The sequence below is a fragment of the Sturnus vulgaris genome, chromosome 27 (genome assembly GCF_052056855.1).
Source record: "Sturnus vulgaris isolate bStuVul1 chromosome 27, bStuVul1.hap1, whole genome shotgun sequence".
Classification (NCBI taxonomy): Eukaryota; Metazoa; Chordata; class Aves; order Passeriformes; family Sturnidae; genus Sturnus; species Sturnus vulgaris.
The window spans coordinates 6,971,160-7,104,138 of record NC_142269.1 but is presented as its reverse complement, the minus strand read 5'-3'; the positions used below and the strand labels follow the sequence as shown (position 1 = coordinate 7,104,138).

Sequence of the window (132,979 nt, the reverse complement as noted above, 5' to 3'; positions counted from 1 at the left end):
TCACACGCAAATGTGCCAGGACAGAGACGTGTTCTACGTTGTCCCCTCTCGTCGTGCAGTTTGTGCCTCTGCTGCTTCTGCTGTTAGGAATCGCTCCTTGAAAGGCGAGCGAGAGCGTCCTTCCGGGTGCATTGCACTGAGTCGAGTGCTCGCTCGGGACTTTGCTCTCGGGGCCAAGGCAAGAGGGCGTGCTTCCCCCAGAACCGAGAACACGCTGTTGGGCAGAGCTGCAACTGACCGCTGGAGTTCAGCTCTCGCCGGACGGCAGAAGGCGAAGAACGAAGCCGCTTGCGAGCGGCGCAGTGCAGCGAAGAGCTCTCCGAATTCGCCGCTAGCTCCACGGTCCTTCTCAGCTGCGAGTAGCAGCGCTCGCAGTACACAGAGCTTCGCAAGGCCCGAAGAGCCGGAGGGAAGTATCGCACACGAAAATGTGCCAGGACAGAGACGTGTTCTACGTTGTCCCCTCTCGTCGTGCAGTTTGTGCCTCTGCTGCTTCTGCTGTTAGGAATCGCTCCTTGAAAGGCGAGCGAGAGCGTCCTTCCGGGTGCATTGCACTGAGTCGAGTGCTCGCTCGGGACTTTGCTCTCGCGGCCAAGGCAAGAGGGCGTGCTTGCCCGCAGAACCGAGAACACGCTGTTGGGCAGAGCTGCAACTGACCGCTGGAGTTCAGCCTTCGCCGGACGGCAGAAGGCGAAGAACGAAGCCGCTTGCGAGCGGCGCAGTGCAGCGAAGAGCTCTCCGAATTCGCCGCTAGCTCCACGGTCCTTCTCAGCTGCGAGTAGCAGCGCTCGCAGTACACAGAGCTTCGCAAGGCCCGAAGATCCGGAGGAAGTATCGCACACGAAAATGTGCCAGGACAGAGACGTGTTCTACGTTGTCCCTTCTCGTCGTGCAGTTTGTGCCTCTGCTGCTTCTGCTGTTAGGAATCGCTCCTTGAAAGGCGAGCGAGAGCGTCCTTCCGGGTGCATTGCACTGAGTCGAGTGCTCGCTCGGGACTTTGCTCTCGGGGCCAAGGCAAGAGGGCGTGCTTGCCCGCAGAACCGAGAACACGCTGTTGGGCAGAGCTGCAACTGACCGCTGGAGTTCAGCCTTCGCCGGACGGCAGAAGGCGAAGAACGAAGCCGCTTGCGAGCGGCGCAGTGCAGCGAAGAGCTCTCCGAATTCGCCGCTAGCTCCACGGTCCTTCTCAGCTGCGAGTAGCAGCGCTCGCAGTACACAGAGCTTCGCAAGGCCCGAAGAGCCGGAGGGAAGTATCGCACACGCAAATGTGCCAGGACAGAGACGTGTTCTACGTTGTCCCCTCTCGTCGTGCAGTTTGTGCCTCTGCTGCTTCTGCTGTTAGGAATCGCTCCTTGAAAGGCGAGCGAGAGCGTCCTTCCGGGTGCATTGCACTGAGTCGAGTGCTCGCTCGGGACTTTGCTCTCGCGGCCAAGGCAAGAGGGCGTGCTTGCCCGCAGAACCGAGAACACGCTGTTGGGCAGAGCTGCAACTGACCGCTGGAGTTCAGCTCTCGCCGGACGGCAGAAGGCGAAGAACGAAGCCGCTTGCGAGCGGCGCAGTGCAGCGAAGAGCTCTCCGAATTCGCCGCTAGCTCCACGGTCCTTCTCAGCTGCGAGTAGCAGCGCTCGCAGTACACAGAGCTTCGCAAGGCCCGAAGAGCCGGAGGGAAGTATCGCACACGCAAATGTGCCAGGACAGAGACGTGATCTACGTTTGTCCCCTCTCGTCGTGCAGTTTGTGCCTCTGCTGCTTCTGCTGTTAGGAATCGTTCCTTGAAAGGCGAGCGAGAGCGTCCTTCCGGGTGCATTGCACTGAGTCGAGTGCTCGCTCGGGACTTTGCTCTCGCGGCCAAGGCAAGAGGGCGTGCTTGCCCGCAGAACCGAGAACACGCTGTTGGGCAGAGCTGCAACTGACCGCTGGAGTTCAGCCTTCGCCGGACGGCAGAAGGCGAAGAACGAAGCCGCTTGCGAGCGGCGCAGTGCAGCGAAGAGCTCTCCGAATTCGCCGCTAGCTCCACGGTCCTTCTCAGCTGCGAGTAGCAGCGCTCGCAGTACACAGAGCTTCGCAAGGCCCGAAGAGCCGGAGGGAAGTATCGCACACGCAAATGTGCCAGGACAGAGACGTGTTCTACGTTGTCCCCTCTCGTCGTGCAGTTTGTGCCTCTGCTGCTTCTGCTGTTAGGAATCGCTCCTTGAAAGGCGAGCGAGAGCGTCCTTCCGGGTGCATTGCACTGAGTCGAGTGCTCGCTCGGGACTTTGCTCTCGCGGCCAAGGCAAGAGGGCGTGCTTGCCCGCAGAACCGAGAACACGCTGTTGGGCAGAGCTGCAACTGACCGCTGGAGTTCAGCTCTCGCCGGACGGCAGAAGGCGAAGAACGAAGCCGCTTGCGAGCGGCGCAGTGCAGCGAAGAGCTCTCCGAATTCGCCGCTAGCTCCACGGTCCTTCTCAGCTGCGAGTAGCAGCGCTCGCAGTACACAGAGCTTCGCAAGGCCCGAAGAGCCGGAGGGAAGTATCGCACACGCAAATGTGCCAGGACAGAGACGTGTTCTACGTTGTCCCCTCTCGTCGTGCAGTTTGTGCCTCTGCTGCTTCTGCTGTTAGGAATCGCTCCTTGAAAGGCGAGCGAGAGCGTCCTTCCGGGTGCATTGCACTGAGTCGAGTGCTCGCTCGGGACTTTGCTCTCGCGGCCAAGGCAAGAGGGCGTGCTTGCCCGCAGAACCGAGAACACGCTGTTGGGCAGAGCTGCAACTGACCGCTGGAGTTCAGCTCTCGCCGGACGGCAGAAGGCGAAGAACGAAGCCGCTTGCGAGCGGCGCAGTGCAGCGAAGAGCTCTCCGAATTCGCCGCTAGCTCCACGGTCCTTCTCAGCTGCGAGTAGCTGCTCTCGCAGTACACAGAGCTTCGCAAGGCCCGAAGAGCCGGAGGGAAGTATCGCACACGCAAATGTGCCAGGACAGAGACGTGTTCTACGGTGTCCCCTCTCGTCGTGCAGTTTGTGCCTCTGCTGCTTCTGCTGTTAGGAATCGCTCCTTGAAAGGCGAGCGAGAGCGTCCTTCCGGGTGCATTGCACTGAGTCGAGTGCTCGCTCGGGACTTTGCTCTCGCGGCCAAGGCAAGAGGGCGTGCTTGCCCGCAGAACCGAGAACACGCTGTTGGGCAGAGCTGCAACTGACCGCTGGAGTTCAGCTCTCGCCGGACGGCAGAAGGCGAAGAACGAAGCCGCTTGCGAGCGGCGCAGTGCAGCGAAGAGCTCTCCGAATTCGCCGCTAGCTCCACGGTCCTTCTCAGCTGCGAGTAGCAGCGCTCGCAGTACACAGAGCTTCGCAAGGCCCGAAGAGCCGGAGGGAAGTATCGCGCACGCAAATGTGCCAGGACAGAGACGTGTTCTACGTTGTCCCCTCTCGTCGTGCAGTTTGTGCCTCTGCTGCTTCTGCTGTTAGGAATCGCTCCTTGAAAGGCGAGCGAGAGCGTCCTTCCGGGTGCATTGCACTGAGTCGAGTGCTCGCTCGGGACTTTGCTCTCGGGGCCAAGGCAAGAGGGCGTGCTTGCCCGCAGAACCGAGAACACGCTGTTGGGCAGAGCTGCAACTGACCGCTGGAGTTCAGCCTTCGCCGGACGGCAGAAGGCGAAGAACGAAGCCGCTTGCGAGCGGCGCAGTGCAGCGAAGAGCTCTCCGAATTCGCCGCTAGCTCCACGGTCCTTCTCAGCTGCGAGTAGCAGCGCTCGCAGTACACAGAGCTTCGCAAGGCCCGAAGAGCCGGAGGGAAGTATCGCGCACGCAAATGTGCCAGGACAGAGACGTGTTCTACGTTGTCCCTTCTCGTCGTGCAGTTTGTGCCTCTGCTGCTTCTGCTGTTAGGAATCGCTCCTTGAAAGGCGAGCGAGAGCGTCCTTCCGGGTGCATTGCACTGAGTCGAGTGCTCGCTCGGGACTTTGCTCTCGGGGCCAAGGCAAGAGGGCGTGCTTGCCCGCAGAACCGAGAACACGCTGTTGGGCAGAGCTGCAACTGACCGCTGGAGTTCAGCTCTCGCCGGACGGCAGAAGGCGAAGAACGAAGCCGCTTGCGAGCGGCGCAGGTGCAGCGAAGAGCTCTACGAATTCGCCGCTAGCTCCACGGTCCTTCTCAGCTGCGAGTAGCAGCGCTCGCAGTACACAGAGCTTCGCAAGGCCCGAAGAGCCGGAGGGAAGTATCGCACACGCAAATGTGCCAGGACAGAGACGTGTTCTACGTTGTCCCCTCTCGTCGTGCAGTTTGTGCCTCTGCTGCTTCTGCTGTTAGGAATCGCTCCTTGAAAGGCGAGCGAGAGCGTCCTTCCGGGTGCATTGCACTGAGTCGAGTGCTCGCTCGGGACTTTGCTCTCGGGGCCAAGGCAAGAGGGCGTGCTTGCCCGCAGAACCGAGAACACGCTGTTGGGCAGAGCTGCAACTGACCGCTGGAGTTCAGCTCTCGCCGGACGGCAGAAGGCGAAGAACGAAGCCGCTTGCGAGCGGCGCAGTGCAGCGAAGAGCTCTCCGAATTCGCCGCTAGCTCCACGGTCCTTCTCAGCTGCGAGTAGCAGCGCTCGCAGTACACAGAGCTTCGCAAGGCCCGAAGAGCCGGAGGGAAGTATCGCACACGAAAATGTGCCAGGACAGAGACGTGTTCTACGTTGTCCCCTCTCGTCGTGCAGTTTGTGCCTCTGCTGCTTCTGCTGTTAGGAATCGCTCCTTGAAAGGCGAGCGAGAGCGTCCTTCCGGGTGCATTGCACTGAGTCGAGTGCTCGCTCGGGACTTTGCTCTCGCGGCCAAGGCAAGAGGGCGTGCTTGCCCGCAGAACCGAGAACACGCTGTTGGGCAGAGCTGCAACTGACCGCTGGAGTTCAGCCTTCGCCGGACGGCAGAAGGCGAAGAACGAAGCCGCTTGCGAGCGGCGCAGTGCAGCGAAGAGCTCTCCGAATTCGCCGCTAGCTCCACGGTCCTTCTCAGCTGCGAGTAGCAGCGCTCGCAGTACACAGAGCTTCGCAAGGCCCGAAGATCCGGAGGGAAGTATCGCACACGAAAATGTGCCAGGACAGAGACGTGTTCTACGTTGTCCCTTCTCGTCGTGCAGTTTGTGCCTCTGCTGCTTCTGCTGTTAGGAATCGCTCCTTGAAAGGCGAGCGAGAGCGTCCTTCCGGGTGCATTGCACTGAGTCGAGTGCTCGCTCGGGACTTTGCTCTCGGGGCCAAGGCAAGAGGGCGTGCTTGCCCGCAGAACCGAGAACACGCTGTTGGGCAGAGCTGCAACTGACCGCTGGAGTTCAGCCTTCGCCGGACGGCAGAAGGCGAAGAACGAAGCCGCTTGCGAGCGGCGCAGTGCAGCGAAGAGCTCTCCGAATTCGCCGCTAGCTCCACGGTCCTTCTCAGCTGCGAGTAGCAGCGCTCGCAGTACACAGAGCTTCGCAAGGCCCGAAGAGCCGGAGGGAAGTATCGCACACGCAAATGTGCCAGGACAGAGACGTGTTCTACGTTGTCCCCTCTCGTCGTGCAGTTTGTTGCCTCTGCTGCTTCTGCTGTTAGGAATCGCTCCTTGAAAGGCGCGAGCGAGAGCGTCCTTCCGGGTGCATTGCACTGAGTCGAGTGCTCGCTCGGGACTTTGCTCTCGCGGCCAAGGCAAGAGGGCGTGCTTGCCCGCAGAACCGAGAACACGCTGTTGGGCAGAGCTGCAACTGACCGCTGGAGTTCAGCTCTCGCCGGACGGCAGAAGGCGAAGAACGAAGCCGCTTGCGAGCGGCGCAGTGCAGCGAAGAGCTCTCCGAATTCGCCGCTAGCTCCACGGTCCTTCTCAGCTGCGAGTAGCAGCGCTCGCAGTACACAGAGCTTCGCAAGGCCCGAAGAGCCGGAGGGAAGTATCGCACACGCAAATGTGCCAGGACAGAGACGTGATCTACGTTGTCCCCTCTCGTCGTGCAGTTTGTGCCTCTGCTGCTTCTGCTGTTAGGAATCGTTCCTTGAAAGGCGAGCGAGAGCGTCCTTCCGGGTGCATTTGCACTGAGTCGAGTGCTCGCTCGGGACTTTGCTCTCGCGGCCAAGGCAAGAGGGCGTGCTTGCCCGCAGAACCGAGAACACGCTGTTGGGCAGAGCTGCAACTGACCGCTGGAGTTCAGCCTTCGCCGGACGGCAGAAGGCGAAGAACGAAGCCGCTTGCGAGCGGCGCAGTGCAGCGAAGAGCTCTCCGAATTCGCCGCTAGCTCCACGGTCCTTCTCAGCTGCGAGTAGCAGCGCTCGCAGTACACAGAGCTTCGCAAGGCCCGAAGAGCCGGAGGGAAGTATCGCACACGCAAATGTGCCAGGACAGAGACGTGTTCTACGTTGTCCCCTCTCGTCGTGCAGTTTGTGCCTCTGCTGCTTCTGCTGTTAGGAATCGCTCCTTGAAAGGCGAGCGAGAGCGTCCTTCCGGGTGCATTGCACTGAGTCGAGTGCTCGCTCGGGACTTTGCTCTCGGGTCCAAGGCAAGAGGGCGTGCTTGCCCGCAGAACCGAGAACACGCTGTTGGGCAGAGCTGCAACTGACCGCTGGAGTTCAGCCTTCGCCGGACGGCAGAAGGCGAAGAACGAAGCCGCTTGCGAGCGGCGCAGTGCAGCGAAGAGCTCTCCGAATTCGCCGCTAGCTCCACGGTCCTTCTCAGCTGCGAGTAGCAGCGCTCGCAGTACACAGAGCTTCGCAAGGCCCGAAGAGCCGGAGGGAAGTATCGCACACGAAAATGTGCCAGGACAGAGACGTGTTCTACGTTGTCCCCTCTCGTCGTGCAGTTTGTGCCTCTGCTGCTTCTGCTGTTAGGAATCGCTCCTTGAAAGGCGAGCGAGAGCGTCCTTCCGGGTGCATTGCACTGAGTCGAGTGCTCGCTCGGGACTTTGCTCTCGGGGCCAAGGCAAGAGGGCGTGCTTCCCCCAGAACCGAGAACACGCTGTTGGGCAGAGCTGCAACTGACCGCTCGAGTTCAGCTCACGCCGGACGGCAGAAGGCGAAGAACGAAGCCGCTTGCGAGCGGCGCAGTGCAGCGAAGAGCTCTCCGAATTCGCCGCTAGCTCCACGGTCCTTCTCAGCTGCGAGTAGCAGCGCTCGCAGTACACAGAGCTTCGCAAGGCCCGAAGAGCCGGAGGGAAGTATCGCACACGAAAATGTGCCAGGACAGAGACGTGTTCTACGTTGTCCCCTCTCGTCGTGCAGTTTGTGCCTCTGCTGCTTCTGCTGTTAGGAATCGCTCCTTGAAAGGCGAGCGAGAGCGTCCTTCCGGGTGCATTGCACTGAGTCGAGTGATCGCTCGGGACTTTGCTCTCGGGGCCAAGGCAAGAGGGCGTGCTTGCCCGCAGAACCGAGAACACGCTGTTGGGCAGAGCTGCAACTGACCGCTGGAGTTCAGCCTTCGCCGGACGGCAGAAGGCGAAGAACGAAGCCGCTTGCGAGCGGCGCAGTGCAGCGAAGAGCTCTCCGAATTCGCCGCTAGCTCCACGGTCCTTCTCAGCTCCGAGTAGCAGCGCTCGCAGTACACAGAGCTTCGCAAGGGCCCGAAGAGCCGGAGGGAAGTATCGCGCACACGCAAATGTGCCAGGACAGAGACGTGTTCTACGTTGTCCCTTCTCGTCGTGCAGTTTGTGCCTCTGCTGCTTCTGCTGTTAGAATCGCTCCTTGAAAGGCGAGCGAGAGCGTCCTTCCGGGTGCATTTGCACTGAGTCGAGTGCTCGCTCGGGACTTTGCTCTCGGGGCCAAGGCAAGAGGGCGTGCTTGCCCGCAGAACCGAGAACACGCTGTTGGGCAGAGCTGCAACTGACCGCTGGAGTTCAGCCTTCGCCGGACGGCAGAAGGCGAAGAACGAAGCCGCTTGCGAGCGGCGCAGTGCAGCGAAGAGCTCTCCGAATTCGCCGCTAGCTCCACGGTCCTTCTCAGCTGCGAGTAGCAGCGCTCGCAGTACACAGAGCTTCGCAAGGCCCGAAGAGCCGGAGGGAAGTATCGCACACGAAAATGTGTCAGGACAGAGACGTGTTCTACGTTGTCCCTTCTCGTCGTGCAGTTTGTGCCTCTGCTGCTTCTGCTGTTAGGAATCGCTCCTTGAAAGGCGAGCGAGAGCGTCCTTCCGGGTGCATTGCACTGAGTCGAGTGCTCGCTCGGGACTTTGCTCTCGCGGCCAAGGCAAGAGGGCGTGCTTGCCCGCAGAACCGAGAACACGCTGTTGGGCAGAGCTGCAACTGACCGCTGGAGTTCAGCTCTCGCCGGACGGCAGAAGGCGAAGAACGAAGCCGCTTGCGAGCGGCGCAGTGCAGCGAAGAGCTCTCCGAATTCGCCGCTAGCTCCACGGTCCTTCTCAGCTGCGAGTAGCAGCGCTCGCAGTACACAGAGCTTCGCAAGACCCGAAGAGCCGGAGGGAAGTATCGCACACGAAAATGTGCCAGGACAGAGACGTGTTCTACGTTGTCCCCTCTCGTCGTGCAGTTTGTGCCTCTGCTGCTTCTGCTGTTAGGAATCGCTCCTTGAAAGGCGAGCGAGAGCGTCCTTCCGGGTGCATTGCACTGAGTCGAGTGCTCGCTCGGGACTTTGCTCTCGCGGCCAAGGCAAGAGGGCGTGCTTGCCCGCAGAACCGAGAACACGCTGTTGGGCAGAGCTGCAACTGACCGCTGGAGTTCAGCTCTCGCCGGACGGCAGAAGGCGAAGAACGAAGCCGCTTGCGAGCGGCGCAGTGCAGCGAAGAGCTCTCCGAATTCGCCGCTAGCTCCACGGTCCTTCTCAGCTGCGAGTAGCAGCGCTCGCAGTACACAGAGCTTCGCAAGGCCCGAAGAGCCGGAGGGAAGTATCGCACACGCAAATGTGCCAGGACAGAGACGTGTTCTACGTTGTCCCCTCTCGTCGTGCAGTTTGTGCCTCTGCTGCTTCTGCTGTTAGGAATCGCTCCTTGAAAGGCGAGCGAGAGCGTCCTTCCGGGTGCATTGCACTGAGTCGAGTGCTCGCTCGGGACTTTGCTCTCGCGGCCAAGGCAAGAGGGCGTGCTTGCCCGCAGAACCGAGAACACGCTGTTGGGCAGAGCTGCAACTGACCGCTGGAGTTCAGCTCTCGCCGGACGGCAGAAGGCGAAGAACGAAGCCGCTTGCGAGCGGCGCAGTGCAGCGAAGAGCTCTCCGAATTCGCCGCTAGCTCCACGGTCCTTCTCAGCTGCGAGTAGCTGCTCTCGCAGTACACAGAGCTTCGCAAGGCCCGAAGAGCCGGAGGGAAGTATCGCACACGCAAATGTGCCAGGACAGAGACGTGTTCTACGGTGTCCCCTCTCGTCGTGCAGTTTGTGCCTCTGCTGCTTCTGCTGTTAGGAATCGCTCCTTGAAAGGCGAGCGAGAGCGTCCTTCCGGGTGCATTGCACTGAGTCGAGTGCTCGCTCGGGACTTTGCTCTCGCGGCCAAGGCAAGAGGGCGTGCTTGCCCGCAGAACCGAGAACACGCTGTTGGGCAGAGCTGCAACTGACCGCTGGAGTTCAGCTCTCGCCGGACGGCAGAAGGCGAAGAACGAAGCCGCTTGCGAGCGGCGCAGTGCAGCGAAGAGCTCTCCGAATTCGCCGCTAGCTCCACGGTCCTTCTCAGCTGCGAGTAGCAGCGCTCGCAGTACACAGAGCTTCGCAAGGCCCGAAGAGCCGGAGGGAAGTATCGCGCACGCAAATGTGCCAGGACAGAGACGTGTTCTACGTTGTCCCCTCTCGTCGTGCAGTTTGTGCCTCTGCTGCTTCTGCTGTTAGGAATCGCTCCTTGAAAGGCGAGCGAGAGCGTCCTTCCGGGTGCATTGCACTGAGTCGAGTGCTCGCTCGGGACTTTGCTCTCGGGGCCAAGGCAAGAGGGCGTGCTTGCCCGCAGAACCGAGAACACGCTGTTGGGCAGAGCTGCAACTGACCGCTGGAGTTCAGCCTTCGCCGGACGGCAGAAGGCGAAGAACGAAGCCGCTTGCGAGCGGCGCAGTGCAGCGAAGAGCTCTCCGAATTCGCCGCTAGCTCCACGGTCCTTCTCAGCTGCGAGTAGCAGCGCTCGCAGTACACAGAGCTTCGCAAGGCCCGAAGAGCCGGAGGGAAGTATCGCGCACGCAAATGTGCCAGGACAGAGACGTGTTCTACGTTGTCCCTTCTCGTCGTGCAGTTTGTGCCTCTGCTGCTTCTGCTGTTAGGAATCGCTCCTTGAAAGGCGAGCGAGAGCGTCCTTCCGGGTGCATTGCACTGAGTCGAGTGCTCGCTCGGGACTTTGCTCTCGGGGCCAAGGCAAGAGGGCGTGCTTGCCCGCAGAACCGAGAACACGCTGTTGGGCAGAGCTGCAACTGACCGCTGGAGGTTCAGCTCTCGCCGGACGGCAGAAGGCGAAGAACGAAGCCGCTTGCGAGCGGCGCAGTGCAGCGAAGAGCTCTACGAATTCGCCGCTAGCTCCACGGTCCTTCTCAGCTGCGAGTAGCAGCGCTCGCAGTACACAGAGCTTCGCAAGGCCCGAAGAGCCGGAGGGAAGTATCGCACACGCAAATGTGCCAGGACAGAGACGTGTTCTACGTTGTCCCCTCTCGTCGTGCAGTTTGTGCCTCTGCTGCTTCTGCTGTTAGGAATCGCTCCTTGAAAGGCGAGCGAGAGCGTCCTTCCGGGTGCATTGCACTGAGTCGAGTGCTCGCTCGGGACTTTGCTCTCGGGGCCAAGGCAAGAGGGCGTGCTTGCCCGCAGAACCGAGAACACGCTGTTGGGCAGAGCTGCAACTGACCGCTGGAGTTCAGCTCTCGCCGGACGGCAGAAGGCGAAGAACGAAGCCGCTTGCGAGCGGCGCAGTGCAGCGAAGAGCTCTCCGAATTCGCCGCTAGCTCCACGGTCCTTCTCAGCTGCGAGTAGCAGCGCTCGCAGTACACAGAGCTTCGCAAGGCCCGAAGAGCCGGAGGGAAGTATCGCACACGAAAATGTGCCAGGACAGAGACGTGTTCTACGTTGTCCCCTCTCGTCGTGCAGTTTGTGCCTCTGCTGCTTCTGCTGTTAGGAATCGCTCCTTGAAAGGCGAGCGAGAGCGTCCTTCCGGGTGCATTGCACTGAGTCGAGTGCTCGCTCGGGACTTTGCTCTCGCGGCCAAGGCAAGAGGGCGTGCTTGCCCGCAGAACCGAGAACACGCTGTTGGGCAGAGCTGCAACTGACCGCTGGAGTTCAGCCTTCGCCGGACGGCAGAAGGCGAAGAACGAAGCCGCTTGCGAGCGGCGCAGTGCAGCGAAGAGCTCTCCGAATTCGCCGCTAGCTCCACGGTCCTTCTCAGCTGCGAGTAGCAGCGCTCGCAGTACACAGAGCTTCGCAAGGCCCGAAGATCCGGAGGGAAGTATCGCACACGAAAATGTGCCAGGACAGAGACGTGTTCTACGTTGTCCCTTCTCGTCGTGCAGTTTGTGCCTCTGCTGCTTCTGCTGTTAGGAATCGCTCCTTGAAAGGCGAGCGAGAGCGTCCTTCCGGGTGCATTGCACTGAGTCGAGTGCTCGCTCGGGACTTTGCTCTCGGGGCCAAGGCAAGAGGGCGTGCTTGCCCGCAGAACCGAGAACACGCTGTTGGGCAGAGCTGCAACTGACCGCTGGAGTTCAGCCTTCGCCGGACGGCAGAAGGCGAAGAACGAAGCCGCTTGCGAGCGGCGCAGTGCAGCGAAGAGCTCTCCGAATTCGCCGCTAGCTCCACGGTCCTTCTCAGCTGCGAGTAGCAGCGCTCGCAGTACACAGAGCTTCGCAAGGCCCGAAGAGCCGGAGGGAAGTATCGCACACGCAAATGTGCCAGGACAGAGACGTGTTCTACGTTGTCCCCTCTCGTCGTGCAGTTTGTGCCTCTGCTGCTTCTGCTGTTAGGAATCGCTCCTTGAAAGGCGAGCGAGAGCGTCCTTCCGGGTGCATTGCACTGAGTCGAGTGCTCGCTCGGGACTTTGCTCTCGCGGCCAAGGCAAGAGGGCGTGCTTGCCCGCAGAACCGAGAACACGCTGTTGGGCAGAGCTGCAACTGACCGCTGGAGTTCAGCTCTCGCCGGACGGCAGAAGGCGAAGAACGAAGCCGCTTGCGAGCGGCGCAGTGCAGCGAAGAGCTCTCCGAATTCGCCGCTAGCTCCACGGTCCTTCTCAGCTGCGAGTAGCAGCGCTCGCAGTACACAGAGCTTCGCAAGGCCCGAAGAGCCGGAGGGAAGTATCGCACACGCAAATGTGCCAGGACAGAGACGTGATCTACGTTGTCCCCTCTCGTCGTGCAGTTTGTGCCTCTGCTGCTTCTGCTGTTAGGAATCGTTCCTTGAAAGGCGAGCGAGAGCGTCCTTCCGGGTGCATTGCACTGAGTCGAGTGCTCGCTCGGGACTTTGCTCTCGCGGCCAAGGCAAGAGGGCGTGCTTGCCCGCAGAACCGAGAACACGCTGTTGGGCAGAGCTGCAACTGACCGCTGGAGTTCAGCCTTCGCCGGACGGCAGAAGGCGAAGAACGAAGCCGCTTGCGAGCGGCGCAGTGCAGCGAAGAGCTCTCCGAATTCGCCGCTAGCTCCACGGTCCTTCTCAGCTGCGAGTAGCAGCGCTCGCAGTACACAGAGCTTCGCAAGGCCCGAAGAGCCGGAGGGAAGTATCGCGCACGCAAATGTGCCAGGACAGAGACGTGTTCTACGTTGTCCCCTCTCGTCGTGCAGTTTGTGCCTCTGCTGCTTCTGCTGTTAGGAATCGCTCCTTGAAAGGCGAGCGAGAGCGTCCTTCCGGGTGCATTGCACTGAGTCGAGTGCTCGCTCGGGACTTTGCTCTCGGGGCCAAGGCAAGAGGGCGTGCTTGCCCGCAGAACCGAGAACACGCTGTTGGGCAGAGCTGCAACTGACCGCTGGAGTTCAGCCTTCGCCGGACGGCAGAAGGCGAAGAACGAAGCCGCTTGCGAGCGGCGCAGTGCAGCGAAGAGCTCTCCGAATTCGCCGCTAGCTCCACGGTCCTTCTCAGCTGCGAGTAGCAGCGCTCGCAGTACACAGAGCTTCGCAAGGCCCGAAGAGCCGGAGGGAAGTATCGCGCACGCAAATGTGCCAGGACAGAGACGTGTTCTACGTTGTCCCTTCTCGTCGTGCAGTTTGTGCCTCTGCTGCTTCTGCTGTTAGGAATCGCTCCTTGAAAGGCGAGCGAGAGCGTCCTTCCGGGTGCATTGCACTGAGTCGAGTGCTCGCTCGGGACTTTGCTCTCGGGGCCAAGGCAAGAGGGCGTGCTTGCCCGCAGAACCGAGAACACGCTGTTGGGCAGAGCTGCAACTGACCGCTGGAGTTCAGCTCTCGCCGGACGGCAGAAGGCGAAGAACGAAGCCGCTTGCGAGCGGCGCAGTGCAGCGAAGAGCTCTACGAATTCGCCGCTAGCTCCACGGTCCTTCTCAGCTGCGAGTAGCAGCGCTCGCAGTACACAGAGCTTCGCAAGGCCCGAAGAGCCGGAGGGAAGTATCGCACACGCAAATGTGCCAGGACAGAGACGTGTTCTACGTTGTCCCCTCTCGTCGTGCAGTTTGTGCCTCTGCTGCTTCTGCTGTTAGGAATCGCTCCTTGAAAGGCGAGCGAGAGCGTCCTTCCGGGTGCATTGCACTGAGTCGAGTGCTCGCTCGGGACTTTGCTCTCGGGGCCAAGGCAAGAGGGCGTGCTTGCCCGCAGAACCGAGAACACGCTGTTGGGCAGAGCTGCAACTGACCGCTGGAGTTCAGCTCTCGCCGGACGGCAGAAGGCGAAGAACGAAGCCGCTTGCGAGCGGCGCAGTGCAGCGAAGAGCTCTCCGAATTCGCCGCTAGCTCCACGGTCCTTCTCAGCTGCGAGTAGCAGCGCTCGCAGTACACAGAGCTTCGCAAGGCCCGAAGAGCCGGAGGGAAGTATCGCACACGAAAATGTGCCAGGACAGAGACGTGTTCTACGTTGTCCCCTCTCGTCGTGCAGTTTGTGCCTCTGCTGCTTCTGCTGTTAGGAATCGCTCCTTGAAAGGCGAGCGAGAGCGTCCTTCCGGGTGCATTGCACTGAGTCGAGTGCTCGCTCGGGACTTTGCTCTCGCGGCCAAGGCAAGAGGGCGTGCTTGCCCGCAGAACCGAGAACACGCTGTTGGGCAGAGCTGCAACTGACCGCTGGAGTTCAGCCTTCGCCGGACGGCAGAAGGCGAAGAACGAAGCCGCTTGCGAGCGGCGCAGTGCAGCGAAGAGCTCTCCGAATTCGCCGCTAGCTCCACGGTCCTTCTCAGCTGCGAGTAGCAGCGCTCGCAGTACACAGAGCTTCGCAAGGCCCGAAGATCCGGAGGGAAGTATCGCACACGAAAATGTGCCAGGACAGAGACGTGTTCTACGTTGTCCCTTCTCGTCGTGCAGTTTGTGCCTCTGCTGCTTCTGCTGTTAGGAATCGCTCCTTGAAAGGCGAGCGAGAGCGTCCCTTCCGGGTGCATTGCACTGAGTCGAGTGCTCGCTCGGGACTTTGCTCTCGGGGCCAAGGCAAGAGGGCGTGCTTGCCCGCAGAACCGAGAACACGCTGTTGGGCAGAGCTGCAACTGACCGCTGGAGTTCAGCCTTCGCCGGACGGCAGAAGGCGAAGAACGAAGCCGCTTGCGAGCGGCGCAGTGCAGCGAAGAGCTCTCCGAATTCGCCGCTAGCTCCACGGTCCTTCTCAGCTGCGAGTAGCAGCGCTCGCAGTACACAGAGCTTCGCAAGGCCCGAAGAGCCGGAGGGAAGTATCGCACACGCAAATGTGCCAGGACAGAGACGTGTTCTACGTTGTCCCCTCTCGTCGTGCAGTTTGTGCCTCTGCTGCTTCTGCTGTTAGGAATCGCTCCTTGAAAGGCGAGCGAGAGCGTCCTTCCGGGTGCATTGCACTGAGTCGAGTGCTCGCTCGGGACTTTGCTCTCGCGGCCAAGGCAAGAGGGCGTGCTTGCCCGCAGAACCGAGAACACGCTGTTGGGCAGAGCTGCAACTGACCGCTGGAGTTCAGCTCTCGCCGGACGGCAGAAGGCGAAGAACGAAGCCGCTTTGCGAGCGGCGCAGTGCAGCGAAGAGCTCTCCGAATTCGCCGCTAGCTCCACGGTCCTTCTCAGCTGCGAGTAGCAGCGCTCGCAGTACACAGAGCTTCGCAAGGCCCGAAGAGCCGGAGGGAAGTATCGCACACGCAAATGTGCCAGGACAGAGACGTGATCTACGTTGTCCCCTCTCGTCGTGCAGTTTGTGCCTCTGCTGCTTCTGCTGTTAGGAATCGTTCCTTGAAAGGCGAGCGAGAGCGTCCTTCCGGGTGCATTGCACTGAGTCGAGTGCTCGCTCGGGACTTTGCTCTCGCGGCCAAGGCAAGAGGGCGTGCTTGCCCGCAGAACCGAGAACACGCTGTTGGGCAGAGCTGCAACTGACCGCTGGAGTTCAGCCTTCGCCGGACGGCAGAAGGCGAAGAACGAAGCCGCTTGCGAGCGGCGCAGTGCAGCGAAGAGCTCTCCGAATTCGCCGCTAGCTCCACGGTCCTTCTCAGCTGCGAGTAGCAGCGCTCGCAGTACACAGAGCTTCGCAAGGCCCGAAGAGCCGGAGGGAAGTATCGCACACGCAAATGTGCCAGGACAGAGACGTGTTCTACGTTGTCCCCTCTCGTCGTGCAGTTTGTGCCTCTGCTGCTTCTGCTGTTAGGAATCGCTCCTTGAAAGGCGAGCGAGAGCGTCCTTCCGGGTGCATTGCACTGAGTCGAGTGCTCGCTCGGGACTTTGCTCTCGGGTCCAAGGCAAGAGGGCGTGCTTGCCCGCAGAACCGAGGAACACGCTGTTGGGCAGAGCTGCAACTGACCGCTGGAGTTCAGCCTTCGCCGGACGGCAGAAGGCGAAGAACGAAGCCGCTTGCGAGCGGCGCAGTGCAGCGAAGAGCTCTCCGAATTCGCCGCTAGCTCCACGGTCCTTCTCAGCTGCGAGTAGCAGCGCTCGCAGTACACAGAGCTTCGCAAGGCCCGAAGAGCCGGAGGGAAGTATCGCACACGAAAATGTGCCAGGGACAGAGACGTGTTCTACGTTGTCCCCCTCTCGTCGTGCAGTTTGTGCCTCTGCTGCTTCTGCTGTTAGGAATCGCTCCTTGAAAGGCGAGCGAGAGCGTCCTTCCGGGTGCATTGCACTGAGTCGAGTGCTCGCTCGGGACTTTGCTCTCGGGGGCCAAGGCAAGAGGGCGTGCTTCCCCCAGAACCGAGAACACGCTGTTGGGCAGAGCTGCAACTGACCGCATCGAGTTCAGCTCACGCCGGACGGCAGAAGGCGAAGAACGAAGCCGCTTGCGAGCGGCGCAGTGCAGCGAAGAGCTCTCCGAATTCGCCGCTAGCTCCACGGTCCTTCTCAGCTGCGAGTAGCAGCGCTCGCAGTACACAGAGCTTCGCAAGGCCCGAAGAGCCGGAGGGAAGTATCGCACACGAAAATGTGCCAGGACAGAGACGTGTTCTACGTTGTCCCCTCTCGTCGTGCAGTTTGTGCCTCTGCTGCTTCTGCTGTTAGGAATCGCTCCTTGAAAGGCGAGCGAGAGCGTCCTTCCGGGTGCATTGCACTGAGTCGAGTGATCGCTCGGGACTTTGCTCTCGGGGCCAAGGCAAGAGGGCGTGCTTGCCCGCAGAACCGAGAACACGCTGTTGGGCAGAGCTGCAACTGACCGCTGGAGTTCAGCCTTCGCCGGACGGCAGAAGGCGAAGAACGAAGCCGCTTGCGAGCGGCGGCAGTGCAGCGAAGAGCTCTCCGAATTCGCCGCTAGCTCCACGGTCCTTCTCAGCTCCGAGTAGCAGCGCTCGCAGTACACAGAGCTTCGCAAGGCCCGAAGAGCCGGAGGGAAGTATCGCGCACGCAAATGTGCCAGGACAGAGACGTGTTCTACGTTGTCCCTTCTCGTCGTGCAGTTTGTGCCTCTGCTGCTTCTGCTGTTAGGAATCGCTCTCTTGAAAGGCGAGCGAGAGCGTCCTTCCGGGTGCATTGCACTGAGTCGAGTGCTCGCTCGGGACTTTGCTCTCGGGGCCAAGGCAAGAGGGCGTGCTTGCCCGCAGAACCGAGAACACGCTGTTGGGCAGAGCTGCAACTGACCGCAGAGCCCAGGCTGGCCCCATCCTTGTGCCAGAGCTGCTGGGCTTGCTCAGCCCCTGGGGAAGCAAAGAGCCGATGCTGCGTCCCCAGGGCGCTCCCATGCTGGCAGTCCCTGGCTTCCTTGCCAGGGCCATGGCCAGCAGCTTTAGCAGGGGAGGCACCTGGTGCCACAGAGGCCACTGCCCAAGCCTGAGAGGCCAAAGCCCCGGAGCTGATGGGCACTCCCTGAGAGCTGAGGATGCTGCCAACAGCAGCAGAGGTGGAGGATCCCACCACGGTGTTCTGTGGGAAGGAGCTGAGGATGGGGCCGGGCAGGGTCACCACCACGGGCGAGGGCTGGATGGCCACGGTGGAGTCCTGGCACTGCCTGACACAGGGCTCATTGCAGCTGTTGGCCAGCGGGGTGGGGCCACAGGGCCGGCACGGGGTGTAGCAGGACATGGCTTGGGGCTGCAGATGCACCTGAGACACAGGGAAGGGGCAAGCAGAGCACAAGGAGTGGCTGAGGATCAGCCTGTCACACCACCATGACCATAACCCTGTTTCTCTCAGCACAAAAGGCTCCCCAAATCAAGACAAAGTCCATAGAGATCCCCAACCCACCAAGAGCTCAGGAGACCCCCAAGCCAAGCCCAGGGTCAGTCTCTGCCACACCTTCTGCCTCCTTCCCTCTCCCATGGCAAGGAGCCCCAGTGCCCAGCTGAAGACAAGTCATGTCTTTGAAATGCACTTGGACGAGGGCAAGGAGGATGAGAAATGCTCCAAACTCACCTTATTCCCAAGGAGCTGGAGACAGGAAGAGTGGATGGAAGAGTGAGGAGAAGGAGCTGCTTTTATACTGCTCCTGCACAGCCCCAGGCCCACAGTAACTGCACAGGGCAACAATTTTCCTACAGACTCACCTCCAAACTGAATATCCTCCCTAATGCCACGGGGTGTGTTTTGGCTTCCATTAACGCTGTTGTTTAATTTCCTCCTTTCTGACATTCCCCACTAGGTCATGAAGATCCCTTTCATGTTAAAGGATGAGAAGCCAAATGATTTTTCCTGCAGGAACACATGAGTAATGGCTGGACTCAATGATCTTGGAGGTCTTTGTGAGTCCTTGTGATTCTGTGATTCAAGAATTCTCTGATCATTGCAGGAATCCTGTCTCAAACAAAGCCCTGTGCCGTTGGGATCCTCCTCAATATCTGGGGCAAGTTTTGGGTGCCTGGACCGTTCCCTGTTCCTCCCTCTCTCCTCACCCACGATGCCCTTTGGCTGCACAGGGTGGATGTGACCTGGATGACACACAGGCACAGGCCACTTTTCCAATACATGCTGTCAGTGCAGAGAACACATATGACATGTGTGAGCAGCCAGGCATCCCTTTTCCCAAGGCCAGGATGAAGCTGGAGGGGGATTCCTCCCTGCCTTGGCCTGGCCTGCAGACATCACTCACTCCTGGCTTGGCCTCACAGCCAAAGGCTGACACACGGCCAACCCAAAATTAGAGCGTGACTCCCCACTGGTAGGGAGAGTCTCTCCCTGGAGATTTGCCTACTGAAGGATTCCCTGCCCTCCTGGACGCGTCCCAGCTGCCTCCATGTCTGCAGGGCAGGGAAGTGCATCAGCCCTTGAGGTATTTTGAGAGCTTGGTTTTGTACCCAGGGTGTTCCTGAGCACAATCCCTCCCTGAGCATCCCCAGGGATGTGGCACTGCAGTTTCCCCAAGCTCTCACATGTTGGGGAAATGGAGAAGGTTTCCTTCCCTCTCCAGTGGTGCTGGGTTGTTCTCTAGGCTGAGGAGGCATTTGCAGAATCAGAAAGGAGTGGGTTTAAGTCCCAATGCCCAGGACGTGTCCAAAGCAGTGGGGTGCTGTTTTCTGGAAGCCCTTCTTGCAGCTCCTGAGCCTCCAGGAGAGCTCCCCTCCACAGCCAGGTGCCTCTGAGCAGGAAGATGAGTCCTTGTGTCCATTCTGTGCCTCCATCAACATCTCCTCCTGTTTTCCTGTGTTTTGCCTTGACTTTCCCACGTTCTTTTGAACCACGAGGTGCCCCTAAGATGCTGCCAGCTTTTCCCATCTCTTTAGGTCTTCACAGGAGCCTGTGAAGGCACATCTGGCCTGCCAGGTGCCTGAGTGGGTGGAAGAGTTGGCATGTTTGAAGTCCAGGGTGTGTACATTGCAACTCGTCTCCTCCCTGACCATCTCCTTCTCTCTGTCCTCAGCTGCATCCCCTGAGTGCTGGCACCTCCCAAAGGGAGCTCTGAGGTGCTTTCTTTACCACCAACCCTCGTGTGTCCATCACCAAGTCACACACAGTGGTCCAGTCTGATTAAATGTTCCCACAGCTGATCCTCCTCCTCTGCTCTGGGGACGTTTTCCCTACCCCTATCTCCGAGGAATATCAGGAACCTTCTCCTGTGACAGGAAATGTTGCCAGTGAAAACCAAGGCCCAGAAGCCTTGGAGAACCTTGCCCTTTGCTGTCAGCCCTGCCCCAGTGAGGCTGCCCCAGCCAGCCTTGGCTCAAGCCTCCCTTTTGCTCTTGCCCTGTGTGCAAGATCTTGTTTCCCAGCAGGAGCTTTCCTGATTCAGCTGCAGGTGGGCTTTGGCTTTCCAGCCCCAAGCCTGGAATCCTCAGACAGCCTGGCAAAGGTTCAGCACCAGCAAAGGGCATCAAGAGGAAGGCAGAGGAAAGCATTTCCCTGCAGAAGCAGCGTGCAGTGGGTGTTGGAGAGAGGTGAGAGGAGCAGAGAGCAGCAGGCAGGACGTGCTGTGAGGAGAGGAGCCTTTGGGTGCTCTGCTGCTCTGGGCAGGGCAGGGCAGAGCTGGGGCTGTCCCTGCAGAGGCAGCTGCCAACAATGGCAAGGCACAGCCCCGAGCCAACATCCCCAGCCTGCACGGGCCCCTGGGGCACGGGGACACATCCTGTGCCTGCACGGACACGCTCTGAGCCCAGGGATGCTCAGGCCTGGCAGGGCACACGGGGAAGGAGCTGCAACACACACCAAGCACGACAGAAATGAGGAAATGAAAGGGCAGCCTTGATGGAAATCCAACCACAACGGGCGGCGTTAGGGAGGATATTTTGCTTTGGAGGTGAATGTGTTGGAAAATGACTGTCCTTGTGCAGTGCCTGTGGGCCTGGGGCACTGCAGCAGCACTATAAAAGAGGGACCTTCTCCTTGCTCTCATTAACTCCTCTCACCTCCATCTCCTTCAGATCAAGGTGAGTCCAAAGCCTTCTCCTTTCTTCCTCTTTTGGGCTTTCTGATCACATCCCCTGTTCAATCCCATGTGGGCTCATGAGAGCAGCTTGTTATGGGGGGAGAGGGAAGGGGCACAAGTTGTGCATGGGGAGAGGTTGGATTTTGTCTGAGATGTCTCCTGAGTTCTGGCCGAGGTGTGGAAGTCTCTGGGCTGGGTCACTCTTTAGGACATTCTTGGGGGTTGGGGCAAACAGTGAGGCTGTTGGGGCTCTCTAAGCAGCCTCCTGCTGTCTTCTTCTTCTCTTTGCATTTCTCCATCATGATGGGCCAAAAGAGTGCTCTGACACAGCCCATTCTAAACTCTGTTCCTCACTTCCCTGTGTCTCAGGTGCATCTGCAGCCCCAAGCCATGTCCTGCTACACCCCGTGCCGGCCCTGTGGCCCCACCCCGCTGGCCAACAGCTGCAATGAGCCCTGTGTCAGGCAGTGCCAGGACTCCACCGTGTACATCCAGCCCTCGCCCGTGGTGGTGACCCTGCCCGGCCCCATCCTCAGCTCCTTCCCACAGAACACCGTGGTGGGATCCTCCACCTCTGCTGCTGTTGGCAGCATCCTCAGCTCTCAGGGAGTGCCCATCAGCTCCGGGGGCTTTGGCCTCTCAGGCTTGGGCAGTGGCCTCTGTGGCACCAGGTGCCTCCCCTGCTAAAGCTGCTGGCCATGGCCCTGGGCAAGGAAGCCAGGGACTGCCAGCATGGGAGCGCCCTGGGGACGCAGCATCGGCTCTTTGCTTCCCCAGGGGCTGAGCAAGCCCAGCAGCTCTGGCACAAGGATGGGGCCAGCCTGGGCTCTGGGCAAGCACAGCCCATGCCTGCCTCTGCCCTCTGCCCTCTGCCCCTCTCTCCTTTCCCTCCTGTGTCCCTCTTGCCTTGTGCTCCCCTGCCCTCTGAACCCCACACAGCCATCCTGGGGACAACCTGCTGCCTCCCCCGAGTGTGGAGTCCTGCTTGGAAAACACACCTTGAAAAACAACAGACTCTTGTTTGCCCCTGGTGCTCTCTGCATTGCCATCTCAGCTTGAATCGACCTCAGTTTTCTGTTTTGACTCATTAAAGTTCTTTTGCATCACAGCCCATGTTTTCCTCTCATTTATTCCTCTGCAGATCACCTTCCAACATGCCCAAAAAGAGAGGTGATGCTCTGGGCTGGTTGTGGATTGTGGGGCATGGGTGTTCACAGGGTGTTAACACAGGCTCAATTTAAATATTCTTAGTCATGCAATAGGTTACTCTGTTTTCTCATTTTCTCTACTGACCTGGGGCTGGAGATCATGGCCTGACGCTCTTCAGTGATCATAACAATGAGAGAGATGATTTTTGGTCTTGAGAGCAATGTCAGATTTGTCTTTACAAACAAGCTCTGGGTCTGCTGGTAGATCAGACTAGCACTGAGACATAAAAGAAACAAGGGGAAGGATTCCACTGATTGGTGAATGGAAAAAGACATTTGCCTTTGCAAACAAACTGTAGCTTTGCTGAGAAATGAAATTGGATATCAAAAGAAGAAAGAAGCAATGAGGAAAAACCATGAATTCTGGAAGAATTATAAATTAAAAGGGAGGGTTATACATTAGAGGAGAATCTCAGGTATCAGGCATCCCTTGAGGTCTGTGTGTCTCAAGTAGTTCAGCCCACAGGGAAAGAGAGGGAAATGCGGATGAGAAATTGGGATAAAGAGGAGGCTGAGTCCTCCAGAAATCTGAGAGATCTCAGGGGAATGCCCCATAGCCTCTCCCTTTATTCCAATAAAGTAAAAAGATTTCTCTGTCTCCTTTTTGGACATTAACCTCTCGTGTTCTTGGATTAATTTTCCTGACAATACCATCCCCAAACCATAACAGTAATAAATTAAGATGTTGTGTGCAAGAGCAGCTGATTGCAGTTAGCATCTCTTACTCTGGGTCATCTGGGGAAAAAACAAAAACCGTTTTAAGGATATAATAAATTAAGTTGATGTGTGCAATTGCTAACCTGGAAAAATATTCCAGGTCCATTTACTCTATAGCTGAATTATGCCCATTGCAATACTGAAAGTCACACCAACAGGTCAAAAAGACCCTTCCCCATGGCATGTGTAGAATTGAGCTGTAGAATTGTGTAACTTGTATGGAACTCAGGAACCAATCCCAGTACAGGGGCCGTGTTTGGAAAGCTTTGAACTCTGAATTTCCGTGTGCAAACAATGGCATGCAAAGTCTGGTGGCCATGCTTGATTTGGGGAATTGCACCAAGCACCCAGGCTTGTACAAGTCTGACATAAATAATCAATGTCTCTTCCAAGCGTGTGATTCTTGAGTTGTGGCACAGTGGGTAACAAATCTGATATCGTGGGCAACACAGCCAAACCCATTCTGTGATTGCATGGGAGCACAGGTCTGTGAGAAGGCAGCCCACTGCACTGTGTCCTCCTTTTGGAATTTGGTTAGGATGGCTCCTCCTGGAGTCTGATGGGAAGCTGGTGCCTTTGTCCTGTCAGTAAGAGCTTCACTGCTGAGTGCTTGTGTCAATTGTTCAGCTTCAAGAGGAAAGAGAAAAGAGGTGCATGGTTGTCTCTGGACAATGTAGGGTAATTTTATTCTGTTCTAGGGTAATTCTATTTTATTCTATGCAGCCCTGCCAGGAAGGACTTGGGAGTGGCTGTGGGATGATAGGGCTGCCATGCAGCAGAGCTGTGCTCTGGCTGCCCAGAAAGCCAACTGTGTCCTGGGCTGAATCCAAAGCAGCTCGGGCAGCAGGACAAGGGAGGGGATTCTGCCACACTCGGGTGAGACCCCACCTGCAGAGCTGCCTCCTGCTCGGGGGTCCCAGCACTGGAAGGGCCTGGAGCTGTTGGAGCGAGTCCAGAGGAAGCCAAGATTATCAGAGGGATGGAGCAGCTCTGCTGTGAGGCTGGGCTGGGAGAACTGGGATTGCTCAGCCTGCAGAGGAAAGGCTTTGAGGTGATGGAATTGTGGCCTTGCAGTACCTGAAGGGAATTTACAGGCAAGATGGAGAGAGATTATTTACAAGAATCTGCATTGACAACACAAGGGGAATGGCTTCACACTGACAGGCAGTAGGTTTAGATTGTATATCAAGAAGTAAGCCTTTATTATAAGGGTGGACAGGCCCTGGCACAAATTGTCAGAGCAGCTGTGGCTGCCCCTGGATCCCTGGAAGTGTTCAAGGCCACGTTGGACAGGGCTTGGAGCAGCCTGGGACAGTGGAAGGTGTCTCTGCCCATGGCAGGGGTGGAACTGGATGGGCTTGAAAGTCCTTTCCAACCCAAACCATTCTGGGATTTTATCATTCTTTTCAGAGACAGGGAAAGTCAGAACCCAGAGGGTCACTCAGGGCACACTGGGCACACCCAATGCCAGCCTGTGCTGACAGCCAGGGCAAAACCAGCGCCAAGAACCCCCTCCCAGAAACAGCCCTGGGGCAACATCTGTGCCCTGGGAGAGTGTCTGCAGGGCAAAGGACGACACAAAGGCAGGGGCTGGGATGCAGCAGAATTTAATGAGTCAAAAGAGGCAAAAGAGGGGGATGCAGGTGGGGGCCAGAGTGCAGGGAGCAGCTTTAGCAGGGGAGGCACCTGGTGCCACAGAGGCCACTGCCCAAGCCTGAGAGGCCAAAGCCCCCGGAGCTGATGGGCACTCCCTGAGAGCTGAGGATGCTGCCAACAGCAGCAGAGGTGGAGGATCCCACCACGGTGTTCTGTGGGAAGGAGCTGAGGATGGGGCCGGGCAGGGTCACCACCACGGGCGAGGGCTGGATGTACACGGTGGAGTCCTGGCACTGCCTGACACAGGGCTCATTGCAGCTGTTGGCCAGCGGGGTGGGGCCACAGGGCTGGCACGGGGTGTAGCAGGACATGGCTTGGGGCTGCAGATGCACCTGAGACACAGGGAAGTGAGGAACAGAGTTTAGAATGGGCTGTGTCAGAGCACTCTTTTGGCCCATCATGATGGAGAAATGCAAAGAGAAGAAGAAGACAGCAGGAGGCTGCTTAGAGAGCCCCAACAGCCTCACTGTTTGCCCCAATCCCCAAGAATGTCCTAAAGAGTGACCCAGCCCAGAGACTTCCACACCTCGGCCAGAACTCAGGAGACATCTCAGACAAAATCCAACCTCTCCCCATGCACAACTTGTGCCCCTTCCCTCTCCCCCCATAACAAGCTGCTCTCATGAGCCCACATGGGATTGAAGCAGGAAATGTGATCAGAAAGCCCAAAAGAGGAAGAGAGGAGAAGGCTTTGGACTCACCTTGATCTGAAGGAGATGGAGGTGAGAGGAGTTAATGAGAGCAAGGAGAAGGTCCCTCTTTTATAGTGCTGCTGCAGTGCCCCAGGCCCACAGGCACTGCACAAGGACAGTCATTTTCCAACACATTCACCTCCAAAGCAAAATATCCTCCCTAACGCCGCCCGTTGTGGTTGGATTTCCATCAAGGCTGCCCTTTCATTTCCTCATTTCTGTCGTGCTTGGTGTGTGTTGCAGCTCCTTCCCCGTGTGCCCTGCCAGGCCTGAGCATCCCTGGGCTCAGAGCGTGTCCGTGCAGGCACAGGATGTGTCCCCGTGCCCCAGGGGCCCGTGCAGGCTGGGGATGTTGGCTCGGGGCTGTGCCTTGCCATTGTTGGCAGCTGCCTCTGCAGGGACAGCCCCAGCTCTGCCCTGCCCTGCCCAGAGCAGCAGAGCACCCAAAGGCTCCTCTCCTCACAGCACGTCCTGCCTGCTGCTCTCTGCTCCTCTCACCTCTCTCCAACACCCACTGCACGCTGCTTCTGCAGGGAAATGCTTTCCTCTGCCTTCCTCTTGATGCCCTTTGCTGGTGCTGAACCTTTGCCAGGCTGTCTGAGGATTCCAGGCTTGGGGCTGGAAAGCCAAAGCCCACCTGCAGCTGAATCAGGAAAGCTCCTGCTGGGAAACAAGATCTTGCACACAGGGCAAGAGCAAAAGGGAGGCTTGAGCCAAGGCTGGCTGGGGCAGCCTCACTGGGGCAGGGCTGACAGCAAAGGGCAAGGTTCTCCAAGGCTTCTGGGCCTTGGTTTTCACTGGCAACATTTCCTGTCACAGGAGAAGGTTCCTGATATTCCTGGGAGATAGGGGTAGGGAAAACGTCCCCAGAGCAGAGGAGGAGGATCAGCTGTGGGAACATTTAATCAGACTGGACCACTGTGTGTGACTTGGTGATGGACACACGAGGGTTGGTGGTAAAGAAAGCACCTCAGAGCTCCCTTTGGGAGGTGCCAGCACTCAGGGGATGCAGCTGAGGACAGAGAGAAGGAGATGGTCAGGGAGGAGACGAGTTGCAATGTACACACCCTGGACTTCAAACATGCCAACTCTTCCACCCACTCAGGCACCTGGCAGGCCAGATGTGCCTTCACAGGCTCCTGTGAAGACCTAAAGAGATGGGAAAAGCTGGCAGCATCTTAGGGGCACCTCGTGGTTCAAAAGAACGTGGAAAGTCAAGGCAAAACACAGGAAAACTGGAGGAGATGTTGATGGAGGCACAGAATGGACACAAGGACTCATCTTCCTGCTCAGAGGCACTGGAGGCTGTGGAGGGGAGCTCTCCTGGAGGCTCAGGAGCTGCAAGAAGGGCTTCCAGAAAACAGCACCCCACTGCTTGGACACGTCCTGGGCATTGGGACTTAAACCCACTCCTTTCTGATTCTGCAAATGCCTCCTCAGCCTAGAGAACAACCCAGCACCACTGGAGAGGGAAGGAAACCTTCTCCATTTCCCCAACATGTGAGAGCTTGGGGGAAACTGCAGTGCCACATCCCTGGGGATGCTCAGGGAGGGATTGTGCTCAGGAACACCCTGGGTACAAAAGCAAGCTCTCAAAATACCTCAAGGGCTGATGCACTTCCCTGCCCTGCAGACATGGAGGCAGCTGGGACGCGTCCCAGGAGGGCAGGGAATCCTTCAGTAGGCAAATCTCCAGGGAGAGACTCTCCCTACCAGTGGGGAGTCACGCTCTAATTTTGGGTTGGCCGTGTGTCAGCCTTTGGCTGTGAGGCCAAGCCAGGAGTGAGTGATGTCTGCAGGCCAGGCCAAGGCAGGGAGGAATCCCCCTCCAGCTTCATCCTGGCCTTGGGAAAAGGGATGCCTGGCTGCTCACACATGTCATATGTGTTCTCTGCACTGACAGCATGTATTGGAAAAGTGGCCTGTGCCTGTGTGTCATCCAGGTCACATCCACCCTGTGCAGCCAAAGGGCATCGTGGGTGAGGAGAGAGGGAGGAACAGGGAACGGTCCAGGCACCCAAAACTTGCCCCAGATATTGAGGAGGATCCCAACGGCACAGGGCTTTGTTTGAGACAGGATTCCTGCCAATGATCAGAGAATTCTTGAATCACAGAATCACAAGGACTCACAAAGACCTCCAAGATCATTGAGTCCAGCCATTACTCATGTGTTCCTGCAGGAAAAATCATTTGGCTTCTCATCCTTTAACATGAAAGGGATCTTCATGACCTAGTGGGGAATGTCAGAAAGGAGGAAATTAAACAACAGCGTTAATGGAAGCCAAAACACACCCCGTGGCATTAGGGAGGATATTCAGTTTGGAGGTGAGTCTGTAGGAAAATTGTTGCCTTGTGCAGTTACTGTGGGCCTGGGGCTGTGCAGGAGCAGTATAAAAGCAGCTCCTTCTCCTCACTCTCCCATCCACTCTTCCTGTCTCCAGCTCCTTGGGAATAAGGTGAGTTTGGAGCATTTCTCATCCTCCTTGCCCTCGTCCAAGTGCATTTCAAAGACATGACTTGTCTTCAGCTGGGCACTGGGGCTCCTTGCCATGGGAGAGGGAAGGAGGCAGAAGGTGTGGCAGAGACTGACCCTGGGGCTTGGCTTGGGGGTCTCCTGAGCTCTTGGTGGGGATCTCTATGGACTTTGTCTTGATTTGGGGAGCCTTTTGTGCTGAGAGAAACAGGGTTATGGTCATGGAGGTGTGACAGGCTGATCCTCACCCACTCCTTGTGCTCTGCTTGCCCCTTCCCTGTGTCTCAGGTGCATCTGCAGCCCCAAGCCATGTCCTGCTACACCCCGTGCCGGCCCTGTGGCCCCACCCCGCTGGCCAACAGCTGCAATGAGCCCTGTGTCAGGCAGTGCCAGGACTCCACCGTGGCCATCCAGCCCTCGCCCGTGGTGGTGACCCTGCCCGGCCCCATCCTCAGCTCCTTCCCACAGAACACCGTGGTGGGATCCTCCACCTCCGCTGCTGTTGGCAGCATCCTCAGCTCTCAGGGAGTGCCCATCAGCTCCGGGGGCTTTGGCCTCTCAGGCTTGGGCAGTGGCCTCTGTGGCACCAGGTGCCTCCCCTGCTAAAGCTGCTGGCCATGGCCCTGGGCAAGGAAGCCAGGGACTGCCAGCATGGGAGCGCCCTGGGGACGCAGCATCGGCTCTTTGCTTCCCCAGGGGCTGAGCAAGCCCAGCAGCTCTGGCACAAGGATGGGGCCAGCCTGGGCTCTGGGCAAGCACAGCCCATGCCTGCCTCTGCCCTCTGCCCTCTGCCCCTCTCTCCTTTCCCTCCTGTGTCCCTCCTGCCTTGTGCTCCCCTGCCCTCTGAACCCCACACAGCCATCCTGGGGACAACCTGCTGGCCCTGTCCCTCTCTGGCTCAGGCACAGGGACACCTGCTGCCATCTCTGCCACAGCCATGGCATGGAGATTCCAAGCTGACCCTCGTGATCTCTGCACTGACGTCTCCACTCACAGTGACCGTGTTCTCATCTTTTGGCTCATTAAATTTCTGTTGCATCCCAGCCCACGCCTCTGTGTCATCCTTTCCCTGTTGTTGGTCTCCCAATATTCCCAGGGAGGGAGGTGTTGCTCAGGGCTGGTGCTGTGGGACAGATTTAGGGGAATGTGTTTGAGTGCCTTTTACGAGGGGAGAGCTGAATGTGCTTTATCATGGTATTGCTGCTTTCTATCCTCCTCCACGTGTCTGTGTCAGGACCCAGGGCAGAAGGTGAGGGGTAACCCAGGTTCTTGTTAATGCATCCCTTGAGATTGATTAGAGACAACCAACACTGTTGGTTGTTTGTGAGTACACACAGAGGGTTTATTGTACAACAATGGGATTGCACACAAAAACACATCTGTGGCCATCCTCGATTTTATTCTCTAAAGCAATACAACAACATGAAAGCATTGCAAGGTGAAGGTGCAACCTCATCACCCAGGGACATGTACAAGGCAAAAGAAAGGAAGAGAGAGATATAAAGGGCAAGATTGTGAAGATCTCTCCAGCCATGGGCCCTGCAATGAGACTTGGCTGCTGGGCAGTCTTGGGCCAAGTGGTCACAGACTGCACCTGTCAGCTGGTTGGGAAAGTCTCAGAGAAGTGATGGGGGAAAATGCTGGGGAAAATCCAGGGAACATAAAATCTACTTGGCTTATATTCACTCAGTTTCAGGTGGGGAAGCTTCACACTGCACCATCTGATGTTGTGGATCATGGGACACTTCAGGAGCTCTTGACACCTTCTAAGACAACACAGCTGCCCTGCACACCCAGAGCAGTTGTTTTGGTTTTGGCCCAATATGGCCCATCAGGAGAGATGGACACTGTCAGGGCACACAGGAATGTCCTGGTGCTTCCCCCGGGGCAAGAGAGGGAGTCCCACAACCCCGTGGTCTGTGCAAGGGAGGAGAGCTTAGAGTGACAAGGGGCACCAGCATCCACCTCCTATCTCATCCAAAGCCCATCATCCACCCTCTGTCTTCCTAGATCAGAGGTTGGCCATGACACATCCAGAGCTCACCTCCCCCAGTTCACCAAAGCACCCTGGTCTCCACAAATGGGGAATGTTTTCAGTCTTGATCCCTTAAGACTTCAGTGTCTCCCAGTCTGCACATGGATAGAATGAACCAAACCTCTTCACTGACCCTGTCTACTCCAAGAATGATTTTCTCTCTCTGACCAAACCATTCTTGTCTCCACACTCAGCAATCCCTGGGCCTAAATTAAGTGCTCTGATCCCCTCACCATCCCGGCCACCCTGCACTGAACTCACCCTGCTTGTTCCTGGTGGCTCTTGCATTTCAGCCTGTGGCCCAGACAGGGCTGGCAGCAGGCGAGTGCTGAGCAGAGCAGCATCGTGGCTCCCACCCCTCTCCTGCTTCCACTGCTGCTCACAGCCCAGGCTGCTGGTGCCAGCCCTCGGGGTCTGTGAGCATCAGGGACATGGACAATGGTCTTGGGTGCACCCTCACAGCACTTGGTGGTGTGCTTTAGTGGCCATCGGGCTATTTTGTTCAGGTGATGATCTCGGAGGTCTTTTCCAAACTTCATGATCTGTGACTCTCAGCAATGACATGAAACTGAGGAGAGCAATAGCTCTGCTAGGTGGGAGGGTTGAAATCCACAGGGATCTTGGCAGAACTGAGGAATGGTCCCACCTGGAACACGAGGGACTTCAACAAAGCCAAGGGCAGGGTCCTGGCACTGCTTTGGGGCAGTCTCAGCAATCAATAGGGACTGTGGGGTGCATGGAAGGAGAGCCTGCCCTGCAGAGAAGGGCTGCAAGAATGGTCCCACCTGCACACCAGGATGCATCACCCTGCTCTGAAGGGCAGCTGAAGCAGTTGAGGATTTTTAGTCAGGAGTGGAGCAGGATGTGAGGGATTTTATTGCAGCCTTTCAGTACATCAAGGGACAGTGTAAGGAAGTTGGAGAGTGACATTATATCCAGTGATTGCACAAAAGGCAGGAGTTTTAAACTGGAATAGGCCAGCTGGAGCTGGGATACTGTCCATGGAAGGAGGGTTGGACTAAATGATCTTTAGCAATCTCTTCCAACAAATCCCATTCTGTGATCCCATGATAACAGAGGTCTGTGAGAAGGCAGCACAATGCACTCTGTCCCTCCCTTGCAGAAACCTTTCAGATCCATGGGATCTGCTGGAGTCTGATTGGAGTCCAGCTCCTCTGTCTGCTCAGTAACACATTCACTGCTGAGTACTTGTGTCACAGTGTGCAGCTGAGACGGGAAAAGGAAAAGAAGTGCAAACAGAGTGGATGTTTGTTCCTGGACAATGTAGGGCAATTCTGTGCTGAGCCAAAGAGGCAGAGAAAGTCAGAACCCAGAGGGTCACTCAGGGCACACTGGGCACACCCAATGCCAGCCTGTGCTGACAGCCAGGGCAAAACCAGCGCCAAGAACCCCCTCCCAGAAACAGCCCTGGGGCAACATCTGTGCCCTGGGAGAGTGTCTGCAGGGCAAAGGACGACACAAAGGCAGGGGCTGGGATGCAGCAGAATTTAATGAGTCAAAAGAGGGGGATGCAGGTGGGGGCCAGAGTGCAGGGAGCAGCTTTAGCAGGGGAGGCACCTGGTGCCACAGAGGCCACTGCCCAAGCCTGAGAGGCCAAAGCCCCCGGAGCTGATGGGCACTCCCTGAGAGCTGAGGATGCTGCCAACAGCAGCAGAGGTGGAGGATCCCACCACGGTGTTCTGTGGGAAGGAGCTGAGGATGGGGCCGGGCAGGGTCACCACCACGGGCGAGGGCTGGATGTACACGGTGGAGTCCTGGCACTGCCTGACACAGGGCTCATTGCAGCTGTTGGCCAGCGGGGTGGGGCCACAGGGCTGGCACCGGGTGTAGCAGGACATGGCTTGGGGCTGCAGATGCACCTGAGACAGAGAAGAGGGAAGTAAATCACAAGGAGCAGGTGAGGATCCAGCTGTGGCCTCTCCATAAGGGAGCCAAGGCATGAGCTGGCAATGAGAGCTCGTGGCTCTTTGTGGAGGCACTTGGGCTCTTTCCCTCGCACAAACCCCACCCAGAGCTCAAGCCCCAACCAGCCCAAATCTGGGGCAATGCTTCTGCCAAGACCCAGCAACCACACATCTCCCACTCCTTTCCTCCTCTCACAAAAAGCATCTGCAAGATCTCACATGGGACAAAGTCACAGGTGTGTGCTGAGAAATCCCAGAGGAGAAGGAGAAAATGGAGAAGGAGCCTCAACTCACCTTGTTCCAAGGAGATGGAGGTGAGCAGAGTGAATGTGAGAGTGAGGAGAAGAGCCTGCTTATATACAGCTCTTGCATTGCCCCAGGCCCACAGTCCTGCACAAAGGCAGTAATTTTCGACAGGCTCACCTCGAAAACAAAATATCCTATGTAATGGCACCAATTCAGGTCATGTTTCTGTCTACGTTGCCATTTCATTTCCTCATTTCTGACATTCTCGCCCTGCTCTGCAGGATCCTTTCATGTTCTGTGATGAGAAGCTAAAGGATATCCTGGGCAGAATCATGTTGGTTGGGCCAGTGGTGCTGGAACAGTCCCAGGCAGGCAGGAGATGTTGGCTTGGGGCAGTGAAATACAATTGTTTGCAACTGCCTGTGTAAGAACTGTGCCAGCTCTGCTCCCAGCAACACGTGTCACCACAGTCCCCAAAAGTTCCTCGTGCTTAGGGATGTGTCACTTGCTTCTCTCTCTTCCCACTCTGCACAAGGGTAGAGAGCTGCAGCACCTCCAGGCACCCTGTCTGAGCCAATGTTCCATCTCTCTTCCTCTTGATGCCCTTTGCTCTGGGGGAGATGTTTGCCAGGCTATTGGAGTATCCAGGCTGGGGTTAGGAAAGCCAAAGGCCACCTGGAGCTGAGTCAGGCAAATCACAGGAGGGCAACAAGAAAACCTTCAGGGAAAGGGAAAGGGGAGAATTGGCCAAAGGCAGCTCCAGTATTAACAGGGCAGCTCCCCTGAAGGCAGGGGTTATGTGCCTGGCAGAGGTACTCCAGGGCTTCTTGGACTTGTTCTTTACTGGCAGGAATTGCTGTCCTGATGCTCGTCGGGTTGTCAGGAAATGGGAAGACTTCCCCCCAGTGCCACAGGATAAGTGTGGGAACATTTAAATGGTTTAGCCTAACACAAGTGTGTCTGATTTGGTGCTGGGCATGCAGGAGCAATGCTTGGTGTCACCTGAAGGTCACTTTCAACCCCCTTTGAAATCAAGGCTGTCACAAAAAGCATGTGAGCACTGGAAACGAGCTGGGGGACTTGGCCCGTGCAAGTTTTTCTGCCTTCAAGAAGGTGGCAAAAAGTAAGTCTTGCACTGCAAAATGAAGAACTCCTGAATCACTGGGCACAAAACTGCTGTGATCTTACAGCCTCCAAACTCTGCAGTGCCACATGCCTGGGGTGCTCAGGGAGGAGGTGTGCTCAGAAGGGCCCTGGGTCCAAAACCTGCTCTCAGACTACACCAGTGAGGGCTGCACTTCCCTGCCCTGCAGACATGGAGGCAGCTGGGGAGCATCCCAGGAGGGCAGGGAATCCTTCAGTAGACAGATCTCCAGGGAGAGACTCCCTGCCTGTGGCAAGTCACACTCGAATTTTGGGTTGGCCTGTTGTCAGCCTTTTGGCATCCTGTCCCAAACAGAGCTGAATTCCCCTGCTGTCAGGGCAGCTCCACCATGTCCCAGTAAAACCATCTCTGAGCACTGGGTACAGCTCCTGGCAGCCCCGTGGCCACTGCCCTCTCCATGGCCTGGTTGTCAGCACTCCCTCAGCCCAGGGGGCTTGCAGGACTGTCAGTGTGTTTGCAAAAGGAGTCCAGGTCTTTGACTCTGCTGCTGGAAGTGACAAAGCTGCTGCTAAAGCTCATGGAGGCATCAGGAGAGTAGAGGACCAAGGTTTCTTGAGCAATCAAGGAATTAAGGCTAACAAGATTCTTCTGCAAGCCTAATGATAATAGAGCTTATGGAGCCCAGAGGCTGTCACGAGAAGGGATGACTTTCGACTGGCAACTGTTTCCTCAGAAGATTTCCTCGAGTGAAGGTGTCTGCCAAGAGCAGGGCAGCCCACCTGGCCATAGAGGCAATGCCCAGTGGCTCGTGGCATGAGCAGGGAGGCAGCAGGGAGGGAGAGGGATGGGCTCCATAGTCTGGCACAGTGGCCTTTGGGTATCCAAGAGCCACTGCCTTGGTGGGAAGATGTGCTTGTTGTCCTGCCCAGGGAGCTGCAAACAGATCTCCCCAGAGCTCAGGCTGCACAGGGCCCTCCAGGGAGTGGAGCACATCTCCTGCCTCTACTGATGTGTACCTGAGCAGGAAATCCTCGGGCTCCTCGTCCAGGTGCTGGAAAGGTGCCTCTGTGACCTAGAGAGTGAGTCAGAAATGAGGAAATGAAATGGCAGCATTGATGGAAACTAAAACACCACCTGGGGCATTAGGTCAAATATTTTGCTTTAGAGATGAGTCTGTAGGAAAATTGCTGTCCTCATGCAGTGACTGTGGGCCTGGGGCGGTGCAGGAGCACTATAAAAATGGGCCCTTCTAACCACTCTCTCATCCATTCGTCTCTTCTCCATCTCACTGGGAACAAGGTGAGTTTGGAGCCAGTTCCTGTCCTCCTTCTCATCCTCCTTGTCCTTCTACTCCATCCACATAATCCTCTTTTGAGACTTCTCACATTCCCAAAATCCAGGACTGGGTCTTGAGGCTGCTTACCGTGGGACAGGGAAGGTATTCCAGGGAAAAGGATGGATATGGAATAAGGTGTCTCCTGAGCTATGGGCTAGAGAGGTTCCTCCATAGCCTTGATTATTCTTGCTAGGGCTCTCTGGGGCTGAGGGAAGGATCTCCCTCATTTTGGGGTGACAGGTTGCACTTCCAATGCCTCTCATGCCTTGATTTTCCATTTTCTGTCTCTCAGGTGCATCTGCAGCCCCAAGCCATGTCCTGCTACACCCGGTGCCGGCCCTGCCAGCCCTGTGGCCCCACCCCGCTGGCCAACAGCTGCAATGAGCCCTGTGTCAGGCAGTGCCAGGACTCCACCGTGGCCATCCAGCCCTCGCCCGTGGTGGTGACCCTGCCCGGCCCCATCCTCAGCTCCTTCCCACAGAACACCGTGGTGGGATCCTCCACCTCTGCTGCTGTTGGCAGCATCCTCAGCTCTCAGGGAGTGCCCATCAGCTCCGGGGGCTTTGGCCTCTCAGGCTTGGGCAGTGGCCTCTGTGGCACCAGGTGCCTCCCCTGCTAAAGCTGCTCCCTGCACTCTGGCCCCCACCTGCATCCCCCTCTTTTGACTCATTAAATTCTGCTGCATCCCAGCCCCTGCCTTTGTGTCGTCCTTTGCCCTGCAGACACTCTCCCAGGGCACAGATGTTGCCCCAGGGCTGTTTCTGGGAGGGGGTTCTTGGCGCTGGTTTTGCCCTGGCTGTCAGCACAGGCTGGCATTGGGTGTGCCCAGTGTGCCCTGAGTGACCCTCTGGGTTCTGACTTTCCCTGTCTCTGAAAAGAATGATAAAATCCCAGAATGGTTTGGGTTGGAAAGGACTTTCAAGCCCATCCAGTTCCACCCCTGCCATGGGCAGAGACACCTTCCACTGTCCCAGGCTGCTCCAAGCCCTGTCCAACGTGGCCTTGAACACTTCCAGGGATCCAGGGGCAGCCACAGCTGCTCTGACAATTTGTGCCAGGGCCTGTCCACCCTTATAATAAAGGCTTACTTCTTGATATACAATCTAAACCTACTGCCTGTCAGTGTGAAGCCATTCCCCTTGTGTTGTCAATGCAGATTCTTGTAAATAATCTCTCTCCATCTTGCCTGTAAATTCCCTTCAGGTACTGCAAGGCCACAATTCCATCACCTCAAAGCCTTTCCTCTGCAGGCTGAGCAATCCCAGTTCTCCCAGCCCAGCCTCACAGCAGAGCTGCTCCATCCCTCTGATAATCTTGGCTTCCTCTGGACTCGCTCCAACAGCTCCAGGCCCTTCCAGTGCTGGGACCCCCGAGCAGGAGGCAGCTCTGCAGGTGGGGTCTCACCCGAGTGTGGCAGAATCCCCTCCCTTGTCCTGCTGCCCGAGCTGCTTTGGATTCAGCCCAGGACACAGTTGGCTTTCTGGGCAGCCAGAGCACAGCTCTGCTGCATGGCAGCCCTATCATCCCACAGCCACTCCCAAGTCCTTCCTGGCAGGGCTGCATAGAATAAAATAGAATTACCCTAGAACAGAATAAAATTACCCTACATTGTCCAGAGACAACCATGCACCTCTTTTCTCTTTCCTCTTGAAGCTGAACAATTGACACAAGCACTCAGCAGTGAAGCTCTTACTGACAGGACAAAGGCACCAGCTTCCCATCAGACTCCAGGAGGAGCCATCCTAACCAAATTCCAAAAGGAGGACACAGTGCAGTGGGCTGCCTTCTCACAGACCTGTGCTCCCATGCAATCACAGAATGGGTTTGGCTGTGTTGCCCACGATATCAGATTTGTTACCCACTGTGCCACAACTCAAGAATCACACGCTTGGAAGAGACATTGATTATTTATGTCAGACTTGTACAAGCCTGGGTGCTTGGTGCAATTCCCCAAATCAAGCATGGCCACCAGACTTTGCATGCCATTGTTTGCACACGGAAATTCAGAGTTCAAAGCTTTCCAAACACAGCCCCTGTACTGGGATTGGTTCCTGAGTTCCATACAAGTTACACAATTCTACAGCTCAATTCTACACATGCCATGGGGAAGGGTCTTTCTGACCTGTAGGTGTGACTTTCAGTATTGCAATGGGCATAATTCAGCTATAGAGTAAATGGACCTGGAATATTTTTCCAGGTTAGCAATTGCACACATCAACTTAATTTATTATATCCTTAAAACTGTTTTTGTTTTTTCCCCCAGATGACCCAGAGTAAGAGATGCTAACTGCAATCAGCTGCACTTGCACACAACATCTTGATTTATTACTGTTATGGTTTGGGGATGGTATTGTCAGGAAAATTAATCCAAGAACACGAGAGGTTAATGTCCAAAAAGGAGACAGAGAAATCTTTTTACTTTATTGGAATAAAGGGAGAGGCTATGGGGCATTCCCCTGAGATCTCTCAGATTTTTGGAGGACTCAGCCTCATTTTTATCCCAATTTCCCTCTCTCTTTCCCCTTGGGCTGAGGTACTTGAGAGGTACAGACTTCCTGGAATGCCTGTGTTATAGTTTTGATTTGTCAAATTAAATATACTCATTTTCTGTTGTGAGACAGAACCTGGAGCAAAAGCAAGGCAGGCCTTAAACCTAATAAGGGTATAAAAGAAACTCTAATTACGACACAAAGAAAGAAAAGACCAAAATTCAGAATAAGATCTTCAGACCACTTCCTCCTCCCTTCTCCCAACCTTCATAACAACAAAACAAACATAAAAAAATCCTACTTCAGTCAGTTCCCAACTTAAATAGTCCTTTTCAGTTCACTTCAGAGAGAGAAGTTTCCTCTTGTCAGGCCATAGGGACTTCTCCACATGGAGGGAATGAAACCAGTTCTCTCGTGGCTTCACTTTCTCAATTTGCATCCACCCAGGAAAAAACTTGCAAATCGTGAAGCTCCTCCCATCTTCACAACTTTCCCAAAGCTGTGCTTATGGGCCATGTTAAACTCATGGGGTATATGCTTTTAAGAATGAACTGCTCCAAACCAAGAATTCTCTTCATCTTTTTTTCTCTCTGTTCATGCTTCATCTCCAGAAACAGAGATCCTCTTTTCTCCTAGGGGCGAAAGATTCTCAACACAGGTGCTTTTGGTCAACAATTTATCAAATGGAACACTCCAAGCCCCCCATGTTTTTCTCCATGGCTTATAGGAATATGTAGTGCAATATCAGTTCATGCCTACAACTTACAAAACGATTTTCAGCCAGCCTTCATAGCAGCTTCTCATTCTCCTTCCTTCTAAAGAAACTTAGCTATTCTATTCTTTTTTGCCTCTAACTCAGGGGAGGATTGAAAGTCTGCGAGTCTTACCTGAGCATTAAAAGAGTTAAAATCTCACACGGGAAAATGCAAAGACTGCAGCCAAGCCATGCTGGAGCTGTGCCAGGATCTCAGAACCCTCTGGCCGTGCTGGAAGGGGCAGGAGGGGAACGGCTGGGACCTCACTCAGCCTCCCTGGGTGGCAGCAGCAGCACCCACGGCCGATGGCCACCCCTCCTCCCTGCCGGGCCATGCCAGCTCCCCACACAGGGGCCCACAGCGGAGCCAGGCCGGGCCCAGTGACCTGCACTGCTGCTGGAAGACAAAGAGACATTATTTATGGGTTACCGCCTTCAAAATGTCTTTTCATGGAGCAAACTAACTTTCTGCAATTGGTTTTTCGGCCTGTCAATAACCAAACCAGCCTCCAATTGGTCCCATCAACTCACAGGAGAAGATTTCATGGAGAAAAACTTCTGTGATTCTGCCCTCCTCCAGGTGTAGCCAGCACAGCCTGACACCTGAGATTCTCCTCTAATGTATAACTCTCCCTTTTAATTTATAATTCTTCCAGAATTCATGGTTTTTCTTCATTGCTTCTTTCATCTTTCAATATCCAGTTTCATTTCTCAGCAAACCTACAGTTTATTGGTAAAGGAAAATGTCTTTTTCCATTCACCAATCAGAGGAATCCTTCCCCTTGTTTCTTTTATGTCTCAGTGCTAGTCTGATCTACCAGCAGACCCAGAGCTTGTTTGTAAAGACAAATCTGACATTGCTCTCAAGACCAAAAATCATCTCTCTCATGGTTATGATCATTGAAGAGCGTCAGGCCATGATCTCCAGCCCCAGGTCAGTAGAGAAAATGAGAAAACAGAGTAACCTATTGCATGACTAAGAATATTTAAATTGAGCCTGTGTTAACAGCCTGTGAACACCCATGCCCCACAATCCACAACCAGCCCAGAGCATCACCTCTCTTTTTGGGCATGTTGGAAGGTGATCTGCAGAGGAATAAATGAGAGGAAAACATGGGCTGTGATGCAAAAGAACTTTAATGAGTCAAAACAGAAAACTGAGGTCAATTCAAGCTGAGATGGCAATGCAGAGAGCACCAGGGGCAAACAAGAGTCTGTTGCTTTTCAAGGTGTGTTTTCCAAGCAGGGCTCCACACTCGGGGGAGGCAGCAGGTTGTCCCCAGGATGGCTGTGTGGGGTTCAGAGGGCAGGGGAGCACAAGGCAGGAGGGACACAGGAGGGAAAGGAGAGAGGGGCAGAGGGCAGAGGGCAGAGGCAGGCATGGGCTGTGCTTGCCCAGAGCCCAGGCTGGCCCCATCCTTGTGCCAGAGCTGCTGGGCTTGCTCAGCCCCTGGGGAAGCAAAGAGCCGATGCTGCGTCCCCAGGGCGCTCCCATGCTGGCAGTCCCTGGCTTCCTTGCCCAGGGCCATGGCCAGCAGCTTTAGCAGGGGAGGCACCTGGTGCCACAGAGGCCACTGCCCAAGCCTGAGAGGCCAAAGCCCCCGGAGCTGATGGGCACTCCCTGAGAGCTGAGGATGCTGCCAACAGCAGCAGAGGTGGAGGATCCCACCACGGTGTTCTGTGGGAAGGAGCTGAGGATGGGGCCGGGCAGGGTCACCACCACGGGCGAGGGTTCGATGATGACGGTGGAGTCCTGGCACTGCCTGACACAGGGCTCATTGCAGCTGTTGGCCAGCGGGGTGGGGCCACAGGGCCGGCACGGGGTGTAGCAGGACATGGCTTGGGGCTGCAGATGCACCTGAGACACAGGGAAGTGAGGAACAGAGTTTAGAATGGGCTGTGTCAGAGCACTCTTTTGGCCCATCATGATGGAGAAATGCAAAGAGAAGGAGAAGACAGCAGGAGGCTGCTTAGAGAGCCCCAACAGCCTCACTGTTTGCCCCAACCCCCAAGAATGTCCTAAAGAGTGACCCAGCCCAGAGACTTCCACACCTCGGCCAGAACTCAGGAGACATCTCAGACAAAACCCAACCTCTCCCCATGCACAACTTGTGCCCCTTCCCTCTCCCCCCATAACAAGCTGCTCTCATGAGCCCACATGGGATTGAAGCAGGAAATGTGATCAGAAAGCCCAAAAGAGGAAGAAAGGAGAAGGCTTTGGACTCACCTTGATCTGAAGGAGATGGAGGTGAGAGGAGTTAATGAGAGCAAGGAGAAGGTCCCTCTTTTATAGTGCTGCTGCAGTGCCCCAGGCCCACAGGCACTGCACAAGGACAGTCATTTTCCAACACATTCACCTCCAAAGCAAAATATCCTCCCTAACGCCGCCCGTTGTGGTTGGATTTCCATCAAGGCTGCCCTTTCATTTCCTCATTTCTGTCGTGCTTGGTGTGTGTTGCAGCTCCTTCCCCGTGTGCCCTGCCAGGCCTGAGCATCCCTGGGCTCAGAGCGTGTCCGTGCAGGCACAGGATGTGTCCCCGTGCCCCAGGGGCCCGTGCAGGCTGGGGATGTTGGCTCGGGGCTGTGCCTTGCCATTGTTGGCAGCTGCCTCTGCAGGGACAGCCCCAGCTCTGCTCTGCCCTGCCCAGAGCAGCAGAGCACCCAAAGGCTCCTCTCCTCACAGCACGTCCTGCCTGCTGCTCTCTGCTCCTCTCACCTCACTCCAACACCCACTGCACGCTGCTTCTGCAGGGAAATGCTTTCCTCTGCCTTCCTCTTGATGCCCTTTGCTGGTGCTGAACCTTTGCCAGGCTGTCTGAGGATTCCAGGCTTGGGGCTGGAAAGCCAAAGCCCACCTGCAGCTGAATCAGGAAAGCTCCTGCTGGGAAACAAGATCTTGCACACAGGGCAAGAGCAAAAGGGAGGCTTGAGCCAAGGCTGGCTGGGGCAGCCTCACTGGGGCAGGGCTGACAGCAAAGGGCAAGGTTCTCCAAGGCTTCTGGGCCTTGGTTTTCACTGGCAACATTTCCTGTCACAGGAGAAGGTTCCTGATATTCCTGGGAGATAGGGGTAGGGAAAACGTCCCCAGAGCAGAGGAGGAGGATCAGCTGTGGGAACATTTAATCAGACTGGACCACTGTGTGTGACTTGGTGATGGACACACGAGGGTTGGTGGTAAAGAAAGCACCTCAGAGCTCCCTTTGGGAGGTGCCAGCACTCAGGGGATGCAGCTGAGGACAGAGAGAAGGAGATGGTCAGGGAGGAGACGAGTTGCAATGTACACACCCTGGACTTCAAACATGCCAACTCTTCCACCCACTCAGGCACCTGGCAGGCCAGATGTGCCTTCACAGGCTCCTGTGAAGACCTAAAGAGATGGGAAAAGCTGGCAGCATCTTAGGGGCACCTCGTGGTTCAAAAGAACGTGGAAAGTCAAGGCAAAACACAGGAAAACAGGAGGAGATGTTGATGGAGGCACAGAATGGACACAAGGACTCATCTTCCTGCTCAGAGGCACCTGGCTGTGGAGGGGAGCTCTCCTGGAGGCTCAGGAGCTGCAAGAAGGGCTTCCAGAAAACAGCACCCCACTGCTTGGACACGTCCTGGGCATTGGGACTTAAACCCACTCCTTTCTGATTCTGCAAATGCCTCCTCAGCCTAGAGAACAACCCAGCACCACTGGAGAGGGAAGGAAACCTTCTCCATTTCCCCAACATGTGAGAGCTTGGGGGAAACTGCAGTGCCACATCCCTGGGGATGCTCAGGGAGGGATTGTGCTCAGGAACACCCTGGGTACAAAACCAAGCTCTCAAAATACCTCAAGGGCTGATGCACTTCCCTGCCCTGCAGACATGGAGGCAGCTGGGACGCGTCCCAGGAGGGCAGGGAATCCTTCAGTAGGCAAATCTCCAGGGAGAGACTCTCCCTACCAGTGGGGAGTCACGCTCTAATTTTGGGTTGGCCATGTGTCAGCCTTTGGCTGTGAGGCCAAGCCAGGAGTGAGTGATGTCTGCAGGCCAGGCCAAGGCAGGGAGGAATCCCCCTCCAGCTTCATCCTGGCCTTGGGAAAAGGGATGCCTGGCTGCTCACACATGTCATATGTGTTCTCTGCACTGACAGCAAGTATTGGAAAAGTGGCCTGTGCCTGTGTGTCATCCAGGTCACATCCACCCTGTGCAGCCAAAGGGCATCGTGGGTGAGGAGAGAGGGAGGAACAGGGAACGGTCCAGGCACCCAAAACTTGCCCCAGATATTGAGGAGGATCCCAACGGCACAGGGCTTTGTTTGAGACAGGATTCCTGCCAATGATCAGAGAATTCTTGAATCACAGAATCACAAGGACTCACAAAGACCTCCAAGATCATTGAGTCCAGCCATTACTCATGTGTTCCTGCAGGAAAAATCATTTGGCTTCTCATCCTTTAACATGAAAGGGATCTTCATGACCTAGTGGGGAATGTCAGAAAGGAGGAAATTAAACAACAGCGTTAATGGAAGCCAAAACACACCCCGTGGCATTAGGGAGGATATTCAGTTTGGAGGTGAGTCTGTAGGAAAATTGTTGCCCTGTGCAGTTACTGTGGGCCTGGGGCTGTGCAGGAGCAGTATAAAAGCAGCTCCTTCTCCTCACTCTCCCATCCACTCTTCCTGTCTCCAGCTCCTTGGGAATAAGGTGAGTTTGGAGCATTTCTCATCCTCCTTGCCCTCGTCCAAGTGCATTTCAAAGACATGACTTGTCTTCAGCTGGGCACTGGGGCTCCTTGCCATGGGAGAGGGAAGGAGGCAGAAGGTGTGGCAGAGACTGACCCTGGGGCTTGGCTTGGGGGTCTCCTGAGCTCTTGGTGGGTTGGGGATCTCTATGGACTTTGTCTTGATTTGGGGAGCCTTTTGTGCTGAGAGAAACAGGGTTATGGTCATGGAGGTGTGACAGGCTGATCCTCAGCCACTCCTTGTGCTCTGCTTGCCCCTTCCCTGTGTCTCAGGTGCATCTGCAGCCCCAAGCCATGTCCTGCTACACCCCGTGCCGGCCCTGTGGCCCCACCCCGCTGGCCAACAGCTGCAATGAGCCCTGTGTCAGGCAGTGCCAGGACTCCACCGTGGCCATCCAGCCCTCGCCCGTGGTGGTGACCCTGCCCGGCCCCATCCTCAGCTCCTTCCCACAGAACACCGTGGTGGGATCCTCCACCTCTGCTGCTGTTGGCAGCATCCTCAGCTCTCAGGGAGTGCCCATCAGCTCCGGGGGCTTTGGCCTCTCAGGCTTGGGCAGTGGCCTCTGTGGCACCAGGTGCCTCCCCTGCTAAAGCTGCTGGCCATGGCCCTGGGCAAGGAAGCCAGGGACTGCCAGCATGGGAGCGCCCTGGGGAAGCAGCATCGGCTCTTTGCTTCCCCAGGGGCTGAGCAAGCCCAGCAGCTCTGGCACAAGGATGGGGCCAGCCTGGGCTCTGGGCAAGCACAGCCCATGCCTGCCTCTGCCCTCTGCCCTCTGCCCCTCTCTCCTTTCCCTCCTGTGTCCCTCTTGCCTTGTGCTCCCCTGCCCTCTGAACCCCACACAGCCATCCTGGGGACAACCTGCTGGCCCTGTCCCTCTCTGGCTCAGGCACAGGGACACCTGCTGCCATCTCTGCCACAGCCATGGCATGGAGATTCCAAGCTGACCCTCGTGATCTCTGCACTGACGTCTCCACTCACAGTGACCGTGTTCTTATCTTTTGTCTCATTAAATTTCTGTTGCATCCCAGCCCACGCCTCTGTGTCATCCTTTCCCTGTTGTTGGTCTCCCAAGATTCCCAGGGAGGGAGGTGTTGCTCAGGGCTGGTGCTGTGGGACAGATTTAGGGGAATGTGTTTGAGTGCCTTTTACGAGGGGAGAGCTGAATGTGCTTTATCATGGTATTGCTGCTTTCTATCCTCCTCCACGTGTCTGTGTCAGGACCCAGGGCAGAAGGTGAGGGGTAACCCAGGTTCTTGTTAATGCATCCCTTGAGATTGATTAGAGACAACCAACACTGTTGGTTGTTTGTGAGTACACACAGAGGGTTTATTGTACAACAATGGGATTGCACACAAAAACACATCTGTGGCCATCCTCGATTTTATTCTCTAAAGCAATACAACAACATGAAAGCATTGCAAGGTGAAAGTGCAACCTCATCACCCAGGGACATGTACAAGGCAAAAGAAAGGAAGAGAGAGATATAAAGGGCAAGATTGTGAAGATCTCTCCAGCCATGGGCCCTGCAATGAGACTTGGCTGCTGGGCAGTCTTGGGCCAAGTGGTCACAGACTGCACCTGTCAGCTGGTTGGGAAAGTCTCAGAGAAGTGATGGGGGAAAATGCCGGGGAAAATCCAGGGAACATAAAATCTACTTGGCTTATATTCACTCAGTTTCAGGTGGGGAAGCTTCACACTGCACCATCTGATGTTGTGGATCATGGGACACTTCAGGAGCTCTTGACACCTTCTAAGACAACACAGCTGCCCTGCACACCCAGAGCAGTTGTTTTGGTTTTGGCCCAATATGGCCCATCAGGAGAGATGGACACTGTCAGGGCACACAGGAATGTCCTGGTGCTTCCCCCGGGGCAAGAGAGGGAGTCCCACAACCCCGTGGTCTGTGCAAGGGAGGAGAGCTTAGAGTGACAAGGGGCACCAGCATCCACCTCCTATCTCATCCAAAGCCCATCATCCACCCTCTGTCTTCCTAGATCAGAGGTTGGCCATGACACATCCAGAGCTCACCTCCCCCAGTTCACCAAAGCACCCTGGTCTCCACAAATGGGGAATGTTTTCAGTCTTGATCCCTTAAGACTTCAGTGTCTCCCAGTCTGCACATGGATAGAATGAACCAAACCTCTTCACTGACCCTGTCTACTCCAAGAATGATTTTCTCTCTCTGACCAAACCATTCTTGTCTCCACACTCAGCAATCCCTGGGCCTAAATTAAGTGCTCTGATCCCCTCACCATCCCGGCCACCCTGCACTGAACTCTCCCTGCTTGTTCCTGGTGGCTCTTGCATTTCAGCCTGTGGCCCAGACAGGGCTGGCAGCAGGCGAGTGCTGAGCAGAGCAGCATCGTGGCTCCCACCCCTCTCCTGCTTCCACTGCTGCTCACAGCCCAGGCTGCTGGTGCCAGCCCTCGGGGTCTGTGAGCATCAGGGACATGGACAATGGTCTTGGGTGCACCCTCACAGCACTTGGTGGTGTGCTTTAGTGGCCATCGGGCTATTTTGTTCAGGTGATGATCTCGGAGGTCTTTTCCAAACTTCATGATCTGTGACTCTCAGCAATGACATGAAACTGAGGAGAGCAATAGCTCTGCTAGGTGGGAGGGTTGAAATCCACAGGGATCTTGGCAGAACTGAGGAATGGTCCCACCTGGAACACGAGGGACTTCAACAAAGCCAAGGGCAGGGTCCTGGCACTGCTTTGGGGCAGTCTCAGCAATCAATAGGGACTGTGGGGTGCATGGAAGGAGAGCCTGCCCTGCAGAGAAGGGCTGCAAGAATGGTCCCACCTGCACACCTGGATGCATCACCCTGCTCTGAAGGGCAGCTGAAGCAGTTGAGGATTTTTAGTCAGGAGTGGAGCAGGATGTGAGGGATTTTATTGCAGCCTTTCAGTACATCAAGGGACAGTGTAAGGAAGTTGGAGAGTGACATTATATCCAGTGATTGCACAAAAGGCAGGAGTTTTAAACTGGAATAGGCCAGCTGGAGCTGGGATACTGTCCATGGAAGGAGGGTTGGACTAAATGATCTTTAGCAATCTCTTCCAACAAATCCCATTCTGTGATTCCATGATAACAGAGGTCTGTGAGAAGGCAGCACAATGCACTCTGTCCCTCCCTTGCAGAAACCTTTCAGATCCATGGGATCTGCTGGAGTCTGATTGGAGTCCAGCTCCTCTGTCTGCTCAGTAACACATTCACTGCTGAGTACTTGTGTCACAGTGTGCAGCTGAGACGGGAAAAGGAAAAGAAGTGCAAACAGAGTGGATGTTTGTTCCTGGACAATGTAGGGCAATTCTGTGCTGAGCAAAGATGCAGAGAAAGTCAGAACCCAGAGGGTCACTCAGGGCACACTGGGCACACCCAATGCCAGCCTGTGCTGACAGCCAGGGCAAAACCAGCGCCAAGAACCCCCTCCCAGAAACAGCCCTGGGGCAACATCTGTGCCCCGTGAGAGTGTCTGCAGGGCAAAGGACGACACAAAGGCAGGGGCTGGGATGCAGCAGAATTTAATGAGTCAAAAGAGGCAAAAGAGGGGGATGCAGGTGGGGGCCAGAGTGCAGGGAGCAGCTTTAGCAGGGGAGGCACCTGGTGCCACAGAGGCCACTGCCCAAGCCTGAGAGGCCAAAGCCCCCGGAGCTGATGGGCACTCCCTGAGAGCTGAGGATGCTGCCAACAGCAGCAGAGGTGGAGGATCCCACCACGGTGTTCTGTGGGAAGGAGCTGAGGATGGGGCCGGGCAGGGTCACCACCACGGGCGAGGGCTGGATGGCCACGGTGGAGTCCTGGCACTGCCTGACACAGGGCTCATTGCAGCTGTTGGCCAGCGGGGTGGGGCCACAGGGCTGGCACCGGGTGTAGCAGGACATGGCTTGGGGCTGCAGATGCACCTGAGACAGAGAAGAGGGAAGTAAATCACAAGGAGCAGGTGAGGATCCAGCTGTGGCCTCTCCATAAGGGAGCCAAGGCATGAGCTGGCAATGAGAGCTCGTGGCTCTTTGTGGAGGCACTTGGGCTCTTTCCCTCGCACAAACCCCACCCAGAGCTCAAGCCCCAACCAGCCCAAATCTGGGGCAATGCTTCTGCCAAGACCCAGCAACCACACATCTCCCACTCCTTTCCTCCTCTCACAAAAAGCATCTGCAAGATCTCACATGGGACAAAGTCACAGGTGTGTGCTGAGAAATCCCAGAGGAGAAGGAGAAAATGGAGAAGGAGCCTCAACTCACCTTGTTCCAAGGAGATGGAGGTGAGCAGAGTGAATGTGAGAGTGAGGAGAAGAGCCTGCTTATATACAGCTCTTGCATTGCCCCAGGCCCACAGTCCTGCACAAAGGCAGTAATTTTCGACAGGCTCACCTCGAAAACAAAATATCCTATGTAATGGCACCAATTCAGGTCATGTTTCTGTCTACGTTGCCATTTCATTTCCTCATTTCTGACATTCTCGCCCTGCTCTGCAGGATCCTTTCATGTTCTGTGATGAGAAGCTAAAGGATATCCTGGGCAGAATCATGTTGGTTGGGCCAGTGGTGCTGGAACAGTCCCAGGCAGGCAGGAGATGTTGGCTTGGGGCAGTGAAATACAATTGTTTGCAACTGCCTGTGTAAGAACTGCCCCAGCTCTGCTCCCAGCAACACGTGTCACCACAGTCCCCAAAAGTTCCTCGTGCTTAGGGATGTGTCACTTGCTTCTCTCTCTTCCCACTCTGCACAAGGGTAGAGAGCTGCAGCACCTCCAGGCACCCTGTCTGAGCCAATGTTCCATCTCTCTTCCTCTTGATGCCCTTTGCTCTGGGGGAGATGTTTGCCAGGCTATTGGAGTATCCAGGCTGGGGTTAGGAAAGCCAAAGGCCACCTGGAGCTGAGTCAGGCAAATCACAGGAAGGCAACAAGAAAACCTTCAGGGAAAGGGAAAGGGGAGAATTGGCCAAAGGCAGCTCCAGTATTAACAGGGCAGCTCCCCTGAAGGCAGGGGTTATGTGCCTGGCAGAGGTACTCCAGGGCTTCTTGGACTTGTTCTTTACTGGCAGGAATTGCTGTCCTGATGCTCGTCGGGTTGTCAGGAAATGGGAAGACTTCCCCCCAGTGCCACAGGATAAGTGTGGGAACATTTAAATGGTTTAGCCTAACACAAGTGTGTCTGATTTGGTGCTGGGCATGCAGGAGCAATGCTTGGTGTCACCTGAAGGTCACTTTCAACCCCCTTTGAAATCAAGGCTGTCACAAAAAGCATGTGAGCACTGGAAACGAGCTGGGGGACTTGGCCCGTGCAAGTTTTTCTGCCTTCAAGAAGGTGGCAAAAAGTAAGTCTTGCACTGCAAAATGAAGAACTCCTGAATCACTGGGCACAAAACTGCTGTGATCTTACAGCCTCCAAACTCTGCAGTGCCACATGCCTGGGGTGCACAGGGAGGAGGTGTGCTCAGAAGGGCCCTGGGTCCAAAACCTGCTCTCAGACTACACCAGTGAGGGCTGCACTTCCCTGCCCTGCAGACATGGAGGCAGCTGGGGAGCATCCCAGGAGGGCAGGGAATCCTTCAGTAGACAGATCTCCAGGGAGAGACTCCCTGCCTGTGGCAAGTCACACTCGAATTTTGGGTTGGCCTGTTGTCAGCCTTTTGGCATCCTGTCCCAAACAGAGCTGAATTCCCCTGCTGTCAGGGCAGCTCCACCATGTCCCAGTAAAACCATCTCTGAGCACTGGGTACAGCTCCTGGCAGCCCCGTGGCCACTGCCCTCTCCATGGCCTGGTTGTCAGCACTCCCTCAGCCCAGGGGGCTTGCAGGACTGTCAGTGTGTTTGCAAAAGGAGTCCAGGTCTTTGACTCTGCTGCTGGAAGTGACAAAGCTGCTGCTAAAGCTCATGGAGGCATCAGGAGAGTAGAGGACCAAGGTTTCTTGAGCAATCAAGGAATTAAGGCTAACAAGATTCTTCTGCAAGCCTAATGATAATAGAGCTTATGGAGCCCAGAGGCTGTCACGAGAAGGGATGACTTTCGACTGGCAACTGTTTCCTCAGAAGATTTCCTCGAGTGAAGGTGTCTGCCAAGAGCAGGGCAGCCCACCTGGCCATAGAGGCAATGCCCAGTGGCTCGTGGCATGAGCAGGGAGGCAGCAGGGAGGGAGAGGGATGGGCTCCATAGTCTGGCACAGTGGCCTTTGGGTATCCAAGAGCCACTGCCTTGGTGGGAAGATGTGCTTGTTGTCCTGCCCAGGGAGCTGCAAACAGATCTCCCCAGAGCTCAGGCTGCACAGGGCCCTCCAGGGAGTGGAGCACATCTCCTGCCTCTACTGATGTGTACCTGAGCAGGAAATCCTCGGGCTCCTCGTCCAGGTGCTGGAAAGGTGCCTCTGTGACCTAGAGAGTGAGTCAGAAATGAGGAAATGAAATGGCAGCATTGATGGAAACTAAAACACCACCTGGGGCATTAGGTCAAATATTTTGCTTTAGAGATGAGTCTGTAGGAAAATTGCTGTCCTCATGCAGTGACTGTGGGCCTGGGGCGGTGCAGGAGCACTATAAAAATGGGCCCTTCTAACCACTCTCTCATCCATTCGTCTCTTCTCCATCTCACTGGGAACAAGGTGAGTTTGGAGCCAGTTCCTGTCCTCCTTCTCATCCTCCTTGTCCTTCTACTCCATCCACATAATCCTCTTTTGAGACTTCTCACATTCCCAAAATCCAGGACTGGGTCTTGAGGCTGCTTACCGTGGGAGAGGGAAGGTGTTCCAGGGAAAAGGATGGATATGGAATAAGGTGTCTCCTGAGCTATGGGCTAGAGAGGTTCCTCCATAGTCTTGATTATTCTTGCTAGGGCTCTCTGGGGCTGAGGGAAGGATCTCCCTCATTTTGGGGTGACAGGTTGCACTTCCAATGCCTCTCATGCCTTGATTTTCCATTTTCTGTCTCTCAGGTGCATCTGCAGCCCCAAGCCATGTCCTGCTACACCCCGTGCCGGCCCTGTGGCCCCACCCCGCTGGCCAACAGCTGCAATGAGCCCTGTGTCAGGCAGTGCCAGGACTCCACCGTGGCCATCCAGCCCTCGCCCGTGGTGGTGACCCTGCCCGGCCCCATCCTCAGCTCCTTCCCACAGAACACCGTGGTGGGATCCTCCACCTCTGCTGCTGTTGGCAGCATCCTCAGCTCTCAGGGAGTGCCCATCAGCTCCGGGGGCTTTGGCCTCTCAGGCTTGGGCAGTGGCCTCTGTGGCACCAGGTGCCTCCCCTGCTAAAGCTGCTCCCTGCACTCTGGCCCCCACCTGCATCCCCCTCTTTTGCCTCTTTTGACTCATTAAATTCTGCTGCATCCCAGCCCCTGCCTTTGTGTCGTCCTTTGCCCTGCAGACACTCTCCCAGGGCACAGATGTTGCCCCAGGGCTGTTTCTGGGAGGGGGTTCTTGGCGCTGGTTTTGCCCTGGCTGTCAGCACAGGCTGGCATTGGGTGTGCCCAGTGTGCCCTGAGTGACCCTCTGGGTTCTGACTTTCCCTGTCTCTGAAAAGAATGATAAAATCCCAGAATGGTTTGGGTTGGAAAGGACTTTCAAGCCCATCCAGTTCCACCCCTGCCATGGGCAGAGACACCTTCCACTGTCCCAGGCTGCTCCAAGCCCTGTCCAACGTGGCCTTGAACACTTCCAGGGATCCAGGGGCAGCCACAGCTGCTCTGACAATTTGTGCCAGGGCCTGTCCACCCTTATAATAAAGGCTTACTTCTTGATATACAATCTAAACCTACTGCCTGTCAGTGTGAAGCCATTCCCCTTGTGTTGTCAATGCAGATTCGTGTAAATAATCTCTCTCCATCTTGCCTGTAAATTCCCTTCAGGTACTGCAAGGCCACAATTCCATCACCTCAAAGCCTTTCCTCTGCAGGCTGAGCAATCCCAGTTCTCCCAGCCCAGCCTCACAGCAGAGCTGCTCCATCCCTCTGATAATCTTGGCTTCCTCTGGACTCGCTCCAACAGCTCCAGGCCCTTCCAGTGCTGGGACCCCCGAGCAGGAGGCAGCTCTGCAGGTGGGGTCTCACCCGAGTGTGGCAGAATCCCCTCCCTTGTCCTGCTGCCCGAGCTGCTTTGGATTCAGCCCAGGACACAGTTGGCTTTCTGGGCAGCCAGAGCACAGCTCTGCTGCATGGCAGCCCTATCATCCCACAGCCACTCCCAAGTCCTTCCTGGCAGGGCTGCATAGAATAAAATAGAATTACCCTAGAACAGAATAAAATTACCCTACATTGTCCAGAGACAACCATGCACCTCTTTTCTCTTTCCTCTTGAAGCTGAACAATTGACACAAGCACTCAGCAGTGAAGCTCTTACTGACAGGACAAAGGCACCAGCTTCCCATCAGACTCCAGGAGGAGCCATCCTAACCAAATTCCAAAAGGAGGACACAGTGCAGTGGGCTGCCTTCTCACAGACCTGTGCTCCCATGCAATCACAGAATGGGTTTGGCTGTGTTGCCCACGATATCAGATTTGTTACCCACTGTGCCACAACTCAAGAATCACACGCTTGGAAGAGACATTGATTATTTATGTCAGACTTGTACAAGCCTGGGTGCTTGGTGCAATTCCCCAAATCAAGCATGGCCACCAGACTTTGCATGCCATTGTTTGCACACGGAAATTCAGAGTTCAAAGCTTTCCAAACACAGCCCCTGTACTGGGATCGGTTCCTGAGTTCCATACAAGTTACACAATTCTACAGCTCAATTCTACACATGCCATGGGGAAGGGTCTTTTTGACCTGTAGGTGTGACTTTCAGTATTGCAATGGGCATAATTCAGCTATAGAGTAAATGGACCTGGAATATTTTTCCAGGTTAGCAATTGCACACATCAACTTAATTTATTATGTCCTTAAAACTGTTTTTGTTTTTTCCCCCAGATGTCCCAGAGTAAGAGATGCTAACTGCAATCAGCTGCACTTGCACACAACATCTTGATTTATTACTGTTATGGTTTGGGGATGGTATTGTCAGGAAAATTAATCCAAGAACACCAGAGGTTAATGTCCAAAAAGGAGACAGAGAAATCTTTTTACTTTATTGGAATAAAGGGAGAGGCCATGGGGCATTCCCCTGAGATCTCTCAGATTTTTGGAGGACTCAGCCTCATTTTTATCCCAATTTCCCTCTCTCTTTCCCCTTGGGCTGAGGTACTTGAGAGGTACAGACTTCCTGGAATGCCTGTGTTATAGTTTTGATTTGTCAAATTAAATATACTCATTTTCTGTTGTGAGACAGAACCTGGAGCAAAAGCAAGGCAGGCCTTAAACCTAATAAGGGTATAAAAGAAACTCTAATAACTACACAAAGAAAGAAAAGACCAAAATTCAGAATAAGATCTTCAGACCACTCCCTCCTCCCTTCTCCCAACCTTCATAACAACAAAACAAACATAAAAAAATCCTACTTCAGTCAGTTCCCAACTTAAATAGTCCTTTTCAGTTCACTTCAGAGAGAGAAGTTTCCTCTTGTCAAGCCATAGGGACTTCTCCACATGGAGGGAATGAAACCAGTTCTCTTGTGGCTTCACTTTCTCAATTTGCATCCACCCAGGAAAAAACTTGCAAATCGTGAAGCTCCTCCCATCTTCACAACTTTCCCAAAGCTGTGCTTATGGGCCATGTTAAACTCATGGGGTATATGCTTTTAAGAATGAACTGCTCCAAACCAAGAATTCTCTTCATCTTTTTTTCTCTCTGTTCATGCTTCATCTCCAGAAACAGAGATCCTCTTTTCTCCTAGGGGCGAAAGATTCTCAACACAGGTGCTTTTGGTCAACAATTTATCAAATGGAACACTCCAAGCCCCCCATGTTTTTCTCCATGGCTTATAGGAATATGTAGTGCAATATCAGTTCATGCCTACAACTTACAAAACGATTTTCAGCCAGCCTTCATAGCAGCTTCTCATTCTCCTTCCTTCTAAAGAAACTTAGCTATTCTATTCTTTTTTGCCTCTAACTCAGGGGAGGATTGAAAGTCTGCGAGTCTTACCTGAGCATTAAAAGAGTTAAAATCTCACACGGGAAAATGCAAAGACTGCAGCCAAGCCATGCTGGAGCTGTGCCAGGATCTCAGAACCCTCTGGCCGTGCTGGAAGGGGCAGGAGGGGAACGGCTGGGACCTCACTCAGCCTCCCTGGGTGGCAGCAGCAGCACCCACGGCCGATGGCCACCCCTCCTCCCTGCTGGGCCATGCCAGCTCCCCACACAGGGGCCCACAGCGGAGCCAGGCCGGGCCCAGTGACCTGCACTGCTGCTGGAAGACAAAGAGACATTATTTATGGGTTACCGCCTTCAAAATGTCTTTTCATGGAGCAAACTAACTTTCTGCAATTGGTTTTTCGGCCTGTCAATAACCAAACCAGCCTCCAATTGGTCCCATCAACTCACAGGAGAAGATTTCATGGAGAAAAACTTCTGTGATTCTGCCCTCCTCCAGGTGTAGCCAGCACAGCCTGACACCTGAGATTCTCCTCTAATGTATAACTCTCCCTTTTAATTTATAATTCTTCCAGAATTCATGGTTTTTCTTCATTGCTTCTTTCATCTTTCAATATCCAGTTTCATTTCTCAGCAAACCTACAGTTTATTTGTAAAGGCAAATGTCTTTTTCCATTCACCAATCAGAGGAATCCTTCCCCTTGTTTCTTTTATGTCTCAGTGCTAGTCTGATCAACCAGCAGACCCAGAGCTTGTTTGTAAAGACAAATCTGACATTGCTCTCAAGACCAAAAATCATCTCTCTCATGGTTATGATCATTGAAGAGCGTCAAGCCATGATCTCCAGCCCCAGGTCAGTAGAGAAAATGAGAAAACAGAGTAACCTATTGCATGACTAAGAATATTTAAATTGAGCCTGTGTTAACAGCCTGTGAACACCCATGCCCCACAATCCACAACCAGCCCAGAGCATCACCTCTCTTTTTGGGCATGTTGGAAGGTGATCTGCAGAGGAATAAATGAGAGGAAAACATGGGCTGTGATGCAAAAGAACTTTAATGAGTCAAAACAGAAAACTGAGGTCGATTCAAGCTGAGATGGCAATGCAGAGAGCACCAGGGGCAAACAAGAGTCTGTTGTTTTTCAAGGTGTGTTTTCCAAGCAGGGCTCCACACTCGGGGGAGGCAGCAGGTTGTCCCCAGGATGGCTGTGTGGGGTTCAGAGGGCAGGGGAGCACAAGGCAGGAGGGACACAGGAGGGAAAGGAGAGAGGGGCAGAGGGCAGAGGGCAGAGGCAGGCATGGGCTGTGCTTGCCCAGAGCCCAGGCTGGCCCCATCCTTGTGCCAGAGCTGCTGGGCTTGCTCAGCCCCTGGGGAAGCAAAGAGCCGATGCTGCGTCCCCAGGGCGCTCCCATGCTGGCAGTCCCTGGCTTCCTTGCCCAGGGCCATGGCCAGCAGCTTTAGCAGGGGAGGCACCTGGTGCCACAGAGGCCACTGCCCAAGCCTGAGAGGCCAAAGCCCCCGGAGCTGATGGGCACTCCCTGAGAGCTGAGGATGCTGCCAACAGCAGCAGAGGTGGAGGATCCCACCACGGTGTTCTGTGGGAAGGAGCTGAGGATGGGGCCGGGCAGGGTCACCACCACGGGCGAGGGCTGGATGGCCACGGTGGAGTCCTGGCACTGCCTGACACAGGGCTCATTGCAGCTGTTGGCCAGCGGGGTGGGGCCACAGGGCCGGCACGGGGTGTAGCAGGACATGGCTTGGGGCTGCAGATGCACCTGAGACACAGGGAAGTGAGGAACAGAGTTTAGAATGGGCTGTGTCAGAGCACTCTTTTGGCCCATCATGATGGAGAAATGCAAAGAGAAGGAGAAGACAGCAGGAGGCTGCTTAGAGAGCCCCAACAGCCTCACTGTTTGCCCCAACCCCCAAGAATGTCCTAAAGAGTGACCCAGCCCAGAGACTTCCACACCTCGGCCAGAACTCAGGAGACATCTCAGACAAAACCCAACCTCTCTCCATGCACAACTTGTGCCCCTTCCCTCTCCCCCCATAACAAGCTGCTCTCATGAGCCCACATGGGATTGAAGCAGGAAATGTGATCAGAAAGCCCAAAAGAGGAAGAGAGGAGAAGGCTTTGGACTCACCTTGATCTGAAGGAGATGGAGGTGAGAGGAGTTAATGAGAGCAAGGAGAAGGTCCCTCTTTTATAGTGCTGCTGCAGTGCCCCAGGCCCACAGGCACTGCACAAGGACAGTCATTTTCCAACACATTCACCTCCAAAGCAAAATATCCTCCCTAACGCCGCCCGTTGTGGTTGGATTTCCATCAAGGCTGCCCTTTCATTTCCTCATTTCTGTCGTGCTTGGTGTGTGTTGCAGCTCCTTCCCCGTGTGCCCTGCCAGGCCTGAGCATCCCTGGGCTCAGAGCGTGTCCGTGCAGGCACAGGATGTGTCCCCGTGCCCCAGGGGCCCGTGCAGGCTGGGGATGTTGGCTCGGGGCTGTGCCTTGCCATTGTTGGCAGCTGCCTCTGCAGGGACAGCCCCAGCTCTGCCCTGCCCAGAGCAGCAGAGCACCCAAAGGCTCCTCTCCTCACAGCACGTCCTGCCTGCTGCTCTCTGCTCCTCTCACCTCTCTCCAACACCCACTGCACGCTGCTTCTGCAGGGAAATGCTTTCCTCTGCCTTCCTCTTGATGCCCTTTGCTGGTGCTGAACCTTTGCCAGGCTGTCTGAGGATTCCAGGCTTGGGGCTGGAAAGCCAAAGCCCACCTGCAGCTGAATCAGGAAAGCTCCTGCTGGGAAACAAGATCTTGCACACAGGGCAAGAGCAAAAGGGAGGCTTGAGCCAAGGCTGGCTGGGGCAGCCTCACTGGGGCAGGGCTGACAGCAAAGGGCAAGGTTCTCCAAGGCTTCTGGGCCTTGGTTTTCACTGGCAACATTTCCTGTCACAGGAGAAGGTTCCTGATATTCCTCGGAGACAGGGGTAGGGAAAACGTCCCCAGAGCAGAGGAGGAGGATCAGCTGTGGGAACATTTAATCAGACTGGACCACTGTGTGTGACTTGGTGATGGACACACGAGGGTTGGTGGTAAAGAAAGCACCTCAGAGCTCCCTTTGGGAGGTGCCAGCACTCAGGGGATGCAGCTGAGGACAGAGAGAAGGAGATGGTCAGGGAGGAGACGAGTTGCAATGTACACACCCTGGACTTCAAACATGCCAACTCTTCCACCCACTCAGGCATCTGGCAGGCCAGATGTGCCTTCACAGGCTCCTGTGAAGACCTAAAGAGATGGGAAAAGCTGGCAGCATCTTAGGGGCACCTCGTGGTTCAAAAGAATGTGGAAAGTCAAGGCAAAACACAGGAAAACAGGAGGAGATGTTGATGGAGGCACAGAATGGACACAAGGACTCATCTTCCTGCTCAGAGGCACTGGAGGCTGTGGAGGGGAGCTCTCCTGGAGGTTCAGGAGCTGCAAGAAGGGCTTCCAGAAAACACCACCCCACTGCTTTGGACACGTCCTGGGCATTGGGACTTAAACCCACTCCTTTCTGATTCTGCAAATGCCTCCTCAGCCTAGAGAACAACCCAGCACCACTGGAGAGGGAAGGAAACCTTCTCCATTTCCCCAACATGTGAGAGTTTGGGGGAAACTGCAGTGCCACATCCCTGGGGATGCTCAGGGAGGGATTGTGCTCAGGAACACCCTGGGTACAAAACCAAGCTCTCAAAATACCTCAAGGGCTGATGCACTTCCCTGCCCTGCAGACATGGAGGCAGCTGGGACGCGTCCCAGGAGGGCAGGGAATCCTTCAGTAGGCAAATCTCCAGGGAGAGACTCTCCCTACCAGTGGGGAGTCACGCTCTAATTTTGGGTTGGCCGTGTGTCAGCCTTTGGCTGTGAGGCCAAGCCAGGAGTGAGTGATGTCTGCAGGCCAGGCCAAGGCAGGGAGGAATCCCCCTCCAGCTTCATCCTGGCCTTGGGAAAAGGGATGCCTGGCTGCTCACACATGTCATATGTGTTCTCTGCACTGACAGCAAGTATTGGAAAAGTGGCCTGTGCCTGTGTGTCATCCAGGTCACATCCACCCTGTGCAGCCAAAGGGCATCGTGGGTGAGGAGAGAGGGAGGAACAGGGAACGGTCCAGGCACCCAAAACTTGCCCCAGATATTGAGGAGGATCCCAACGGCACAGGGCTTTGTTTGAGACAGGATTCCTGCCAATGATCAGAGAATTCTTGAATCACAGAATCACAAGGACTCGCAAAGACCTCCAAGATCATTGAGTCCAGCCATTACTCATGTGTTCCTGCAGGAAAAATCATTTGGCTTCTCATCCTTTAACATGAAAGGGATCTTCATGACCTAGTGGGGAATGTCAGAAAGGAGGAAATTAAACAACAGCGTTAATGGAAGCCAAAACACACCCCGTGGCATTAGGGAGGATATTCAGTTTGGAGGTGAGTCTGTAGGAAAATTGTTGCCCTGTGCAGTTACTGTGGGCCTGGGGCTGTGCAGGAGCAGTATAAAAGCAGCTCCTTCTCCTCACTCTCCCATCCACTCTTCCTGTCTCCAGCTCCTTGGGAATAAGGTGAGTTTGGAGCATTTCTCATCCTCCTTGCCCTCGTCCAAGTGCATTTCAAAGACATGACTTGTCTTCAGCTGGGCACTGGGGCTCCTTGCCATGGGAGAGGGAAGGAGGCAGAAGGTGTGGCAGAGACTGACCCTGGGGCTTGGCTTGGGGGTCTCCTGAGCTCTTGGTGGGTTGGGGATCTCTATGGACTTTGTCTTGATTTGGGGAGCCTTTTGTGCTGAGAGAAACAGGGTTATGGTCATGGAGGTGTGACAGGCTGATCCTCAGCCACTCCTTGTGCTCTGCTTGCCCCTTCCCTGTGTCTCAGGTGCATCTGCAGCCCCAAGCCATGTCCTGCTACACCCCGTGCCGGCCCTGTGGCCCCACCCCGCTGGCCAACAGCTGCAATGAGCCCTGTGTCAGGCAGTGCCAGGACTCCACCGTGGCCATCCAGCCCTCGCCCGTGGTGGTGACCCTGCCCGGCCCCATCCTCAGCTCCTTCCCACAGAACACCGTGGTGGGATCCTCCACCTCTGCTGCTGTTGGCAGCATCCTCAGCTCTCAGGGAGTGCCCATCAGCTCCGGGGGCTTTGGCCTCTCAGGCTTGGGCAGTGGCCTCTGTGGCACCAGGTGCCTCCCCTGCTAAAGCTGCTGGCCATGGCCCTGGGCAAGGAAGCCAGGGACTGCCAGCATGGGAGCGCCCTGGGGACGCAGCATCGGCTCTTTGCTTCCCCAGGGGCTGAGCAAGCCCAGCAGCTCTGGCACAAGGATGGGGCCAGCCTGGGCTCTGGGCAAGCACAGCCCATGCCTGCCTCTGCCCTCTGCCCTCTGCCCCTCTCTCCTTTCCCTCCTGTGTCCCTCTTACCTTGTGCTCCCCTGCCCTCTGAACCCCACACAGCCATCCTGGGGACAACCTGCTGGCCCTGTCCCTCTCTGGCTCAGGCACAGGGACACCTGCTGCCATCTCTGCCACAGCCATGGCATGGAGATTCAAAGATGACCCTCGTGCTCTCTGTACTGACGCCTCCACTCACAGTGACCGTGTTCTCATCTTTTGGCTCATTAAATTTCTGTTGCATCCCAGCCCACGCCTCTGTGTCATCCTTTCCCTGTTGTTGGTCTCCCAATATTCCCAGGGAGGGAGGTGTTGCTCAGGGCTGGTGCTGTGGGACAGATTTAGGGGAATGTGTTTGAGTGCCTTTTACGAGGGGAGAGCTGAATGTGCTTTATCATGGTATTGCTGCTTTCTATCCTCCTCCACGTGTCTGTGTCAGGACCCAGGGCAGAAGGTGAGGGGTAACCCAGGTTCTTGTTAATGCATCCCTTGAGATTGATTAGAGACAACCAACACTGTTGGTTGTTTGTGAGTACACACAGAGGGTTTATTGTACAACAATGGGATTGCACACAAAAACACATCTGTGGCCATCCTCGATTTTATTCTCTAAAGCAATACAACAACATGAAAGCATTGCAAGGTGAAAGTGCAACCTCATCACCCAGGGACATGTACAAGGCAAAAGAAAGGAAGAGAGAGATATAAAGGGCAAGATTGTGAAGATCTCTCCAGCCATGGGCCCTGCAATGAGACTTGGCTGCTGGGCAGTCTTGGGCCAAGTGGTCACAGACTGCACCTGTCAGGTGGTTGGGAAAGTCTCAGAGAAGTGATGGGGGAAAATGCCGGGGAAAATCCAGGGAACATAAAATCTACTTGGCTTATATTCACTCTGTTTCAGGTGGGGAAGCTTCACACTGCACCATCTGATGTTGTGGATCATGGGACACTTCAGGAGCTCTTGACACCTTCTAAGACAACACAGCTGCCCTGCACACCCAGAGCAGTTGTTTTGGTTTTGGCCCAATATGGCCCATCAGGAGAGATGGACACTGTCAGGGCACACAGGAATGTCCTGGTGCTTCCCCCGGGGCAAGAGAGGGAGTCCCACAACCCCGTGGTCTGTGCAAGGGAGGAGAGCTTAGAGTGACAAGGGGCACCAGCATCCACCTCCTATCTCATCCAAAGCCCATCATCCACCCTCTGTCTTCCTAGATCAGAGGTTGGCCATGACACATCCAGAGCTCACCTCCCCCAGTTCACCAAAGCACCCTGGTCTCCACAAATGGGGAATGTTTTCAGTCTTGATCCCTTAAGACTTCAGTGTCTCCCAGTCTGCACATGGATAGAATGAACCAAACCTCTTCACTGACCCTGTCTACTCCAAGAATGATTTTCTCTCTCTGACCAAACCATTCTTGTCTCCACACTCAGCAATCCCTGGGCCTAAATTAAGTGCTCTGATCCCCTCACCATCCCGGCCACCCTGCACTGAACTCACCCTGCTTGTTCCTGGTGGCTCTTGCATTTCAGCCTGTGGCCCAGACAGGGCTGGCAGCAGGCGAGTGCTGAGCAGAGCAGCATCGTGGCTCCCACCCCTCTCCTGCTTCCACTGCTGCTCACAGCCCAGGCTGCTGGTGCCAGCCCTCGGGGTCTGTGAGCATCAGGGACATGGACAATGGTCTTGGGTGCACCCTCACAGCACTTGGTGGTGTGCTTTAGTGGCCATCGGGCTATTTTGTTCAGGTGATGATCTCGGAGGTCTTTTCCAAACTTCATGATCTGTGACTCTCAGCAATGACATGAAACTGAGGAGAGCAATAGCTCTGCTAGGTGGGAGGGTTGAAATCCACAGGGATCTTGGCAGAACTGAGGAATGGTCCCACCTGGAACACGAGGGACTTCAACAAAGCCAAGGGCAGGGTCCTGGCACTGCTTTGGGGCAGTCTCAGCAATCAATAGGGACTGTGGGGTGCATGGAAGGAGAGCCTGCCCTGCAGAGAAGGGCTGCAAGAATGGTCCCACCTGCACACCTGGATGCATCACCCTGCTCTGAAGGGCAGCTGAAGCAGTTGAGGATTTTTAGTCAGGAGTGGAGCAGGATGTGAGGGATTTTATTGCAGCCTTTCAGTACATCAAGGGACAGTGTAAGGAAATTGGAGAGTGACATTATATCCAGTGATTGCACAAAAGGCAGGAGTTTTAAACTGGAATAGGCCAGCTGGAGCTGGGATACTGTCCATGGAAGGAGGGTTGGACTAAATGATCTTTAGCAATCTCTTCCAACAAATCCCATTCTGTGATCCCATGATAACAGAGGTCTGTGAGAAGGCAGCACAATGCACTCTGTCCCTCCCTTGCAGAAACCTTCCAGATCCATGGGATCTGCTGGAGTCTGATTGGAGTCCAGCTCCTCTGTCTGCTCAGTAACACATTCACTGCTGAGTACTTGTGTCACAGTGTGCAGCTGAGACGGGAAAAGGAAAAGAAGTGCAAACAGAGTGGATGTTTGTTCCTGGACAATGTAGGGCAATTCTGTGCTGAGCCAAAGAGGCAGAGAAAGTCAGAACCCAGAGGGTCACTCAGGGCACACTGGGCACACCCAATGCCAGCCTGTGCTGACAGCCAGGGCAAAACCAGCGCCAAGAACCCCCTCCCAGAAACAGCCCTGGGGCAACATCTGTGCCCCGTGAGAGTGTCTGCAGGGCAAAGGACGACACAAAGGCAGGGGCTGGGATGCAGCAGAATTTAATGAGTCAAAGGAGGGGGATGCAGGTGGGGGCCAGAGTGCAGGGAGCAGCTTTAGCAGGGGAGGCACCTGGTGCCACAGAGGCCACTGCCCAAGCCTGAGAGGCCAAAGCCCCCGGAGCTGATGGGCACTCCCTGAGAGCTGAGGATGCTGCCAACAGCAGCAGAGGTGGAGGATCCCACCACGGTGTTCTGTGGGAAGGAGCTGAGGATGGGGCCGGGCAGGGTCACCACCACGGGCGAGGGCTGGATGTACACGGTGGAGTCCTGGCACTGCCTGACACAGGGCTCATTGCAGCTGTTGGCCAGCGGGGTGGGGCCACAGGGCTGGCACCGGGTGTAGCAGGACATGGCTTGGGGCTGCAGATGCACCTGAGACAGAGAAGGGTAAATCGAGGCGTGAGAGATGTTTGAAGTGTAATATGTCACTGCTCTACATGAGCCAGATGCTTTTCCTCAGCCATAAAGGACTTCACCATGACCCCATAGGCATTTTTTTTCCCTCAAAAGAACACAGCAGGTATTGCAGACCCAGGGAGGAAGCCATGTGCTTCCCATGCCTCTGGAGACTTCTCTGACATGCCTGAACCTTTTCCTTTCCCCACTGTCTGCATCCTTTCCTCTCCCCGAGGGAGTCTTCTCAGGGCCTCAGAATATGACAAAGACTGGTATCTGTGGAGACAATCCACAAGAAGAGGAAAAGGAGGATAAGGAGGAGGACAAGAGAAAAGTCTTCAAAACTCACCTTGTTTCCAGTGGGATGGAGCTGAAAAGAGTGGATGCGAGAGTAAGGAGAAGCTCCTGCTTTTATATTGCTGGTGCACAGCCCCAGGCCCACAGTCACTGCACAAGGACAGTAATTTTCCTACAGACTCACCTCACAAGCCAAATAACCTCCCTAATGCCACAGGTTGTGCTTTTGTCTCCATCAACGATGCCATTTTCATTTCCTCATTTCTGAGGCCACCAATGGCCCTCCAAGGATTCTTTGAAGCATTGAGATGAAAGAGCCAAGTGTTTTCTGGACAGTGACACATCAGTAGGTGCAGAAGATGAGTTGTATGTGCTGGAGGGTCTGTGCAGAAAGTTGACACCTATCCGGGGTACAGGCTGTGGTTGTTTTCTGCCCTCTTTGCAGGCAGCTGAACATACCCTCCCACCAGCCTGTCTTCTCCTCATGTGCCAGTTTGTTTGTTTGTTTTGGTTTCTTTGGCTGCCTGGTGGGGTTACCAAGGTGTGCCATCAACAGTTGTGAGGGAAGGTGAACGCAGGATTCCTTGAGAGGCCTCATGGGGCTGGGTCCCTTCTACTCTTGTAGGGCTGTGTGGAGGTTCAGTAAATACCCCATTCTTCCCATTTTCCTGAGATCACCATGCACTTTGCCCGCACATTTTTGCCCCATACTAGCTGAGGATATATTTCAAAACAAGCTGATTGTCCTGCAAGCCCCCTGAGCTGTAGGAGTGATGGCAAGAAATTCATGGAGAGGGCAATGTGTGTTCAAGCTGCCTGGAGCTCTGTACAAGGAGCAGCCCAGGGACTGAAGATGGTTTTCCTGAGGCGTGGATGGAGCTGTCCTTGCTGGAAGGGAATTCAGCTGTGTGTGGGTCATGGGCCTGTACACAGCACATCACACGGCTGAGACACGGCCAACCCAAAATTAGAGCGTGACTCCCCACTGGTAGGGAGAGTCTCTCCCTGGAGATTTGCCTACTGAAGGATTCCCTGCCCTCCTGGGACGCGTCCCAGCTGCCTCCATGTCTGCAGGGCAGGGAAGTGCAGCCCTGCTTGATGTGGTTTGAGAGGTGGCTTTGCACCCAGGGCCCTTCTGAGCGCATCCCCTCCCTGAGCATCCCCAGGCCCGTGGTACCACTCCAAGCTCTCATTCACTCGGGACCTGGGCAAGTTTCCAGCTTCTCCAGACGTGCTGATTTGTGCTCCAGGCTGAAGCAGCCTTTGGGTCAGGGGAAAGGAAGCATGATGAAGTGCTAATGCCAGGAGAAGTCATGGCACCTGAAGCCCAGGGCTGTGTCCCAGATGGTGCGGAGATGTTTTCTGCAAACCTTTAACTCTGTAAAGCAGTCAGGAGAGACCCCCACCACAGCTTGAGACAAGCCTCAGGCCAGGTAGATGAGGCCTGTGCATCCCTTCTACCCTCTGCTGGTATGGCTTGAGTATTCTCAGGCAATCCTTGCCTTGGAGCTCGCCCACTGCAATTACAAACAGCACTTCACTGCCCCAAGTCAACACCTGTCTGCACAGGAGCCCTCCTGTACTTCTGCATCACTGCCATGACTCTCCATGGGGTATCTTCTCGTTGTGGCACATGGAAGGATCATGCAAGGCACAGCAGGAATGTCAGAGATGAGGAAATGAAATGACAGTGTTGACAGAAACAAAAGCACAGCTTGTGGCGTTAGGGTGGATATTTTGCTTTGGTGATGAGTCTGTTGGAAAATTACTGTCCCTGTGCAGTGACTGTGGGCCTGGGGCAGTGCAGGAGAAGTATAAAAGCAGGAGCTGCTCCTCACTCTCCCATCCAGTCCTCTTGTCTCCATCTCACTGAGAACAAGGTAAGGTTGAAGACTTTTCTCCTCTCACTCCTTCCATTCTTCCTCCTCCTGTTTCCAGCACATACCTGCCCCTTTGTTCTATGCCAGCTCACGGGGTTGCTTATGATGGGAGAGGGACAGGAATGAAAGTGTGCATAGGGAGAGTTTGGGACTTGACTGAAGTGAGTGATGGGATAGGTGGGATTAGCCTGGGCTTGGTTGCTCTTGGCAGGGAATTTGTTGGCTAGATGGAAGGAGAAACCTGTGGGCATCAGTACAACACCTCCAGCTCTTGTTCCCATCTTGGCTTGACAGGGCAGCTGCATGGTGTGGTGACAGGTTACTCCTCAAACACCCCTGATGGTTGGATCCTCTCTGCTCTCTCTCTCAGGTGCATCTGCAGCCCCAAGCCATGTCCTGCTACACCCCGTGCCGGCCCTGCCAGCCCTGTGGCCCCACCCCGCTGGCCAACAGCTGCAATGAGCCCTGTGTCAGGCAGTGCCAGGACTCCACCGTGGCCATCCAGCCCTCGCCCGTGGTGGTGACCCTGCCCGGCCCCATCCTCAGCTCCTTCCCACAGAACACCGTGGTGGGATCCTCCACCTCTGCTGCTGTTGGCAGCATCCTCAGCTCTCAGGGAGTGCCCATCAGCTCCGGGGGCTTTGGCCTCTCAGGCTTGGGCAGTGGCCTCTGTGGCACCAGGTGCCTCCCCTGCTAAAGCTGCTGGCCATGGCCCTGGGCAAGGAAGCCAGGGACTGCCAGGACATCACAAGCCCAGAGATAGAGCATGGGTGCTCTCTCTACCTCTCACAGTGACTTCGTTCTCATCTTTTGACTCATTAAACCTCTGCTGCACCCCGGCCCATGCACCTGTGTCATCCTTTCCCCTGCACACACCCACCCAACGTGTCCAGTGAGAGAGGTGCTGCTGTGTGCTTCCAGGAGGGCATTGTTGGAGGTGGTATTGCCGTGGTTGTCAACATCACATTCATTATCTTAACACAGCATTGATTACTCAGATGTCACCTTTCTAAATTATTCTGCCTCTCTCTACCTGATACCATTATATACTCCAAGAACACTTTTAGTTCTCCCATCAAAGCCTTCTCTTCTCTGTTGTCAGCAAGCCTGTGTCCTCAGCCTCTCCTCCACAAGTAAATGTCCCACCTCACTCAGCACTCTGGTCAATCTTCATGCATTTCACTTCCCTTGCTGGAGATCTTTCTGTGTTACAGTCCAGTAGGCAGCACAGCATCTTGATGCCATCTGGCATATTCTGACCAGAGTGGGGTCTTTATTTCCATCAATATCCTGTTGACAGTCATGCTCTGATAGCCCAGGATGTCATTGACAACTCTTGGTGTCCAGGAACACTCCTTGCAGTCCCTCCTGTTTTACGGTGTTACCACAAAAGCACTTCATCTGGGCCCTACTTTTCAGAGACTGAAGGATGTGACAGAGTAGGCTACAACAAAGGCAACTTCAAATCTGGGCTCTGCATGGACATGTGTCACCATGCTGTCTTCGTTTTGATTTGCCAATTTAAATAAACTAATTTTTTTGTTGTGAGACAGAACCAGGAGCAAAAAAAGCAAGGCAGGCTTAAAACTTAAGAGAGTATAAAAAAAGAAATTTATTAACTACACAAACAAAGAGGGGGGGAAAAAACAAATTCAGAATAAGATTTTTTTCAGGCCACTCCTTCCTTCCCTCTCCCAACCTTCATAACAACAAAACAAACATACAACAACTACTTTGTTCAGTTCCTAACTTAGTCTTTTTTCAGTTCACTTCCGGAGAGAGAAGCCTCCTCTTGTTGAAGGTGTAGGGATTTTTTTCCACAAGAAGGAAGAAAACAGTCTTCTCGTGGTTTCATTTTTCATGATTTGCATCTGCCCAGGAACCTGCAATCGTGACACTCCTCCCAACTCCACAGCCTTCCCATAGCTGTCTGGCTGGCAGCTGTCATAGCTGGCCATGTCTGTCTCATGGGTTATTACTTTTAAGAATTAAATATTCTACAGCAAAGGTTTTCTTCATTTCCTTTTTCTCTGATCATGCCTCATCCTCAGAAAACCGAGATCTCTTTCTTTTCTTGGGGCAAAAGATTCTCAACACAGGTTCTTTTTGGTCAAATCATCCATCAAATGGAACATCTCCAACCCTCCATGCCTTTCTCCATGGTTTATAGGAATATTCAGTACATCAGTTCATCCCTACAATCTTACAAAAGGATTTTCAGCCATCTTGACAGCATTTCCTTATTCTCCTTCCATCTAAAAAACTTAGCTCATGCGTCACTGACTTCAGAAACCTTCTCATTCCTTTTCATATTCAAAGGAAGGTCGGAGGTTTTGCAAATATTGTCTGAGCACTAAAGAGTTAAAGTTTAACACAAATACAAGAGTTGGGCCAGGCCCAGGCTGCACTGGGTAAAGGGAGCTGCTGAGGTGTCAATCAGCCTTTGTGGGGCTGGGCTGCAGCCCAGACTGCTCATGGCCACCCCTGCTCCCAGACAGGGCCCGGCCCTGCCCATGGCCACCCCTGCTCCCAGACAGGGCCCGGCCCTGCCCATGGCCACCCCTGCTCCCAGACAGGGCCCGGCCCTGCCCATGGCCACCCCTGCTCCCAGACAGGGCCCGGCCCTGCCCATGGCCACCCCTGCTCCCCAGACAGGGCCCGGCCCTGCCCATGGCCACCCCTGCTTCCACACAGGGCCCGGCCCTGCCCATGGCCACCCCTGCTCCCACACAGTGCCCAGCCCTGCCCATGGCCACCCCTGCTCCCACAGAGGGCCCAGCCCTGCCCATGGCCACCCCTGCTCCCAGACAGGGCCCGGCCCTGCCCATGGCCACCCCTGCTTCCACACAGTGCCCGGCCCTGCCCATGGCCACCCCTGCTCCCACACAGGGCCCGGCCCTGCCCATGGCCACCCCTGCTCCCAGACAGGGCCCGGCCCTGCCCATGGCCACCCCTGCTCCCCAGACCGGGCCCGGCCCTGCCCATGGCCACCCCTGCTTCCACACAGGGCCCGGCTGCCTCCCCCAGGCCGTGTGGGGTTGGGCAGGCCCGGCCCTTCCAACAGCAGCGGGAACCGGGTCCCCACTCCAGAGCCGCCGGCCCGTGGGGGAGGAAGCCGTGGAGGTCTTATCAAGGAGCCTCTCCTCCTCCCGGCCATTGGGTCTTCTCGTTTGCAAACGGGGCCCAAGCGGCTTCCTGAGCCTCCCCCTGCATGGGGGTGGAACTCGGGTTGGTGTTACCTGCTCGGCCGCCAGAAAGACAAAGAGCCTCAGTTCTGGATTACCCCCTTCAAAATGTGTGTTCACAGAGCAAACTAACTTTCTCTAATTGGCTGTTGAAGGTGTCCCAACCCCCACAGAGGAAGCTCCCTTAGAGAGAACCTCTCTCTGAGTTTCTTCTTCCCAAGTCAACCCATCACACATGCCCAGCTGTGTCCTGCAGCACTTCAGCCACTCCCCTCCCTCAGATGATCCTGCACAGCCCTGTGAAATCCTCAGCCCACACCTGGTGTCTCTCCCTGCCTCCCTGTCTCCAGAATCTCTCCCAGGAACATTACATTCTGGAAATCGACAGTATCAGAATAGCCTGGGAGAAGGAAGGACTGAGAGCAGACCTTTAAGGAAGACATGGGGACAGTAGGGATTGAAAACTGAGCCAGCAATGTGCATTTGTAGCTCAGAAATTCCATCAGGGCCAGGGCTGCACAAACAGAAACATGACCAGCAGGTAAAAGGAGAGGATTCTCCACTTCTTATCTGCTCTGGCTAGACCTCACCTGCAGTCCTGAATCCAGTCTGGAGTCCTCAATTCAAAGGAGGCATGAACCTGTTAGAGCAGCTCCAGACAAGGGCTGCAAAAATGATCACACAGATGCATTGCCCCTTCTGTGGAGAAAGGCTGGAGAGACTGGAGGTTTTTGAGGCAGGAAAAGAGCAGTCTCTTGGGAAAACCTCATTGCAGCCTTTTGATATGTAAAGGGGATGAATGAAGCAGTTGGAGAGAGTTGTTTTCTCAAGGCCTGCAATAATTGGACAAGGAGCAAGAGTTTTCAACTGAAATTGGATAAATACAGATGGGACATAAGGAAGACGTTTACTGTGGTGAGTGTGATAAGACACTAGGAAATGTTGTCTAGAGAATGATGGGGTGTCCCATCTTGGGAAGGGTTTAAGGACAGATTTGCTCAAACCTGATGTGATGCAGTAAAGGATATCAGCATCCATGGCAATAGGGTTGGACTACATAAACCTTAATGGTCTCTTCCAACAAAACCCATTCCAAGATCCCATGATAACAAGAGACTGTGAGAAGGCAGCACAATGCACTCTGTCCCTCCCTCTGAGAACAGCCTGTGTTAGGATGGGACCTGCTGGAGTCTGATTGGAGTCCAGCTCCTCTGTCTGCTCAGTAACACATTCACTGCTGAGTACTTGTGTCACAGTGTGCAGCTGAGACGGGAAAAGGAAAAGAAGTGCAAACAGAGTGGATGTTTGTTCCTGGACAATGTAGGGCAATTCTGTGCTGAGCCAAAGAGGCAGAGAAAGTCAGAACCCAGAGGGTCACTCAGGGCACACTGGGCACACCCAATGCCAGCCTGTGCTGACAGCCAGGGCAAAACCAGCGCCAAGAACCCCCTCCCAGAAACAGCCCTGGGGCAACATCTGTGCCCTGGGAGAGTGTCTGCAGGGCAAAGGACGACACAAAGGCAGGGGCTGGGATGCAGCAGAATTTAATGAGTCAAAAGAGGGGGATGCAGGTGGGGGCCAGAGTGCAGGGAGCAGCTTTAGCAGGGGAGGCACCTGGTGCCACAGAGGCCACTGCCCAAGCCTGAGAGGCCAAAGCCCCCGGAGCTGATGGGCACTCCCTGAGAGCTGAGGATGCTGCCAACAGCAGCAGAGGTGGAGGATCCCACCACGGTGTTCTGTGGGAAGGAGCTGAGGATGGGGCCGGGCAGGGTCACCACCACGGGCGAGGGCTGGATGTACACGGTGGAGTCCTGGCACTGCCTGACACAGGGCTCATTGCAGCTGTTGGCCAGCGGGGTGGGGCCACAGGGCTGGCACCGGGTGTAGCAGGACATGGCTTGGGGCTGCAGATGCACCTGAGAGACAGAGAAGAGGGAAGCAGAACGTGAGGGGTGTTTGAAGAGCAGCCTCTCCACACCATGAGGGAGATCCTTTCTCTCAGCTCCTTTCAGCACCACCAAGAAGGTCAAAGCCACGGATGACCTCCCTCCCCCAGCCCAGAGCTCAGGAGACACCTCGCTCTGTATCCAGCCTTTCTCCACAATACACCTGCCCTCTCCCATGGGAAGCAGCCTCAAGACACAGCAGGGAACAAGGAGGGAGGTGCATGAATAGAAATCCCAGAGAAGTACGAGGTGGAAGAGAAAGGCAAGGAGGAAGGGCACAAGGAGAACCCAGAGGAAGACAAGAAAAGGCTGAAACCTCACCTTGTTCCCAACAAGATGGAGCTGAAGGAGTGGATGGGAGAGTGAGGAGAAGCTCCTGCTTTTATAGTGCTCCTGCACTGCCCCAGGCCCACAGTCACTGCACAGGGGCAGTAATTTTCCTACACACTCATCCCCAAAGCTCACTGTCCTCCCAAATGCTCCAGGTTGTGTTTTGGTTTCTGTCAACGCTGCCATTTCATTTCCTCATTGCTGACATGGCCATTAGGCCACAGAAGATCTTTTGAAGTGTTGGAATGGGAGTCCCGAGGCTTTCCCGAGCACGATCACGTCAACACAGGCAGGAGATGTGCCCCATGTGCTGGGGAGGGCTGTGCAGGCAGAGCATGTGGCTCTGGACAAATATGGGAGTGTTTTGACAAACCCCTGGGGGGAAACAAGGCCGTGCCTTTCCACCAATGCAATCCCCTCCTGAGTAGCTGATGACCTCCCTGAATGTGGGCATCCTGCATCCTTCTCCCTCCTGCTGCCTCCCTGCTCAGGCCACCAGTCACTGGGCATTGCCTCTGCAGGCAGCTTTGTTCCATTGCTGCTTTCAAACGGCTTTGCCCAAAGAAATCTTCTTCAGGGAAGACATTTCCTGGTTTATTTGGCAGACTTGTCTCCTCTCATTGCCATCTCTGGCTTACCCCAGCTGCTGCTGTCAGCAGGCTTGTGGACGGAGATTTTTGATCTCCTTCATCCTGTGATTCCTGAAGAAGCCCTTTAGGGTTGGGCCTCACTGCCCTCTATGTCAGAGAAGTCTGTTGGCTTTTGGGGTTGCACCACATTCATCCCTCTCTCCTCTCCCCACATTGCAATTTCCTGCAAATTCTGTACCATAATCTGCAAGGCACACAAGCACGTGCCACTTTTCTAATACACATTGTCAGTCCTGCAAGCATCCCTGACCCATGGAAGAGCTGCCAAGCATTCCTTTTTCCCAGGGCCAAGATGGAGCTGTCCTTGCTGGAGGGGGATTCCTCCCTGCCTTGGCCTGGCCTGCAGACATCATTCACTCCTGGCTTGGCCTCACAGCCAAAGGCTGACACACGGCCAACCCAAAATTAGAGCGTGACTCCCCACTGGTAGGGAGAGTCTCTCCCTGGAGATTTGCCTACTGAAGGATTCCCTGCCCTCCTGGGACGCATCCCAGCTGCCTCCATGTCTGCAGGGCAGGGAAGTGCAGCCCTGCTTGATGTGGTTTGAGAGGTGGCTTTGCACCCAGGGCCCTTCTGAGCACATCCCCTCCCTGAGCATCCCCAGGCCCGTGGTACCACTCCAAGCTCTCATTCACTCGGGACCTGGGCAAGTTTCCAGCTTCTCCAGACGTGCTGATTTGTGCTCCAGGCTGAAGCAGCCTTTGGGTCAGGGGAAAGGAAGCATGATGAAGTGCTAATGCCAGGAGAAGTCATGGCACCTGAAGCCCAGGGCTGTGTCCCAGATGGTGCGGAGATGTTTTCTGCAAACCTTTAACTCTGTAAAGCAGTCAGGAGAGACCCCCACCACAGCCTGAGACAAGCCTCAGGCCAGGTAGATGAGGCCTGTGCATCCCTTCTACCCTCTGCTGGTATGGCTTGAGTATTCTCAGGCAATCCTTGCCTTGGAGCTCGCCCACTGCAATTACAAACAGCACTTCACTGCCCCAAGTCAACACCTGTCTGCACAGGAGCCCTCCTGTACTTCTGCATCACTGCCATGACTCTCCATGGGGTATCTTCTCGTTGTGGCACATGGAAGGATCATGCAAGGCACAGCAGGAATGTCAGAGATGAGGAAATGAAATGACAGTGTTGACAGAAACAAAAGCACAGCTTGTGGCGTTAGGGTGGATATTTTGCTTTGGTGATGAGTCTGTTGGAAAATTACTGTCCTGTGCAGTGACTGTGGGCCTGGGGGAGTGCAGGAGAAGTATAAAAGCAGGAGCTGCTCCTCACTCTCCCATCCAGTCCTCTTGTCTCCATCTCACTGAGAACAAGGTAAGGTTGAAGACTTTTCTCCTCTCACTCCTTCCATTCTTCCTCCTCCTGTTTCCAGCACATACCTGCCCCTTTGTTCTATGCCAGCTCACGGGGTTGCTTATGATGGGAGAGGGACAGGAATGAAAGTGTGCATAGGGAGAGTTTGGGACTTGACTGAAGTGAGTGATGGGATAGGTGGGATTAGCCTGGGCTTGGTTGCTCTTGGCAGGGAATTTGTTGGCTAGATGGAAGGAGAAACCTGTAGGCATCAGTACAACACCTCCAGCTCTTGTTCCCATCTTGGCTTGACAGGGCAGCTGCATGGTGTGGTGACAGGTTACTCCTCAAACACCCCTGATGGTTGGATCCTCTCTGCTCTCTCTCTCAGGTGCATCTGCAGCCCCAAGCCATGTCCTGCTACACCCCGTGCCGGCCCTGCCAGCCCTGTGGCCCCACCCCGCTGGCCAACAGCTGCAATGAGCCCTGTGTCAGGCAGTGCCAGGACTCCACCGTGGCCATCCAGCCCTCGCCCGTGGTGGTGACCCTGCCCGGCCCCATCCTCAGCTCCTTCCCACAGAACACCGCCGTGGGATCCTCCACCTCTGCTGCTGTTGGCAGCATCCTCAGCTCTCAGGGAGTGCACATCAGCTCCGGGGGCTTTGGCCTCTCAGGCTTGGGCAGTGGCCTCTGTGGCACCAGGTGCTTCCCCTGCTAAAGCTGCTCCCTGCACTCTGGCCCCCACCTGCATCCCCCTCTTTTGCCTCTTTTGACTCATTAAATTCTGCTGCATCCCAGCCCCTGCCTTTGTGTCGTCCTTTGCCCTGCAGACACTCTCCCAGGGCACAGATGTTGCCCCAGGGCTGTTTCTGGGAGGGGGTTCTTGGCGCTGGTTTTGCCCTGGCTGTCAGCACAGGCTGGCATTGGGTGTGCCCAGTGTGCCCTGAGTGACCCTCTGGGTTCTGACTTTCTCTGCCTCTTTCCATCAAAATGGAATTCCTCTAAACTGTTCAGTGGCTCACTTGTACTTTCTGCACACACTTTTTCATTGTCTCTCACTCAGCTCAGCACTGCATCGGAAGTACCAAGCAGTGAATGTGTAACTGCAGGGACACAGGTTCCAGCTTCCCATCAAGTGCCAGGCAAACCCTTCCTAACAATGTTGTGCCACTACTTCAGTTGCTCACAGTTCCATTAAAACTCACCCTGAACACTTCCCATGATGGGACATGCCATTTTCCATTTCCCACCACATCATTAACTTCTTCCATCTACCTCTCCCTATTGCAGTTTCACAGTGGTGCTCCCTGTCTGGTTACTGCAGGCCTTGATAAAATGTCTCTCTGCAACTTCCTTATCTGTCCCCTTCACATCTTGAAATGCTGCAATAAGGGCTTCCCAGAGCCTGCTCTTCTCATGCCTGAAAAAGTTCAATTCCCTCAGCCTTTCTCCATGGCAGGGACGATGCATCCATGTGATCATTTTTGCAGCCCTTGTCTGGAGCTGCTCTAACAGGTCCATGACTATTTGAACTGGGGTCTCCAGACTGGACACAACAATCAGGTGGGGTCTAACGAGAGCTGACTTGCTGGCCAGATTTCTGTTTGGCAGACCAGGACATGTTTGAATTTCTGGATGTCAGGAACACATTGCTGGCTCATGTCCAATTTTTTTACCTCCATTATTTCTGGCTCCTTCTCTGCAGGGCTGGTCTAGACCATTTCTCTTCCTGTCTTGGCCTTGTTGAAGTTCCTGAGTTTCACATGGGACCCTTCTCAAATCTCTGAATTAAAACACTTTCCTCAAGCCTCAGCTTGGTGTCATTCACAACTCCTTGAGCGTCCACTCTGTGCCACTATCTCTGTTATTGATGAACATATTAATAAATATTGGACCCTGTATTGATCCCTGATGGACACCAGTCATCACGGGTTTCCACTTGGACGCATATAAATCCTTGGATGCTCCCAAAATTCTCCTGGAACACTGTAACTTGCAGGTGAGGGAGGAAGCCATGACTCCAACTGACCCTCTGACCATCAGATCCAGCTTTGCTCAGACCTCCCTCCTGGCCTGGGGGCTCATTCTGCAGAAGGGCATGTGGCCACTGCTGACATTGGCTGAGAAGCCTGGGCTGTGGAGGGCCCTGGAAGGGCAGAAACCCCAAAAGTCTCCTGGAAGTGGATAGGAGGAGACAGGAATAGAAGGGAAACTTTATCTTGCCCTGGCTGCCATCATTCTTTGGGGGAGATGCAAACCAAGAAAAGCCCCAGGGTATAACAGGAGATGGAATGGAGGACCAATTGTTTTGATCTGATTATTAAGAAGTGCCTCTGCCCAAATTAGGGTGCAGATGAGACCGTATGCCAAAGTCAATTGTATGGATTTTATTTAATGGTAAATGTGAGGTAGAGACACATAGAAAGTAATAGGAGCGAGAAGGGTGGGAGAGAGGAAGAGAATGAGACAGTTTAAATTGAAAGATATCAACTGGATCCAGTGGCATCCTGATGGATTTTCCTTCTGGTCTTGTCAGTGTTGGGGGTTCCTGAGTCATTCTTCTGGGGTATCACCTTGGGACACTCCAAGTTCTTGGTATCCTCAGGGTGTAGATACAATTCCCATGGCTTAGGAACGAATGTGCATAAGCAGTTGCTTCCTTTCCCACAGCAGGAATTTTTGTCTGGATGCAGTTAAAAAGGATGCTCCCCAGATCGGCCTGGACACGCCTGGAATTTTCACCTTTCAGTTGCAAATTCCTCTCCCTGTTCTTATCTCCAGTTCCCCCTGTAGTGGCTTATCTTATTCTGTGGCCTTGACAGTGTTTAAGGCAATTGTGGTCTTTAAGTCTCTTACACCAGTCTGCACTGGTGCTGACTGGGCTGGAGGTCATTGTCTTCAGAGCAGCCAATATTGTTCTGTGCTTCAAATGTGTGGCTAATCCAGTGCAAAGGACACAACAAAGCCTGACCTGTGCTGCACAGAACACCATCAAGATCTTCTCTCTTTCTCACACTGCATCACCCACAGTGGAGGCCAGGAGTGGGCAAGCAGCTGGAGCTGATACAACCAGGACAAACGACCCCAACCGACCAAAGGGCTATTCCAGGCCATGTAGAATCACTTAGGTATGAAAAGGCTTTTCAGATTAAGGGGTCCAACCATTAACCTGGCTCTTCCAAGCTCAGCACTAAACCATGTCCCCAAATGTCACAACAAAAGATGTCTTTTAAATCCCTCCAGGGATGGTGATTCCACCATGATATAATAGCAGATATAATATCATGTTTAGCAATAAAGCTGTGGACAGTCTCCCCAGAGTAGCCATTGTTTGGACATTGTTTGGCATTGGTCTGCTGGTGCCAAGTGACAGCCTTGGAAGCGCGTGGTTTTCTCTTTTTTCTCTCATCCCTTCATAGAATGTCCTCACCTTGACACCCGGCTAAGTCACTCTCTTGCTTTTCCAATTCTCCCCCTTCCCACTGGGTGAGCAGATCATGAGAAGCACTGCTCAGTGCTGGTCATAAAGCCACACAGATCCACAGGCACTGCTTTTCCTCCTTGCCATGCTCCTTCCTTGTCTCTGCCCAGAGCTTCCTAGGAAGGTTTTTGGAGAGATGGAGGCAGGAAAAGACACTGGGCAGGAAGAGAGGCAGCGGGTGTGGGCTGAGTGACTCAAAGGGTTGTCCAGAAGCTGCTGAGGGAGGCCTGAACGTCTGCAGGACACAGTGGGCACAGTGACACACATATCCCCAGAGCCCTGAGGGGCAGCTGACATGGGACCAGCCAGCCCTGTCTCCCCACACTTCCCTCAGCCCCTGGCAGGCCCAGGGAAAGGGGCTCTTGCAGTCACCACATCAGAACAGGGGTGACTGTCCCGACTGTGCCCTGGCACCGAGGGCTGGCACCAGCAGCCTGGGCTGTGAGCAGCAGTGGAAGCAGGAGAGGGGTGGGAGCCACGATGCTGCTCTGCTCAGCACTCGCCTGCTGCCAGCCCAGTCTTGGGCACAGGCTGAAATGCAAGAGCCACCAGGAACAAGCAGGGTGAGTTTGCTGCAAGGTGACCAGGATGGTGAAGAGGTTAAAACACTTGGCTTAGGCCCAGAGATTGCTGAGTGTGGAGACAAGAATGGTTTGGTTAGAGACAGAAAATCATCCTTGGAGTAAACAAGGTCAGGGAAGAGGTTTGGTTCATTTTAGCACCTCCAGATATGTCAAGCACGATAGAAAGCAGCAATACCGTGATAAAGCACATTGAGCTCCCACATCTTAAAAGGCACTCAAACACATTCCCCTAAATCTCTCCAACAGAACCATACCTGAGCAACATCTCCCTCCCTGGGAGTCTTAGGAGACCAACAACAGGGAAAGGATGACACAGAGGCGTGGGCTCAGATGCAACAGAAATTTAATGAGTCAAAAGATGAGAACAAGTTCACTGTGAGTGGAGACATCAGTGCAGAGAGCACGAGGGTCATCTTAGAATCTCCATGCCATGGCTGTGGCAGAGATGGCAGCAGGTGTCCCTGTGCCTGAGCCAGAGAGGGACAGGGCCAGCAGGTTGTCCCCAGGATGGCTGTGTGGGGTTCAGAGGGCAGGGGAGCACAAGGCAAGAGGGACACAGGAGGGAAAGGAGAGAGGGGCAGAGGGCAGAGGCAGGCATGGGCTGTGCTTGCCCAGAGCCCAGGCTGGCCCCATCCTTGTGCCAGAGCTGCTGGGCTTGCTCAGCCCCTGGGGAAGCAAAGAGCCGATGCTGCGTCCCCAGGGCGCTCCCATGCTGGCAGTCCCTGGCTTCCTTGCCCAGGGCCATGGCCAGCAGCTTTAGCAGGGGAGGCACCTGGTGCCACAGAGGCCACTGCCCAAGCCTGAGAGGCCAAAACCCCCGGAGCTGATGGGCACTCCCTGAGAGCTGAGGATGCTGCCAACAGCAGCAGAGGTGGAGGATCCCACCACGGTGTTCTGTGGGAAGGAGCTGAGGATGGGGCCGGGCAGGGTCACCACCACGGGCGAGGGCTGGATGTACACGGTGGAGTCCTGGCACTGCCTGACACAGGGCTCATTGCAGCTGTTGGCCAGCGGGGTGGGGCCACAGGGCTGGCACCGGGTGTAGCAGGACATGGCTTGGGGCTGCAGATGCACCTGAGACAGAGAAGAGGGAAGCAGAACGTGAGGGGTGTTTGAAGAGCAGCCTCTCCACACCATGAGGGAGATCCTTTCTCTCAGCTCCTTTCAGCACCACCAAGAAGGTCAAAGCCACGGATGACCTCCCCCCCCCCAGCCCAGAGCTCAGGAGACACCTCGCTCTGTATCCAGCCTTTCTCCACAATACACCTGCCCTCTCCCATGGGAAGCAGCCTCAAGACACAGCAGGGAACAAGGAGGGAGGTGCATGAATAGAAATCCCAGAGAAGTACGAGGTGGAAGAGAAAGGCAAGGAGGAAGGGCACAAGGAGAACCCAGAGGAAGACAAGAAAAGGCTGAAAACTCACCTTGTTCCCAACAAGATGGAGCTGAAGGAGTGGATGGGAGAGTGAGGAGAAGCTCCTGCTTTTATAGTGCTCCTGCACTGCCCCAGGCCCACAGTCACTGCACAGGGGCAGTAATTTTCCTACACACTCATCCCCAAAGCTCACTGTCCTCCCAAATGCCCCAGGTTGTGTTTTGGTTTCTGTCAACGCTGCCATTTCATTTCCTCATTGCTGACATGGCCATTAGGCCACAGAGGATCTTTTGAAGTGTTGGAATGGGAGTCCCGAGGCTTTCCCTGTAACATTGACTGGCGCTGTGCTTGAGACAGAAAACACAGTAATGTATGGTCCTTGTGACAAAAAGCCTCTTTATTGTTCTGACTTCACCTTAAATACCTTTCTTAATGTTCCCGGGTAAGCTCCTGTAATTGTTTCAAAGTTCTGGCTGCTCAGCTCTCTCACCAATGGCCTCTGCAGCTTGCACTGGAACTCATTGAATCACATCCTTGTCTATCTCCAATTCTATCCTATCTCTGTTTTCTGGGGGCCCGCCTATTAGGCAAGGCCACTTCTCCTATCAATGGCCAAATGCACTGCCCACTACAAGCCAGCTTATACTATGGCAATTTCCGAGCACAATCACGTCAGCACAGGCAGGAGATGTGCCCCCATGTGCTGGGGAGGGCTGTGCAGGCAGAGCATGTGGCTCTGGACAAATATGGGAGTGTTTTGACAAACCCCTGGGGGAAAACAAGGCCGTGCCGTTCCACCAATGCAATCCCCTCCTGAGTAGCTGATGACCTCCCTGAATGTGGGCATCCTGCATCCCTCTCCCTCCTGCTGCCTCCCTGCTCAGGCCACCAGTCACTGGGCATTGCCTCTGCAGGCAGCTTTGTTCCATTGCTGCTTTCAAACGGCTTTGCCCAAAGAAATCTTCTCCTTCAGGGAAGACATTTCCTGGTTTATTTGGCAGACTTGTCTCCTCTCATTGCCATCTCTGGCTTACCCCAGCTGCTGCTGTCAGCAGGCTTGTAGACGGAGATTTTTGACCTCCTTCATCCTGTGATTCCTGAAGAAGCCCTTTAGGGTTGGGCCTCACTGCCCTCTATGTCAGAGAAGTCTGTTGGCTTTTGGGGTTGCACCACATTCATCCCTCTCTCCTCTCCCCACAATGTAATTTCCTGCAAATTCTGTACCATAATCTGCAAGGCACACAAGCACGTGCCACTTTTCTAATACACATTGTCAGTCCTGCAAGCATCCCTGACCCATGGAAGAGCTGCCAAGCATTCCTTTTTCCCAGGGCCAAGATGGAGCTGTCCTTGCTGGAGGGGGATTCCTCCCTGCCTTGGCCTGGCCTGCAGACATCACTCACTCCTGGCTTGGCCTCACAGCCAAAGGCTGACACACGGCCAACCCAAAATTAGAGCGTGACTCCCCACTGGTAGGGAGAGTCTCTCCCTGGAGATTTGCCTACTGAAGGATTCCCTGCCCTCCTGGGACGCGTCCCAGCTGCCTCCATGTCTGCAGGGCAGGGAAGTGCATCACTGCACTTGGTGTCGTCTGAGATCAGGTTTTGTAACCAGGACATTTCTGGGCACATGCCCTCCCCATGCATGTGGCACCTCAGGATCCTGCCAGGCCAAATCCTTTGAGCAGATCAACTCCTTTTCCACGAAAAGCATCCTCAAGCACAGGGCTGTCCCACACACCAGAGCTCCAGGCAGCCCCAAAGGCCATTGCCCTCAGCCTGATGGGCTTGGCAGCACTGGGGTATTCTCAGAAGGGAGAGTGTGTATTTCAAAACTGGGCAGGACTCTGTGTGTCCCCGAGGTCAAGGTGCAAGGGGTGCAGCCAAAGTGCAGTATGGGGTGAGGAGAGGGTGAGAAAGAGAGGAATGTCCCAAAGCCAACACATGCCTCAGGTGGGAAGAGGAGAGGCACCTGATGCCAGAGGACTTGTAGAGGAATCAAGGCGTTTTGAGAGGACAGTGCTCTCCGTCCACAAGCCTGCTGACAGCAGCAGCTGGGGTAAGCCAGAGATGGCAATGAGAGGAGACAAGTCTGCCAAATAAACCAGGAAATGTCTTCCCTGAAGGAGAAGATTTCTTTGGGCAAAGCCGTTTGAAAGCAGCAATGGAACAAAGCTGCCTGCAGAGGCAATGCCCAGTGACTGGTGGCCTGAGCAGGGAGGCAGCAGGAGGGAGAGGGATGCAGGATGCCCACATTCAGGGAGGTCATCAGCTACTCAGGAGGGGATTGCATTGGTGGAACGGCACGGCCTTGTTTTCCCCCAGGGGTTTGTCAAAACACTCCCATATTTGTCCAGAGCCACATGCTCTGCCTGCACAGCCCTCCCCAGCACATGGGGGCACATCTCCTGCCTGTGCTGACGTGATTGTGCTCGGAAATTGCCATAGTATAAGCTGGCTTGTAGTGGGCAGTGCATTTGGCCATTGATAGGAGAAGTGGCCTTGCCTAATAGGCGGGCCCCCAGAAAACAGAGATAGGATAGAATTGGAGATAGACAAGGATGTGATTCAATGAGTTCCAGTGCAAGCTGCAGAGGCCATTGGTGAGAGAGCTGAGCAGCCAGAACTTTGAAACAATTACAGGAGCTTACCCGGGAACATTAAGAAAGGTATTTAAGGTGAAGTCAGAACAATAAAGAGGCTTTTTGTCACAAGGACCATACATTACTGTGTTTTCTGTCTCAAGCACAGCGCCAGTCAATGTTACAGGGAAAGCCTCGGGACTCCCATTCCAACACTTCAAAAGATCCTCTGTGGCCTAATGGCCATGTCAGCAATGAGGAAATGAAATGGCAGCGTTGACAGAAACCAAAACACAACCTGGGGCATTTGGGAGGACAGTGAGCTTTGGGGATGAGTGTGTAGGAAAATTACTGCCCCTGTGCAGTGACTGTGGGCCTGGGGCAGTGCAGGAGCACTATAAAAGCAGGAGCTTCTCCTCACTCTCCCATCCACTCCTTCAGCTCCATCTTGTTGGGAACAAGGTGAGTTTTCAGCCTTTTCTTGTCTTCCTCTGGGTTCTCCTTGTGCCCTTCCTCCTTGCCTTTCTCTTCCACCTCGTACTTCTCTGGGATTTCTATTCATGCACCTCCCTCCTTGTTCCCTGCTGTGTCTTGAGGCTGCTTCCCATGGGAGAGGGCAGGTGTATTGTGGAGAAAGGCTGGATACAGAGCGAGGTGTCTCCTGAGCTCTGGGCTGGGGGGGGGGGAGGTCATCCGTGGCTTTGACCTTCTTGGTGGTGCTGAAAGGAGCTGAGAGAAAGGATCTCCCTCATGGTGTGGAGAGGCTGCTCTTCAAACACCCCTCACGTTCTGCTTCCCTCTTCTCTGTCTCAGGTGCATCTGCAGCCCCAAGCCATGTCCTGCTACACCCGGTGCCAGCCCTGTGGCCCCACCCCGCTGGCCAACAGCTGCAATGAGCCCTGTGTCAGGCAGTGCCAGGACTCCACCGTGTACATCCAGCCCTCGCCCGTGGTGGTGACCCTGCCCGGCCCCATCCTCAGCTCCTTCCCACAGAACACCGTGGTGGGATCCTCCACCTCTGCTGCTGTTGGCAGCATCCTCAGCTCTCAGGGAGTGCCCATCAGCTCCGGGGGTTTTGGCCTCTCAGGCTTGGGCAGTGGCCTCTGTGGCACCAGGTGCCTCCCCTGCTAAAGCTGCTGGCCATGGCCCTGGGCAAGGAAGCCAGGGACTGCCAGCATGGGAGCGCCCTGGGGACGCAGCATCGGCTCTTTGCTTCCCCAGGGGCTGAGCAAGCCCAGCAGCTCTGGCACAAGGATGGGGCCAGCCTGGGCTCTGGGCAAGCACAGCCCATGCCTGCCTCTGCCCTCTGCCCCTCTCTCCTTTCCCTCCTGTGTCCCTCTTGCCTTGTGCTCCCCTGCCCTCTGAACCCCACACAGCCATCCTGGGGACAACCTGCTGGCCCTGTCCCTCTCTGGCTCAGGCACAGGGACACCTGCTGCCATCTCTGCCACAGCCATGGCATGGAGATTCTAAGATGACCCTCGTGCTCTCTGCACTGATGTCTCCACTCACAGTGAACTTGTTCTCATCTTTTGACTCATTAAATTTCTGTTGCATCTGAGCCCACGCCTCTGTGTCATCCTTTCCCTGTTGTTGGTCTCCTAAGACTCCCAGGGAGGGAGATGTTGCTCAGGTATGGTTCTGTTGGAGAGATTTAGGGGAATGTGTTTGAGTGCCTTTTAAGATGTGGGAGCTCAATGTGCTTTATCACGGTATTGCTGCTTTCTATCGTGCTTGACATATCTGGAGGTGCTAAAATGAACCAAACCTCTTCCCTGACCTTGTTTACTCCAAGGATGATTTTCTGTCTCTAACCAAACCATTCTTGTCTCCACACTCAGCAATCTCTGGGCCTAAGCCAAGTGTTTTAACCTCTTCACCATCCTGGTCACCTTGCAGCAAACTCACCCTGCTTGTTCCTGGTGGCTCTTGCATTTCAGCCTGTGCCCAAGACTGGGCTGGCAGCAGGCGAGTGCTGAGCAGAGCAGCATCGTGGCTCCCACCCCTCTCCTGCTTCCACTGCTGCTCACAGCCCAGGCTGCTGGTGCCAGCCCTCGGTGCCAGGGCACAGTCGGGACAGTCACCCCTGTTCTGATGTGGTGACTGCAAGAGCCCCTTTCCCTGGGCCTGCCAGGGGCTGAGGGAAGTGTGGGGAGACAGGGCTGGCTGGTCCCATGTCAGCTGCCCCTCAGGGCTCTGGGGATATGTGTGTCACTGTGCCCACTGTGTCCTGCAGACGTTCAGGCCTCCCTCAGCAGCTTCTGGACAACCCTTTGAGTCACTCAGCCCACACCCGCTGCCTCTCTTCCTGCCCAGTGTCTTTTCCTGCCTCCATCTCTCCAAAAACCTTCCTAGGAAGCTCTGGGCAGAGACAAGGAAGGAGCATGGCAAGGAGGAAAAGCAGTGCCTGTGGATCTGTGTGGCTTTATGACCAGCACTGAGCAGTGCTTCTCATGATCTGCTCACCCAGTGGGAAGGGGGAGAATTGGAAAAGCAAGAGAGTGACTTAGCCGGGTGTCAAGGTGAGGACATTCTATGAAGGGATGAGAGAAAAAAGAGAAAACCACGCGCTTCCAAGGCTGTCACTTGGCACCAGCAGACCAATGCCAAACAATGTCCAAACAATGGCTACTCTGGGGAGACTGTCCACAGCTTTATTGCTAAACATGATATTATATCTGCTATTATATCATGGTGGAATCACCATCCCTGGAGGGATTTAAAAGACATCTTTTGTTGTGACATTTGGGGACATGGTTTAGTGCTGAGCTTGGAAGAGCCAGGTTAATGGTTGGACCCCTTAATCTGAAAAGCCTTTTCATACCTAAGTGATTCTACATGGCCTGGAATAGCCCTTTGGTCGGTTGGGGTCGTTTGTCCTGGTTGTATCAGCTCCAGCTGCTTGCCCACTCCTGGCCTCCACTGTGGGTGATGCAGTGTGAGAAAGAGAGAAGATCTTGATGGTGTTCTGTGCAGCACAGGTCAGGCTTTGTTGTGTCCTTTGCACTGGATTAGCCACACATTTGAAGCACAGAACAATATTGGCTGCTCTGAAGACAATGACCTCCAGCCCAGTCAGCACCAGTGCAGACTGGTGTAAGAGACTTAAAGACCACAATTGCCTTAAACACTGTCAAGGCCACAGAATAAGATAAGCCACTACAGGGGGAACTGGAGATAAGAACAGGGAGAGGAATTTGCAACTGAAAGGTGAAAATTCCAGGCGTGTCCAGGCCGATCTGGGGAGCATCCTTTTTAACTGCATCCAGACAAAAATTCCTGCTGTGGGAAAGGAAGCAACTGCTTATGCACATTCGTTCCTAAGCCATGGGAATTGTATCTACACCCTGAGGATACCAAGAACTTGGAGTGTCCCAAGGTGATACCCCAGAAGAATGACTCAGGAACCCCCAACACTGACAAGACCAGAAGGAAAATCCATCAGGATGCCACTGGATCCAGTTGATATCTTTCAATTTAAACTGTCTCATTCTCTTCCTCTCTCCCACCCTTCTCGCTCCTATTACTTTCTATGTGTCTCTACCTCACATTTACCATTAAATAAAATCCATACAATTGACTTTGGCATACGGTCTCATCTGCACCCTAATTTGGGCAGAGGCACTTCTTAATAATCAGATCAAAACAATTGGTCCTCCATTCCATCTCCTGTTATACCCTGGGGCTTTTCTTGGTTTGCATCTCCCCCCAAAGAATGATGGCAGCCAGGGCAAGATAAAGTTTCCCTTCTATTCCTGTCTCCTCCTATCCACTTCCAGGAGACTTTTGGGGTTTCTGCCCTTCCAGGGCCCTCCACAGCCCAGGCTTCTCAGCCAATGTCAGCAGTGGCCACATGCCCTTCTGCAGAATGAGCCCCCAGGCCAGGAGGGAGGTCTGAGCAAAGCTGGATCTGATGGTCAGAGGGTCAGTTGGAGTCATGGCTTCCTCCCTCACCTGCAAGTTACAGTGTTCCAGGAGAATTTTGGGAGCATCCAAGGATTTATATGCGTCCAAGTGGAAACCCGTGATGACTGGTGTCCATCAGGGATCAATACAGGGTCCAATATTTATTAATATGTTCATCAATAACAGAGATAGTGGCACAGAGTGGACGCTCAAGGAGTTGTGAATGACACCAAGCTGAGGCTTGAGGAAAGTGTTTTAATTCAGAGATTTGAGAAGGGTCCCATGTGAAACTCAGGAACTTCAACAAGGCCAAGACTGGAAGAGAAATGGTCTAGACCAGCCCTGCAGAGAAGGAGCCAGAAATAATGGAGGTAAAAAAATTGGACATGAGCCAGCAATGTGTTCCTGACATCCAGAAATTCAAACATGTCCTGGTCTGCCAAACAGAAATCTGGCCAGCAAGTCAGCTCTCGTTAGACCCCACCTGATTGTTGTGTCCAGTCTGGAGACCCCAGTTCAAATAGTCATGGACCTGTTAGAGCAGCTCCAGACAAGGGCTGCAAAAATGATCACATGGATGCATCGTCCCTGCCATGGAGAAAGGCTGAGGGAATTGAACTTTTTCAGGCATGAGAAGAGCAGGCTCTGGGAAGCCCTTATTGCAGCATTTCAAGATGTGAAGGGGACAGATAAGGAAGTTGCAGAGAGACATTTTATCAAGGCCTGCAGTAACCAGACAGGGAGCACCACTGTGAAACTGCAATAGGGAGAGGTAGATGGAAGAAGTTAATGATGTGGTGGGAAATGGAAAATGGCATGTCCCATCATGGGAAGTGTTCAGGGTGAGTTTTAATGGAACTGTGAGCAACTGAAGTAGTGGCACAACATTGTTAGGAAGGGTTTGCCTGGCACTTGATGGGAAGCTGGAACCTGTGTCCCTGCAGTTACACATTCACTGCTTGGTACTTCCGATGCAGTGCTGAGCTGAGTGAGAGACAATGAAAAAGTGTGTGCAGAAAGTACAAGTGAGCCACTGAACAGTTTAGAGGAATTCCATTTTGATGGAAAGAGGCAGAGAAAGTCAGAACCCAGAGGGTCACTCAGGGCACACTGGGCACACCCAATGCCAGCCTGTGCTGACAGCCAGGGCAAAACCAGCGCCAAGAACCCCCTCCCAGAAACAGCCCTGGGGCAACATCTGTGCCCTGGGAGAGTGTCTGCAGGGCAAAGGACGACACAAAGGCAGGGGCTGGGATGCAGCAGAATTTAATGAGTCAAAAGAGGCAAAAGAGGGGGATGCAGGTGGGGGCCAGAGTGCAGGGAGCAGCTTTAGCAGGGGAAGCACCTGGTGCCACAGAGGCCACTGCCCAAGCCTGAGAGGCCAAAGCCCCCGGAGCTGATGGGCACTCCCTGAGAGCTGAGGATGCTGCCAACGGCAGCGGAGGTGGAGGATCCCACGGCGGTGTTCTGTGGGAAGGAGCTGAGGATGGGGCCGGGCAGGGTCACCACCACGGGCGAGGGCTGGATGGCCACGGTGGAGTCCTGGCACTGCCTGACACAGGGCTCATTGCAGCTGTTGGCCAGCGGGGTGGGGCCACAGGGCTGGCAGGGCCGGCACGGGGTGTAGCAGGACATGGCTTGGGGCTGCAGATGCACCTGAGAGAGAGAGCAGAGAGGATCCAACCATCAGGGGTGTTTGAGGAGTAACCTGTCACCACACCATGCAGCTGCCCTGTCAAGCCAAGATGGGAACAAGAGCTGGAGGTGTTGTACTGATGCCTACAGGTTTCTCCTTCCATCTAGCCAACAAATTCCCTGCCAAGAGCAACCAAGCCCAGGCTAATCCCACCTATCCCATCACTCACTTCAGTCAAGTCCCAAACTCTCCCTATGCACACTTTCATTCCTGTCCCTCTCCCATCATAAGCAACCCCGTGAGCTGGCATAGAACAAAGGGGCAGGTATGTGCTGAAAACAGGAGGAGGGAGAATGGAAGGAGTGAGAGGAGAAAAGTCTTCAACCTTACCTTGTTCTCAGTGAGATGGAGACAAGAGGACTGGATGGGAGAGTGAGGAGCAGCTCCTGCTTTTATACTTCTCCTGCACTGCCCCAGGCCCACAGTCACTGCACAGGGACAGTAATTTTCCAACAGACTCATCACCAAAGCAAAATATCCACCCTAACGCCACAAGCTGTGCTTTTGTTTCTGTCAACACTGTCATTTCATTTCCTCATCTCTGACATTCCTGCTGTGCCTTGCATGATCCTTCCATGTGCCACAACGAGAAGATACCCCATGGAGAGTCATGGCAGTGATGCAGAAGTACAGGAGGGCTCCTGTGCAGACAGGTGTTGACTTGGGGCAGTGAAGTGCTGTTTGTAATTGCAGTGGGCGAGCTCCAAGGCAAGGATTGCCTGAGAATACTCAAGCCATACCAGCAGAGGGTAGAAGGGATGCACAGGCCTCATCTACCTGGCCTGAGGCTTGTCTCAGGCTGTGGTGGGGGTCTCTCCTGACTGCTTTACAGAGTTAAAGGTTTGCAGAAAACATCTCCGCACCATCTGGGACACAGCCCTGGGCTTCAGGTGCCATGACTTCTCCTGGCATTAGCACTTCATCATGCTTCCTTTCCCCTGACCCAAAGGCTGCTTCAGCCTGGAGCACAAATCAGCACGTCTGGAGAAGCTGGAAACTTGCCCAGGTCCCGAGTGAATGAGAGCTTGGAGTGGTACCACGGGCCTGGGGATGCTCAGGGAGGGGATGTGCTCAGAAGGGCCCTGGGTGCAAAGCCACCTCTCAAACCACATCAAGCAGGGCTGCACTTCCCTGCCCTGCAGACATGGAGGCAGCTGGGACGCGTCCCAGGAGGGCAGGGAATCCTTCAGTAGGCAAATCTCCAGGGAGAGACTCTCCCTACCAGTGGGGAGTCACGCTCTAATTTTGGGTTGGCCGTGTGTCAGCCTTTGGCTGTGAGGCCAAGCCAGGAGTGAGTGATGTCTGCAGGCCAGGCCAAGGCAGGGAGGAATCCCCCTCCAGCAAGGACAGCTCCATCTTGGCCCTGGGAAAAAGGAATGCTTGGCAGCTCTTCCATGGGTCAGGGATGCTTGCAGGACTGACAATGTGTATTAGAAAAGTGGCACGTGCTTGTGTGCCTTGCAGATTATGGTACAGAATTTGCAGGAAATTGCAATGTGGGGAGAGGAGAGAGGGATGAATGTGGTGCAACCCCAAAAGCCAACAGACTTCTCTGACATAGAGGGCAGTGAGGCCCAACCCTAAAGGGCTTCTTCAGGAATCACAGGATGAAGGAGATCAAAAATCTCCGTCCACAAGCCTGCTGACAGCAGCAGCTGGGGTAAGCCAGAGATGGCAATGAGAGGAGACAAGTCTGCCAAATAAACCAGGAAATGTCTTCCCTGAAGGAGAAGATTTCTTTGGGCAAAGCCGTTTGAAAGCAGCAATGGAACAAAGCTGCCTGCAGAGGCAATGCCCAGTGACTGGTGGCCTGAGCAGGGAGGCAGCAGGAGGGAGAAGGATGCAGGATGCCCACATTCAGGGAGGTCATCAGCTACTCAGGAGGGGATTGCATTGGTGGAACGGCACGGCCTTGTTTCCTCCCAGGGGTTTGTCAAAACACTCCCATATTTGTCCAGAGCCACATGCTCTGCCTGCACAGCCCTCCCCAGCACATGGGGCACATCTCCTGCCTGTGTTGACGTGATCGTGCTCGGGAAAGCCTCAGGACTCCCATTCCAACACTTCAAAAGATCTTCTGTGGCCTAATGGCCATGTCAGCAATGAGGAAATGAAATGGCAGCGTTGACAGAAACCAAAACACAACCTGGAGCATTTGGGAGGACAGTGAGCTTTGGGGATGAGTGTGTAGGAAAATTACTGCCCCTGTGCAGTGACTGTGGGCCTGGGGCAGTGCAGGAGCACTATAAAAGCAGGAGCTTCTCCTCACTCTCCCATCCACTCCTTCAGCTCCATCTTGTTGGGAACAAGGTGAGGTTTCAGCCTTTTCTTGTCTTCCTCTGGGTTCTCCTTGTGCCCTTCCTCCTTGCCTTTCTCTTCCACCTCGTACTTCTCTGGGATTTCTATTCATGCACCTCCCTCCTTGTTCCCTGCTGTGTCTTGAGGCTGCTTCCCATGGGAGAGGGCAGGTGTATTGTGGAGAAAGGCTGGATACAGAGCGAGGTGTCTCCTGAGCTCTGGGCTGGGGGGGGGGAGGTCATCCGTGGCTTTGACCTTCTTGGTGGTGCTGAAAGGAGCTGAGAGAAAGGATCTCCCTCATGGTGTGGAGAGGCTGCTCTTCAAACACCCCTCACGTTCTGCTTCCCTCTTCTCTGTCTCAGGTGCATCTGCAGCCCCAAGCCATGTCCTGCTACACCCGGTGCCAGCCCTGTGGCCCCACCCCGCTGGCCAACAGCTGCAATGAGCCCTGTGTCAGGCAGTGCCAGGACTCCACCGTGGCCATCCAGCCCTCGCCCGTGGTGGTGACCCTGCCCGGCCCCATCCTCAGCTCCTTCCCACAGAACACCGCCGTGGGATCCTCCACCTCTGCTGCTGTTGGCAGCATCCTCAGCTCTCAGGGAGTGCCCATCAGCTCCGGGGGCTTTGGCCTCTCAGGCTTGGGCAGTGGCCTCTGTGGCACCAGGTGCCTCCCCTGCTAAAGCTGCTCCCTGCACTCTGGCCCCCACCTGCATCCCCCTCTTTTGACTCATTAAATTCTGCTGCATCCCAGCCCCTGCCTTTGTGTCGTCCTTTGCCCTGCAGACACTCTCCCAGGGCACAGATGTTGCCCCAGGGCTGTTTCTGGGAGGGGGTTCTTGGCGCTGGTTTTGCCCTGGCTGTCAGCACAGGCTGGCATTGGGTGTGCCCAGTGTGCCCTGAGTGACCCTCTGGGTTCTGACTTTCTCTGCCTCTTTGGCTCAGCACAGAATTGCCCTACATTGTCCAGGAACAAACATCCACTCTGTTTGCACTTCTTTTCCTTTTCCCGTCTCAGCTGCACACTGTGACACAAGTACTCAGCAGTGAATGTGTTACTGAGCAGACAGAGGAGCTGGACTCCAATCAGACTCCAGCAGGTCCCATCCTAACACAGGCTGTTCTCAGAGGGAGGGACAGAGTGCATTGTGCTGCCTTCTCACAGTCTCTTGTTATCATGGGATCTTGGAATGGGTTTTGTTGGAAGAGACCATTAAGGTTTATGTAGTCCAACCCTATTGCCATGGATGCTGATATCCTTTACTGCATCACATCAGGTTTGAGCAAATCTGTCCTTAAACCCTTCCCAAGATGGGACACCCCATCATTCTCTAGACAACATTTCCTAGTGTCTTATCACACTCACCACAGTAAACGTCTTCCTTATGTCCCATCTGTATTTATCCAATTTCAGTTGAAAACTCTTGCTCCTTGTCCAATTATTGCAGGCCTTGAGAAAACAACTCTCTCCAACTGCTTCATTCATCCCCTTTACATATCAAAAGGCTGCAATGAGGTTTTCCCAAGAGACTGCTCTTTTCCTGCCTCAAAAACCTCCAGTCTCTCCAGCCTTTCTCCACAGAAGGGGCAATGCATCTGTGTGATCATTTTTGCAGCCCTTGTCTGGAGCTGCTCTAACAGGTTCATGCCTCCTTTGAATTGAGGACTCCAGACTGGATTCAGGACTGCAGGTGAGGTCTAGCCAGAGCAGATAAGAAGTGGAGAATCCTCTCCTTTTACCTGCTGGTCATGTTTCTGTTTGTGCAGCCCTGGCCCTGATGGAATTTCTGAGCTACAAATGCACATTGCTGGCTCAGTTTTCAATCCCTACTGTCCCCATGTCTTCCTTAAAGGTCTGCTCTCAGTCCTTCCTTCTCCCAGGCTGTTCTGATACTGTCGATTTCCAGAATGTAATGTTCCTGGGAGAGATTCTGGAGACAGGGAGGCAGGGAGAGACACCAGGTGTGGGCTGAGGATTTCACAGGGCTGTGCAGGATCATCTGAGGGAGGGGAGTGGCTGAAGTGCTGCAGGACACAGCTGGGCATGTGTGATGGGTTGACTTGGGAAGAAGAAACTCAGAGAGAGGTTCTCTCTAAGGGAGCTTCCTCTGTGGGGGTTGGGACACCTTCAACAGCCAATTAGAGAAAGTTAGTTTGCTCTGTGAACACACATTTTGAAGGGGGTAATCCAGAACTGAGGCTCTTTGTCTTTCTGGCGGCCGAGCAGGTAACACCAACCCGAGTTCCACCCCCATGCAGGGGGAGGCTCAGGAAGCCGCTTGGGCCCCGTTTGCAAACGAGAAGACCCAATGGCCGGGAGGAGGAGAGGCTCCTTGATAAGACCTCCACGGCTTCCTCCCCCACGGGCCGGCGGCTCTGGAGTGGGGACCCGGTTCCCGCTGCTGTTGGAAGGGCCGGGCCTGCCCAACCCCACACGGCCTGGGGGAGGCAGCCGGGCCCTGTGTGGAAGCAGGGGTGGCCATGGGCAGGGCCGGGCCCTGTCTGGGGAGCAGGGGTGGCCATGGGCAGGGCCGGGCCCTGTGTGGGGAGCAGGGGTGGCCATGGGCAGGGCTGGGCCCTGTCTGGGAGCAGGGGTGGCCATGGGCAGGGCTGGGCCCTGTCTGGGGAGCAGGGGTGGCCATGGGCAGGGCCGGGCCCTGTCTGGGGAGCAGGGGTGGCCATGGGCAGGGCCGGGCCCTGTCTGGGGAGCAGGGGTGGCCATGGGCAGGGCCGGGCCCTGTCTGGGGAGCAGGGGTGGCCATGGGCAGGGCCGGGCCCTGTCTGGGAGCAGGAGTGGCCATGAGCAGTCTGGGCTGCAGCCCAGCCCCACAAAGGCTGATTGACACCTCAGCAGCTCCCTTTACCCAGCGCAGCCTGGGCCTGGCCCAACTCTTGTATTTGTGTTAAACTTTAACTCTTTAGTGCTCAGATAATAGTTGCAAAACCTCCGACCTTCCTTTGAATATGAAAAGGAATGAGAAGGTTTCTGAAGTCAGTGAAGCATGAGCTAAGTTTTTTAGATGGAAGGAGAATAAGGAAATGCTGTCAAGATGGCTGAAAATCCTTTTGTAAGATTGTAGGGATGAACTGATGTACTGAATATTCCTATAAACCATGGAGAAAGGCATGGAGGGTTGGAGATGTTCCATTTGATGGATGATTTGACCAAAAAGAACCTGTGTTGAGAATCTTTTGCCCCAAGAAAAGAAAGAGATCTCGGTTTTCTGAGGATGAGGCATGATCAGAGAAAAAGGAAATGAAGAAAACCTTTGCTGTAGAATATTTAATTCTTAAAAGTAATACCCCATGAGACAGACATGGCCAGCTATGACAGCTGCCAGCCAGACAGCTATGGGAAGGCTGTGGAGTTGGGAGGAGTGTCACGATTGCAGGTTCCTGGGCAGATGCAAATCATGAAAAATGAAACCACGAGAAGACTGTTTTCTTCCTTCTTGTGGAAAAAAATCCCTACACCTTCAACAAGAGGAGGCTTCTCTCTCCGGAAGTGAACTGAAAAAAGACTAAGTTAGGAACTGAACAAAGTAGTTGTTGTATGTTTGTTTTGTTGTTATGAAGGTTGGGAGAGGGAAGGAAGGAGTGGCCTGAAAAAAATCTTATTCTGAATTTGTTTTTTTCCCCCTCTTTGTTTGTGTAGTTAATAAATTTCTTTTTTTATACTCTCTTAAGTTTTAAGCCTGCCTTGCTTTTTTTGCTCCTGGTTCTGTCTCACAACAAAAAAATTAGTTTATTTAAATTGGCAAATCAAAACGAAGACAGCATGGTGACACATGTCCATGCAGAGCCCAGATTTGAAGTTGCCTTTGTTGTAGCCTACTCTGTCACATCCTTCAGTCTCTGAAAAGTAGGGCCCAGATGAAGTGCTTTTGTGGTAACACCGTAAAACAGGAGGGACTGCAAGGAGTGTTCCTGGACACCAAGAGTTGTCAATGACATCCTGGGCTATCAGAGCATGACTGTCAACAGGATATTGATGGAAATAAAGACCCCACTCTGGTCAGAATATGCCAGATGGCATCAAGATGCTGTGCTGCCTACTGGACTGTAACACAGAAAGATCTCCAGCAAGGGAAGTGAAATGCATGAAGATTGACCAGAGTGCTGAGTGAGGTGGGACATTTACTTGTGGATGAGAGGCTGAGGACACAGGCTTGCTGACAACAGAGAAGAGAAGGCTTTGATGGGAGAACTAAAAGTGTTCTTGGAGTATATGAATGGTATCAGGTAGAGAGAGGCAGAATAATTTAGAAAGGTGACATCTGAGTAATCAATGCTGTGTTAAGATAATGAATGTGATGTTGACAACCACGGCAATACCACCTCCAACAATGCCCTCCTGGAAGCACACAGCAGCACCTCTCTCACTGGACACGTTGGGTGGGTGTGTGCAGGGGAAAGGATGACACAGGTGCATGGGCCGGGGTGCAGCAGAGGTTTAATGAGTCAAAAGATGAGAACAAAGTCACTGTGAGAGGTAGAGAGAGCACCCATGCTCTATCTCTGGGCTTGTGATGTCCTGGCAGTCCCTGGCTTCCTTCCCCAGGGCCATGGCCAGCAGCTTTAGCAGGGGAGGCACCTGGTGCCACAGAGGCCACTGCCCAAGCCTGAGAGGCCAAAGCCCCCGGAGCTGATGGGCACTCCCTGAGAGCTGAGGATGCTGCCAACAGCAGCGGAGGTGGAGGATCCCACCACGGTGTTCTGTGGGAAGGAGCTGAGGATGGGGCCGGGCAGGGTCACCACCACGGGCGAGGGTTCGATGATGACGGTGGAGTCCTGGCACTGCCTGACACAGGGCTCATTTCAGCTGTTGGCCAGCGGGGTGGGGCCACAGGGCTGGCACGGGGTGTAGCAGGACATGGCTTGGGGCTGCAGATGCACCTGAGACACAGGGAAGTGAGGAACAGAGTTTAGAATAGGCTATGTCAGAGCAGTCTTTTGGCCCATCATGATGGAGAAATGCCAAGAGAAGGAGAAGACAGCAGGAGGCTGCTTAGAGAGCCCCAACAGCCTCACTGTTTGCCCCAACCCCCAAGAATGTCCTAAAGAGTGACCCAGCCCAGAGACTTCCACACCTCGGCCAGAACTCAGGAGACATCTCAGACAAAATCCAACCCCTCTCCATGCACAAATTGTGCCCCTTCCCTCTCCCCCCATAACAAGCTGCTCTCATGAGCCCACATGGGATTGAAGCAGGAAATGTGATCAGAAAGCCCAAAAGAGGAAGAGAGGAGAAGGCTTTGGACTCACCTTGATCTGAAGGAGATGGAGGTGAGAGGAGTTAATGAGAGCAAGGAGAAGGTCCCTCTTTTATAGTGCTGCTGCAGTGCCCCAGGCCCACAGGCACTGCACAAGGACAGTCATTTTCCAACACATTCACCTCCAAAGCAAAATATCCTCCCTAACGCCGCCCGTTGTGGTTGGATTTCCATCAAGGCTGCCCTTTCATTTCCTCATTTCTGTCGTGCTTGGTGTGTGTTGCAGCTCCTTCCCCGTGTGCCCTGCCAGGCCTGAGCATCCCTGGGCTCAGAGCGTGTCCGTGCAGGCACAGGATGTGTCCCCGTGCCCCAGGGGCCCGTGCAGGCTGGGGATGTTGGCTCGGGGCTGTGCCTTGCCATTGTTGGCAGCTGCCTCTGCAGGGACAGCCCCAGCTCTGCCCTGCCCAGAGCAGCAGAGCACCCAAAGGCTCCTCTCCTCACAGCACGTCCTGCCTGCTGCTCTCTGCTCCTCTCACCTCTCTCCAACACCCACTGCACGCTGCTTCTGCAGGGAAATGCTTTCCTCTGCCTTCCTCTTGATGCCCTTTGCTGGTGCTGAACCTTTGCCAGGCTGTCTGAGGATTCCAGGCTTGGGGCTGGAAAGCCAAAGCCCACCTGCAGCTGAATCAGGAAAGCTCCTGCTGGGAAACAAGATCTTGCACGCAGGGCAAGAGCAAAAGGGAGGCTTGAGCCAAGGCTGGCTGGGGCAGCCTCACTGGGGCAGGGCTGACAGCAAAGGGCAAGGTTCTCCAAGGCTTCTGGGCCTTGGTTTTCACTGGCAACATTTCCTGTCACAGGAGAAGGTTCCTGATATTCCTCGGAGATAGGGGTAGGGAAAACGTCCCCAGAGCAGAGGAGGAGGATCAGCTGTGGGAACATTTAATCAGCCTGGACCACTGTGTGTGACTTGGTGATGGACACACGAGGGTTGGTGGTAAAGAAAGCACCTCAGAGCTCCCTTTGGGAGGTGCCAGCACTCAGGGGATCCAGCTGAGGACTGGGAGAAAGAGATTGGGCATCCTGACTCCTTGAAGGCCATGACTTAAATCTGGGTTGGCTTCTGGTCCCCAAGGGTTGCAATGAGTGGGATGAAGTGCAGCTGGCGGGGACTCACTCTTCTTGCTCCACAGGGCCCAGACTGGGGCCAGCACTCTTTAACCACTTTGGACAAAGTCCTGCAAGGCTGGAGGGAGAAACTGCTGCCCCTCAAATGCTGGGGCTGTGGGGCAGCTAAAGACCTTTGCAGTACAAAATGGGTATCCTGCATTGTGGAGAGGGCTTACAGCTGGTCTCTGAGCCAGAGAGAGTTAATTGATAAGGTTTACTTCTGAAAGGAATTTTACCAAGGCACTTGGTATGGAGACTGGGAAGAGAAGAAGGAGAAGGAAGAAAAAACCTGCAGCTGGAAAAAGTATTTTTAGAAAAGTTTTGTGAAAAACAGAGGTCAAGATGGCTTTATGCCAATGAATTTTATGTTGATCTACTGTAACCAATGAACAAAGTGTAAACTTTGTAGAGTGTATAAAAGACAGCTGGCTGTTGTAATAAGTTGAATATTTTCCTTTTAAAATGTAGTGCATCCTTTTGTATGTCACATCCACCCCAACAGTGACACTGCAGAGCATCAGGACACAGCCCTGAGCCTTTGTGGAGCTGGCACCTGACAGCATCCAAGCATCCAAGGCTGCAATAGGAAGGGGTTTGCTCTCCAGCTTTGGAACATGGCCCCTCTCCTCTGTCCTGCAGTGCTGAGAAATCAGTGCCACAAAGAGCAGCCCCCAGTATGAGAGGCACAGTCATACTGGTGCAGGTCCAACAAAGGGCCTCAGAGCCCATGAGGTGACTGGAGCCCCTGGGACAGGAGGGGCTGCTTGAGGTGGTGTTGTACACCCCAGAGGAGAGGAGGTATCTGGGTACACTGCTCAGCAAGGGCTAAAAGAGCTGTGGGAGGAGTCCAGAACACAAAGCCAGGCTCTCCTGAGTCTTCTCCAGAGAACGGACAAGAGGAAATAGTCACACTGGAAATAGGGTGCACTGGTTTGAAATGCAAAACCAGTGAGAGACTCCAAGTCAGTAATGCAATTTAATAGGAAAAAAAAAGAGAAACAAAAAAAATAAAATACATGCAATAATACAAAAGAAAACCACTGACAGAGTCAGAATCCAACCTGACACCCTGTCAGTCAGTCAGGGTGTTGTTAGCAGTCCGTATAAATGGTGGCTGCAGTCCTCCTGGATGACAGATGTGGTTCAGTTGAAGCAGTGCTCCTGTAGAAGGTGCAGTTTTCCTCTGAAGCTCCAGCGATGATGTGGAAATGGTCCGACTTTCCTCTGGGATCCAGTGAAAAAAGGCTGCTTTGGTGTTCCAAATCTCAGTTTTTATCTAGGTAGGAAAGGCTTGGCTCCTGCCCCTGGCTGGGGCATCTCCCAATGGGGTGATGTAATCTTTTCAGTCACACAATAGGACTTAATGGCCCATTAACAGAAGATATCTTCTGGAAGAAGGATGGGTTGTGAATAGATAACGATGATCATCCCCCGATCTTATCAGATGGCACATCAGCAGAGGACATCTCCCACAGAGATAAGGATCACCACCCCTCCCACATTTCAACAGATGGTGATAGAATACACATTTTTTTGCATTGTACCCCAGGACATAGGGGAATTCCAGGAAAACATAAAAAAGATGTTGTTAGTGTGAGGGTGATAAAGAACTTGCCTGTGGTTGGCACAGGATTGTTCACGCTTGTAGAAATTCAGGACTTGGCTCTAAGCATCCTCCAAGAACTGATCATGCTGTCTAGAGGGGCTGTTGGACTAGGTGATATCCAGAGGTTCCTTCCTGCCTCATGGAGTCTCTCATGTGGAAAAAACGGTGATGCACAGCTGCCTCTGAGAAGGAAGAACTGGATGTGAACACTGGAATCAAGGGCAGTCTTGGCTGTCACACCAAAGAAAGTGGAGAGGAAGAGGTGGTGTCAGGGAGGGAAGGAGTAACAATGTACAAGTAGCCCCTGCACATCAAAAATCTTACACCCAGTCAGGCATCTTGCAGGTTGGATAGCATGGAGGCACCTGTGAAGAGTAAAAGAGGTCAGAAAAGCTGGCAGCAGCTCAGGCATCCTGTGGTCAAGAATTAAGAAAGGTCCAGGAAAAACACAGGAAACCAAGAGGAGACTGAGCATAGGGGATGTGCTCAAAAGGGCCCTGGGTACAAAACCAGTCTACACCAAGGAGTGCTGCACTTCCCTGCCCTGCAGACATGGAGGCAGCTGGGATGCATCCCAGGAAGTCAAGGAAATGCCTTCAGTAGGCAAATCTACATGGAGGGACTCTCCCTACCAGTGGGGAGTCACGCTCTAATTTTGGGTTGGCCGTGTGTCAGCCTTTGGCTGTGAGGCCAAGCCAGGAGTGAGTGATGTCTGCAGGCTTTGTTCCAGGCCAGGATGAGTTCCCTTCCAGCAAGGGCAGATCCATCCATGCACAGAGAAAACATCTCCAATCATCTGGGCTGTAGCCAAGCCCAGAGCTCCAGGCAGCCAATACACACCTTGCCATCAGCAGGACCTTATTGTCTGCAAGAAAGGGTGGAAATCAGTGTTACTATTTTTCCCTGGTCCCATGATCTCTTCCTTCCAGAGATGTCTCTAGCACATCTGCCTGTACTGATGTATCCCTGCCTGGGAAACCCTTCAGTCTTTCATCTTGATACTTGAAAGGATGTTTGGACACCTAATTATCACGTCAGGAATGAGGAAAAGAAATGGCAATGTTGATGGAAATAAAAGCACAACCTGTGGCGTTAGGGAGGATATTTTGCTTGGGAGGTGAGTCTGTAGGAAAATTACTACCCTTGTGCATTAGCTGTGGGCCTGGGGCAGTGCAAGGGCAATATAAGAGAGAGCTCGTCCTCACTCTCTCATCCACTGCATCTGCCTCAATCTGCTTGGGATCAAGGTGAGTTGGGTCACTTCTCTCCTTCCACTTCCTCTTCCTCCTCCTATTTTCCAGTGCATACCTGTCACTTGGCCCTATGCTGCATCATGGGACAGCTCTCTGTGTGAGGTGAAATGTGAGAGACGATCATATGAAGGGAGCCTGGGGCTTGCCTGAAGTGAGTGATGTTCTAAGCAGGAACCTTCTGAGATTGGTTGCTGTTAGCAGGGAACCTGTGGGCTAAATGTGAGAAAAAACATGTGGGCATCCCTACGTCTCCTGCTTTTGTCTCCATCTTGGCTTGAGTCACGGTGTGGTGATGGGTTGTTCTTCAAACACCTCTCATGGTCTGCTCCTCAATGTTCTCTGTGCCAGGTACATCTGCAGCCCCAAGCCATGTCCTGCTACACCCCGTGCCGGCCCTGTGGCCCCACCCCGCTGGCCAACAGCTGCAATGAGCCCTGTGTCAGGCAGTGCCAGGACTCCACCGTGGCCATCCAGCCCTCAGCCGTGGTGGTGACCCTGCCCGGCCCCATCCTCAGCTCCTTCCCACAGAACACCGCCGTGGGATCCTCCACCTCTGCTGCTGTTGGCAGCATCCTCAGCTCTCAGGGAGTGCCCATCAGCTCCGGGGGCTTTGGCCTCTCAGGCTTGGGCAGTGGCCTCTGTGGCACCAGGTGCCTCCCCTGCTAAAGCTGCTGGCCATGGCCCTGGGCAAGGAAGCCAGGGACTGCCAGCATGGGAGCGCCCTGGGGACGCAGCATCGGCTCTTTGCTTCCCCAGGGGCTGAGCAAGCCCAGCAGCTCTGGCACAAGGATGGGGCCAGCCTGGGCTCTGGGCAAGCACAGCCCATGCCTGCCTCTGCCCTCTGCCCTCTGCCCCTCTCTCCTTTCCCTCCTGTGTCCCTCTTGCCTTGTGCTCCCCTGCCCTCTGAACCCCACACAGCCATCCTGGGGACAACCTGCTGGCCCTGTCCCTCTCTGGCTCAGGCACAGGGACACCTGCTGGGGCACAGATTCCCTTCTGTCCCTCATGCTCTCTGCACTGGGATCTCCAGACAGGGGAACCTTGTTTCTGTGTTTTGACTCATTAAATTTCTCCTGCATCCCAGCCCATGTGTCTGTGTCATTCTTTCCTCATCAGGTTCTTTCTCAATATGTGAAGGGGAAAAGAGGTTTTTAAGGGCTGTTTTCGTGAGGGTTAACTTGAAATGAATGTTCCATGAAGAATAACAGCATTGTATAGGTTCCACACAAGATGGAGTTCAATTTCACCAAATTAACCCTTCTACTGGTTCTTCACAGTTGGAGCTAGAATGGTGCTCATAACACAGAAATATTTTGGGTTTTTCTGGGCAGTGCTTACCCAGCATCAACCCTGTCTCTCCACTCTCCTCTGCAAAAGGCCATGGTTGTGGTGGAAGTGGTCAAGAGGTTGGGAGAGGACAGCCAGGCTGCTGACCCACGCTGACCCAAGGGATATTCGATACCATGTGACATCATGGTCAGCAAAAAATGCTGAGAAAAAGGAGGAGGAGGGTGGCAGGGGAACATTCATTAACAGATTGTTTGTCAAAGAAGAAACTGCTAAGTGTGTTGTGTCCTTGCTTCCTAGGAGAGGCTGGACATTGCCAGTTGATGGAAGGTGAAAATAAAACTTTTTTTTTTTTTTACAGTCTTTCCTTGCTTCTCTTCATTAAACTGCCTTTATCTCAACACATGGTACTTTAATTTTATCTTCTCCCACCATACTCTCTGAGGTGAGGGTTTGATTGAACATTGATGGGCTCCTGAGGGCCAGGCAAGATGAGACTGTGCTGGAGGAACTGTCTTGTGTGGGAGATGAGCAAATAGACCTTTCCATTCTCATCCATGAGTGATGCAGATTGTTTTGTTGTGCAGGCTCACAAAGTCCTTTTTCATCTTAGTTCAAGGTGCTTAAAAATACTAATTAACTCTATTGACTTAATGTGGTGTTTGAGGTATCTGGTGTCAGGGTGGTGTAAGAAGAGAGAATGTTTTGGTGTGGCAACAGTGAAACTTGTCTTGAGGTGGCTGGTGGCAGTTTTAACACAACTCTGGAGCTTGACCAGTGCTATCAGAGGACAGGGGTACAGACAGGGGCCAAAGCACTTCTGAGAATGTCACCAGTGAGTCATGCATCTGACCTACATTTAAGAACACAGTAGTTGATGCAGACACCCAAATCACACCAGGGCTGAGACAGAGACCAAAACTTTCCTGGGGGAAAGGACCTGGGGGTGCTGGTTAACAGCAGTGGAACATGAGACTCCTTTGTAACTGCTGGGATGTTTATTGCAGAAGAACCACACTCTGTACACAGCCTGTGCATACTTTTATCAGGGATTAGAGGTTGTCTTTGTATTTCTTTGAATACATTATTGCAGTCAGATACTATCACTGGCAGTCCTTGAACTGTAACCTGTCACAATTTTATATTATGAAGAGCATTATTCCATAAACTGTCAGTATCAGTCCTTAACTGGTGTTTGCAGTCTCCAGCAGCAGGGAACATACTCAAATACAGTGGAAGACCCACTAAGGGGTCAAAAAAATGGGAGACCTGCTGAGGGGTCTCTCTGAGGCTGATGGTGCTTTCCTGACTGAGTCAGTCGAGCTGCCCTCTGATCCAGCAGGATGGCTCAGTGCAGGGTCCCCTAATTGGGCACTGACAGGGTGGTTGGGCACAAGGGTCTCAGCTTTCCTGGGGCATTGACAGACAAACACTAAGAGTCAAGTGAATCTCCCTTTTTCATGTGATAGCATCTCTGAAGGAGCTCTAGTCATTGAACTGTGTTGAGTCACTCCTTACAGTCCTAGATAGGTAGAGAAGTTTTGAAAAACAGAGCGTCATGCTCTAAGCATAGTCAAAGCAATTCTGTGATAATTGTCCCCATACAAGAATACCCAATAACCCCCCTGGTCATTTTGTGAGGGCATACACAGGGGAAAAGATGACAAAAAGGCAAGGGCTCAAATGCAGCAAAATTTTAATGATTCAAAAGATGAAAACGAGGTAAATCTGAGTCAAAGGAACACCAGAGGCAGATAGGAGTCTGCACCAAATAACTGTGGTGGACACCTCAGAATGTGTCCCTGTGCCTTAGCCAGAGAGGGACAGGGCCAGCAGGTTGTCCCCAGGATGGCTGTGTGGGGTTCAGAGGGCAGGGGAGCACAAGGCAAGAGGGACACAGGAGGGAAAGGAGAGAGGGGCAGAGGGCAGAGGCAGGCATGGGCTGTGCTTGCCCAGAGCCCAGGCTGGCCCCATCCTTGTGCCAGAGCTGCTGGGCTTGCTCAGCCCCTGGGGAAGCAAAGAGCCGATGCTGCGTCCCCAGGGCGCTCCCATGCTGGCAGTCCCTGGCTTCCTTGCCCAGGGCCATGGCCAGCAGCTTTAGCAGGGGAGGCACCTGGTGCCACAGAGGCCACTGCCCAAGCCTGAGAGGCCAAAGCCCCCGGAGCTGATGGGCACTCCCTGAGAGCTGAGGATGCTGCCAACAGCAGCAGAGGTGGAGGATCCCACCACGGTGTTCTGTGGGAAGGAGCTGAGGATGGGGCCGGGCAGGGTCACCACCACGGGCGAGGGCTGGATGGCCACGGTGGAGTCCTGGCACTGCCTGACACAGGGCTCATTGCAGCTGTTGGCCAGCGGGGTGGGGCCACAGGGCTGGCAGGGCCGGCACGGGGTGTAGCAGGACATGGCTCGGGGCTGCAGATGCACCTGAGACACAGGGAAGGGGGAAGCAGAACAGAAACTGTGGATGAAGATCTATCTTTCATTCCAGTAAAAGTGAGATAAGCCACAAGTTGGAGAAAAGAGCTGGAGATTTTGCAGTGAGATCCACAGGTATCATCTTCCTTTCTGCCCAAAAGAACCCTCTGGACAGCAACCAAGCTCAAAGAGGTTCCTTCCTGGTCCATAGCTCATGAGACACTTAACAAAGTTTCAGCCTCTGGTGATGACAGAACTTCCTCCCATTCCCTCTCCCATGACAGCAGTTCCAAGACCCCATGTAGGACTGGGACAGGTACAAGCTGAGGTGCATTTGAGGAATATGAAGAGAAAGAGGAGAAAAAGCTTCAGACTCACCTTGTACTGAAGGCAATGGAGGCAAGAGGAGTGGATGAGAGAGTGAGGAGAAGGACCTGCTTTTATATTGCTCCTGTACTGCCCCAGGCCCACTGACATTGCATGACAGCAGTAATTTTCCAACAGACTCACCTCAAAAATAAAATGTTCTACCTAGTGGAGCAGGTTGTGTTTTGGTTTCTGTCAACCTGTGCTGTCATTTAATTTCCTCATTTTCAACATTCCTTCTCTGCTTTCATGTGCTGAGTGGAAGCGCCCAATGATATCCTGGGTGATGCTGTATCAGTGAAGGCAGAAGATGTGTTGGAAGTGTTGATGGGGTCCCATGAACGCAGGGGATTTTGGCTTGGACCAATAAATTGCAATTGTACACACCTCCCCTTGCAGCAAGAAGTTTCAGCTCTCTTCCTGTTACTGAGCTTTTCTCTGGGGAGAATGTTTGCCAGTTTGTCTGAGTATGCAGGACTAGGGACAACCAAAGCCTGCCTGGGTTTGAACCAGGCAAAATACATGACAGGCACAGGAAATTCTTCCAGGTAGATGAGAATTCCAAAGGCTGACTGGAGCAGCTTCACTGAGGAGGAGGGTTACAGGAGAGGTGGAGGTACTCAAGGGATTCTTGGCCTTGGTTTTTACCAGCAGGAATTGCTGTCAAGAGATTGGGCTCCTTGGAAAGTCATCAGCAGGAAAGGCTTATCTGCACTAGGGCAGGATCAGGTGTGGGAACATTTTAACAGATGGACTGAGATGAGTGTGTGTGACTTGATGCTGTGCACTCCATGAGGGATGGTTGGTAACTGGTCACTCTCAACTCCCTTTGAAAGACTTAGTACAAACAGAATACATCTCAGGGCTGCAAGAAAGCCAGTGGAGTTATTGTCTTCAAGAAGGCCATGAAGAAGGAGCCATGTCAGCCAGCCTCACCTCAATCCCTACAAAATAATGGAGCAAATCAACCTGGAAGCAATTTCTCAGGATAAGAGAAGTTGCCTGTGAGGGGTCAGCGTGGATTTCTGGAGGCTTGACAAATCTCATTAGGTTGTCTGATTTTATGCCTAGCTTTGGTGGGTGAAGGAAGTTCAGCAAATGTTCATCTCATCTAGCTTAGGCCTTTGATGCTGTTCCCTGTAACAATCAATCCCTAGAGACAAACTGACAGAATACCAGCTGGGGAAGAGGGTAGTACAGAGGACGAAAATCTTTGAAAATTGTTGATCTCCAAGGGTTGGGATGAGGGGCACAAAGTCCAGCTGGCAGACACTCACACCTGGTGCACTGCTGGGCCCAGAGTGGGGCCAGCACTGTTGAACTCCTTTATCCAAGGTCCTACACTGGGGGAAGAAAAATCTCCTCCCCACTCAGGCTGGAGCTGATTTGCTGTCAAAGAGCTTCACAGCAAAGGACAGGGGTTCTGGAGAGCACCATGAGACATTGTGGAAATGGCATCAGACAATATTCTGGGCTGCTTAGGAAGGGGGTGTCTCTCAGATGATAGAAGGTAATCTCACAAGGGTGGAGATAGATGAGACAATGCCTCTCTCAGTCCTCACCTACAAGATCTCCCAGGCTGCTGCATCCCCTGAAAGAGTTCTGAGAAGGTGAGAGAGCATTTCCCAGCAGTGAATGGGTGTCAGAAAAAAGACAAGAGTCAACCAGTGAAAGCCTGCTAATGCATTCCAGGTCATGGCTTCTATAAAGCAAGTTATTGACTGCCTGGAGAACTGGGCCACAGGAGCCCTCTGGCATTCAAGAAAGACAAAGGGCAAGATCTGCACTTGGACATTAAAAACTTCTTCCAGCAGAATGGGTTGGAGACTGAACTATGCTACAGACAAGAGAGCCCTCAGCTTTCTTAGCTCTTGTGAGAGAAGATGTGTCTTGGGTAGAGACTTAGAGGGTGGAGTGGATGCACAAGCCTCATCTTCCTGGCCAGAGAGGCCATGCTGTGCTGAGGACCTCCCCTGAATGCTCTGTGGAGGGATAGAAGGGATTGCAGAAAACATCTCCCCACTGGTTGGAGCTCATCAATGGTCCCATGCACTGAGTATTCTCTTCGCATTTGTGCTTCAGCATACCTTGTTTCCCATCCCCAAAAACACTCATTTGGAGAGCAACCCAGCACCCTTGGGGAAGCAGGAATTTGTCCAACTCCCTAGTAAATGAGAGTTATCAGTGATAACCTCTGCAGTGCCATGTATCTGAGAACACTGAGGGAGAGGATGTGCCCAAGAGGGCCTGGGTACAAAACCAAGCTCTCAAATGACGTCAAGGAGAGATGCACTTCCCTGCCCTGCAGACATGGAGGCAGCTGGGACGCGTCCCAGGAGGGCAGGGAATCCTTCAGTAGGCAAATCTCCAGGGAGAGACTCTCCCTACCAGTGGGGAGTCACGCTCTAATTTTGGGTTGGCCGTGTGTCAGCCTTTGGCTGTGAGGCCAAGCCAGGAGTGAGTGATGTCTGTAGACCCATGTCCCTTGCAGGGACAAAATTGCCCTCCAGCAAGGGCAGATCCATCCATAACTCAGGAAAGCTGGTGCAAGCACTGGGCTGTAACCGAGTACACAGCTTCAGGCAGCCACAACAGCCATTGCTGTCAGCATAATCTTCTTGCCAACATTCCCACAGCTTCAGGGGCTCACAGGACAGTCAACATGTTTTGGAAAAGTCTCTCCTGGTCAGGGTTTAAGGCATGCAGCCAAAGTTCATGGCACTGTAAGGAGAATGGGACAAACAAGGTGCTGTGCCAAGCCCCACCACACCCCATGTAGTGAGAAGAGACTCCACCAGAATTGTAGTCATGGTCCTTAGGAAGGATGGCATTTTCTTACTTCATGGTGACTTTAAGCAGTGATATGAGACCCGCCCCAGACACTGCCATGAGAGGGAATGACTCTTCCAAGTAAATCTGTAAAGGACTGAGGGAGAAGGATAAGTCATGCCATTGGGCACAGGGGCCTTTGTGTACCCAGGACAGACTCCTGCATTGGCAGGGGAAAATCAAACCTTTCTGTAATGGGGTTTGAAAGAAACATGGCCAGATTGCCCAGTTCCATGTCCTACATCTGCACAGACCCCTCCTGCACTTGAGGATACATCTTCTGGTGATAGTGACATGATCCATCTTGGAAAATCATTGGATCTGTCATCCTGGAACTTGAAAGGAGCCTACATAGCATAATGGGCACGTCAGAAATGAGGAAATGTACTGACAATGGTGATGGAAAACAAAACAGAGCCTGCGGCATTAGGTGGGATACTTTGCTTTGGAGATGAGTCTGTTGGAAAATTACTGCCCTCATGCAGTGACTGTGGGCCTGGGGCCGTGTTGGAGCAGTATAAAAGCTGTTCCATCTCCTCACTCTCTCATCCTCTCCTCTCCTCCACACAATCTCCTTGGGAACAAGGTAAGTCTGAAACTCTTAATTCTTCTTTTATTCATTCCCATCATTATCCTTCCATGGGATTTTTCAGCACAAAACTCTCTTTGTTCTATAACCTCATTATGGGGTTGCTTTCTATGGGAGAGGGAAGGGTGCAAAAAGGGTGACATGGAGAGAGGATGGAGGTCAGTTTGGTGTCTCCTGTGGTATGGGCTCGGAGGGATCTGCTGGGGCTTGGTTTTGTTTTGCAGGTCTCTTTTGGGTTTTGGACAAGGAGAAGCCTGTGGGCCTCCCTATGATCCTTCCAGCTCTCTGTCTGAGCTGATGTCTTCTCTTCCTTGTGGTGGTGTTACAGGCTTCTACTCACTTAGCCCTTATGCTTTTCTACCCCATGCTCTCTCTCAGGTGCATCTGCAGCCCCAAGCCATGTCCTGCTACACCCCGTGCCGGCCCTGCCAGCCCTGTGGCCCCACCCCGCTGGCCAACAGCTGCAATGAGCCCTGTGTCAGGCAGTGCCAGGACTCCACCGTGGCCATCCAGCCCTCGCCCGTGGTGGTGACCCTGCCCGGCCCCATCCTCAGCTCCTTCCCACAGAACACCGCCGTTGGATCCTCCACTTCTGCTGCTGTTGGCAGCATCCTCAGCTCTCAGGGAGTGCCCATCAGCTCCGGGGGCTTTGGCCTCTCAGGCTTGGGCAGTGGCCTCTGTGGCACCAGGTGCTTCCCCTGCTAAAGCTGCTGGCATTGATTCCAGGGTATGAACCTAAGGACTCAACAAGATGGTACTTCACTGGGGATGGAGCATCAGCTTAGTGCTTCCTGAGAGGCTGAAGAACCCCAGCAGCTCCTGCAAAAGGACTCTTGGGAAGCACAGCCCATCCCTTCCTTTGCCTTCTGCCCCTCTGTCCTTTCTCTCCTGTGTCCTTGTTGCCTTGTGCTCCCCTGGGCTGTGAGTGCCACACATGCAGCCCAGGGAGAACCTGCTGGTCTTGCTCCCTCTGTAGGGCAGGCACAGGGACTTCTAGAGAGTTCTCAGCCACAACCATGGGGCACGATCTATTATCTGTCCCTCGTGCTCACTGCACCATGACCATTGCTCAAAATGACTTAATTTCCCTCTCTTGACTCATTAAAGTTATGCTGCATTTAAGCCATTGCCTCCGTGTCATTTCCCCTGCAGATGCTCTCCCAAAACGACCAGGGAAAGAGATGTTGCTCAATCTTTTTTCTGGGAGGAGGTGTTTGGGGAAGAGACTGGTAACACAGGCTTTCATCAAGTTTGCTTAGTCAGACATTGGACTACTTTCTGCTTTCTCAATCTTGAAAAACTAGCAGCATGATGCCAAAGGGATGTTATTGCTTAAGGCATCCATGGCCAACTTTAATCTGTGTGGATGGGAAGTTCATACAGAGCACCACTCTTTCTCTAGTGCACCAGGATAACTTGGGCCACATCTGCTAATCCTTTCCATGCCATGAAATTTCCACTTCTTTGTGGTTAGAAGGTCCACTACCCACAAAAACTGCATGCCAGAATCCCTTTTGTTATCCTTAAATGCTCTACCTGGAAACAATCTCTCCTTTTTTGTTGTTGTGGGATAAAAACCTCTTCAGAGACCAAAAAAGTTTTTGTCACTGAACTGTTGGACTTGGAGCCTTCAACAGTTTCTTTCAGCCCTTGGAACAGTGCAGTGAGACCAGGTCAATGTAGGCAAGTACAGTCTACGAGGAAATGCAGTCTTGGGAAATGGAGACATAAAATTTCCACCACAGAATCTTTTCACTACTTTGCCCATCCTCTGAAGTGTGGGTGCTATCAGAAAGAGATTCACTGAGTGGACTTGTCTGACTATGGAGGTGAAATAGCAACTGCACCCAGAGCTCAGCCTTCACAGAATCACTGAATACCCTGGGCTGGAAGGCACCCACAGGGATCATCGAGGCCAAATCATGGCCCTGCACAGACACCACAACCATCTCACCCTGAAGTAAATGGGCCAGGAGACCAGCTCCCTTTCAAAGGCCTTTATTAAGAATCAGCTCTTTACTTGTGGGTGGGGGTACTCGTGGGGTGCACACACACTGCCGCTCTTCCCAAATGAAGACGCCAAGGAGGAGGTTCAGGGCAGCTTTGTCCACGAAGGGCAGAGCTGGGGCTTCCACCCTCACAGGAGTCCCCTAGGAAGACAATCTTTGACTCACTGTGTAGGGTCCCATTTCCGACCAGGCACTGTTGTTATCAGGGTGAGGATCCTGGGTGTCATGCGTGTGCAGTTCCAGGAGACAGTTCCCGACACAGATAAACCATCTTGGCTCGTTGGAACTTCAGCTGGCTCGATTTATAGGGGATTTATTTACCCGAATGGTACCCATAATTCCTTAGTTCCGCACTTTGCATAGAAGTCCTATGATGTCACCTCCTCTGGTGCCATGCTGGAACAGCAGCAGCAATACCCGATGGACAAAAGGGAGGCACACAACCAAGGGATCGGGGAACAGGGGAACTAACATTACAGCTGAACTGAGGTACTTAAATTAACAACATTAACTCAATTAACAATTTCTCAACTAACAAACAATAACTTTTTGGTGGAACTTGGTTAACTTGTAAATTTATTTACAACAACCCTGTACCTGATAGCGTTATCCAAACATTCCTTGAGCTCTGGCAGCCTTGGGACTGTGACCATTCCCTGGGGAGCCTGTTCAATATCTGACCACTCTCTAGGGGAAGACCCTTTTCCTGATATCCAAACTAAATCTGCCCTGACACAGCTCCAGCCATTCCCTCATGTCCTGTCACTGGTCACCAGAAAGAAAAGGTCAGCCTTTACCCCTCCACTCCCCCTCATGAAGAAGTTGTACACTGGGATGAGATCTCCTCTTGTTCTCCTCCAGCCTGAACAAGCCAAGTGACCCAAACCTCTCATCCCAGCTTTCCCTCCAACCCTTCACCATCTTTGTGCCCCCTGCACAGGAACACCTCTCTTTTCCAGGCTTTTGCCCAGAAAAGGAAGGTGCCTGCACCAGGATAGCATGGAGAGCACAGAGGAACCCACTGATATTAGAGACTGGAAATTCCTCCAGTTGCTGCAGACTGTATTTCCCCATAGTGTTGAGCCATGTGCTGAGCTGACTGTTCTGCTTGGGACCAGCTGCTGTGGGATATGAGAGTAGATGTGTGCTGGCCTTCCCTGTGCTGGTACCAGAACACAGCACCAAGGTTGTATATCTGATAAAAGCAAAAGTGCCTCTTTCCTCCAGCATGACTGGTCTCTTGTGCTCATAGACACCAGTCTTTCAATTTAAAAAACTCAGTGGGGAAAAATTAAGACTGTTTGACACCCCTCAGGACCCCTGAAATCCCATAGCTGAGCATACCCCTGTTGGACCTTATTAGCAGTGGCTATAGGAGTTCAGAGATCCTTTCCACTCACTAATAAAGGAATAAATGTAGTGCCACCATCCCAAGCTCATAAAATCCATGGCAGTGTGCTCTTGCTGCTCTTCTGCAGGCAAATTTTTGAATTCCTGTAACTCCTCTGGGGTGTAGGACCATGTGATCTTTACCCTCTGCCTGGCAGATCCTGCTGCCCTTCCCTTTGTATGAGAGGTTGTCCTTCTACCACATCTTTATCCACTGATTTTGCCTCAAACTCAGTCTTGGAGTTTGTCCAGGTATTTTCATCCCAAGCCTCAGGGTCCCGTGAGGGTTCCTTAAAAAGAACACAAACTTGGGAAATCAAGACCTTATTTTTCCCATAATTTTGCCTATGTTTGTTAGCAATATGCCCCTGCAGCTGCTCTATAGTGCTGCTCACAGCATTGCTCCTTTGGAGCACGATATGCTTCTCACACAAATTCCTTTGCATGGTTTAAAGCACAGTTTTCCTCTTTCAGCCCTCTCACTTGGTCATGTAAGTCTATAACCTCATGGTCAAAAGCTTTGAGACCAGTGAGTAACGACCATCACAACCTCCCCACTAATTTCTGAGCAGACTTAGATGCTGCTTTCTGTATGAAGTGAACCAAAACAATGCAGAGTCCCCAGGCAGGTACAAAGGAGAGCCACTTTATAGCAAAAACCAGGCCTTTTTTAAACAGTTAGCCCATTATCAGGTACATTCTATTCAAGTATAACAAATATAATTCAGCCAACCACCATACATCATGATGTGAGCATGTTACATATCTTGGTTTTATAACTTGTTTTTATAACATGTTTTTCTACCTCCAATTCAGCTGAGCCACTTTCCCATAGTCCTTTTCTGCTTAGCCAAAGTAGCAGGCCTGAGACATGATTTTACAAGGGTAAGAAGGCCCTTATTTAATAAGGTTTTACCTATATGCAACAGCTCTCCATGGTTATTCTCACACTATTGATTTGATTGTGGAGTGACCACACCTGCATCATCAACTTCAAGCCATGGCAGAGCCATTGTTGCTGGGAAAGCAGCCACAGGGGTCCAGTGCTCAGTGCTGGGCTATCCCAAAATGTGGGGAGTCACTGTCTCAGCCTCCCCCATCTCCACCTTTTCCGTAGCCATGGCACGCTTGCTCTTGGCAGCTGCCGACTGCACCAAATGTGTGAACTGAAATACTTGCAGGTAACCAAAATGGCCAAGATCTACACCTAAAGTGTGAAGGGCAGATTATTCCATCATCACAGTGGCAAAATGGGGAGACAGACACTGCTAAGCTTATCCCATAAGGCGTGTGCAATAGGCCTGTGCCCTGCTTCACTCAGAGCCTGATGCAGGCCCATTCTTTCACAAGGCTGTGTTTTTGCAATCTCTGAGCTTCTAAACTCACTTCCCCTGCTACAAGGAAGCCCAAGCCTATGGGAAAAATGCTTTGAAGTCTTTAAAAATATCCTGTGTTGGAACTCTGACGCCTGGGAGTTTTGAACTTTCTGTGCTTTCTGACACTGATCCCCTGTAGAACACTGCTTTTGACCTGAGGCCTTGGAGAAGGCTCCAAATTTGAGTGATGGAGTTAGACTCACCAGTGTGTAGTTAGAATAGAAATGTGTAATATCACATGGTGAAGGGTTTGGAATATGGGGTTTTCAAATATAGTAATAGGTATGGGACAAGATGGAGGTTCTTGTGTGGCAGCTCTTCCTCCTTCTTCATGATTTCAGGTAGTAGTTTTTGGTTGGATAGAGAGAACGGCAGTGTGGGTCACAGGTGTTTGGTTATTGGGTCAAAAATATAAATAATATAGATGTTAGCTTTTAATAGGATAGTTAGCCTTTAAAGGACCTTGTAACTAACTAGATCTATTGACATTTTTACTGATTTTAGCTTGTTAGCTAAAAGTGCTGCAGAACGCTCTGTACTGTTGATAAGATTTAATAAACAACCAAGCCCGAACAAGAAAATCCATCTCTGGAGTTTCAATCCTGACTCTGAATGAAGGCAGAAGGAAAAAGAAGATAGCAACTAATATGTACTGCTGCTTTCAATCCTGATCTCTTTTCTGAGAGAATTCAGTTTCTTTCAGCAGGCAGAAAACAATGTAAGGCAAACACAAATGATTGAAATTTCCACGCAGAGTGCTTTTAACATCTCTCAGGTGTAAGTTTAGCCTTTGAGTGAAAGAACTCTAAAACCAACTCATGTTCTTTCACCTTGCCGTTCTTCCATTTTAACTCTTTCCTCCCAACAACCACCCAGTGCGCAGCTGGGGAGATGGACACCTTAAGTGGAGACTAGTTGGGCTCCCCATCATCTGCAGGGCCCAAAGACTGAGGAGGGAATTTGCATTTGGGGTGCAGTAAGGCAGGGCTACATGACTCCTGGCCCTGTAGGAGACAGGAATATCTTCCCCAGCTACAAGGAACAGTGTATAGACAGGAGCCTGTGTCTCGTACTTCCATCACTCCAGGAAGACCCAGGGCTCTGATCTGTGCCTGCCACATCCCCCCAGAGCAACACCTTTCTCTCTGGCAGCTGGAGACACTGTAGGGAGAGAGAAGGACCACACAGAGGCACAGACTGGGATGCAGCAAAACTTTAATGAGTTGGAAGAGGGAAAGGAGGTCCTCTGAGTGGGCACCGTAGTACAGGGAGCACCAGGGCGATGTAGGAGACTCTGTCCCTTGGCCAGGGTGCAGTTCACATCTTGGATGGGGCTTAGCCAGTAATCACAGGCCAGGAGAGGACAAAACAACAGAGAAAAGAGAGAGAGAGAAAGAAGAGCAGGAGAAACAGTCAAGTTAGACAAGGACCATGGCTTCAGACAGCCCAGGCACCCTCCACCAGTGCAGGTGAAGTCATGGATGTTCAGTGCCTCTGAAAGCAATGGTCAGAATCTCCATGCTCAGTCCATTTCCATCTTCTGGGTTGCAGGGGGTCCTTCTGTGGGGCTGTCACCAGCAGCTTTAGCAGATCCTGTTGCAGTAGCGGTTGGTGATGCAGGAGATGTCAAAGCCCCCAGAGCTGATGGGCACTCCACCACTGCTGAGGATGCTGCCAACAGCAGCAGAGGTGGAGGATCCCACCACGGTGTTCTGTGGGAAGGAGCTGAGGATGGGGCCGGGCAGGGTCACCACCACAGGGGAAGGTTCAATGATGATGGTGGAGCTCTGGCACTGCCTGACACAGGGCTCATTGCAGCTGTTGGCCAGCGGGCAGGGGCCGCAGGGCTGGTAGCAGGGGGGGCAAGGCTGGTAGCAGGACATGGCTCGGGGTCACAGGTGCACCTGGGAGAGAAGAAAGAGACAAGATGGGGATGGTTGAGGAGCCACCTCTCCACCCACCACAAGGGAGCCGAGACACAGCCTGGCCTGGGACATGCAGCCAGTGCAGGGAGGAGCACACAGCTCTTTGCCTCGTCCGCACCACTGAGCAAGGACAGACAGACCCACAAAAGCACTTTCTTAGTCAAGAGAACAAGAGTTCCCCAGCCCAGACACAGGCCCTGTCCACAACAAACCCTCTGTCCCCCTCCCCTCCCCCAACAGGCAGCCTCAAGCCCAGTATAGGACAGAGCTTCCAACTCACTTGCTTCCAAAGGAGAAGAAGGACAGTGAAGTGGATGAGAGAGTGAAAAGCTGAGATGCCTTTTATACTTATCCTGCACTGCCCCAGGTGCAGAGGAAGTCTCTCTGGAAACAGTAATTTTCGGAGAAGCTCATTTCAAGTGCAAAACACTCCAATTAATGATATGGGCTGTGTTTTGTTTTCCTGTATGGCCACATTTTCATTGCCCTCTTTGGCCACACACGTTTCTCCCTGAAGGCTCCTTTTTAGAGCTGGGCAGGGAAGCCCATGGACTTCTGGGACAGGAGCTCATTGGTGCCAGCAGAAGATGAGTCTGGAGTGCCAGAGGCATTGCCTGCAGTCTGGGGACACTGGCTTGGGGCACTCCCGTGGGCTTGTTTGCAGCCCTGGGGGCAGGAAGAGCCCTGCTGCTCCAAGCCCCAGAATGCCAGCTCAGATGCCAAAGGGTTACTCAATGTGTTGATGTGCCACGTCCCTTTCCTCCCACCCTCCAAAATCTCTGATTCACACTGGCCATTGCCTTTGCAGCTTGGTCGTCAGCGCTGCTGCTCTTGTCTCTCTTCCTCTGAATGCTGCTCTTAGGAGTCCTTGGTGCACTTGTTGGGCCTCCTCCACTCCATGGACTCTCTCTGATAGTCCCCTACTAACACAAACAACCCCATCATGTCCTCTCCCAGGATGCTCCAGCCTTGCCCATCCAAAAGGTTTCTCTGAGTCTCCTTTGCCACATGAGCCCACAGCTGCTGGGAGAGGCAGAGCTGTTTGCTCTGTGGTGCTTGCACAACATCAAGGCCTCTTTTGCCTCTCTCATTGCCCCACCAGTTAGTGGGACATAAGACTGGGGATGCACAAGTAGTGGGGAGGGGATAACTGCCCAAAAGGATAAACCATATCATTTGACATCATGCTGCATGAAGCAGCAGCATGGCAGGAATGTTTGGAGTGATGGAATTTATCTTCCCAGTTAACCATTATGCACGATGGTTCCCTGCTGTGCTGAGAATGGCTGAACACCTGTTTGAACATGAGGAGTGGTGAATGAATACCTGGTTTTGCTCTGCTTGTATGTGCAGCTTTTATTTTACCTTGGGAGAGTTTAGGGTGAGAATCACTGATGACCAGAATGTCTGAATGGCCAGAGCCCCCAGACCACAATGGCACAGAGTTTTATTTGTATGATTCTGGGGACCCCCACAGCTGGCACATGGCCACAGATAAGTGGTAAACCATGACTGCAGGCAGGAATACCTCAGCCAAGGTGCAATGGTGGAGCATAAATTTGGCTGCATAGCAGAAAAATGACCTTGTCATCACCTGTGAGAGGAAGTGGAGCAGCATCCTGAGTATTACAATCAATGAGAGGATGATCATTCAGAATGCCAGACTTGTCATCATTAAAAGGTACCACTGGAGATGGTCAGGTTTAACCCTCTAGCTCTGACACAACAAAAGCACATTGATCAGGATATTGTCCAATGTCATTTTCAATGTCTCTAAGGACATTCACCAAGACTCCACAAGCTGCCTGGAAAACTCTCCCAGGCTTGTTCCCATTCCCAGAGCAGAGGAGTTTTTCCTCATGCCTCTTCAGAATTTCCTCTCACATTGCCCCATGCAGGGCAGGCAAACAGCTCTGCCTCTCCCAGCAGCTGTGGGCTCATGTGGCAAAGGAGACTCAGAGAAACCTTTTGGATGGGCAAGGCTGGAGCATCCTGGGAGAGGACATGATGGGGTTGTTTGTGTTAGTAGGGGACTATCAGAGAGAGTCCATGGAGTGGAGGAGGCCCAACAAGTGCACCAAGGACTCCTAAGAGCAGCATTCAGAGGAAGAGAGACAAGAGCAGCAGCGCTGACGACCAAGCTGCAAAGGCAATGGCCAGTGTGAATCAGAGATTTTGGAGGGTGGGAGGAAAGGGACGTGGCACATCAACACATTGAGTAACCCTTTGGCATCTAAGCTGGCATTCTGGGGCTTGGAGCAGCAGGGCTCTTCCTGCCCCCAGGGCTGCAAACAAGCCCACGGGAGTGCCCCAAGCCAGTGTCCCCAGACTGCAGGCAATGCCTCTGGCACTCCAGACTCATCTTCTGCTGGCACCAATGAGCTCCTGTCCCAGAAGTCCATGGGCTTCCCTGCCCAGCTCTAAAAAGGAGCCTTCAGGGAGAAACGTGTGTGGCCAAAGAAGGCAATGAAAATGTGGCCATACAGGAAAACAAAACACAGCCCATATCATTAATTGGAGTGTTTTGCACTTGAAATGAGCTTCTCCGAAAATTACTGTTTCCAGAGAGACTTCCTCTGCACCTGGGGCAGTGCAGGACCAGTATAAAAGGCATCTCAGCTTTTCACTCTCTCATCCACTTCACTGTCCTTCTTCTCCTTTGGAAGCAAGTGAGTTGGAAGCTCTGTCCTATACTGGGCTTGAGGCTGCCTGTTGCGGGAGGGGAGGGGGACAGAGGGTTTGTTGTGGACAGGGCCTGTGTCTGGGCTGGGGAACTCTTGTTCTCTTGACTAAGAAAGTGCTTTTGTGGGTCTGTCTGTCCTTGCTCAGTGGTGCGGACGAGGCAAAGAGCTGTGTGCTCCTCCCTGCACTGGCTGCATGTCCCAGGCCAGGCTGTGTCTCGGCTCCCTTGTGGTGGGTGGAGAGGTGGCTCCTCAACCATCCCCATCTTGTCTCTTTCTTCTCTCCCAGGTGCACCTGTAACCCCGAGCCATGTCCTGCTACCAGCCTTGCCCCCCCTGCTACCAGCCCTGCGGCCCCTGCCCGCTGGCCAACAGCTGCAATGAGTGCTGTGTCAGGCAGTGCCAGAGCTCCACCATCATCATTGAACCCTCCCCTGTGGTGGTGACCCTGCCCGGCCCCATCCTCAGCTCCTTCCCACAGAACACCGTGGTGGGATCCTCCACCTCTGCTGCCGTTGGCAGCATCCTCAGCAGTGGTGGAGTGCCCATCAGCTCTGGGGGCTTTGACATCTCCTGCATCACCAACCGCTACTGCAACAGGATCTGCTAAAGCTGCTGGTGACAGCCCCACAGAAGGACCCCCTGCAACCCAGAAGATGGAAATGGACTGAGCATGGAGATTCTGACCATTGCTTTCAGAGGCACTGAACATCCATGACTTCACCTGCACTGGTGGAGGGTGCCTGGGCTGTCTGAAGCCATGGTCCTTGTCTAACTTGACTGTTTCTCCTGCTCTTCTTTCTCTCTCTCTCTTTTCTCTGTTGTTTTGTCTTCTCCTGGCCTGTGATTACTGGCTAAGCCCCATCCAAGATGTGAACTGCACCCTGGCCAAGGGACAGAGTCTCCTACATCGCCCTGGTGCTCCCTGTACTACGGTGCCCACTCAGAGGACCTCCTTTCCCTCTTCCAACTCATTAAAGTTTTGCTGCATCCCAGTCTGTGCCTCTGTGTGGTCCTTCTCTCTCCCTACAGTGTCTCCAGCTGCCAGAGAGAAAGGTGTTGCTCTGGGGGGATGTGGCAGGCACAGATCAGAGCCCTGGGTCTTCCTGGAGTGATGGAAGGGTGAGACACTGTAGCAGGATGCTCTGTGCTGTGCTGTGGTCAAGAGACTTGAAGAATGCCCTATTTGCCAGGCTATCAGTAGTGGGCTGTGGGGGGGTCCTGCATCTGGCTCACCAAACCCTAATCAACATCCTTACATTGCTGCAACCACAACACATGACTGAGAGTCAAGCACTCAATACTACAGAAGTCCAGTCCAATTTTATACAATAGGTTCTTCTAACATTTTCCTGCTTGGATGTGTGTATGAGCTTTCCTGTCTCAGAGTAAAAATGTCCCTTCAAGGATATTCTTTATATCAAACTTTGGAAATTAGAAGTTGAACACCTAGCTGGAGAGAAAACTGAAAAGGAATTGAATGCTAAAAAAGACTTGGCTGAAAACTTGAGGAACCAGTTGTATGACTTATGACTTCTTCCAAAGAGAAAGATAATTAAATTTGCAAACTCCCTGTGTCAGTGGGGAGCTGAAGAATGAGGAAGAGTTTTCCAGCCTTGCTAATGAGGTAGAGAGGGAGGCAGACTTCATTCAATATGATCTCCCCATCCTTTGTTCACTGTCAGAGGAGTTAGATGCAGTAAAGCCAAACTCCCCACCTCATCCTAAACTCTGTCAACTTGTAAAAAACAAATTAATTTTTGAGGTAGGGCCTACTGTAACAACTAAAAATAAACCTTGAAATGTGATGTAATTGGCTAAATTGCAAGAGCAATTTTACAAAGATTCCAAAGAAATCAAACCAGGCCGGCTCGTCTATCAGAGCACACAGTCATACCCAGCAGTGGGATGGCACACAGGGCTCTTATATTAGCCCCATTTATGTAAGTTAGGTGTAATGTAGGATGGCAAATATAATCCTTGCCTTTAGGCCCCAAGCACTCTGCATATAACAGCCATAACCATGAACATTCTGTCAAGCCCAGAGCATGGGATTCAGTCACACAAATCCACATCCTGGAAGAGAACAGGGGGTCCCATCTCACCTGTTGCAGAATGAAGCAAAGGGGAGTGAAGAGTGTCCTGGTTTAAAGGACAGATGTCTGTCAAGAAAGGTGGGAACATCCCTTGGAATGAAGAATATGACCCTCTTCCCTCAAAATTATTAAAACTTTGAAATTAGGGGCTTTCAGGCAAAGATATGGGGGAAGGAACACGAGTTCTTTAGCAGTATGTGTGTGTATAACAAGGCAAACAAACAACCCCACCGGCAGCGACACCAAACAGAAGCAGAGCCCAGTCCCAGCTGCTCTCGGCTGCAGGCACTTTCCCCTTGGGTGCAGTTCCGGGCACAGCCAGCAGGGGCGCTGCTGGCTCGCGGCCGGGCAGGGCGGGTGCGATGATTGCCCTGCAGGGGGCGCTGTGGCGCCAGCTCGGCCGCCTTTTCACGCTGTTAATGGCGGCTCGGGGGGGAGGGATGGAGAAGGGGCTCCTTTACAGACCCACGGGATGGAGAAGGGGCTCCTTTACAGAGCCAAGGGATGGAGAAGGGGCTCCTTTACAGACCCAAGGGATGGAGAAGGGGCTCCTTTACAGAGCCAAGGGATGGAGAAGGGGCCCCTTTATACACCCAAGGGATGGAGAAGGGGCCCCTTTACACACCCAAGGGATGGAGAAGGGGCCCCTTTATACACCCAAGGGATGGAGAAGGGGCCCCTTTACACACCCAAGGGATGGAGAAGGGGCTCCTTTACACACCCAAGGGATGGAGAAGGGGCCCCTTTATATACCCAAGGGATGGAGAAGGGGCTCCCTTTACAGACCCACGGGATGGAGAAGGGGCTCCTTTACAGAGCCTAGGGATGGAGAAGGGGCTCCATTAACACCCAAGGGATGGAGAAGGGGCTCCTTTACAGACCCAAGGGATGGAGAAGGGGCCCCTTTATACACCCAAGGGATGGAGAAGGGGCTCCTTTACAGACCCACGGGATGGAGAAGGGGCCCCTTTATACACCCAAGGGATGAAGAAGGGGCTCCTTTACAGAGCCAAGGGATGGAGAAGGGGCTCCATTAACACCCAAGGGATGGAGAAGGGGCTCCTTTACAGACCCAAGGGATGGGGAAGGGGCTCCCTTTACAGACCCAAGGGATGGAGAAGGGGCTCCTTTACAGACCCTCAGGAGCAGCTGATCCTGGTGCCCCTCCCATTGGTGAAATGTAGCAGGAGTGGTGGCTGGAATGGCAGAGGCAGGCATAACCCGGGGTGGTGAAAAAAATGTAACAGAAAACTCCACAGCCTTAGCAGGAGCTGTGGGGGTCAGGCTGACATGGGATGTTGGGTTAGGATGTAGTGAAAAAGCCCAAGGCAGCAGCAGAGAGCAGTGGGCTGGGCAGTAGCAGCCAGGTTTCTCTATAGCAGCTGGCACGTGCAGCCAGGAGATGCATCCTCAGGAAGGGGGAGGGCATTGGGGTCCCAGAATTTTCCCTGAGGCACCTGAGTGGATGGTGAGGGTCCTCTCCAGTCAGATCGAGTGTTGCTAAGGTCCCAGTTCACTGGCTGCTCTAATGAGCAGAGGCTCACCCATGGTAAAGAAGAAGCAGTGTGGGACTGAACTCCATGGTGGTGGTGAATTCTTCCCTCAGGAGCGGCAACTCGGCCGTTCCCCTCCAACCCCGAGAGTGAGAGAGACAGGAGCCAAGCCCACTCCCTCACCCCCTGCCAAAATCTTGTGGTATCTCTGCCCTTCTAAGAGAAAGTTCTGTAGCTAGGACAGTGCAGCTGCATCCTTCCCCCCACCTTGGCTACTTCTTTTGTCTCTTAAGTACTGGTTAATATTATCTTTAAGGGAACAGATGGGAGAAAATTCACTCAGAGAAAATGAAAAAAATAATCCTAACCTCCAACAAATCGATGGGAGAGATAATAACTGGTCTGGTCTGGCACTGCTCCAGGCCTTGAGATTTTCTCTTGTGGAAGCAATAATTTCCTGAAATGAGTTTCAAAACATTCCAGCTAATTATATGGCCTGTGTTTCAGATTCCTGCATTGATAACTTTTGATTCCTGTGTTTATATTCATCCTCCCATGGATATTTTCTCTGAGGGTTGATGAGAATTTTGAGAATTTCCATTACAGGAGTATGTAATTGCTACCATAAACTGCATCAGCTCCCTGCAGGGTTCCCTTGCAGGCTGGAGTCATTGGCCTGGCACCCTCCCATGGGGCAAGCTGACAGGGCACACAAAGCCAAGCTCCTTCCAGCCCTGCAATCCTTGACCAGACAACCAAGGATTCCTGTATGTGAGGACAAGGACAGCTCACCTCTAGGACTGCTCATTCAGAAGAGGTGCTCTCACCTTACTCCAGTGAGGGCAGAAAGATGCATCAGGGAATTAATCCAAGACTGGCCCTGAGGCTGAAGGGATAGAGGGATTCTCTACTGGGGTAGGAGTTTGCCAGTTCCTGAGAGGTGCCCACCTGTCCCTAGTGCTCTGCTGCCAGGGTTGGCACCTGATTCCTATCTCAGGTATCCCTGAATGGAATGGAATCCCTGTGGCGTGACTCAGTCTGGTGTTTCTGGGCCCTTCTGGCAGAGCTGTAAGAGCAGCAGCAAGCAGTGCCCAGGACATGACTATGGGGCCTCAGTCGTTGCACATTAACTACTGCTTTTCTTTCCCCATTCTTCCCTTGCTTGCTCCCTCTCTGCCTCCATTCGTCTCTGCCTCACCTTCTAATTAATTCAGGCCATGGTTTCTCTCTTGTGTCTCTGAGGAAGTTCTCTACTGCTATTGGAGTTTTCTGCCCTCTCAACATGGATGCTGTATTTTGAAGATGCAGCTGTGCTCATTAACACTAACAGGCAACCCTACTCTTTTTTCTGTCTGGTACATACAGTTGTGGCTACTGATTTCTTCTTGTGAGTCAAAACTGCCAAAGACCCCTCTTTTCTTCATTCTGGCTTTGGTTTGTTGTTATTTGGATCCCAGATAACAAGAAATTGGAGGAAGGATGTAACTTCCTTAGCTGCTCCATAGATCCCAGAACCAGGGTGACACAACAGTTTCCTGGGGATTCTGTGGAACAAGAGAGCAGGAATCTGGGAGTGGGGCTACATACAATTGTCCTGTAGGACAACCTTATTTGAGGTGAAGGTCATTACTGCACAGTGGAACCACACTGAGCTGAGAACTGAGAGCTCTTGTCCTCACCATTTTGCTGTCCTCAGCCCTTGAATTCTTGCTGATCTGCAAGGAACGGGGAAAATTCTTCCATAAGAACATGAGAACATCAGACATCTAGGCTTGCTTTCTGGAGCCTTTCCTTGCACTTATACTGTTTCTCACATTTTTCCAGACTTCATGACCCAGAAAAAAGGGCCAAGTCATGGCAGGACAGAATCAGACCACTTCCAGACCACTCACACCTATCAGAGCTCTGGCTTCTACACTATGATCTGGTACCAGCAGAGGAGAGGACAGGTCGTTGTCATATCAGGCAGCAGCTGGCTCCAAGGAGAGGAGCCCATTCACCACATTTGCTAAACACCACATGAAGTTCAGCTTCCTGTGCTACAGGATCTCAGGTGTATTATCAGCAGAGTTTTCAGAACAAATCCAAGACTCAGCCCTGTATCAGCCACCCTAAAGAAATTTAACTATCCAAGACACAACCAGCATATTCTCCATCCATTATTCCATACCATCTTCATCATGCTTTGATTTGTGGTGGAAACAGCTTTGAAAATAGAGGGATGTCTTAGTTGTTGTTGACTGGTGTTTACACAGTCAAGGCTTTCTCTGCTCCTCGTGCCATCCCACCTGCTGGGGGTGCACATGGAGTTGGGATGGCTGACCCCAACTGACCAAAGAGATATTCCAGACCATATGGTGTCATGCTCTGCGTATAAATATGTGGAAGAAGAAGGTTGAGAGGCATGTTTGGAGTTAAGGTGTTTGTCTTCCACATGTTGGAGCCCTGCTTTCCTGGGGGTGGCTAAACACCCACCTGCCTTGGGAAATGCTGAATTAATTCCTTGGTCTGCTTTTCTTGTATGTTGGGTTTTGTTGTATCTGTTAAACTGTTTTTATCTCAACTCATGGATTTTCTCACCTTTACTGTTCTGGATTTCTATCCCATCCTGCTGGGGCACTGTGAGTGAGCAGCTCTGTCATGAACAGTTGCTGGCTGAGGTTCTGAGGTTAAACCACAAAACCTGTCCACTGAGTAATGGCTTCATCCTCTAGCAGTAGCAGAAGGAAAGGGATTGCAGACTCACCTTGTTCTTAAGGAGAAAAAGGAGAGTGAAATGGATGAGAGACCTAGGACCTGCACTGGCTTTTATACTGGTCCTGCACTGCCCCAGGCTCAAGCAGATTGAAAAAAATTGACAAACTCTTCTGAAATGTAAGACATCCTAGATGATACAGGCTGTGTTTCAGGTTCCTGGTGCCTTTCACTTCCTTGTTTACACTATGGTATTTCCCTCATGGATGTTTGTTTTGAGGTTAGAATGAAATTTCCTAAAATTTCTGGGATAGGAGTATGTAATTGTGGGTAGAACACTCACACCAATTGCTGGGGAAGTCCTCTACAGGCCAGGACCAGTGGCCTGGGGCAGTCCTGGGATGGTGTTTTCAACCCCACTGACAAAATGCCAGGCTCTTCTCAGCCCTGCAATCCTTGTCTGGACACCAAATAGATCCCATTTGTGAGGATGCACCATGTCCTTTTCCCTCTCTCCCTCCCAGCACCTTCTGATTGCTACTGGTTTTCTCTTCCAGGCAGCTGAACTGCACTGCTGGGCTCCAATATTTGTCCTTCGTTCACCAGCCTTGGAAAAGATTTCCCAGGCTGCTTGGCTTCCTCTACTCCTTAGGCCATGACTGGGGATCCTCAGTCAATCCAAGTTTTGGGCCTTAAGGTGCCTTGGTGTGCTCCAGCCCAGCCAGGGTTGTGCCCATTGAAGCACAGTGGTCACATAAGGGCATTTTTGCTTGATTGATGCACTTAGGTGGATGATAAATTCCTTTGAATGCATGATGTGGACAAATTTGCATGCAATGCTGTGCAGAGGAGCACAAACGAGTCTCTAGCTCTCTGGCACTCATCACAACAGGATGTGATGGCCATCCCAAAGCTGCTGTTCCTCAGCACAGCCTGGCCCTGCAGGCTGGGTTGCCTCTTGCATCCTTCATGTTAAAAACCTTCAAAGAGCATTAGCTTTATGTCACGGGGAAAATGCCAAGAAATTCTGCCCAGCTTGTGGACGACACCCTGGGTGGATCTGGTTCCAGTGCTGTGTGGTGGGTGCTGTCACATGGAGTCAAAAGCTTCAGCTGCACAGAGCAAGGAAGGCAGAGCAGATGGGGACCATGGCCAGGCCAGGGGGAGGTTCACAGGGGGAGGAAGGCTGGGGGCTGGTGAATTTTGGCAGTAGAAGAAAAGGCTTCTGCTCCCCTGTGGACTTTAACTGCAGAACAGGTGCTATCACCTGCAGGCTGACACATTGGGGACCAGAGGGACCTGTGCTCAAATAATTTTTCCTCCTCGAAGGAGAAAATACCTGTGACATCTTCGGGAGACTCCCTCTCTTAGGAATCTTAAGCACCAGTCTCCCAACCTGACCTGATGTCTCGAGAGGTTTCTTGTTACAGAACGCTGCTGAGCTTGCTCTGCCTTTGGAGCAATACCATTTGCTGCTCTTTGATGTGGGCTCCAGGGATAATGTCCAAAGTGTTTCTAGAGTGACTACAGAGCTCTAGGATGAAGTAAGGGTGTGAGGGCCCAAGCTGGAAAAGAGTGAGTAGAAAAGAACTCATCCTGTGTGTGAACACCTGATTGCAGGCTTTGTGTTGCAGGTGGAGATTTGGTTTTGACTGCCAGAGAAATTTTGCTGATGAATGAAGGGTACTGAGCAAGGATGGGAAATATTTTACAAAGTCATGCAAATAATCTTTAAATCTCATGGGAACTCAACAGCATCCTTTACCTACCTCTTTATTCATCCTTCCCTTGGGTGTTATATTAGTATTGAATCTCTGCTGTTCACTGCACTCCAGAGGAGCTATTAAACAGAAATGGTTCCCCTTGGCACACACGGGTCCACCTCGAGTTCCCAGAGGAAGTTTTTGTACAGTAGCATCAGACTCAGAGCTCCTGGTGCCTGGATTGCCTGCAATGGTTTTAAAAGATGTCTGATCCCCTTAAGGCATCATGTGGCCCTGCCCCTAATGAAGTGTGGAATGTTTCTCACCACTCATTAAGAACTGGGAGGCAGTTAACCACAGTCCCATGTGGTTAATTAGAGAACTTTCCAGTTTTGCTGGCTTGTTTATTTTTACAGGGACAGGAGATGGTAAACAGGAGGATTTTAATCAACTCTCAAGACAGTGGCATTTCTTTCTGTACTCTTTTGTCTGAACCTTTGCCCTTTGTTTCTGGTAGAATCAAGACATTCTGATGATGCAAATTTAGTTGATCAAGGTGCCTGTGTGGGAGATTCAGTATCTAGCTCTAGTGAGAATCCTCTGAGCCCAGACATCTGGTGGAATTTTCACCCACCTTAAACTCCTCCAGCTTGTATCTCCCCAGTTTGGCTATAAGAATTATTTGAGAGAAAGGGCAGAAGGTTTTGGTAAAGCCAATGTGAACAGGATGTCCACTGCTCTGGCTGAGTGGTGGGAGCCAACTGTGTGATCCACACACATTTCCTTGCGTGCATGACTTGCTCCAGCAAATGATGAGATGTGAACCCACCACTTGCCATCAGAGCCTGGGTCAGCAGCTCTGTCTGATTGCTGAACCTCACACCCATGTCCAAAGTACTCTAGGGACAGAGGTTTTTGTGAGAAGGAGAGAAGCTGGACTGGTTGCTTTAATCAGCTGTATTTGTCACACCAAGCACAAGTAAATCAGCCTCCTTCTAACTGCACTGAGCCTTTGGAGTCGACAGGAGTTGCAAAAAGTGGTCTCATCTCCAACATTTTCCTGTTTTGTCTCTAGGCAGTGTTGACAGTGTATTTTTGGGTGGAAGTCTTCTCAATAAAACCTGGATGTCTACTCTGACTTTTTTTTTTTCCTAGGTTATTTTTAGTCTTTAAACTCTCTTAAACACCACTGGGAGAAAATGTGATCCTTGTAAAATGTGGCTGGCCTGACTAGTACAGTAACTTTTGAAGGAGATAAATTTAGATCTGAAATTGGCTATTTCACCACACTGTGACAAATAGCTCAGGTGAAGACACCTGCTGTGGAGGTCAAGGAGATAAATTCTTTTCTATTTAGAATTGTATCTCCAAATAAATATCAGAAAAGTCTCAATTAGCTCAGACAAGCTCTATCTTGGAGTACAGTTTCTGCTCATTTATGACATGGAAAGGAGGTTTATGAGACTGATTCCTTTCAGATGTCCCCAGTGGGATGGTAAAGCTATGTATAGTATATCAAAGGCAGTCACTTCAGTCCTTTCCTTCATCCAAAGAGAGTGGCACTTCCTCTGGGTGATTTATCACTTCCTACACCAGATCACCACCAGACACCTGCAGAGATACCTGAAATAAGTCTCTCCCCTGTCCTGAGTAAGGGATGCAGATCAGTTGCCTGATGCACAGCTCAGATGTTTATTTAGATTGTTACGATTTAAGCCTTAGCTGTGATAGGTGCTCTGACATGTAAAATGAGCTTGGGAACACTTTGATAGGATCGAAGCTGGGTGCTCTGCAAGGCCCTTGCTGTGCTGAGAGCAGTGGAGTGGAGAGGAAGAGGGAATGCACATCCCTCCTCCCATCCGTGAGTGAAATGAGTTCTTTTGTTTTGCAGGTTCCTCAAGTCCTTGTTTACCTTCACCTGAGCTGCTTCATTAACAGCTGTGCTAATTAACACTGTGGGCTCATTATCAGGTTTGTGGAATCCAGTGTCATCCTGGTGTGAGAGGAGACAATTTTTAGGTGAAACAACAGCGAAATATGCCCTGAGGTGGCTGGTGCCTGAGTGACAGGGTGTGTGAAAGGGTTTGGGCAATGCCCAGAGCAGTTATCACCTCCCATATCTTGGGAATTTACACTTCAGCAGGCTAAAAATCCTGGTAAATTAGCGTTGCAGCTGACAGAGAGGTGATTTGCCTACCCCAGTGAAAACCAGCAGCTTTTGGCTTGCCCTGTGCTGGTCCAGTCATGACTCATTTCAGCCTGAGGATTGTGGTTATGGCAGGGACCAAACCACCTCTGGGAATGCCACGACTGAGACAGGAACCCAAACAGCAACTCCAGTAACCATCCCTTCCAAACCAGAGCCATTCTATGATCCCATAATTCCATGATTTTAGCATTATGTTGTCTCCTGTGGAAACATATGCATTTCCATTCCTGGTGACATTTGGTGTAGACTCAAGGAACAGAAAAGATAGTGTCTATGACTGTGTAAGACTGGTGATAGTCCCCTGACACCTGGAGGGATCCCTGCTCACACTCCCATACAGCCAGAATTGCTCCAAGCAGTTCTGCTCCTGCTGGTCCCTCCAGGTCTCAGGTTTGAGCTGCAGCTCCTGCTTGCTCCACACGCCCAGCCTCTATCTCTGGGGCTGCTGCCAGCCTTTCATGGACCACCAGGCTGACAACACCAGCCCCAAGGACAGCTCCAGCTTGTGGGGCTGTGGGGTGAAGGGGCTGTAGTGTGCCAGTGTCCCTCCTTGGCTGTGCAGAGCCAAGGGCAGAGATGAGTGATGAGACTGGGGGCTGATTTTGGGACTGCCATGTGGTGGCCCAACAATTCCATCAAGTCTGCTGTGACCTCTGGCTTCTTCACAGACCTCTTTGCCCTGGTGTGTCCTTCCAGACTGAAACTGAATGTTTGTGGCAGGCATGACTGATTCCTTAGGATTTTATCTTTTATATTTTTCATATATGTGTAATCCTGCAATTCTTTAGTGTATAACTCTAAACTCCATATATAGTATTAGTTACTGTCTTCACATTTTGGTCAGACACAATTCCTCTCTAGGCCTGGGACTCAAGGACACCTCATTGTCTCAGGCCCCAAAAAGTACAAACAAAAGTGAGCTGGGGGAGCAAACTGGGGGTATATGACTTCATTACCTGAAACTGTAATTGGAGGATTAACTCCTGATATGTGTATTGACCAAACTTAAAATAATATGAAAAACTCGTGACCTTTGTCCATCTTGGGTGTAGCCCGTCTCCAAGGCTTTTGACTGCCCAAGGCGTATCTGTTGAAAGCCTTTAATAAATACTTGCTTTTATACTCTTAATTTTGTCTAGCCTCTGTTTTAGGTAGTCACTCTAAAGCTTCATGTATAACTGGAGGAGATGGGAGCTTACTAAATGGTGATGAGACCAGGGGGTTTGGGGGTCCTGGTGTGTTTTTAAATTCTGATTCCAGAATCAACAACCAGATCATCCCCACTCCATAACACATGGGGTGGCACATGGGCTGGAGGAGTGGATGTGTTGGAGAGAGGAGAGTGTCTGTGAATACCCATTAGACCCTTGAATGTAATCTCCAGAGCTATTACAAAAGCTGACTGCAGCCAGGCCATACAAAAGCACAGCTCTTAATGTTCCTCTTTAGGCAACTGTAAACTGTGACATACTCAAACCTTACCTCTTCACAAAAAGAGATAATATTGAGATACAGATTTTAACCCCCCGTTGACCATAAGGGAGCTTGTCGAGGATCAGGAAGAAGACTTAATGTACAGAAATCTCCCTGCCTGGGCAGCATTAATGCACAATTCCATGAACCATGGGCAAGAGATGAGTGATCCTATTTGGTGGAACCAAATATACAGGCTGCAATCTTGGGCAAATTAATAGTTCCTGGGAACCAGAACCCACTGAATGTCCAAACAGAGCTCAGAGGTGGAGAGAGTTATATAATCAAGAATTATCATTAGGCATTCCAAGAGCTGCAATTCAGAGGCAGCCTGCTGAGGTCATCCAGACTCTAATTAATTTGGTTCAAAGTCAGCAATAGCAATCAGAAATACTCCAAACATTTGGGCACCATGACCAGCTACAAGATGGGATAATAATTTTCTCTCTCCAAGTTCAAGATCAAAACTCAAATAACACCTGGATGGCAAATGGGCCAGTCAGTTGAGTGGAAGCTTATCAGTAGATAGATTTTAATGGTCATATATTTCTATTTGTGTAAGTCCTCATCAAAAATGACATTTGGAATACATATGGGAGCACAAATTTCACTACTAACAGAGCTGAGAAACTGTGTGTCTGGCCTGGAGGGCAAAGAGTTAAAACCACTGAAGCAAACAGGACAAGAGTGAAGTGCCAAACCACAGGGGTTAATTTATGGCTCCCGGATGAGAAGCTGAACTTAAAGACCACAAAGAAAACATTTGGGGTTTTGATGTTTTGAAGACTTGAACCTGGCACCTGACCAATGGCAGTGTGTGGTCCTTTGGTTCAAGTATTGACATTAATCCTGATAAAAAATCTAAAACTTGAAGGATACAACGCATGTGCTCCCTTAAAGTCTGAACTCCCTGACTCAAGGATGGCTAATGTACCACAGTACACAACTTCTGCTGTGTGAAAAAGAGCTTCTGAAGTTGTAGGTGATTTGGAAATATGACAAGTTATCTCCAAAACCCACTCCTTATGTAATTTACCATTTTGGCCAGTTCAAAAGCTGGATAGGAGATTGTGACCGACAGTTGTCAGCATCTTAATTAAAACACAGCCCCACTAACAGCTGCAGGACCCTATTATCGCAATATAATCCAAATATATCCATGTCAATGAAAGTGGCAGCATACCCCCAGCATTGACTTTATCTTAAGGGTGTTTTCCAGTCTTAATGATGATTATTCTATAGTTGTGTGTATGTTCCCTGTGGAGTCGTTCCCCCTACAGCACTGTTTGCATGTAGGTCTGACCTCAGCTTGTCCAGTAGTGGCCTGCTGGGGTGGTGATGAGGTTGGATATCTCCTCCCCAGCCTCTGCAGTGGAGGCAAAGACCATTAGCAGCATCCTGGGTCCAGACTCAGGGGCTTGGGAAAACAGCAATGTCTAGGTCAAGGAGCTCTTGAGGATTGCCACATGGATCACACCAGGCTTCACCAGCTCACCCTGAGCTGAAACTAATTGTGGTATTGGAATGGGTATTAAAAAGACGTGTCTGACTGGCTTGTCCTGTTCTAATCCTTCCCTCAGCCTCCTCTGAAGCACGGTTAAGAGATCTGTCCTTGGGAGACTTGATTGCTCTTGTGGTTTTATCTCCTAGACAAAGTAGCTAGAGGAAGGAAAATCTATTCCCAGCCATGCACTTGGACATCAGCCAAACCCTGTTCAACCTGGCTGTGGACACTTCCAGGGATGAGGCAGTCACAGCTTCTCTGGGCAACCTGTGCCAGCCCCTACTTTTGCCTTCTGCAACTCAGGTGATGTAGCTGATGTCAGTGAAGTTCAAGGCAAAAAAAGGAGTCATTGACTACCTCAGCTTTCAACATGTTCTGGGTAGATAGGTCTCCTGTTTTATTCTAGACAGGGCCCATATTTTTCCTGTCTTCCTGAATACCCCTGGAAACTTTTCCTATTGCCCTTGATGTCCCAGGCCAGTTTTAATTCTATCAGGGCTTTAACTTTCCAAATCCAAGGACTGCTCAGGCAATTTCTTTGTCCCTACAATATCCAGTGGGGATGGAGGGATAACTGCTCTTGCAAGGAGCCATTCCAGAGCAGAGCTGGCATTTGGCAGTGGTGTAGATTAAAGAGGACCCAAAAAGCTGCCCCAGACTTGGAGGAGACAAAGTACCACAGAACAGCCACAGGTTGTGGGGAGCTGCAGTCCCCATGGGGATGTTTGGGTCACTGGGCCCTGCCAGGTGCTGAAGGACCATATGTGGTACAACTGCCTGTGGCTGTGTGCACTGGCCATGGATCCTAGACCAGGTAATGGGAAAACAAGAGGTGAGATTGTGGACTGTTCCCAGATATTTTTGTATCCCCGCTCCTGCCACCCTTTGGTGTTATCCTCTATTTAAACTGCCTACTGCAGAAAAAGCTCATAAGAATTCTGTTCCCCAGGAGCCAAAGGGGCTGCTGACCTCATCCACTGCCTTCCTGCAGCCGTGGGCTCCTCACGCACAGGCAGCAGTGGCTGGACAGCTCCCCTTTCACAGAGCGTGTTCCAGGGAGCAGTGCTCCAGCCTGACCTGGGAAGAGATGCAGCAAGGCTGCATGGACTGGTGATCATTGGTTTGGAGTAGTCAGGAGTATCTCCTTCACCTCCAAGGGACAGGGCATTAAAGACAACCCAGTGAAGTGAGTCCTATGCTCTCCTTCCTCTGGGAGAGCAGAGGAAGTGCCCAGCCTAATCCTCTCCAAAAACAACCTTTCTCCCTGAACTCACTGAAGAGTTGCCACAGAATGAAGGAGGACTCCGAGGTCAAGGCTTGGATGCAGAACAAATTTAATGAGTCTAAAGAAGAAAAGGTAGTGGCTCAGAGAGAGCATCAGGAGCAGCTGCAAAGTTGCAGTGGAGGTGTCCATCTGTCTGGCCTACAGAGGAAGGGAGGCCCCACTAGGCTGACCTGGACAGCAAAAGAAGGAGAGAGAGGAAGGTGAAAAATAGAGAAGTAGACAATGGGTATTGCAGGATGGACACTTCCTGCTACCCTTTACAGAAGAAGCCAGAGATGAAGAGATATTTTAAATACAAAGGTCTAAAGCTCTATCTCTTGTCTAGCAGCATGTTCTCAGGTCTTGGAGGTTCTTGATCAAGGACATTGATGGCAGCTTTAGCAGGGAAGGCATCTGTTGCCACCATAGCAGTTGGTGATGCAGGAGACATCAAAGCCCCCAGAGCTGATGGGCACTCCCTCAGAGCTGAGGATGCTGCCAACAGCAGCAGAGGTGGAGGATCCCACAGCAGTGTTCTGTGGGAAGGAGCTGAGGATGGGGCCAGGCAGGGTCACCACCACAGGTGATGGTTCAATGACGACGATGGAGCTCTGGCACTGCCTGACACAGCACTCATTGCAGCTGTTGGCCAGTGGGCAGGGGCCGCAGGGCTGGCAGCAAGGGTTGCAGGGCTGGCAGCAGGACATGGCTCGGGGTCACAGGTGCACCTGGCACAGAGGGCAGGGAGAAGCAGAAAGTGAGTTCACATGAGCAGCAGCACTGCACCCAAAGCCCCTGCAGCCGAGGCACCTGCTGGCCCACATTGCACTGCCCAGCTCAAAGCCCAGGAGCCACCTCAGCCAAGTCCCAGCCTCTCTCTGTGTCTGCACAAGACCTTCTCTGCCCTGCCCTCTCCCAGCACAAGCAGCTCCCAGTCCTGGGCTATGACAGCCCCTGTCAGTAGAGATCTACAGCCAGGAAAGAGCTGCTCTTGAAGCAGCAGCAGGAGGAGGAGGAGGAGGTTTGCACTCACCTGATTCCTGAAGAGAAGGAGCTGAGAGAAGTGGATGAGAGCACAGAGACTTGGGCTGCCTTTTATAGCAGTCCTGCACTTCCTCAGGCCCAGAGGCGCCTTTTTAGAAGTGATAATTTTGTGACCAGCTCATGGCAAATATGCACCATTCCAGGTAATGGTAGGGGCTGTGTCCTGGTTTCCTGCATTGTTGCATTTTCATTTCCTGTCTAATTCCACGTGCTTTCCTGTATGAAAGCTTTCGCAAGGGCCAGGATGAGAGACTCAAGGAATTCTGTGACTGAAAGAATGCTCAGATCATGGGAGTGATTGCATTGCTCTCGTACTTCTTGGCCATATGTCCAAGGGCTGACATGTGAGGGGACACAACACATCATTTTCTCTTGCTTTCCCCATCTCTCCAGTATTGTCACTCGCTGTTGCACATAGCTCTGCATCTGCTAGGAGGGTTGGATGCTGTGTCTGCTTTAACTGCTCAGAAAAATTGTGTTTGCCTCATTTGGCTCATTGTCTTCCTGTGCAGTCTCTGTGGGTCCTCTGGGAATACCAGGAGTTGTCTGGGGCTGGATCCTTCTGCAGGATACCTGAGTATTTTTCTGCCATACTTGTACCCGGTATCTCCTCAATAGAGTTCCTAGAACTGCACATCTTTTCAGTCTCTTCTTGATTCTTTGCTGACTCTGTGTGAGCATACAGATCTTCGCATTATTCCATGCAGGTGTGTTTGAGCACATGTGCATCATTCTGTGCTTGGGTGACCCTCCTGAGGGCATGTGCAGGCCAGAGCAGCAGGACTCTTCCCTGGAGCATTCACATGTTTCCTTTGACATCAGGAATGGCACTTGGTATGGATTCTACAGCTGAATGGTCATGGCTTCAAGCTGACAGAGAACTAGCACTGAAGTCAGCTTCTGCCTCCTGCACTCTCCAGTTCTTGTTTTATGGAAAGGGAGATAAACCGAGGAAGCCTGCCCACTTCTGCAGGTTGTTACCATTCTGTGGATCCCCTTCTGGTGGAAGGAACATTGCTGATGACTGGGGTGAGACACAGGCTCCTCCTGTCTGGGAGAATGCACAGTGCCAGATGCAGTTCTACAGCTCAGCAGCCAGGTGCTGACTGAGCAGGGCTGGGACCACCCAGCAAATGGGTCTTGGACAGAAGGAACCCATATCCAGGTGTTGCTCTGCTGTCAGATGTAGGAGAGTTGGATCAAGCCACATAGCATAGCTGAGTGCTGCACCCTTCCCTTTAGTGGCCTTGCTGGGAACTTTGGCAGACAGTGCTTCAACCAGGTCCAACTTCTGTTTCCACAGGAGGAGGTCTCAAGCTGAAATTCTAGTACTTGTCCACAGACAGAGTCACAGCTCCTGCTGTGACACCTCTGTGCCTGTATCTGGCCAAGGACCTCACCAAGCTCAGTTTGGACTCTGACATATGTGTGACTTCCCAGCTTGTCTTGGCACTTTCCTTACCTCTATGAGCACTCCTGGCGATCACTGGATATTGTTGAACCTTGAATGCTGTCATGAGGCCTTATCCTGACCTTGACTCTCTGACTCACTGACTTATCTTTCCAACTTGACTCCAGACACGTGTAAGACAGAAGCCTGAGGCAGAACACGAGCAGGACATCGTTAAGTTTGTACACACTTGCAGACCTGGAACCTTAACTGGGATTTTGGAGAAAGCTGAGGTAGCTCTCCTGTCTGTGGTGTGCAGTGGTTGTGCAGAATAGAGGGCAAAATTGCAACCCTGCACTCCATAAATGCATTTTTTGTTGCCTTAGGGATCTGCCAGGAAGAATCCTTTGGGAAAGTGTGCTGGGGGTTCAAAGAGGCCCAAGGAGAATGTGAAATACAGCAGTTCAGATCTCCAGATAATAACCTTGTGGGAATCACCTTAACTAGCTCCGTCTGTTCAACTTGCCAAAGACATGAAGTAGATCTACCAAGGACTTTAGACGGTTGTACTTTTTGGAGCATTTCTTTCCAAATCTTACAGCATAATATTTTAAGATTATTCAAAGTTCCATCTGCCCTTTATTGAAGCTGAAACGTTGTTTCCCTGCTGAATTTGAAATTAATGAAATTAAATTTGTTTTATAATCTATTAAACCAGCCTGAACTGGTTCTTTCCTTCTGATTTTTTTTTATTCACCTAGATTAGCTTTATACTCCCTTGTACCCCCCATTACATGACAAGGTTTTTGTAACAGTGAGGAGGTTGCAAGAAGATCCCAAGCGCTGTTCCTATGTTCCTATGTTTTACAAAACCAGATCCAGACAGCTAAAAATGGACTCGGTGCTGGCCAAGCCTGAGCTTCTCAGTGACACTGGTCAAGCCTTCATGAAAACATATTTAAGAAAAGGCAAAACAGTGCACAGGAAGTGTGGGATGAAGAAAAACAGAACTGATGAGTTACATTAAAAATCCTGCAAACACAAGGATCAGAGAAGAAGGTGGAGGAGGTACCTCTGGTGATGGGATGGAGCCCGCAGCCCATAGGAGGGATGGTGGGGCAGATTGTCCACCCTGCAGGCCATGGAGGACCCCATGCCAGTGCAGATGAAAATTGCAACAGTGTGGCCCCTGGAGCAGCCTTATCCATAAGGACTGCTGTGGCTTTTTTCGGACCCTTATGGGGTCTTCACCCTTTCATCCGGACTAGCTCAGATGTTAGGGTGAAGCCTCGGGATCTGCCACATGAATGTAAATAAAAGATAAAAAAAGAGGCTCTTTCCCCCTGGGGAGGTTGCAGGGTTTATTTCTTGTGGTTCCCCAGGAGTGTAAAGAAGGAAAAAGAGAAAGAGAAAAAGAGCGGGTGAAAGACCGAGGGAAAGAGGGCAAGAGGGAGAGAAAAAGGGTGAAAGAGAGAGAGGTCAGGGGGCACAGGTCTTTTCTAGGGTCTGAAAGGGGGGGCGGGAAGAAATTGGATCTCGGCCAGCTAGGTATGGCCAGGAGGGGAGAGGGAACAGAACACAGGACGTTGCAGGGGTCACTGAATCGACCATTTCCGATACATCTAGGGAGATGCAGCATCTCCCTGGATTTTGTTTAACAAAGTTGAAAGAAGGATATTAGGTTCATCTTGATTCAAATTATGATTTTGCCCACCACTTGCAGTTGGTGGGAGGATTAGATTGTTCTAAGTTTTTCATTTCTATGTGATTGACTACTGAGGTAGAAGGAATGAGACCATTAATAGCCTTGAAAACCAAATGACGTAGGAACCCAAATGCCATTACTACAAGGAAAAGAATAATAAAAATTAACATAATTATTTTAACTATAGATGTCCACCACCCTGTGCGTCCCCAGCCTTTGAACAGTTCATTGAACCAGTCTTCAGATTCTTGCTTCACTTGTCTGATCAGGTTGTTCATGTTTCAGAGGGTAGCATGGATGTTAGGAGCTCTCGAGGAAAGGTCCATGCAGCAAAGTCCTTCAAATTTCTGGCACTCATGTCCATGCAGCAGCAGCAGCGAATCTATAGCAGCACGATTTTGTAGTGTGGCCTGCCTGGTAATTTCCTCGTCTTCTAGGAGGGAGCTGATTGCGGTGGGTGTTAAGTTTGCCTGTTTGACTACCCAACACTCTTGGTGGCCCAGTCCGCCCAGAGCTTTAGCTGCTGGAACCCACGGAAGAAACAGGGACACAGCAATTCTTTTTGACTTGGCCAAATGGAAAATTTCAGAATCACAGTTTGGGTCCAAATTGTCTGCACTTCTCTTCTGGATTTTATTACCCTAATTGTTAATTAAGGTTTCGTTGGGTGCCAACAGGGACAACCGACCAAAGGTGCATGGCCCTCCTAAGAGCCGAGAAGGGATCCCTGCCCATGCCCGATCTCCACAAATCAAGAACAATCCCTTAGGGAGGCTTTTGGGGCTTGAATGAGTTGGGGTATTAGCTGCAATATGGCTTATAATATTGCACCACATTTTGGCAGTGAATTCCTCATGATATTGCATTATGTTGTGGAATTCTTTTAGGCTAGAAGGTTTTGGGAAGATCCTAAAGTGAATGCAATATTGTGCTGGGTAGGAACCTAACAGCTCTAATTCTTGGGGTTCCTGAGCTGCTTTGGGCAAACTTGGCAGCAACTCCTCTATGGGGTTCTTACTCATTACAGCTTGCTGCCTACGATTTTTGTGTGATGAAATGGTGTGTGACTCAGGAAGTTCATTGGGCATTTGTGTTTCAAAGCTGGTTGAATATTCTCCAGCCTTCAATGGGATTCCTACCAGGCAGGTGGACATAGAGTTTGTTGTTGATGCTGTGGACAGACATATGTTTTCCTGTTGGAGCATCTGTGCCAGAGTCACCCAGATGTTCTGACGTGGCTGAGGGACGATCCATGCAGCTGCCGGACTGTTCAGTGTTAACAGGAAGACAACTTGGATGGGGTTTATCATGGGACTGAGAGAAGAGAGGCTTTTCTCTAAAAGGAAAGACAAACATTATGAAACCTGTTAAAAGTCTCTATCTGCTGGAATGTCACCCTCTATGAGGATTTCCTTTCCTTTTTTTTGGCGACATCTTCTTTTTGAAGCCACAGCCACTTGCTCCTCATTCCCCTCAGTTGGAGCAGGATGTTTGGGGACATAAGGTTTCACCCACTTTTGGGGAATCCACCAAGGGCCTGAGGAAGTGGATACACACGCATAGCCATGCCCCCAGGTAACAAGCTCATAGCGACCTTTGGTTTCCCAGGTTTCTGGGTCCCTAATCAAGACTGAAGGATGTTGGGATAACTTGAACTGTTTACCACTGTTAAAGTGACGTACCACAGGTGGACTCCTGTTCTCAAATGAACAATTCAGGAAACTGATAGTAAACATGGCTTTGCAGAGCTTCTGCTGTGGAGACATCCACGCAGTTGAACTGCTCTGTTTAGCCAAGACCTGCTTGAGCGTCTGATTGGCTTGCTCAACTACACCTTGGCCTGTGGGGGAGTGGGAGGTGCCAGTTTTATGTTCCACTCCCCACTGCTGGACGAATTCCAGGAACTCCTTGGACTCATATGCTGGGCCCTGATCAGTTTTGATTTCCCTAGGGATCCCCAACACTGAAAAGGCTTGCACTAGGTGTTGTTTGGCGTGCATTGCCCTTTCTCCTGCGTGGGCAGAGGCATAGACTGTGCCTGAATATGTGTCAATGCTTACATGCACATATTTGAGATGACCAAAACTGGGAATGTGTGTGATGTCTGTCTGCCATACCTCACAACTGCCAAGACCTCAGGGGTTAACCCCCATGCCCATTGATGGCATGGTCTGGAGCTGACAGTTGGGACAGGTGGCCACAATGGCTCGAGCCTGACTGCGTGTTAGCTGGAACTGACGCATTAGACCTGGTGTATTCTGGTGATACTGCTGGTGGCTCAGCTTTGCCTGTTGGAAGATGTCAGGGAGGCGTGCTTGTTCTGCTGGGGCTGCTTGTGAGTCTGCCTGACGGTTCCCTTCTGCAATTTCGCCTGGCAAATCTGTGTGTGACCTCACATGCATCACATAGAACAGGTGTTCTCTATGAGAAATCAAATAAATTAGTTTGGAAAGCAACCTGAAAAGCTGCTCATTCTCGATGTCTCTGAGCACTGCCTGCTCTGCCCTGGACACTATCCCCGCTACATAGGCTGAGTCTGTTACCAAGTTGATTGGCTCAGAGAACTTCTCAAAGGCTCTCACGACTGCTGCCAGTTCAGCTACCTGGGGTGATCCCTCCACAAACTCAATATCAGCTTCCCAAAGCTGGGTCTGGGGATTTCTCCAAGTCATCACCGACTTGTGGGACACCCCAGAGCCATCCATGAACA

General features: G+C 53.0%; 17 protein-coding genes across 17 annotated transcripts; 9 read left to right on the top strand and 8 right to left on the bottom strand.

Annotated features, from left to right (window-relative positions):
- Window positions 1–20,603: 20,603 nt before the first annotated feature.
- On the top strand, window positions 20,604–20,915 carry LOC148221167 (feather keratin 1-like). The gene has a single exon (XM_088179673.1). The coding sequence runs from the start codon at window positions 20,619–20,621 to the stop codon at window positions 20,913–20,915; it is 297 nt and encodes a 98-aa protein (XP_088035799.1). The 5' UTR covers window positions 20,604–20,618.
- Window positions 20,916–23,823: 2,908 nt separating this feature from the next.
- On the bottom strand, window positions 23,824–24,135 carry LOC148221166 (feather keratin 1-like). The gene has a single exon (XM_088179676.1). It carries the CDS (start codon window positions 24,118–24,120, stop codon window positions 23,824–23,826), a length of 297 nt encoding a protein of 98 aa, XP_088035802.1. The 5' UTR covers window positions 24,121–24,135.
- Window positions 24,136–26,921: 2,786 nt separating this feature from the next.
- LOC148221165 (feather keratin 1-like) lies at window positions 26,922–27,580 on the top strand. The gene is made up of 2 exons (XM_088179612.1): window positions 26,922–26,957; window positions 27,263–27,580. The coding sequence occupies exon 2, from the start codon at window positions 27,284–27,286 to the stop codon at window positions 27,578–27,580; it is 297 nt and encodes a 98-aa protein (XP_088035738.1). The 5' UTR covers window positions 26,922–26,957; window positions 27,263–27,283.
- A 2,991-nt stretch (window positions 27,581–30,571) lies between these two features.
- On the bottom strand, window positions 30,572–30,883 carry LOC148221164 (feather keratin 1-like). Its single transcript, XM_088179613.1, has one exon. It carries the CDS (start codon window positions 30,866–30,868, stop codon window positions 30,572–30,574), a length of 297 nt encoding a protein of 98 aa, XP_088035739.1. The 5' UTR covers window positions 30,869–30,883.
- A 7,521-nt stretch (window positions 30,884–38,404) lies between these two features.
- LOC106858241 (feather keratin 1-like) lies at window positions 38,405–38,716 on the bottom strand. Its single transcript, XM_014884789.2, has one exon. The coding sequence runs from the start codon at window positions 38,699–38,701 to the stop codon at window positions 38,405–38,407; it is 297 nt and encodes a 98-aa protein (XP_014740275.2). The 5' UTR covers window positions 38,702–38,716.
- Window positions 38,717–41,849: 3,133 nt separating this feature from the next.
- LOC148221163 (feather keratin 1-like) lies at window positions 41,850–42,164 on the top strand. The gene has a single exon (XM_088179671.1). It carries the CDS (start codon window positions 41,868–41,870, stop codon window positions 42,162–42,164), a length of 297 nt encoding a protein of 98 aa, XP_088035797.1. The 5' UTR covers window positions 41,850–41,867.
- Window positions 42,165–45,163: 2,999 nt separating this feature from the next.
- On the bottom strand, window positions 45,164–45,475 carry LOC148221162 (feather keratin 1-like). Its single transcript, XM_088179680.1, has one exon. The coding sequence runs from the start codon at window positions 45,458–45,460 to the stop codon at window positions 45,164–45,166; it is 297 nt and encodes a 98-aa protein (XP_088035806.1). The 5' UTR covers window positions 45,461–45,475.
- Window positions 45,476–48,511: 3,036 nt separating this feature from the next.
- Window positions 48,512–48,823, top strand: LOC148221161 (feather keratin 1-like). The gene has a single exon (XM_088179672.1). It carries the CDS (start codon window positions 48,527–48,529, stop codon window positions 48,821–48,823), a length of 297 nt encoding a protein of 98 aa, XP_088035798.1. The 5' UTR covers window positions 48,512–48,526.
- Window positions 48,824–52,996: 4,173 nt separating this feature from the next.
- On the bottom strand, window positions 52,997–53,308 carry LOC148221160 (feather keratin 1-like). Its single transcript, XM_088179677.1, has one exon. The coding sequence runs from the start codon at window positions 53,291–53,293 to the stop codon at window positions 52,997–52,999; it is 297 nt and encodes a 98-aa protein (XP_088035803.1). The 5' UTR covers window positions 53,294–53,308.
- Window positions 53,309–56,090: 2,782 nt separating this feature from the next.
- On the top strand, window positions 56,091–62,961 carry LOC148221157 (feather keratin 1-like). Its single transcript, XM_088179608.1, has 2 exons — window positions 56,091–56,126; window positions 62,635–62,961. The coding sequence occupies exon 2, from the start codon at window positions 62,656–62,658 to the stop codon at window positions 62,959–62,961; it is 306 nt and encodes a 101-aa protein (XP_088035734.1). The 5' UTR covers window positions 56,091–56,126; window positions 62,635–62,655.
- LOC148221159 (feather keratin 1-like) lies at window positions 56,440–56,754 on the top strand. Its single transcript, XM_088179609.1, has one exon. It carries the CDS (start codon window positions 56,458–56,460, stop codon window positions 56,752–56,754), a length of 297 nt encoding a protein of 98 aa, XP_088035735.1. The 5' UTR covers window positions 56,440–56,457.
- Window positions 59,746–60,060, bottom strand: LOC148221158 (feather keratin 1-like). Its single transcript, XM_088179610.1, has one exon. It carries the CDS (start codon window positions 60,040–60,042, stop codon window positions 59,746–59,748), a length of 297 nt encoding a protein of 98 aa, XP_088035736.1. The 5' UTR covers window positions 60,043–60,060.
- Window positions 62,962–67,047: 4,086 nt separating the features above from the next.
- On the bottom strand, window positions 67,048–67,725 carry LOC148221156 (feather keratin 1-like). Its single transcript, XM_088179679.1, has 2 exons — window positions 67,717–67,725; window positions 67,048–67,365 (listed from the first exon to the last, which is right to left on the bottom strand). The coding sequence occupies exon 2, from the start codon at window positions 67,342–67,344 to the stop codon at window positions 67,048–67,050; it is 297 nt and encodes a 98-aa protein (XP_088035805.1). The 5' UTR covers window positions 67,345–67,365; window positions 67,717–67,725.
- Window positions 67,726–74,492: 6,767 nt separating this feature from the next.
- LOC148221155 (feather keratin 1-like) lies at window positions 74,493–75,169 on the bottom strand. The gene is made up of 2 exons (XM_088179678.1): window positions 75,161–75,169; window positions 74,493–74,810 (listed from the first exon to the last, which is right to left on the bottom strand). Exon 2 carries the CDS (start codon window positions 74,787–74,789, stop codon window positions 74,493–74,495), a length of 297 nt encoding a protein of 98 aa, XP_088035804.1. The 5' UTR covers window positions 74,790–74,810; window positions 75,161–75,169.
- Window positions 75,170–78,511: 3,342 nt separating this feature from the next.
- LOC148221154 (feather keratin 1-like) lies at window positions 78,512–78,823 on the top strand. The gene has a single exon (XM_088179760.1). The coding sequence runs from the start codon at window positions 78,527–78,529 to the stop codon at window positions 78,821–78,823; it is 297 nt and encodes a 98-aa protein (XP_088035886.1). The 5' UTR covers window positions 78,512–78,526.
- Window positions 78,824–85,957: 7,134 nt separating this feature from the next.
- On the top strand, window positions 85,958–86,272 carry LOC106864302 (feather keratin 1-like). Its single transcript, XM_014893925.2, has one exon. It carries the CDS (start codon window positions 85,976–85,978, stop codon window positions 86,270–86,272), a length of 297 nt encoding a protein of 98 aa, XP_014749411.2. The 5' UTR covers window positions 85,958–85,975.
- Window positions 86,273–95,179: 8,907 nt separating this feature from the next.
- LOC106864303 (feather keratin 2-like) lies at window positions 95,180–95,494 on the top strand. The gene has a single exon (XM_014893926.2). It carries the CDS (start codon window positions 95,198–95,200, stop codon window positions 95,492–95,494), a length of 297 nt encoding a protein of 98 aa, XP_014749412.2. The 5' UTR covers window positions 95,180–95,197.
- The last annotated feature ends 37,485 nt before the right edge of the window (window positions 95,495–132,979 follow it).

Bases quoted from the DNA above. Each gene is read 5' to 3' on its own strand.
- LOC148221167 (XM_088179673.1), top strand. From the start codon at position 20,619: ATGTCCTGCTACACCCCGTGCCGGCCCTGTGGCCCCACCCCGCTGGCC.
- LOC148221158 (XM_088179610.1), bottom strand. From the start codon at position 60,042: ATGTCCTGCTACACCCGGTGCCAGCCCTGTGGCCCCACCCCGCTGGCC.
- LOC148221157 (XM_088179608.1), top strand. From the start codon at position 62,656: ATGTCCTGCTACACCCCGTGCCGGCCCTGCCAGCCCTGTGGCCCCACC.
- LOC148221165 (XM_088179612.1), top strand. From the start codon at position 27,284: ATGTCCTGCTACACCCCGTGCCGGCCCTGTGGCCCCACCCCGCTGGCC.
- LOC148221161 (XM_088179672.1), top strand. From the start codon at position 48,527: ATGTCCTGCTACACCCCGTGCCGGCCCTGTGGCCCCACCCCGCTGGCC.
- LOC148221163 (XM_088179671.1), top strand. From the start codon at position 41,868: ATGTCCTGCTACACCCCGTGCCGGCCCTGTGGCCCCACCCCGCTGGCC.
- LOC106864303 (XM_014893926.2), top strand. From the start codon at position 95,198: ATGTCCTGCTACACCCCGTGCCGGCCCTGTGGCCCCACCCCGCTGGCC.
- LOC148221159 (XM_088179609.1), top strand. From the start codon at position 56,458: ATGTCCTGCTACACCCCGTGCCGGCCCTGTGGCCCCACCCCGCTGGCC.
- LOC148221155 (XM_088179678.1), bottom strand. From the start codon at position 74,789: ATGTCCTGCTACACCCGGTGCCAGCCCTGTGGCCCCACCCCGCTGGCC.
- LOC106858241 (XM_014884789.2), bottom strand. From the start codon at position 38,701: ATGTCCTGCTACACCCCGTGCCGGCCCTGTGGCCCCACCCCGCTGGCC.
- LOC148221160 (XM_088179677.1), bottom strand. From the start codon at position 53,293: ATGTCCTGCTACACCCCGTGCCGGCCCTGTGGCCCCACCCCGCTGGCC.
- LOC148221164 (XM_088179613.1), bottom strand. From the start codon at position 30,868: ATGTCCTGCTACACCCGGTGCCAGCCCTGTGGCCCCACCCCGCTGGCC.
- LOC148221154 (XM_088179760.1), top strand. From the start codon at position 78,527: ATGTCCTGCTACACCCGGTGCCAGCCCTGTGGCCCCACCCCGCTGGCC.
- LOC148221156 (XM_088179679.1), bottom strand. From the start codon at position 67,344: ATGTCCTGCTACACCCGGTGCCAGCCCTGTGGCCCCACCCCGCTGGCC.
- LOC148221166 (XM_088179676.1), bottom strand. From the start codon at position 24,120: ATGTCCTGCTACACCCCGTGCCAGCCCTGTGGCCCCACCCCGCTGGCC.
- LOC106864302 (XM_014893925.2), top strand. From the start codon at position 85,976: ATGTCCTGCTACACCCGGTGCCAGCCCTGTGGCCCCACCCCGCTGGCC.
- LOC148221162 (XM_088179680.1), bottom strand. From the start codon at position 45,460: ATGTCCTGCTACACCCGGTGCCAGCCCTGTGGCCCCACCCCGCTGGCC.